Source organism: Maylandia zebra, linkage group LG12 (genome assembly GCF_041146795.1).
Source record: "Maylandia zebra isolate NMK-2024a linkage group LG12, Mzebra_GT3a, whole genome shotgun sequence".
Lineage (NCBI taxonomy): Eukaryota > Metazoa > Chordata > Actinopteri > Cichliformes > Cichlidae > Maylandia > Maylandia zebra.
Window position 1 is genome coordinate 2,347,709 of NC_135178.1, and position 140,996 is coordinate 2,488,704.

The 140,996-nt window shown below is 42.8% G+C and overlaps 5 protein-coding genes across 8 annotated transcripts; 3 read left to right on the forward strand and 2 right to left on the reverse strand.

Moving 5' to 3' along the window:
• The first annotated feature begins 5,184 nt into the window (after nt 1-5,184).
• LOC101468714 (serine/threonine-protein phosphatase 6 catalytic subunit) lies at nt 5,185-29,895 on the forward strand. 2 transcript variants are annotated; one of them, XM_076890553.1, is made up of 7 exons: nt 5,185-5,261; nt 23,421-23,516; nt 23,656-23,721; nt 23,834-23,975; nt 27,128-27,207; nt 28,057-28,266; nt 29,015-29,895. In XM_076890553.1, the coding sequence occupies exons 3-7, from the start codon at nt 23,719-23,721 to the stop codon at nt 29,261-29,263; spliced, it is 684 nt and encodes a 227-aa protein (XP_076746668.1). In that variant the 5' UTR covers nt 5,185-5,261; nt 23,421-23,516; nt 23,656-23,718; the 3' UTR covers nt 29,264-29,895. The 2 variants fall into 2 exon arrangements, with proteins under 2 accessions (XP_076746668.1, XP_004558664.1); XM_004558607.6 differs by lacking the exon at nt 5,185-5,261 and adding an exon at nt 21,026-21,182.
• A 1,257-nt stretch (nt 29,896-31,152) lies between these two features.
• golga1 (golgin A1) lies at nt 31,153-56,451 on the forward strand. 3 transcript variants are annotated; one of them, XM_004558604.4, is made up of 24 exons: nt 31,153-31,379; nt 32,187-32,469; nt 38,186-38,276; nt 44,001-44,075; nt 45,918-46,015; nt 46,089-46,121; nt 48,065-48,193; nt 48,364-48,533; nt 48,689-48,800; nt 48,880-48,963; nt 49,883-50,008; nt 50,189-50,284; nt 50,637-50,732; nt 50,902-50,997; nt 51,198-51,338; nt 51,954-52,028; nt 52,693-52,782; nt 52,883-52,985; nt 53,098-53,258; nt 53,455-53,616; nt 53,732-53,791; nt 55,274-55,498; nt 55,604-55,690; nt 55,955-56,451. In XM_004558604.4, the coding sequence occupies exons 2-24, from the start codon at nt 32,341-32,343 to the stop codon at nt 56,030-56,032; spliced, it is 2,517 nt and encodes an 838-aa protein (XP_004558661.2). In that variant the 5' UTR covers nt 31,153-31,379; nt 32,187-32,340; the 3' UTR covers nt 56,033-56,451. The 3 variants fall into 3 exon arrangements, with proteins under 3 accessions (XP_004558661.2, XP_012776603.2, XP_004558662.2); XM_012921149.4 differs by lacking the exon at nt 48,065-48,193; XM_004558605.3 differs by lacking the exon at nt 44,001-44,075.
• Nucleotides 56,452-60,122: 3,671 nt separating this feature from the next.
• On the forward strand, nt 60,123-62,575 carry rpl35 (ribosomal protein L35). Its single transcript, XM_004558603.3, has 4 exons — nt 60,123-60,260; nt 60,719-60,855; nt 61,690-61,771; nt 62,387-62,575. Exons 1-4 carry the CDS (start codon nt 60,258-60,260, stop codon nt 62,534-62,536), a joined length of 372 nt encoding a protein of 123 aa, XP_004558660.1. The 5' UTR covers nt 60,123-60,257; the 3' UTR covers nt 62,537-62,575.
• Nucleotides 62,576-67,240: 4,665 nt separating this feature from the next.
• LOC101467209 (uncharacterized) lies at nt 67,241-76,402 on the reverse strand. Its single transcript, XM_004558601.4, has 5 exons — nt 76,281-76,402; nt 73,600-73,779; nt 72,360-72,584; nt 70,241-70,382; nt 67,241-69,284 (listed from the first exon to the last, which is right to left on the reverse strand). Exons 2-5 carry the CDS (start codon nt 73,742-73,744, stop codon nt 69,161-69,163), a joined length of 636 nt encoding a protein of 211 aa, XP_004558658.1. The 5' UTR covers nt 73,745-73,779; nt 76,281-76,402; the 3' UTR covers nt 67,241-69,160.
• Nucleotides 76,403-114,061: 37,659 nt separating this feature from the next.
• On the reverse strand, nt 114,062-135,176 carry olfml2a (olfactomedin-like 2A). Its single transcript, XM_004558600.3, has 8 exons — nt 134,890-135,176; nt 126,733-126,996; nt 126,065-126,172; nt 125,743-125,919; nt 123,948-124,185; nt 118,872-119,171; nt 118,482-118,667; nt 114,062-116,417 (listed from the first exon to the last, which is right to left on the reverse strand). Exons 1-8 carry the CDS (start codon nt 134,956-134,958, stop codon nt 115,813-115,815), a joined length of 1,947 nt encoding a protein of 648 aa, XP_004558657.1. The 5' UTR covers nt 134,959-135,176; the 3' UTR covers nt 114,062-115,812.
• Nucleotides 135,177-140,996: the final 5,820 nt, after the last annotated feature.

Genomic DNA, 140,996 nt, shown 5'->3' on the forward strand with positions numbered 1-140,996 from the left:
GCCAACCCATCACAAGGGCTGGCCAGGCTTTCGGAGCCTGGGGGAGGTCCACCCAAATAAAGGGTGGCCAGGCGGCCCGGTGCCGGGTGTTTTTTTTCTTTTATTTTTTCTTATTAACGTGTTGGCTGTCCAGCCCCACGCATGAGGCGATCCGCGGTAGCTCGTTAACGGGGATTTGCAGTGTTGTGGCGTTAACGTCATTTCAGATTAACGCTGACAGTACTAGTGGGACAACAATGAATATGACTGCACATTTACTCCGACAGCATCCTAGTGCAAAGACAAGTGGAAGCAGACAAAAACAACAAGCACGCATGCTACAAACTTTACCCGAGTCATTTAGACAGCCGTTAGCCCATGATTCTCCTTATGGGGACCTGATATGTTTAATATGCTGCTGAGAATATAGCCCAGAAGAAGCGTAGAGTATAGCTTTTATTTTGGAAAGAGCCATTTCTCTGAAATAAACTCTCTTTTCCAAGGATAAGTGATTTCTCCATCAAATAGATTTATTTTTTTATTACTTTGTTGTTTCAGCAACATTAAATTTAAAAACTGTACTTTTGAGTTAAAATATATATTTATAATTTTAATAAATGACAAATTAAAAAGGCATGAACATTTTTTTTGTATCGAAAAATATCGAACCGTGACACCAAAGTATCGAACCGAACCGTGAATTTTGTGTATCGTTGCACCCCTAATATATATATAAATACACACACACACACACACACACACACACACACACGACTGCGCTCTTCTGGACAGAGATCTCCGATGTTATTCCCGGGATCTGCTGGAGCCACTCGCCTAGCTTGGGAGTCACCGCACCTAGTGCTCCAATTACCACGGGGACCACCGTTACCTTCACCCTCCACATCCTCTCGAGCTCTTCTCTGAGCCCTTGGTATTTCTCCAGCTTCTCGTGTTCCTTCTTCCTGATATTGCTGTCATTTGGAACCGCTACATCGATCACTACAGCCGTCTTCTTCTGTTTGTCTACCACCACTATGTCCGGTTGGTTAGCCACCACCATTTTGTCCGTTTGTATCTGGAAGTCCCACAGGATCTTAGCTCGGTCATTCTCCACCACCCTTGGGGGCATCTCCCATTTTGACCTCAGGACTTCCAGGTTATACTCGGCACAGATGTTCCTGTACACTATGCCGGCCACTTGGTTATGGCGTTCCATGTATGCCTTGCCTGCTAGCATCTTGCACCCTGCTGTTATGTGCTGGATTGTCTCTGGGGCATCTTTACACAGCCTGCACCTGGGGTCTTGCCTGGTGTGATAGACCCCAGCCTCTATGGATCTTGTGCTCAGAGCTTGTTCTTGTGCTGCCATGATTAGTGCCTCTGTGCTGTCTTTCAGTCCAGCTTTGTCCAGCCACTGGTAGGATTTCTGGATATCAGCCACCTCCTCTATCTGCCGGTGGTACATACCGTGCAGGGGCCTGTCCTTCCATGATGGTTCCTCGTCTCCCTCCTCTTTCTTGGGTTTCTGCTGCGTGAGGTATTCACTGAGCACTCGGTCAGTTGGGGCCATCTTCCCAATGTATTCTTGGATGTTCGTTGTCTCATCCTGGACTGTGGTGCTGACACTCACCAGTCCCCGGCCCCCTTCCTTCCGCTTAGCGTACAGCCTCACGGTGCTGGACTTGGGGTGAAACCCTCCATGCATGGTAAGGAGCTTTCTTGTCTTGATGTCAGTGGCTTCTATCTCCTCCTTTGGCCAGCCTATTAATCCAGCAGGGTACCTGATCACGGGCAGGGCGTACGTGTTGATGGCCCGGATCTTGTTCTTACCATTCAGCTGACTCCTCAGGACTTGCCTGACCCTCTGCAGGTACTTGGTGGTTGCAGCTTTTCTAGCGGCCTCTTCATGGCACAAGGAAGCACAAGGTCAGAAATATGAAGACCCTTAGCTATAATAGTGGGATGCCTTGCCTTTACAGGCATAGCTGCTCTACTAAGCCTACCTCCCAGCAGTGTTGCCAATTTAGCGACTTTTTTTCTAAAAAGCGACTAGCGACAAATCTGGCGACTTTTTCTGGTATTACTGGAGACTTATTTATGACGACTATTTGACGTGAAAACGCATATCGCTCTTACTCTCAACAAGCAGCGGTGCTGCCTTGGGCACCTCACCCGTGCCAAAGCGCTCACTGGCAGAGGATAGTCCTCCCCCAGCTGCTATCAGGGCAGGAGACGTTCACACCTGTGCGTCCAAACGGCAAATGAATCGCGCATGAGCGAAGCCGCTGCTCCCGCACTGACTGTAACACAGTCAATTCTTCTTTTACTGTTATGCTGTTTTGTGGATCACAAGGTTTAAAACTACTTATAAACACACACTCTCACACACAAAGTAACTCCACCAGAGCGCCAATTTCGGGTCACTCGGATCAAGGAGCAGGGTTGGAATTGTGACATTAAAAAACAGTAATTGCTAAAAGAAATTTAATTTGTAGTTCTAAATAACACAACACTGACTCATACTGAGAGGAGACTGTCAAAGTAAAACAGGAGGTACACAGGGGCCCAGACAGGAGGGGAGGAGAGAACAGGGGAAGAGCACAGACATAACAGACTGGGGGAAACATGAGATAAAACACAAGGAGGAGAAACGAGGCATGGGGACTCACAGATGTGTGGAAACACATGGGGTAAGGTCACGAGGGGAAATCTCATAAACATTACTGAACAACCTATGAATCATAGAATAAATAAAGAACAAAATACGAAAACACAAGATAACTAAGAACGGTGGGTCAAAATGACCCCAGAGATCTGTCTTGGGGCCCCTTCTTTTCATTATCTACCTTCTGCTTGGACACATTTTCCGTAAATACAATATCCTGTTTCAGTGTTATGCCAATGACACCCAGCTTTATCTGTCCACTAAAACTGATTCTGCTCTTCCCCCATCCTCCCTCACCCTCTGCTTAGCCGAACTAAATTCATGGTTCTCTTCTAATTTTCTCAAACTGAATAGTAATAAATCCGAGCTCCTCTTGGTAGGCACTAAATCAACATTATCCAGAACCAACAGTTTCTCTGTTACTATCAATAACTCGCCGGTCTTCGTTTCTTCCTCTGTGAAAAGCTTGGCTGTCATCCTCGACAGTACTCTATCTTTCGATTCACACTTTAATAATGTCACTTGGTCTGCAAATTTTCAATTGTGCAACATTAATCGTCTCCGTCCTTTTCTCACCCCACATGCCACAGCCATTATTGTCCATAGCCTTGTTACTTTCCCGGATTTCACTTCTTACTCAAAAATCGATCCACAAGCTCCAATGCATCCAGAACTCTGCTGCCTGTATCATCACCAGGACCCCTTCTATCCACCACATCACTCCTGTCCTGCAGCAGCTTCATTGGCTTGACAGTCTGCAACTCTCTTTTAAGCTTTTCCTCAATATTTTCTTTGGTCACACTAGACTTAAAGCTCTCTTTCAGCTGTTTCTCCTTATTACTAAGTTCTAGCAGCAAACTCTTGAATCTAAGAATCCATGCAACCATCCTTTTCAGACGATGCCAAGAAGAAAAATAAGTGATGAACTTCATTGCACCATCTTTGTATTCATTTGCATCAACAGCATTAACTAAAGTGGCCATTTTAATCTCTGGATCATTTGAAGAGATCTTTCCAAAATCAAGGTTCACTGGACAATTAATTTCTGGTTCAGCAAGAAACTTTGGCCCTGTTAACCAGGAATCATCCTTCAAAAAGGATTGCACCTTGACTCCCCTAGAAGCCAGATCAGCTGGATTTCATGATGTATTAACATATCTCCACTGAGAAGGTTTGGACACTTTAAGTATCTCGGTCACCCGGTTTGGGACAAATACTTTAAACCTTGAGGTTTCATTTCTAATATACTGCTACATCGAGGTACTATCAGTCCAAAATACTGACTCCTGCAAATGCATTTGCAGCTCTTTTCTCCACATCTTATCCATTCTACTCGCAACCAATGCAGCTGTCAACTCCATGCGAGGAATGGAAGTTTGTTTCAGTGGAGCCACTCTTGCTTTACGCATTATAAACGCACAATGGACTTGATTCTGGGTGCTGGGCAACAACAGGTAAGTGACTGTGCTAGGGCTGTGCGATATTACCAAAATCTCATATCCCGATATAAGAATTCTATCGTCCCGATAACGATATAAATCACAACAATGTAACATTTTCTGTAAATTCTGTGAATCTCGACTTGTGTGAAGTGTTTCCAGCTGTGCGTCATGTAGCTGGAGTCGAGTGTTTTAACCGATGCATGAAACGATACATTTTTAGACATAAGTTGTAACGGCGCCGTTTTCTTTGTGAGTATTTATTACACGGCGTGCTGCGGGGAAAAGCCTGTTCTAATGTTTGAGTCTAAGGTTTATTTATTAGCACCTGGCGGCTCTTTTTTGCTTCTCATCCGTAAATAATCTGCATCTTTCACGTGATTCAGTTTATTTTGAAAAGTCTCAACAGGATCTTGAGCTTTATTGTGAAAGGTTTATGTGGAACATAAACAAGCGGACACGCAATGGTTTTACCGTCATTATTGCTAACCACAACTCATAAAAACAGGCGCTTGTCTGTCCGTAGTGTGGCTATATAAAATATAAGAGAAAGAGAGAACTTTAAGAAATTAATATAGCTGCTACAGTAACCATCAAAACGATGAAAAAATATTGCTGTAAACAGTTTATTTTGCGACACCACGAAACAAACAATAGCGTAAAATGAAACGATAGATGTTTTTATATCGTCATCCGATATATATCGTTATATCGAACAGCCCTAGACTGTGCCATAACCCTCCTCTCTTGCATCTGCGAAGTGATGTAACCGAGCAGAAGCAACATCTCCAAAGTTAGGTTTAAAGCACCGGTTAACCTTAAAATCTGCAAGAAGGCAAAGATCATTCCGCCAAACTGTCCATTCTTTTCCGACAGTAACTGGCAACACATCATCCCAACCTGTTACGTGTCTGCAGGCTGCATGTTTTCTTTCCCTCCCCTTTTGTTTGCCATTCCCTTAGGTCGCAGACTGCAGGCTGATGTCAATCTGTGTGACGTCCAACTAATTAGAGGAGGGAGGCCCTGATTGGACAACCCAGGAGTGAAACCCTTGATAAGGAGACTCACCTGTGGCTGGGCGTGGCTCTCTTCCCTCCTTGAATTGTTTGACACATGTGTGACGGTTTCCTGCTGTCTTTCTTTTGTTTGATGATTGTGGTGGGAGTAAAGTGGACTAGGTAAGTTTGGGGACCCCATACACTTACTCACGTAGAGTCTTTGTGTTAGAAACACTAGGTAAGTAGGTTGGTGCCACCCATGTAATTTTGAGCTTGTTTTAAGTTGAGGTTTAGGGTTTTTCTCTCCTGTTTGTTGCTTTTCTAGGATAATAGCTCAGCTCAGCTAAGTTTTGGTTTTGTCTTTTTGGTGTTTTTTTTTTTTTTTTTTTTGGCACAACCTAACTGTCCCTTTTTCCCCCCACATTTGTTGTTTGAGTCTGGGTTGTTTATTTTGTGAGAGCGCTGCCATTAAACCTTCTTTTCATAACACCTGTACTGAGTTTCCGGAGTTGTTGTGTTATCCCCTCTTGCCCTCGGGGAGACGTAACACAAGTGGGGGCTCGTCCGGGATATTTGGACATTTTAGTGGAGACTGAATGTCAGTTTGTTTTACTTTTAAGTGGGTGAGTGATGGTGGTCACTGTAATTGAGAAAACTCCCTTTAGTAAGTGTGTTTCAGCTGGGTGGCTGTGCTGCCCTTCCATCGAAGCACTTGTTTGTTGTTTTGCTTTATTGTTTTAGTTTGTGTTTGGTGGCTATCCTGGGTGGGGGTACGCTTCAGAGTTTGGTAGGAGACTATCTCTGGTCTGCTGCCTGCTCTCGAGTTCGCGTTTAAAGTTGCCTCGAGCCTGGTACACCACTGAAGACAAGGGTAGGAAAAGTAAGGGTTTTGTTGTTTTTAGTGTTTTAGGCTGGGAGTTGCACATAGAAAATCAGTGGCACCAAACTTGGTAGGAGGTTTGAGACCATTCTTGATTATGGTCTGTAGCTGAGGCAGGTAGGCTGTTTTTAAGTTGGCATTGTGTGTACGCCATGTGTGTGCATATGTCAGTGTTGATGGATGCTAATGAGATCCTTGTGAGGTGAGTGTTTTGTGATGTGACCTTTTAGTGTTGTGGGGAATATGGCTATTTTGTTGGATCACTTGTGAGTGTTGTTGGCCAGGTGATGGCAATAACACTGTGGGGTGCTGAGCCACCCTTGATGTGATCATTGTGTGGCCATAGCTCTCCATTTTGTGGTTGGTCACTAGTACGCTTGATTTACTGAACTTTTTGTATTAAAGTAACTTGTTGTGGTATAGGGCCACTTGTATGTGACTGTTTGTGTGGTGGAGACAACAGATCACTTAGTTGTGATTATTTGTTGCTACTTTTGGTTTTGTGTTGTAGCAGATCAGGTAATCATTTTGGGTTTGACTGTTGTGCTCCTTTGTGTTGGTCACATGTTACTTTTTGTCTGTTCAGTGTGGCAACTTCAAATCCTCATGCCCATCCATGCTTAGAGATGCCAACTATAACGTGAACACTGTGCTTCTGTTAGCTTTAACTTTTATTCCAGGTTTGTGGGTCAAGGAACTGAAGGCTTCAGAGGGGCTTTTAATAAATTTAAGGGTCCTAGAGGAACCCTTTTAAGGGAGGAGGTGTTACGTCCCTCTGCAGCTTCTAATCGTCTCAGTGTTTTCAGCTAGTGCTAATTGGCCACACCTAGTCAGGTGTGGATAGAAGCATACCTGAGGCAAGCTTTCGGGCAGTGCACTAGTCTTTGCCTTGGTGGCACCAGCCATTTTAGCCAACCTGGTTTTCCATTTTAAGATAAAACTTCTTTTCACCCACACGCTGGTATTCGTCTCCTTTGTTATGTTGCGGCTTTTGAGCCGGGTTGTAACACAACCCCAATGATTTCTGCACAGTTTCTGAATGATTAACTTAGCAGACAACACAACAGGTGCCAAAAACCCCAATGGGTCATTGATCGAGCTCACAAGAGACAATATCCCTCTCCTTGAGAGAGGTTTTTTTTTAAGTGTGATCTCAAACTTGAATGTATCTGATTGGATACTCCACTGTACACCTAGTGCTCTCTCTACTGGCAAAACGTCACTATCCAAACCCAAGGCCTTAACGTCCTTGAATTGTTCCTGCTGAGGTATGGCAGCAAGTACTGCTCGTCTGTTTCTAATCAATTTGGTGAGCTTAAAGCCTCCCTTAGCACAAAGAGCAATAAGTTCTTAATGGAGCAACGCTGCCTCCTCTTCAGACCCAATAGAGGTAAGGCAATCATCCACATAAACATTATGTAGAACATTGTTGACAACTTCTAGTCTGAACTGATCTCTGTTATCCTCTGCACATTTCCTCGAGGCACAACTTGTACAACTAGGGGATCAGGTGGCTCCGAACAGGTGTATTTTCGTTCTGTATTCCACCAGATCCTGACTATGATCTCCGACTGGCCACCACAGAAACCTTAACAGATCTGAGTCTTCTCTTTGTACTCTTACCTGATAAAACATGGATTCATTATCTGCCATGAGCACAACAGGCTCTTTACGGAACCTAGGTATGACCCCAACTAGCAAGCTAGTAAGAACTGGGCCTTGCAAAAGCTGTCCATTCAGAGACACTCCCTGCAATGAAGCACCACAATCAAAGACAACTTGCAACTTCTTCTTCTGTGGGTGATGCACCCCATGATGTGGAATGTACCACAACCCTCCATCACAGCGATCCAATTCTTCAGCAGGCACATTCTCTGCATACCCTTTGGAAATATTATCCAAAGGATATGACATGAAATGAACCATAGTTCGCTGTTCGATAGCCTTCCTATTATTTGGCATTTTTACCTGATTGCACCTAAAAGGTAAATCAATGGTATAATGACCATCAACCAACTTAACAGAGTCTACCACTGACTTCATAAACTGCTGATCTTCTCTAGACAAAGCAAACTGCTCATCCTGAATACATTCTGGAAAATCAGCCTTCATTTGACGTTCCCACAGGTCATCCAGTCTTGCCACAGAAGTCCTATTGACACTCTCATCAAAAATGTCAGTCTTACAATCTTCTCTGACAGGACCATTCACCGTCCAACCCAGCATAGTTTTTACTGCATAGGGACCCCCATCCTGACTTCTAACAACATCCCATGGCTCTAAAGCCTTTGGCACATTGGTCCCAATCAACAGCTCTACCCTTGAATTTATCTCCAGTATCTTAATATGGCGCAAATGTGGCCATCTGTCAAGATCTTTCTGTCGGGGAATACTGCATTGATGAACAGGCATGTTTTTCTGTGTAAATAAGTCAGGCAAGTCACAGTAGTGATCCAAATCCAAACCAGTTACTTCCAAATCTGAAACAACGTAACTGACCATTTTCTCCTGACTCATTGTCTGCAACAGAATGCCAGTTTTCCTTCCTGAAAGTTTCAGCCTATTCATGAGCCCTTCAGTACAAAATGAAACTCAACTCCCAGGATCTAGAAAAGCACAGGATATCAGTGACTGATTGCCTTTCTTGGACTTCACTCTAACTGGTATTATGGAGAGAGCACCGTTTTGTTCACTGGCCCCAGTAACACCACTGCTTTGCACAGCACACGAAGGTCCTTCATCTGGTGGTTCTCCCTCTCCTTTAGTTTGCACTGAAACACTTTCCCTCTGCTTGGAGTGGATATGTAAGAGTGTGGGATGTTTCTGATTACAGACTTCACACAAGAGACGTTTCCTGCAGTCCCTGCTTCTGTGCCCAATGCGCAGACAACTAAAACACACACCATTCTCTTTCAAAAAATATAATCTTTCACAGTGTAACTTTCTTTCAAATGAAGGACACAAATCCAACATATGCCCTGCTCCACAAAACAAGCAAACTTTGGTCACAACTGAACCACTCTCTCACCTCAACACTGGCTCAATCTTCCCTTCCACCTTGGCCACCGTAGTAGCAAAATTACTCCTCTTAGCCTTAGGGTAAAACTAAGACTTAACATTCCTCGCCTCTTTTCTGATGGCTGTTGGAGGATCCTGTATGTCTCCAAACAATGGGTCACTTACGATCTTCACTTGCCTTTTGACAAACTCAACAATATCGCTAAAAACCACTTTGTGTTGAAACCTCTCCTGCAGATCGCACACCGCATTCCTTCATTTATCCCTGAGCTTATAAGGCAACTTTTTTATAACTGCTTGCATGTTAGCAGAGACATCCAACTCATGCAAGGACTCAACGTCTCCCATTGCATTACAACATTGCCTTAATAAAAACCCATATTCCTGCAAAGCCTTCACATCATCAGATTTTATAGGTGGCCATTTATTGACCCTTTCAATGTAGGCAGCAGCAATTTTCAACGAATTGCCAAAGTTTTCATGGAGCAAAGATTTAGCTTTAGCATATCCATACTCAGCAGGCATATACTGACAGCTTCTGACCACTTCTCTGGATGGCCTCTGGTGTATTGCTCGAGAAAATCTAAACAATCCTTAGCACTCCAAGCTTGACTCTCTACCATGTGCTCAAAAATTCTCATAAAGGGTTGATATTGCAAAAGATCACCATCAAAGAACTGAATGTCACGCCTTGGTAGCAAAAACAGAGACTGCTGCTCAGCCAATAAAGTTGTAATTTCATTTTGTTTCTTCAAACCAGTAACTAGATGATCATGACCCTCACTACCTTGTGCTGTAGGTGTAAGATGTTTTGATGGTGCCTTCAACTGCGACATTATCTGAGTAGTCGAAACTGCACCTGGAAATACTTGATGTAACTTCGTCTCTGACTGTTCCAACAAAACAACCTTGGGCTGAGAAATATTTTTAACCTGCGCTTGATGATCACTTTCATCAACACCCTGACAGGGTCGCTCTGGTAACACAGGTTTGAATGTCTGAGCATTAGGATTTAAAACACCTAAACTCCCCTGTTCTTGTTCTAAATATGAGTTCATTCCATCGGATTTACTGTTAACAGAACTCGAGACTCGGGACATTTCAGAAGCTTTTAAAACCGAGGTTCTTAACCTGGGTTCGACCGAACCCTAGGGGCCGCCCCATTTGGCCATCACTGGCTGCAGATGATCATGCTACACTGCTTGGCCAATCAGTGCTGTGGGGAATTTAGCGCGCTCAGTAGTCAACATGTGACTGTCATGGTAGTACTTCGTGTGATTTTTTTTCTTTTTTTTTTTTTTTTTTTTTTTTTTGTTAATGTTTTAATCCATACTAACCATGTCGGGCAAAAGAAGAAAGTGGTTGAACAAATATGTACAATATAGATTCACATGTATCACGGAACGTGATGGGAGTGAGCGTTCTATCTGCACGTTTTGCAACGCAAAGTTAGATTAGATTAGATGAAACTTTATTAATCCCTCGGGTGGGTTCCTCCGGGAAATTCAGTTTCCAGTTGCAAAGCACCGTAAGAAGTTGCATGTTACAGATATATTAAGGGGAATGAGAGTAAGGATATAAGCATAAATACACCATATATACACATATATAGATACAGAATATACAATATGGATAAATAGGATTGCTCATTTGAGTGAGTATATTGCACAGTGATTATTGCACAGTCAAATATAAGAAAAAAGACAAAACAAAAAACACAAATATTGCAAATATTGCACAGTGTAGAAAAGCTCCTACAACTCAGTTGTTCCCCCCTCCTTTGTCCTCCTGTTTCTCCTCCCTCTCCCCTCCAGTGAGGAGTTAAACAGTCTGATGGCGTGTGGGACAAAGGAGTTTTTAAGTCTGGTGGTTTTTGACTTTGGGAGAAGCAGCCTGTCGCTGAATAGGGTCCTCTGATTGTTTACGACCGTGTGCAGAGGATGCCTGGCATTGTTCATAATGTCCATCAGTTTCTTTAATGTCCTTTTCTCTGCCACTGTCACCAGAGTGTCCAGCTTCATGCCGACCACAGAGCCCACCTTCATGATTAGTTTCTCCAGTCTGGATGAGTCCCTCTTTGCTGTGCTGCTCCCCCAGCACACCACGCCATAGAAAAGGACTCCTGCGACCACTGACTGGTAAAACATCCTCAGGAGCTTCCTGCAGATGTTGAAAGACCTCAGCCTCCTGAGGAAGTAGTCGGCTTTGGCCTTTTTTATACAGGTGCTGCGTTTTGCATGACCAGTCCAGTTTGTTGTCCACCTACAGCCCGAGGTACTTGTATGTGTTGACCACCTCCTCTCCCTCTATCTGAACTGGCAGTGGACCTGGTCTGGACCTCCTGAAATTGAGAGTTGGAGTAGCCACTGCTTGTCCCACTGTTTACAGTGTGCTCTTCCACCTTCGCCTGTCTGCTCGTCTAAGCTGGCGCCCGAGGAGGTGGATCTTTCGTCTGTACCTGAACAATATCATGATCTGGGAGTGGTTTTCAGTAAACGCTGTGCGCTCTCGCTTCCCCCCCATCGTCCTTATGATTGTGGCATTGAACTGTTACCGGGAGCTCCTTTGCCCACCAGCCGGCTGTATAACCTCTCTGGTCCGGAGAAGGCGGCCATGGAGAGGTATATCATGGAGTCACTGGAGGCGGGCTTGATTCGTCCGTCGTCTTCGCCGTTGGCGGCGGGTTTTTTCTTTGTGGATAAGAAAGATGGATCTCTCCGACCCTGCATTGATTTTCGGGGTCTTAATGACATTACTGTGAAGAACAAATACCCTCTTCCCCTGATCTCTTCTGCTTTTGAACCTTTACAGGACGCGGTCATTTTTACGAAGCTGGACCTTCACAATGCGCACCTCATCTGGTGCGCATGCGCCAGGGAGATGAGTGGAAAACGGCCTTTAACACTCATCGTGGACATTACGAATATCTGGTAATGCCTTTTGGGCTGACGAATGCGCCGGCGGTGTTTCAAGCATTGATTAATGATGTGCTTCGGGACTTTTTGAATCGGTGTGTGTTCGTTTATTTGGATGACATCCTTGTTTTTTCGCGGTCTTTTGAGGACCATGTTCAGCAGGTGCGCAGCGTTTTGCAGCGGCTTCTGGAAAACAAACTTTTTGTGAAAGCGGAGAAGTGTGAGTTTCATGCTCGTTCTGTGTCGTTCCTGGGCTATGTCCTTGCTAAGGGGCAGGTGGGGCCTGATCCTGGTAAAATCAGAGCGATCGCGGATTGGCCGACTCCTTCCTCGCGCAAACACCTGCAGAGGTTTTTGGGGTTTGCTAATTTTTATCGCCGATTTATTAAGAACTTCAGTCAGATCACCCTTCCGCTCACCCGGCTTACATCCCCGGCTCGAGTTTTCAGTTGGTCTCCTGAGGCCGAGCAGGCGTTTGCTCGGTTGAAGGAGTTGTTTTGTTCCGCGCCCATTCTCGCCCACCCAGATGGTGCCAGACAGTTTGTTGTGGAGGTGGATGCTTCTGATGTGGGTGCGGGGGCGGTGTTGTCGCAGTGCTCGCCCGATGATGGCCGTCTCCATCCGTGCGCGGTTTTTTCGCGGCGGTTTTCTCCGGCTGAGCGGAACTATGACGTGGGTAATCGTGAGCTGCTGGCGGTTAAGCTGGCTTTGGAAGAGTGCCGTCACTGGTTGGAGGGGGCGGAACAGCCGTTTGTGGTTTGGACGGACCATAAGAATCTCTCTTACATTCGGAGTGTGAAGCGGCTTAACTCCAGGCAGGCCAGGTGGCAGCCGTTTTTTAGCCGGTTTCATTTTACTATATCGTTTCGCCCGGGTTCTTGCAATGTTAAGCCGGACGCCTTGTCCCGTCAATTTTCCCCCGCGTCTGAGTCTACGGGGGTGGTTCCGATCATCCCCTCATCTTGCGTGGTGGGGGCCGTGACATGGGAGATCGAGAGCCTGGTGCGCCAGGCGCAGCGGCAGGATCCGGACCCGGGTTCGGGCCCGCCGGGTAAACTGTTTGTTCCGGCGGCCATGCGTGCGCGTGTCTTGCACTGGGTGCACGCGTCTCGTTTTGCTTGTCATCCTGGCGTGCGTTGTACGGTTTCCCTGTTACGGTGCTTCTTTTGGTGGCCCGCTTTGGCGAGTGATGCCCGCGAGTATGTGCTGGCCTGTGACACCTGTGCGCGCAATAAGAGCCGTCATCTGGCCCCTCCCGGGCTGCTGCATCCCCTGCCTGTCCCTGGTCGACCTTGGTCGCATATTGCAGTTGACTTTGTTACCGGGTTGCCGCGTTCCGCTGGTCACTCGGTGATCCTCACCATTGTGGACAGGTTCTCCAAGGATCACGTTTTTCGGTTACATGGGATTCCTTTGGACATTGTGTCTGACAGGGGGCCTCAGTTTGTTTCTCGGGTGTGGAAGGCTTTTTGTACTGCGTTGGGGGTGGGGGTGAGCCTTTCCTCGGGCTATCACCCACAGTCTAATGGACAGACTGAAAGGGCCAATCAGCAGCTGGAGTCCGCCTTGCGCTGTGTGGCCTCCTCTGACCCCGCTTCCTGGAGTGGTCATCTTGCTTGGATTGAGTATGCTTATAACTCTCTCACCTCGGCAGCTACTGGTTTTTCTCCGTTTGAGGTCTGTCTGGGATATCAGCCGCCGTTGTTTCCTTCTCAGGAGGCGGAGATTGCGGTTCCGGCCGTGCAGGATCATTTACGTCGCAGTCAGAGGATTTGGCTAAGGCAGCGCTGCTCCGGACTGTGTCTCAGACTCGCCGGGCTGCTGATCGGAGGAGAACGCCTGCGCCTCAATACACCGTGGGCCAACAGGTTTGGCTGTCCTCTGCAAATGTTCCTTTGAAGTGCGTGTCCAGGAAGCGTGCCCCTCGCTTCCTGGGTCCTTTCACCATCCAACGCATCATCAATCCTGTTTCCGTGAGGCTGCAACTACCGGCCTCCATGAGGGTTCATCCTACGTTCCACGTTTCTCAACTACAGCCAGTCTCTCGCAGCCCGCTGTGCCCACCCGTGGAACCTCCTCCGCGTGGCCCGGGTGGTGGACGGCGGTCCTGTCTATTCGGTCCGGCAGCTGCTGGATGTGCGCCGTCGTGGCCGTGGTTTCCAGTTTCTGGTGGACTGGGAGGGGTATGGCCCGGAGGAGCGCTCCTGGGTCTCTAGGACCTTTATTGTGGACCCGGCGCTTATTGTGGATTTTTACAGGAGGCATCCTGACAAGCCTGGAGGACCGCTGGGTTGCGTTCCTTGAGGGGGGGATACTGTTAGGAGGTGGTGGGTAGGTGTATTGTTGTTGTTGTTGTTTGGGTTTTGTTTTCCTTTTCGTTATAGGTAGGCGAGGCGGGGCTTGATGGCATTCCGACACACCTGCGACGCATCGGACGTCATCAGTGAGCGCTTTTAGGGAGCAGAGTCACGGACGTCTGGTGTCGGAGTATTGTCGCTGTCACAAGTGGTAACGAGTTAGCACAGGCTGAATCTGTTGATTCTACGCTGTGGAGCTGTATGTTTTAAGGACCCACATTTTGACTGCTTCTCTTTTGTCTTAGCCTGTTCCATTGCCTGCCTGCCTACCTAGGATTTTGTGTTGGCTATTGTGGATCCGCGACGGAGTGCTACGTTCCATCAGGCTGCGGTCACTGCAGCAGCTGTGGTTTGTGTGTCAAGTAAGCTCTCCAACTCTCTCCGTCCACTTGTGTTTAACGTTCGGCTATCAACGGTACGCCGTAAACTCTGTTTTGTTCCTTGTTGTCAGGTAGCTCCGGTGCGTCACCTGCCTACCTGCATACCTCGGCTCCGTCTGATCTCCTCGGTGTTAATCTTCTGGCACATTTTTATCTATCACTGTATATAGCCCCTTCCCTTGTAAATATTCCCTACTTGTGTATATAAACTTGCATCACAAACTATTTGGTGTCCGTGTGTGTTTCTGCCACGTAATCCATCCGTGTCACTTTACCTAACAGAAATCCACAACCAGTTCCTTGGTCTTTGAAGTGTTGAGTTGCAGGTGGTTTGTGTGACTCCATGTGACAAAGTTCCTCACCAGACTTCTGTACTCCTCTTCCTGGTCATCCCAGATACACCCCATGATGGCCGTGTCATCTGCAAACTTCTGAATGTGGCATAATTCAGAGTTATAGCAGAAGTCAGAGGTGTACAGGGTGAAGAGAAGTGGGGACAGCACAGTTCCCTGTGGTGCTGACCACAGTGTCCGACGTGATGTCCTTCAGCCTGACGTACTGTGGCCTGTCGGTGAGGTAGTCGGAGATCCAAGCGACCAGGCAGGGGTCCACCTGCATCCTGTTTAGTTTCTCCTGAAGCATACAGGGCCGGATGGTATTAAAGGCACTGGAAAAGTCAAGATACAGGATCCTGACCGTGCCTTTTCCCTTGTCCAGGTGTGAGTGGGCTCTATGCAGGAGGTACAGGATGGCATCCTCCACTCCGACATCCGCCTTGTATGCAAACTGTAGTGGGTCCTGGGCATGTTGTACCTGTGGTCGGAGGAGGTTGAGGAAGAGCCGCTCTAGAGTCTTCATAAGATGTGACGTCAGTGCCACCGGTCGGAAGTCATTCAGCTCATTGGGCCGGTTCTTTTTGGGGACCGGGACGATGCAGGATGTCTTCCATAGGGCGGGCACTCTCCCCAGTCGCAGACTGAGGTTGAAGACTCGTTGTAGCGGCTCCCCAAGTTCAGCAGCACATGCCTTTAGCATCCTAGGACACACCTTGTCTGGGCCTGCTGCCTTTCTGGGGCGAAGCTTCCTCAGTTGTCTCCTGACCTGATCCACTATGACACTGGGAGATGATTGGAAGGGGGGGAGAGAGGCTGTCGTGCTGTTTAGAGAGGGGTTGGAGAAGGAGGAGGGGGGGGGGGTGTCATAGTGTCAGGGAGGGGGGGAAGCGAGGGAGGTAGGAGAGTAGGGAGAGGGCTCTGTAGTAAAGGTGGGGGTGAGGGTGGGGGGGTTGTGGGCCGGTCAAACCTGTTGAAGTTGTTGAGTTCGTTTGCCTTCTCCACAGTCCCCCCCACTGTGCTTTTCTCGGTGTTGTGGCCTGTGATGGTTTTCACACCATTCCAGACCTCCCTCATATTGTTCCTCTCCAACTTCTGCTCCACCTTCCTCCTGTAGGTGTCCTTTGCTTCCCTCAGGCAGCGTTTCACCTCCCGCTGTGCTGCTTTCATCTCCTCCTTCACTTTGCTCCTGAAAGCCTTCTTCTTCATGTTGAGGACAGCTTTGACTTCCTGTGTTACCCACGGTTTCTTATTAGGATAACACCGTACTGTCTTAGCAGGGGCGACCGTGTCCACACAAAAGTTGAGGTAGTCCGTCAGACAGTGTGTCGCCCCCTCTGTCCTCACCATGTGGGCTCAGGAGCACATCCCAGTCTGTGGTGTCATAGCAGTCTCTCAGAGCATCCTCCTTTTCTGGGGTCCATCTCCTGATGGAGCGTGTTGTGACCGGCTGCCTTTGGACGAGGGGTGTGTATTGTGGCTGTAGGTAAACCAGGTTGTGGTCTGACTTCCCTAGTGGGGGGAGGGAGGTGGCTCTGGATGCATCTCTCACATTAGCCTACAGTAGGTCAATTGTCCTGTTGCTCCGTGTGGGACAATTCACAAACTGGTGAAAAGCAGCCAGAGTAGAGTCCAGTGTGGCATGATTAAAGTCTCCAGATATAATAATGAAAGCCTCGGGGTTTTGTGTCTGAAGTCTTGCTGTGACTGTGTGTATTTTCTCACAGGCAGCTGTTGCGTCGGCCCTCGGAGGGATGTAAACACACACACAGATCACATGACTAAACTCCTAGGTAGATAATATGGCCGCAAGCTAACAGCTAGCAGCTCCAGGTCCGAACGACATACAGATACTTTAACGGAGACGTGTCCAGGGTTACAATATCTGTTGTTAACGTAGACAATGAGTCCCCCACCTCTGCTTTTTCCGCTGGCCTGCGTGTCCCTATCGGCTCTCATGGATGTGAATCCACATAGGTCTACGTTAGCCTGCGGCGTTAGCTCGGTTAGCCACGTCTCTGTGAAGATAAACAAACTGCACTCACGGTAGAGTCGGTGGTTGTTCAGAGCGCACAGTTCATCAATCTTATTCTGTAACGAGTTCACGTTGCCCATGATCACTGTCGGATTGATGGTTTGAATCACCTCCGGTGATCCGCTTTCCTCGCTCCAGCCTTGCAGCCTCTGTAGCTCCTCTTTAGCTCGACCGGGATATTGTATCTCATGCCGGTCTGTGCCTTTGTGTTAAGTGCCAGCAGCTCCGCTCTTGAGTAGATGAAGGAGCTGGTTCCAGAAGTTTTAAAAAGTGTGTTATCCATAGTATATCTAAGAGGTAGAAAGTAAAGTGACTAAAGGAAGTTAAAAAAAAAAAAAGATTGAAAGACTAGTCTAAAACAGTTGAAAGTTAAGAAACAAGTTTGGTGTTGCAGAGCTACTTGGAAAGGCTGCCGTCACTCCAGCGCCATCTTGCCATAAGTTGAGCAACTCTAGTCTCGCACTGGCAAAACTAAAGGAACACTTCTTGAAGCTGCATGGAGACGGGGGATACAAGAGCACAACACTTGCTGAATTCAAGGTGAAGAGAGACAGATTCGATGAAAGGCCCACTCTGCCTGCTCTTGGATTTGTACCCGTTAACAACCGATCCTCACAGCATCGTACGAAGTTGCTTACCTGAACGCAAAGTAGGGCAAGCCATACACCATTGGTGAAACACTCGTGAAACCAGCTGCGTTAAAGATGGCGAATCTGATACTCGGAACAGCGGCCGAAGGTAAATTATCCCAAATTCCTCTTTCAAATGACACCATCAGCGAAAGAATAGAAGACATGAGTAAAGACATCTTGGCTCAAGTAGTCGCCGATCTGATTTCAAGCCCGGCAAAATTCAGCCTTCAACCTGATGAGAGCACAGACGTTGCTAATCTAAGCCAGCTTGCTGTTTTTGTGCACTATGTGAAAGATGACGTGATAAAAGAAGATTTTATTTTGCAAGCCTCTTACAACAACAACTAAGGCAGCCGATGTGAAGAAGCTTGTGGATGACTTCTTCAGAGACAACAATCTTTCATTGGATATGGTTGCAGTTTGTACAGATGGAGCTCCAGTCATGCTGGGAAGAAACTCTGGTTTTGGTGTGCTAGTAAAAGCCGATGCACCACACATCATTGTGACTCATTGTATTTTGCACAGGCATGCGTTGGCAACAAAAACCTTGCCTCCAAAAATGGCAGAAGTGTTAAAAACTGTGGTGGAATGTGTGAAATAGTGCTCTGAGGCTCCGCATCTTCAGTGAGCTGTGTAAAGAAATGGGCTCTGAATTCGAGGTACTTCTGTACCATTCTAATGTTCTGTGGTTATCCCGGGGACAGGTGCTGAATCGTGTTTTTGCCATGCGTGTGGAATTAGCCCTGTTTTTGCAAGAGCACCAACACTGTCATGCAGATTGCTTCAAAGATCTTGAGTTCATTTTACGGTACATGGCTGATATATTCGCAGCTCTCAATCATCTCAATCAGCAGATGCAGGGTGGTAGAGTCAATGTCATAGAAGCAGAAGAACACCTGAAGGCTTTTCAAAAAAAGCTAGCGTTATGGAAACGACAAACAGAGAACAACTACTTCGCAAACTTCCCCCTTCTGGACAACTGTGTAAGTAAGATCGAAGATGTGTCTGGAATCGGAAATATTTCTGTATCCACATAACTGAAGCAAACAATTGCAACGCACTTAGATGAGCTTGTAAGCAAAGTCTCTCGACAAATATTTTCCTACAAGAGTCATATCCAGCATGGGTGAGACAACTGTTCACGTTTGCTGTTGAAACAGCAGATGTCAATGATGAATACCATGGCAAAATCATTGAAATTCAGCAAAGCTAGGTTCAACAGCAACTCTTCAGAACAACAATGCTCTCAGCGTTTTGGTGTCGACAAATGGACGAGTATCCAGTTATTGCTAAGAAAGCCCTGGATTTTTTTTTTATACCATTTGTTACAACATATCTTTGTGAGCAATCTTTTTCGAGGATGCTGGACATAAAAACGAAGAAAAGGAACAGACTTTGCTGTGAAAATGACATGAGAGTGGCACTTGCCAAGGTGAAGCCATGATAGACATTGCACAGCTGGCCATCTTCATCCGTGGAGAAGAAATATGGGCATTAAATCGATGCACGGGACAACGACAGGAAAAGACATTTCCTATGTCAAAGTGTAATCGACATGAAACTGCCCTGGGACAAACTTGTTGAACTTAAAAAAAAGTGGACTAGCTTAAGGAGAACTGCACCGGTGAGTTAACAGCATATCAAAGCATCATACACCAGGAAACACTGCGTGGTAAAGTCCTAAAAATGGAGCATGTAATGAGCACCGTAACGCAAACTGTAAATTTTATCCGAGCAATTTCAGTCTTTTATGTGGGAAATAGATTCAGCGTTTGCCGACATTCCTTATCATACAGAGGTCCATTGGCTGTGTTGGGGAAAAGTTCTCAATTAACTTTTTGAGCTCAGCAAGGAAACCTGTCAGTTCATGGACATGGCATGTATGATGCGGTGAAGACATTTCAAGTGAAGCTGCTCTTATGGGAGTCACAAATGAACCAGTGCAACTTGCCTCACTTTCCCTTTTGCCAAGTAATGTTGAACCAAGTCAGCGCAACAATTTTCCCAAATGCGCACCTTGCTGGTAAGCTGAGTGCACTGCGCACTGAGTTCGCACGGCGCTTTGGTGACTTTGAAGCGCAAAAAGAGAATTTCGAGCTGCTTCGCAACCCATTTACGGGCGACCGTGGCTCAGGGGGTTGGGAATCGCATCTGTAACCGGAAGGTCGCCGGTTCGATCCCTGGGCTCTCTGTCCTGGTCGTTGTGTCCGTGGGCAAGACACTTTACCCTACTTGCCTACTGGTGATGGCCAGAGGGGCCGATGGCGCGATATGGCAGCCTCGCTTCTGTCAGTCTGCCCCAGGGCAGCTGTGGCTACAACTGTATTTTGCCTCCACCAGTGAATGAATAGTGGTATTGTAAAGCGCTTTGGGTGCCTTGAAAAGCGCTATATAAATCCAGTCCATTATTACAGTTGACATGGAAACTGCACCCGTGCAGATTCAGATGGAGCTGACTGAGCTGCAGTGTAATGGGACACTCAAGGCAAAGTACGACACTGAAGGGCACAGTTTATTCGTTCCATTCCTGAAGTAATGCCCCAGCTCCGTCTACATGCGGCTCAAACCTTGTGTATGTTTGGTAGCACATACCTGTGTGAGAAGCTGTTTTTAGTGTTGAAGATTAACAAAACAGCACACAGGAGTCGTCTGACCGATGAACACCTGCAGTCCATCCTGAGAATCTCTACAACAAAGACCTCACACCAAACTTAAACGAACTTGTTGCCAAAAAAAGATGCCAAGCATCCAGCTCTGACAAAGTGGCATGAGAGCCAAGAAAACTGATTGTTATGATTTGTTGTTGTTGTTGTTGTTGTTGTTGTTGTTGTTTGTTTGTTTGTTTGTTTGTTTGTTTGTTTTTTCACTTTTGCGGAAAAGCAGAAATTTTATTTATATTTCTAGTTTGTTTTTTTGCATCATGTTTATATTTTCAATTTGTATCAGGAGATATTTTTATGAAGAGCAAAATATTTTAAGTTTATTTTATTTTTTATAAACTATCATAATAGCAACAAAATCTCATTGTTTTGATTTGTTGTTATTTTAGCGTTTACTTACACGCACAATTTTCATGTATTTTTTCTGGGGGTTTTGGCAGCATTTTCACATTTCTAACTTGTATAATTTTGACAGGATATATTTTATGGAGAGAAAAATATTTAAAGTTAAAGTTTATTTTTTCTAAGTTTATTTATTCTGGAATAATATTCATGTCCGTTTTTATTCATATTTATATATTTTTTTAAGAAAAACATTGTTTTAGTTTGTTCAGTGAATGTTTATCTTGTTTGGCCAACGACCTAAAGTGTGCCTTGAGTTTTGGCCCCCTGTGCAAATGAGTTTGACACCCCTGGTTTAAAGTAACAGAGCTGCAGTCATATCATATTTCGGTTTGTGACGACTTTGAAATGACGTTAGAGGAAAACACTCCTCCCGAGTGTTGCAGGAAGTGACGTATATAACTGTCTGGGTACAATGGCGCCTCTAGATTTGGATAAATATGCAGAGATTGCAAAGCAGTGTAAATACCTCCCAGAAAACGATCTGAAGGTAAATGTCACTTTCTTGACGTGTTTCTGCTGAATCCGTGTTGTGGGCTGATAATAACGGCGCTCTCACTCCTGCTGTCTGTTGGAATAGCAGAATTAGCTATAGCTAGCTAGTGATGCTAGTCTGTTGATTTCAATCTCTCAGACAGTAAAATAATAATGTATCTTAGCTGTCATGGCACAGTTAAAGTTTAGTAACATCCTCTGAGATGGTATGGGAGCAGGAGCGACAGTGGCCTGAGGGATTGTTATTTTTCTGAAGGTACCACAATGTCAGCAGTGAGCCGATGCTGCTAGCTGTTATCATGTGGGCTGACCGCTGGGTTTTTCTCACCGGTGTAAAGCTGTACTCAGTCTTGGTTGGTTTCAAACGATTTTAAGAGTAGTTGCAGTGACCAAGAGTACCGTTCCTTCCCATCCTTTCAAACTCAGTTACACTCCCCCGTAGTAGCCAGTGACAGTTTCATGGTTGTTGTAGTCATTGTGAAACCGGGAGACTAGTCAAGCTGATCAGCGGTTTGTGAAAGGAAACAATAATTAATGTGCACTCAAAGTTATTGTCAAGATCTGAATTTAAAGGAGACAGTCTTTCAGTTACTGTAAGTGATTGGCTACAAATACGATTTTGGTGACACGTCACCTACGGGCAGAGGAAAAATCGATCCAGCGTAGTGTCACGATACTTTACATGATGATACTTAAAAGGTTACGGGGACACAAATTATAAATATTTTATTAAATACACAATTATACTCTGGCAATACTGTGAACAATACGGCTTATCTCATGTCCCACCAACCGAAGATGTAGCTGCACGATTTGTAATACTGTACAGATTTTGATATATCGTTCACATTTCTTCTGTTTTTTCACAGCCGTACTTTGCAGTAATGTTTTCTTTAAACTCAGATTGGCTGAACTGAAAAACAGGAACAGGTGTCTCTTGTAAATGAGACAACACTGGAAGAATTTAGCTTGACAAGCTACCTTCTAATTTAGAGCAAGCTAAAGGCTCAGTCGTACAAGTACAATCAGAACCCGGATACTTTCTTAATCCTTAAGGAAATTCTTTGGTTAAATTTGCTCCTCTACAGGGAGATTCAGCGAGTACAAGAATGATCTCCTGTGCTGTTTTTTATTTTATTTTATTTTTTAGTCTTTGTAATTTTATTTTAAGTGGTCTTGAGCAATAGTTGTCCAAGCTTTCTGAAGGTCTTTCAGAGTTTGTATTTTGACATTGGTTACTTTTTTTTGAACAAATTACACATTTGATTAGCACGTCTCATTAGATGTAAACATGTAAATGGCAACAACTTTATTTTTCAGTGTGAACAGTTCCCAGCGCGTTGCTACACTTAGTGTTTCACTGTGGATTTTCCATCTATCAGTTATGACTGGCCTGGGTGGCTGTAGGTCAGGTGGTAGGGCAGGTCATCTACTGATCGGAAGGTTGGTGGTTCGATCCCTGGCTGCTCCTAATCTGCAAATATCCTTGGACAAGATATTAACCCCCAGTTTCATCCACCGGCGTATGATCGTGTGTAAATAGTAGCTAGAAAGTGCTTGTGTGAATGTGGCATGTTGTATAGAGCACTTTGAGTCCTCCAGGAGAGAAGAAAAGCACTATAAAAGAATCAGACCATTTACAATTTACCTCCTCAGAGGCCAGATGTCAACATTATTAAAGCAGTGACTGAAACAGTAACAAAAGGCAGCAAATATCCACGGAAGAGCATTAGCACGCGCCAAAAAGCTTGGTGAACTATTCTTGAACACCACTTGGTTAACAGAGCTCAGGCAGAGTGAAAGTAGTTGAACTTCCCAAATCAAATCACTTTTATTGTCACATCACATGTGCAGGCACACTGGCACAGCACATGCGAGTGAAATTCTTGTGTGCGAGCCCCACAAGCAACAGAGATGTGCAAACACAACAACACAAACGAGCAAAATACAAGAATGGCCAACCTGAAACTAATAAATATATGTACAATATATAATAGTGTATGCATTTCTGGATGTGTATACTAAATATTTTCCTACGTGTGTGTGTGTGTGTGTGTGTATACACATTTTTACAAATTAAATAGTTAAAAAAAAAAAAATAAAAAATAATAATTATTATTATTATTATTCGCTTAGGAAATGCTTTAGATTCATACTTCTATTATGAAATTGGTCTTATTTACAAACAGTGAGTGGCTTATGTTTTCTGTCTGTTATGCTGTGATCTGTACAGAGGTTATGTGACTACGTGTGTGATCTTCTGCTGGAGGAGTCCAACGTGCAGCCCGTCTCCACTCCTGTAACAGTGTGTGGGGACATACATGGACAGGTAAAAATGGAGTCTCAAAACACCCTGATCACTGATGTTTCTAAGCAACATGTTTACACTGACTCTTAACATAGTTTTCACCTTTTTTAATGCTGGTCTGGGTTTTAAATAAATACCCGAGTGTCTGTCTGTGTTCTAGTTTTATGATCTTTGTGAACTCTTCCGAACTGGTGGCCAGGTTCCAGACACAAATTACATCTTCATGGTTTGTTTCTTTTATTAAGTTTGGAACACATTTTTAGAAGCAGCTTTCTTAACTGGTTCTGTTTAACAGGTATGTTGGCACAGTGTCTGTAATATACCTCCGTCATCTGTAGGGTGACTTCGTCGACCGAGGGTATTACAGCTTGGAGACGTTCACCTATCTGCTAGTGCTGAAGGCCAAATGGCCTGACCGCATCACTCTTCTACGTGGAAACCATGAGAGCAGGCAGATCACCCAAGTTTACGGCTTTTATGGTGAGTTTTGATTCACAGAGCTGATGAGGAGCAGCCCCTTTTTTTACTTTGGAAAACAACAAATGAAATAATAATAATATAGAACTAACAAATACATTGTGTTGAAATAGGACCAAAAAAATCAAACCAAAAACAAAATATTTTTTAAAGCTGTACTGTGCTGTGTATGACATGCACAGTACTTTTCATTCAGCATTTTTCTCTTTTCCTGATATAATATTTTTGCATATTTGTCACACTAAAGTGTTTAAGATCAAGCTAATGTTTATATTAGACAAAGACAACCCAATTGTTAAACTGGTTTTATTTATTGACAATCCAAACGTACCTGTCCCTGTGTGAAAAAGTCATTGCTCTCTCTTATTATCCACCTTTATGGAAAGGTGAGTACAGTCACACCCAGGCCTGATTCCAGGCTGACATCAGACTGGAAATGGTTACAAAGCAAACTAAGGCAAACCACGAGCACTATTATCCACGAATTGAGAAAACGTCAGTGGTGAACAGTGGCAGGCCTCCCAAAATTACTCCGAGAGCACATCAATGACCAGAAGGTCACAAAAGAACCCACAGCATCATCTACAGAACTGCAGGCCTCACTCGCCTCAGTTTAGCTCAGTGTGCATGATACAACAGTAATAAAATTCTGCAGTGAAAAGAGATTTTGCAGAAATGGCATCCAAGGCACAAACCATTGCTGACCAGAAAGAACACAACAGCTTGTCTCACATTTGCCCTGATCTTGGTGCTTCTCAGGACTTTTGGGGAAAATTCAGTTCAATTTTATTTATGTAGCACATTGAGGCAACCATTGTTGTGATTTGGTGCTGTATAAATACAGTGGCTTTCAAAAGTATTCGGCCCCCTTTAACTTTCCCACATTTTGTCACATTACAGCCACAAACATGAATCAATTTTATTGGAATTCCAGGTGAAAGACCAACACAAAGTGGTGCACACGTGAGAAGTGGAACAAAAATCATACATGATTCCAAACATTTTTTACAAATAAATGACTGCAAAGTGGGGTGTGCATAATTATTCAGCCCCTGAGTCAATACTTTGTAGAACCAGCTTTTGCTGCAGTTCCAGCTGCCAGTCTTTTAGGGTCTGTCTCTACCAGCTTTGCACATCTACAGACTGAAATCTTTGCCCATTCTTCTTTGCAGAACAGCTCCAGCTCAGTCAGATTAGATGGACAGCGTTTGTGAACAGCAGTTTTCAGATCTTGCCACAGATTCTGGATTGGATTTAGATCTGGACTTTGACTGGGCCAGTCTAACACATGGATATGTTTTGTTTTAAACCATCCCATCGTTGCCCTGGCTTTATGTTTAGGGTCGTTGTCCTGCTGGAAGGTGAAGCTCCGCCCCAGTCTCAAGTCTTTCGCAGACTCCAAGAGGTTTTCTTCCAAGCTTGCCCTGTGTTTGGCTCCATCCATCTTCCATCAACTCTGACCAGCTTCCCCGTCCCTGCTGAAGAGAAGCCCCCCCAGAGCATGATGCTGCCACCACCATATCTGACAGTTGGGATGGTGTGTTCAGAGTGATGTGCAGTGTTAGTTTTCCACACAGCGTTTTGCATTTTGGTCTCATCTGACCAGAGCAGCTTCTTCCACATGTTTGCTGTGTCCCCCACATGGCTTGTGGCAAACTGCAAACGGGACTTCTTCTGGTTTTCTGTTAACAATGGCTTTCTTCTTGCCACTCTTCCATAAAGGCCAACTTTGTGCAGTGCACGACTAATAGTTGTCCTATGGACAGATTCCCCACCTGAGCTGTAGACCTCTGCAGCTCGTCCAGAGTCACCATGGGCCTCTTGGCTGCATTTCTGATCAGCGCTCTCCTTGTTCGGCCTGTGAGTTTAGGTGGACGGCCTTGTCTTGGTAGCTTTACAGTTGTGCCATGCTCCTTCCATTTCTGAATGATTGCTTGAACAGTGCTCCGTGGGATGTTCAAGGCTTGGGAAACCTTTTTGTAGCCTAAACCTGCATTAAATGTCTCAATAACTTTATCCCTGACCTGTCTGCTGTGTTCTTTGGGCTTCATGGTGTTGTTGCTCCCAATATTCTCTTAGACAACCTCTGAGGCTGTCACAGAGCAGCTGTATTTGTACTGACATTAGATTACACACAGGTGCTCTCTGTTTAGTCATTAGCACTCATCAGGCAACGTCTATGTGCAACTGACTGCACTCAGACCAAAGGTGGCTGAATAATTATGCACACCCCACTTTGCAGTTATTTATTTGTAACAAATGTTTGGAGTCATGTATGATTTTCGTTCCACTTCTCACGTGTGCACCACCCTGTGTTGGTCTTTCACCTGGAATTCCAATAAGATTGATTCATGTTTGTGGCTGTAATGTGACAAAATGTGGAAAAGTTCAAGGGGGCCCAATACTTTTGCAAGCCACTGTAAAACTGAATTGAAAATGGTCTGTGGACTGACGAGACAAAAGCTGAACTTTCTGGAAGGTTTTCATCTTGTTGTTTAATCTGATGTAAAACTAACAGCATTTTATAAAAGACAACATCACACCAACAGTCCAATGTGGTGGTAGTGGTAGTGTGATGGTCTTGGGCTGCTTTGCTGCTTCAGGGGCCGGACGACTTGCCGTACTTGAATGAACCTTGAATTCTGCTCTTCACCAAAATCTGAAAAACAAACAAACAAAACAAAAACAAGAAAAAAAACCTGAAGGAGAAAGTCTGCTATCACTTCGTGGCCTTAAGCTGTCTCATGGCTCAGAAATAACAAATAAGGTTTTGGAGAGGCTTACTGAGACTTTACTGGAGTCAGACTGAGGTGCTTCTGCGTAACCTTGGGCAGGATGTTCATTATGGCTTGATGAAAAAACAACTATGCAGAGAATGGTGGGCCAGAATTCCCGACTTTAAGGTCTCATTGCTAGTTATATCTCTCTCTGTCTCACACACACACACACACACACACACACACACACACACACACACACACACACACAGCTTTTTCTCTTAATAAATGAAATTGTTATTTAAAAACTCTTTGTCTAATATAAAAACATGTTTAAACAAAACGAAGTAAAAACAGTAGAAAAAGAAGCAGAAGAAGAATGAAATCAACAGATGACTTTGCTTCTGTACCACTCAGCTCTCTTTTTTATTCTTACAGATGAGTGCCAGACCAAGTATGGGAATGCTAATGCCTGGCGTTATTGCACCAAAGTCTTTGACATGTTAACAGTTGCAGCTGTGAGTATTACACTGTTAATGTAATTTGTACTGTTATTACATCTTTCCAGGTACATGACAGCTGCTTATGCTTTCAAAGTGATTGTATGTAGGGAATGACAGCTCTCCAGAAGTGAAGCCAAAAAGTCTGCATCAGCAGCTGTGCACACTAAAATGATGTGCACCAGCAGTTATCACAAGATACCAAAGGGAGAGGTTAGAGGTGCAGACAAGATGCGAAACAAAAAATGAAACCGGGGTGAAAACTGAGAGCACTTGGTCAAAGACAAAGAAGCATGATAGCGTGAGGCCATCTCATCTTTTACAGCATCGACAGGAAGGGAAGGGGCTAACAACCCAACTTTAGAAAAAGATCAAACAGCAAATGTTTGCGAATGTTCTGCTGAGAACGTTTTTCTTAGCCAACAGTGTCACCTTCCTGATGACGTGGTAGTTCATACTTTGCTGTCGTTAACCACCAAGGAGTCTTTTAAACTCTGAAAAGCACCCATCCCTCAGTCACTGTGAGACCTAAGTAACCAGGTTTAGTATTTCACAACTTTTTAAAAAATGTCCTTATCTTTGATGTCTGTGTTAAGTGCAGCCATGCACAGCTCACAGCACTCTGGTCGCTCTCTAAGCACTGGATGGAAGTCGGCCTGTCACACACGGTTGCTCTCTATGTCAGAAATGCAACTCTTCAACTTGAGTGGTTGAAATGTTAAATTCTTGTGTTTGGGTGCCTGCTTGCGCCACATGACGGTGAACACTGGCTCGCACGTTATTCTGTGCTCGTGTAAAGTCTCAGAAGTATGACCCTATAATGCATCTGTGATTCCAAACTGTTCTTCTTGGCTTGTTTTCTTTCAGCTGATGGACGAGCAAATCCTGTGTGTCCATGGAGGCCTCTCTCCAGACATAAAGACCCTGGACCAAATTCGAACCATTGAGCGGAACCAGGAAATCCCTCACAAAGGAGCTTTTTGTGATTTGGTGTGGTCAGACCCTGAAGATGTGGATACCTGGGCCATCAGCCCCAGAGGAGCTGGTTGGCTTTTTGGTGCCAAGGTCACAAATGAGGTTGGTTTGTTATACTTGATTACTTTTGATGATATTGATGTAATAAATGTCCTGCTACATGAAAATGTGTTTTTAGGTGTAAAATGATAGCTGTGAAAATATGCAGTCGATTAATATTGCCACAGCTGGAGTCAGATTCCCATCTGTATGAACTCATTACAATTTTATCCTCTTGCTACATTCAAACTGTAGCAGGCCCCAAGCTACGCGTTACCTATACTCCCTTCCCCTTACAAATGGCAGCGATCAAGCTGATCCACAGCAGTATGGTCAGCTGCTAAACTTTATTCATAATGAGCTGTCACCCTTGGCCTCTTCAAAGCCACGGGACTCTGCTGACACAAACTGTGGCCAGTCTGAGGTTAACTGGGATCCAGACTTGGTGTATTCAGCAGGCCACCGTAGCTGGATGAACATGTACTCCTGTATTTGAAGTACTTGTAAAACTAACAGCGTGCCAGAGACGCGTTAAATTCAACTTTATGTAAATGATGTAGTGAACATGAGGAGAGCGATATCATGTGAACAGCTGAAGTGAAACACTGTTTACCTGTTTGTATAGGTGTAAAAACAGTTTGTGGCAGAGAAGTAGATTTTTCTTATGTTTGGAGAAATTTCCCTTCAAAATCAACTTCTCACTCGAATTAGTTCATGGCAGCAGCACAGGATTACTGCAGCCTTGTTTTGGGATTGTAATCATTTTTTTCCTCCTTTTCTTCTCTCATTTCTTTCTTTAAAAAAACTGCAGTTCGTCCACATCAACAACCTGAAGCTGATCTGCAGGGCTCATCAACTCGTCCATGAGGGCTACAAGTTCATGTTCGATGAGAAGCTGGTAACTGTGTGGTCAGCTCCCAACTACTGCTACCGCTGTGGCAACATAGCCTCCATCATGGTCTTCAAAGACGCTAACACGAGAGAGCCCAAACTGTTCAGAGCAGTGCCCGACTCTGAAAGAGTCATCCCGCCCCGAACAACAACACCTTATTTCCTGTAAGCAGGTCAAAGCTCAAACACAGGCATTTGTGCAGTGCACAGTGCTGACGGGGACAGCTGCATCAGCACTTGAGAGCCCATATACATTTAATACATTTAGAGTATCTACAGTGCATTTTTGGTGCCAACTGTCAATTGCTACTCCCACTCTGTGCATTCAATACCATTATTCTGCAGCTTAAATCAGTACAGCAAAGGAGGCTTGCTGAGCAGTGTCACACTGCTGGTGTGTAACAGAAAAGAAGAAAGTTGGCTAACCCCTGTAAAATATTCATATTTATAAATCAACATACGTTGTCACTGCTAAGCAAACTGTGCGCAGTGTCCTAAAGACTCTTCTATTGTAGCTTCTTATGTAAATACAGCTGCGTGTCAGAGGAGAACGCACTGCACAAACGGAAACGTTGTATCTGTCCAACCAAGTTTCAAAAGAGGTGTCCTCCTCATGTGATATCATAAATGAATAAATATGTAAACCAGAGAGTTGATGTATTAAATAAAATGTATTCTTTCCTATCTTGTTGGAAATATCAGTATTGTTAAATCCATGGTACCCAAACTTTCAACAATCTGCTCTTGTAATTATATTTTTTCTGTGTGTTGCTTTAAATAAAGAAGTCCAAAAAATTCTGATTTCACGTTGCTGCTTGAAAGAAGAGCCAAGAATGACCCCTCGGTTCATCTGTACTCATGAGCTTAACATCTTTGGTATTAGTGCCATTTATGGTATAGCCTGGATATTGTGAAATGCAAGTGTCATTTATTTAAGTAAAAGAAAAACCAAAACTCAGGCACTGTGTTACAATTCATTTTATACTGAGTGCCTGAACACACAGGTGTTGTAAAAGTTACAGCATTTTGAGTTTCATGCTTTTAAATGACACCAACTCCATAAAAAATACACAGAAGACTGTTTTTATGCACATTCATGTCTTACAATTAAACCCAAAAGTTGAGCTGACGGATTTCTTCCTTTAGTAAAGCAGTTTCTTTATCATCTGGAAAAACTGAGACATACTGTTGAAACTGCGCTGTGAGGTTAAACTTCTTTACACAGACAGGAGAGTTTCACAGGTCCGGCACACTTAAGGTAAAGTGGACTGTATGTGGCCCATCATGTTAAATAACTTTGCCTGAGCTTCCAATATATTTAGCTGTATGAAAAGTTGCATTTAAAATCTGCCAGAAATGTTACTTAATTTATGCTTGCTACTTTTATGCAGTGCTAACTAAAGGGCTGCAGCCTTTATATATATATATATATATATATATATATATATATATATATATATATATATATATATATATATATATATATATATATATATATATGTATATATATATATATATATATATGTATATATATATATATATATATATGTATATGTATATATATATATATATATATATATGTATATATGTGTATATATATATATATATATGTATATATGTGTATATATATATATATATATGTATATGTGTATATATATATATATATGTATATATATATGTATATATGTATATATGTATATATATATATATATATGTATATATATATATATATATGTATATATGTATATATATATATATATATATATATATATATATATATATGTATATATATGTGTATATATATATATATATATATATATATATGTATGTATATGTATGTATATGTATGTATATATATGTATATATATGTATATGTATGTATATGTATGTATATGTATGTATATGTATGTATATATATATGTATGTGTGTGTGTATTTTTTTATTGAGCGTCTGTCTCAAAGCCACCGGGAATCCCCCGCTTCTGATTGTGTGTGCTCTTAGTGCCTACAGGGAGCGCTACATTTCCCCACCTCTAACTCCCTCTATCCAATGAGCAGAGGGCTAATCGTGACGTCTTCAGTCATCTGGGTGATTACGTGTAAAGTCTCCTGTATGAGCTGTAGCTCGCTGACTAGCACTGGCTAGCATCCCGTTGGAAACACAAAGTCTATAGGTCATATTACGGACTGCCACGGCTCCAGCTTTGCTTTCAGTGTTTGTAGAGAGCAAAAAGCATTTCACCCTCGAGAACCACACGAAGTGACTTTCAATCGAAGTGAAAATGGTAAGAGGAAGGCGACTTCAGTGTACGGGCAGTGTAACGTCAGCTAGCACCACCGGTGGTGATGTTAACTCTTATTGTTATGGTTAGAAGAGCTAGATGGCTAGCTGTCTGTCAGAATAGACTCTCATGTCGTACTTTGTTTTTCCCCTTAATTAATTCAACCCCAGGTTTGTCTTTGCTGCAGTTTGCGACTAAGCTCGTTCTTTAGCTGTTGGGTTGAGTAGGGTAGGATACTCTGGAGCCAGGCCAGGGGAACTGATTTAGTTAGGAACTGCCCAGAGTCAGGGACAGTTGTTGTGATGAGTAACTGTAAGGTTTTCAGAGCTGCAAGAAAAGCCACATCAATGACAAACGTTCAAAGGGCTGGTGCACTTGCAACAGGAACCACACAGAAACCTGTGGTCTCCTCGGAGTAACCAAAATGATTGGACTACTGTTGGAACCATGCTGGCTTCCCCGTGCCATGTCTGATGGACAAACGGTCTGTTTTACTGCCAGTAAAAGTTTGTCAAATAGCGCTGTTAGTGGGCTGTAGTGTAGCCAAATGAAACCGCCAGGAGATATGCGAGTCCAGCACGTCTACCACATGATGCCAAAAACTGTGGATCTTGTTCTGGACGCATTACAGCAATGTGACAGTTGTCAAGCTTGGGCTTCTGAAGAATGTATAGTCTCCATGTTAAACACACAGATAACACATTACATATCCTTCCCTGTTGTGATTTCCTAACATCTCATACCACAGTCACATGTTGTGCACTAAGCTTCTTCCTGGATATTTAATAACTTTATTTTCTCATTTTGTAGATGTAGCAGTATGGAAGTACTATCAGGAACCTCTTTCAGGTGTTACTGCATAAGGAAGTGGTGCTGTCTGAGGCGACACAGCAGGGAGCCTTAAACTCTGAGCACTGGGTGAAGAAACTGAACTGCACCCAAGAAGAGAAACTGAAAGAAGAATATGTTTGCTAAACTGAAAAAGAAGATTGCAGAGGAGGCCGCCACAGCACCTCGGAGTGGTGTTCGCATACCCCGTACCATCAGCAAGGAATCCATCACCTCAGTGGGAGCAGACTCCGGGGATGACTTTGTAAGTTCTTTAGAATTTTGACAGTTTGGTTACTAACATAGACCAAGTTTATTAATAGAAAAAAGGAGGAGTAGACTTCAGACTTGTCCTTGTTCTTTTTGCTTTAACATGACAGAAAACATTCATCTCTGGGTGGTCACTCAGTAACAGTTTGCAATATGTTTTCCTATATTACTTTAACATGTTCACAGGTCCTTGGAGTGCTGCTTTGCTTATTTTTTAGTTTCATATTGTATTTCACGTATTTATTGTTCCTGTTTTTGCATTCTGCAGTTGTGGATCTACTAGTGGGATTGCGTATGCGTGTAAATTGTCAGTGTCAAAGCTCATATATGAAGGCCTTACTGTGCTTCTCTGGCAGCTCCTGTTGATGCTAAACACTGTGGCCCTGGTAAATTAGTTATCCTCTGGCTGTCAGCAGAGCCATTCCTGGGTAGCAGCCCTTAGTTTTGATGGACATCGATCAATCAATCAATCAGACCTTTATTTGTCACATGCAAGTTGCCCTGCAGTGAAATGGGACATCACATGGGGAGACAGGTCGGGGATTGGTAGTATTACACTACAATGGGAAAGTCCAAGAGTGAAAAATATAGACCTCTACTCATGCTGGGCTCCTGGGAGGACAGCATGAGAACGGAAAACAAAAAAAACTCCTCTGCACAGAAAGCACATAGATGTCCACAGCACAACATTATGGAGCACGTGACAAGCAACTGGATTGGGTAGGGGGTGAGGAGTAAGCAAACACAGCAGCCATCCTGCCCTGCAGCTATTTTTCCAGCGCTGGGCCCAAACCCGCCGTGTGTGTGTGTGTGTGTGTGTGTGTGTGTGTGTGTGTGTGTGTGTGTGTGTGTGTGTGTGTGTGTGTGTGTCCAGAGTTCAGCTGAGACCGTGTCCTTCGCCCTGCCAGGCTAAGTAAACAGTCTTCCAGCATGCCTATAGTAAAGGTGATGGTAGAGTGGAGATTGGCTCTTTTGTACTGATTGTGTGTCTTCATGATCATATTTGAGTCCAGTCTTAAGATCAACACATTTATTGCAATGCTGTGTATATTATGTTATTGTACTTGACTGTTTTCCTTATTTAAGAACAATTTTCCAATTGCTTCCATTATAGTTTGTTAATCAGATCCATCTCAGTGTTAGTAGCTCTAATAAGTAGCTCTCGAGAGAGGAAGCCAGACTCCTGAGGCTCCGTTACAGCTGACTAAATAATTTAGTGAAGTTGCTTAGTCGTGTTACAGCCGGCTGATATGTTACTTTGTGTTTTTGATTTGTAGTATAACAAACATAGTAGCATAGCTGCACACCCTGGCCAGCTTGTCTGCACAACTCTTACTGCTGGCACATGTATTTTTCTGTCATCCAATTTATTTTGTTGGAGCTTTCTTGCAGCTGACGAGCATTTGTCATGTGACCCAGCAGAACATCTTTCCATGATTTAAAACACTGGTTCTCAGATGGCATGCTGAGTCAAGTCCAGCCACCGCCATATTTTATGACAATACATCATTACTACAATCTACAACTACACAAAAGGTAGGATAAACTGTGCTGTCGGGAGTTGGCTAATGCTATCTTGGTGCCACAGGCTAAAGAGGGACTTGGAAACCAATCAGACCTTCTGTTAGAAATCTAGCCTACTTTGAAAGGCACTGGGCCCGACCTATAGACGTCAAGACTCGAGGAGTCTGCGATGGTCTGACCATTGTGGCAAAGTCTATGTTAATAAAACACTGAATTGATGGCAAAACAGTAAAATAAAACTAGAAACACAATAGGGCTGCCACGATTTGTCGACTAGTCACGATTACGTCGACTATCAAAATCGTCGACGACTGATTTAATAGTCGACGCGTCGTTTGAAGCTTTGTAAGATCACAAAAGACGCAGGAATAAGTGGCAGGATTTAAGAGTGTAATAACGGACTGAAACAGAAGATGGCAGCATTGCATGTACAAGGATGTCAGCTACCGTTAAACCCCGAAGAAGAAGAAGAAGCAGCTGTGTCCCAGAATTCATAGCGCGGCCCAGCGCAGTTTCCAACAATGGCAGCAGCTAGTTAGTTTTAATGTTACTCTTATTATTCTTTCTGGGTCACAAAATAAACGTTTAACATATTTTCAGGCGAGAATGTAGCTGTGTAAACCTCAAATATCTGCTCAGTTTATCAGGACACCGCATATTTTCAAAAGCGCTCCGACGTTTTCGGAGACATCTGTTACCCACTAGCTCGTTAGCGAGCCGGGGGCTAGGCTCACTAGAGCCGTGAGAACACCGGACTCCCCGCAAATCGTTTTCAAACCCACCGCCGTCTGTCACTACTCAGGTTAAACATGATATATGAGTCACTTAGATAACTTAAAATGTTATTGTTTGGCTTTTTTTTTTTAGTATTTTATTTGTTCCTGAGTAAAACGGTTTGTCTGAGATTAAAGTTATAGTTTTTACTAGAGATGGACCGATCCGATATTATGTATCGGTATCGGTCCGATACTGACCTAAATTACTGGATCGGATATCGGAGAAAAATAAAAAATGTAATCCGATCCATTAAATATCACGAAAGCACCTCACAAAACTTGCAACACGCCGTAACTCACCTCAGAACATTAGCACGTCTGAGCAGTATGCATCACGTGATAGAGCGGCTATGGCATGCGGGACCTGTTGGTGCTCTGGATAGCATTTGGAGCTTCGCTAGCAACCCGGCATTTCATCTCCGACAAAGTTATCCCCGAGAGAAGTAAAGCAAGTGTGTAAGTCCATCTCTGAATGTTTGTAAAGCATTCCTGCGTTAAGCTTAACAAACGATATATGGAGCGACTGCCTCTTCTTGCTGCTACTTCAATCGTGAAACTGCTTAACGATCAGCTGATCAGCTTTTCTGTCGTGAGTCCGTGTCTCTAGTTTGCTTTTGGCCCACTTTGCGCCAGAAAGAGGAAACCAGCGGCTGAACAACAGAAGCACGTTTAAGCTTGATCAGCTGTTGTTAGAATTTATTTAATATTACTTTCTACTCCAGGATCTTTTTCTACAGCTGACGGCTGGTAACTGTGCAGGGGCGGATCTAGCAAAGTTTAGCCAGGGGGGCCGATAGGGCATTAACAGGGAAAAGGGGGCACAAAGACATACTTTTCTTTCTTATTCTCATTTAAAATGTCAAGCTTTTAATAAATAATTATCTGACACCCAAAGTTTTAATTTGATGCAAAATGAATAGAAGTCCATTACTGTATATAGTAACTATTAAGTCTAAGATACCCTAGTAAGCTATAGTACTTTTTCCTTAGGGAAGGTACCATCTGTGCAGTCTGCAATTTTGTTGAAGAAAGATGTTGAATCTATTTAATATTTCTTGAAAAATAATTGATTTCTGTGCATTTTTTTTCACACTGCATCAAATTAAGGTTGATTACGTCGATTAAGCATCATGAGGTGGAGCGTGAGGGGTGGTTCCCTATTTTTTATTTATTTATTTTTGTTGTTGCTGGGAGTTGGAACCCTATTAGTTAGGTTGCTTAATATTTACGCTAAGTACTCTTTAAAATATCAGAATAGGGAGGATGGTGTAGGTTTAAGTTTATTAGATTGATCAATATTGCTGAACTATGAAATATTTTTTTTGTATACAGGTATAACAGAATAGCTTTAGTGTAGTTGTTGTTTTAAACTTGAGTATGAACTTATACAAAATGCAGCAAGATATTTAAAAAAACAGTTTTGTTGATTAAAAAACACTATATTGGATTCATATCGGTATCGGCAGATATCCAAATTTATGATATCGGTATCGGTATCGGACATAAAAAAGTGGTATCGTGCCATCTCTAGTTTTTACACAGCTGAATAAATGTCAAGCAGACAGCTGATTATCAGAAGTGTGAGATGCTCAGAATTTACTCCAGTGTCCTGTTATATTTTAGATAGCAAGGAGTTTATTAAACTTCACCGAAACAATCTGCAAATTTCATTAAAATTGAATAAACTATCATCTTGTCTTTATTTTTAGTTAGCACAGACCTTAAACACTTAAAGCTGTAAGCTAATGATAGTTATATGAGCAGATGCTGCTGGTGCAATAAGCTGTAGTTTTACGTCTAATGGATGATGATCTGATTAGTCGACTAATCGCAAAAATAATCGGTGACTAGTCGACTATCAAAATGATCGTTTGTGGCAGCCCTAAAACAATAACGGCAACACTCTCCAATAACAGTGTAGATGTCCTGGTACACTGAGATGCTAGAAAGGCTGTCAGTGTTGTCTTTGTTTGAAAATACAGTTACAAGAAGAATTGATGACATGTCAGATAGCATAGAGGCCTTTTCGTGCGGACATGGATGCAGGTGTGCTTTGGTATATTTTGGACAAAATCTCAAATGACTGCATCATCCCTGCAGTAGAGCTCCAGAGGCTTGGAGAGTTTATGTCAGGACACACTCCAGAGCATATGCAGAGCTTTGCAGACCGTCATCTACATGTTGTAGCTGTTAACTGACACCAGCGGGCCGTGTCAAAAATATGTGGACTGTCCTGCACGCTAATCTTGTTTGTTTGTCTTCTTTGTAGTGATGTAAAAACAGAGTATGAAACCATTAAAGTCGTGCCATGCTTCTCAGGGTGTTTGTCACCTTTGGTGCTTTATCCTGTTTCTCTCCCTCATGGTGAGCCCACGTTTCAGCCAGTTAGCATTTGTTCAGTACCTGTTGTAGTCAGATACTACACACAGACTTCCAGTGTGATGGCACCGGCTTTGCTGCTGCTTCAAAGTACATGTCCTCTTCCACTTGCCTGTGGTGTATCATGTAATGTTTCTAGATATAACTACTATGTAGTTATATCTGTTTTAAGCCTCGAGTTTCAAATCCTGCATAGTGCTTACATTCTATTAAGTTAGACAACTGACCATGTTTTAAACTTAATGAAGACTAAGCAGTCCATATCTGTCCCACTGTGAGATTTGTGTTGAAGGTCATGGAAACTCGCTGCTCTTTGTTAAAACTTCTATCAGGATTGTTGGTGTTACTTTTAACTTTGGATACTGATGCTAACAATCTGGTTTGTTCTCGCCTCTATCATTTAAGAAATATTACCAAGTTATGCTTGGCAATATTGGTGTCACACTCTGACCTTGTCATTCATGCTTTTACTTTATTTTGTCCAGATAATTATTAGTTAGCTGTCTCAGCAAAACCTCCTGGGAACCTCTTTTACTGGATGTTCAGAGCGTTACTGTGAGACTTCTGACAAAGTTGTCCAATTCCACTGCTGGTTTACTTATACTGGTTCCCTGTTAACTTTAAGATTCTGGTTTTGACTTCTAGAGCTCTGCATGGACACACCAGTGTGCATAAGAAAACCCTCACATCCATACGTCTCCGGCAGGTCACTGAGGTCATGTGATCAGAACCAGTTGACCGTCCATCACACTAGGCTGGGACCTAAAGGAGACGGAGCTTTTGCAACAGGGTCCAGGCCTCTGCACACTCTCCCTCTGAGCCTGGCATCTGTAGACTCGCTGATCACATTAAAGGAACAGCTAAAACTCATCTTTTTAAACTTGTATTTGTGTAACTTTTTGTTTTTATGTTCTAACATTATTTTGTTGTGAAGCACCTGATGAATGGACCAATGGATTGACCAGTTCCACTTCTATAAACGTCTGTATGTCTGATTTTTTATTTTTATTTTTATTTTTTATTTATTTTCAGGCATCTGATGGCAGCAGCTCCAGGGATGACCTTCCTGCCCAGCTCCTCAGAAGAAATGATCAGATCCGGAGGCTGGAGGCCAAGCTGTCAGGTATGATGTACAACAGTAGTGTAAGCAGCTGAAGTGAAGCAGATTTTAGGAGCAATCTGAGTTCAATTTAAATGCAAGTGCACCCTGTCTTAACTGATAATAATTATAATAATCTGAGAACATCTAAAGGATTTTAGTTTTATCTCACACAAGTTAAAGATGCATATGTTAAATATAGAATTATAATGAGTAGAGGTAATTTGAGGATTAGCTGCATGAGACTGAGGCCTTTCAGCCAGGAGAAACCATGGAAACCAACAAGAAAATCATATATACAAACATGCATTTAGACTTTTTATGGTCTTGGTAATAGAGTGTGAATGCTTCATGTTTATGAGCCCCACAGCACGACTGTTACTGCACAGTGTCAAAGCTGGGCAGCATGAATACTGGAGTTATTGTGAGCGTGTAAAGTATATGGCTAAGGCAAAAGTCTGTGCTTAATCCCATTTCAATCAAATGGCAAACAGGTTTGAGTAGCAGGTGGGCGGGGCTGAAACAGATTTTTCAAAGCTGTTTGGCTCTCAGGGATTACGTGCACATGCATTGACCTTAATATGTGACACATATGACAGAAGATGAGGAAGAGCCTAATAGGCCAGTTTAAAGCAGGGCAGCTGATTTCTCTGCTCTCCATGCTGCAGTGCACAGACTGATGGCCATGAAGTGATTGTGTTAATGTCTCAGTGTGAATATTATTTTTAGTATTTAACTGTGTGTGGCTTGTTTTTCTGTTGTAAATAAATATTGAACTACTTTTTTTTCTGTGAAGGTTCTCAGTCATCCAGGTCATCGTAGTCAAAGGAGCTTGCAAAGAAAAGCGTCTGGACTTCTTTAAGTTGCTTGAAGACGTTTCACCTCTCATCCGAGAAGCTTCTTCAGTTCTAAGGTCAAATGGTGGAGAGTCCCAGATATAAACCTAGTGGGAGTTTCCCCCCACAGAGGGACAAAAGGACCCCCTGATGATCCTCTAATCACATGAGCCAAGGTGGGAAACTGGGCGTGGGTCCCAATCAGCCAGAGTTTCGGGTGTGTTCATTATGAAACCTGGCCCCACCTTATCATGTGATGTCCTGAGGTCAGATGGCCCAGGATGTGAGTGGGCATTAAGGCGTCTGGGAAGGGAACTCAAAACTGGATTATAGATGGCAGAGAGTTGGTGTCGTAAACCCCGCCTCTGTTCAAAGATGGTCGCCCACAGTGGACATAGATGCTTCTTTCACTCCTCTTTCAAACCATCTGTCCTCTCTGTCCAAAATGTGAACATTGGCATCCTCGAACGAGTGACCTTTGACCTTTAGATGCAGATGGACTGCTGAGTCTTGTCCTGTGGAGGTGGCTCTTCTGTGTTGTGCCATGCGCTTGTGAAGTGGCTGTTTGGTCTCTCCAATGTAGAGGTCTGAGCATTCCTCGCTGCACTGTACAGCATACACCACATTGTTAAGTCTGTGTTTTGGAGTTTTGTCTTTCGGGTGAACCAGTTTCTGTCTGAGTGTGTTGCTGGGTCTGAAATGCACCGGGATGTCATGCTTGGAGAAAACTCTCCTGAGTTTTTCTGATACACCGGCTACATAGGGGATGACAATGTTGTTGCGTCTGTCCTTCTTATCCTCCCTCGCTGGTGTCTGGTCTTCTTTTCTGTGCCTCTTTGCTGACTTTAAGAACGCCCATTTAGGATAGCCGCAGGTTTTGAGTGCTTCCTTTACATGTGTGTGTTCCTTCTTTTTCCTTCAGGCTTAGAGGGAACATGTTCTGCCCGGTGGTGTAGGGTCCTGATTACTCCAAGTTTGTGTTCCAAAGGGTGATGGGAGTCAAAGAGGAGGTACTGATCCGTGTGTGTGGGCTTCCGGTAAACTTCGATGTTGAGGTTGCCGTTCTCTTCAATGTGCACAGCACAGTCCAGGAAAGGCAGACAGTTGTCCTTTGTGTCTTCCCTGGTGAACTTGATGTTTTTATCCCCAGCGTTAATGTGCGCAGTGAAGGATTCCACTTCTTGTGTCTTGATTTTGACCCAGATGTCGTCTACATACAGTGGGGCAAAAAAGTATTTAGTCAGCCACCAATTGTGCAAGTTCCCCCACCTAAAATGATGACAGAGGTCAGTAATTTGCACCAGAGGTACACTTCAACTGTGAGAGACAGAATGTGGAAAAAAAAAAATCCATGAATCCACATGGTAGGATTTGTAAAGAATTTATTGGTAAATCAGGGTGGAAAATAAGTATTTGGTCAATAACAAAAATACAACTCAATACTTTGTAACATAACCTTTGTTGGCAATAACAGAGGTCAAACGATTACTATAGGTCTTTACCAGGTTTGCACACACAGTAGCTGGTATTTTGGCCCATTCCTCCATGCAGATCTTCTCGAGAGCAGTGATGTTTTGGGGCTGTCGCCGAGCAACACGGACTTTCAACTCCCGCCACAGATTTTCTATGGGGTTGAGGTCTGGAGACTGGCTAGGCCACTCCAGGACTTTCAAATGCTTCTTACGGAGCCACTCCTTTGTTGCCCGGGCGGTGTGTTTTGGATCATTGTCATGTTGGAAGACCCAGCCTCGTTTCATCTTCAAAGTTCTCACTGATGGAAGGAGGTTTTGGCTCAAAATCTCACGATACATGGCCCCATTCATTCTGTCCTTAACACGGATCAGTCGTCCTGTCCCCTTGGCAGAAAAACAGCCCCATAGCATGATGTTTCCACCCCCATGCTTCACAGTAAGTATGGTGTTCTTGGGATGCAACTCAGTATTCTTCTTCCTCCAAACACGACGAGTTGAGTTTATACCAAAAAGTTCTACTTTGGTTTCATCTGACCACATGACATTCTCCCAATCCTCTGCTGTATCATCCATGTGCTCTCTGGCAAACTTCAGACGGGCCTGGACATGCACTGGCTTCAGCAGCGGAACACGTCTGGCACTGCGGGATTTGATTCCCTGCCGTTGTAGTGTGTTACTGATGGTGACCTTTGTTACTTTGGTCCCAGCTCTCTGCAGGTCATTCACCAGGTCCCCCCGTGTGGTTCTGGGATCTTTGCTCACCGTTCTCATGATCATTTTGACCCCACGGGATGAGATCTTGCGTGGAGCCCCAGATCGAGGGAGATTATCAGTGGTCTTGTATGTCTTCCATTTTCTGATGATTGCTCCCACAGTTGATTTTTTCACACGCTTGCCTATTGTAGATTCACTCTTCCCAGTCTGGTGCAGGTCTACAATACTTTTCCTGGTGTCCTTCGAAAGCTCTTTGGTCTTGGCCATGGCGGAGTTTGGAGTCTGACTGTTTGAGGCTGTGGACAGGTGTCTTTTATACAGATGATGAGTTCAAACAGGTGCCATTCATACAGGTAACGAGTGGGGGACAGAAAAGCTTCTTACAGAAGACGTTACAGGTCTGTGAGAGCCAGAGATTTTCCTTGTTTGAGGTGACCAAATACTTATTTTCCACCCTAATTTACGAATAAATTCTTTACAAATCCTACCATGTGGATTCATGGATTTTTTTTTTCACATTCTGTCTCTCACAGTTGAAGTGTACCTCTGGTGCAAATTACTGACCTCTGTCATCATTTTAGGTGGGGGAACTTGCACAATTGGTGGCTGACTAAATACTTTTTTGCCCCACTGTATCTGTACCAGTGGCTGGGTACTCTTCCTTTGAAAGAGCCAAGAGCCTTCCTTTCCACTTCCTCCATGTAAAGGTTGGCTACAATAGTTGACACGGGGGAGCCCATGGCACAGCCATGTTTTTGTCTGTAGAAGCCTTCGTTGTATTTGAAGTATGTGGTGGTGAGGCAGAGGTCTAACAGTGTGCAGGTCTGATTGGGTGTGAAGTTGGTCCTGTCCTCCAAGGAGCTGTCTTCTTGTAGTCATTTTCTGACAGTCTCCACGGCCTCCGTGGTGGGTATGCAGGTGAAGAGAGAGACTACATCAAAGGACACCATGGTTTCATCTGGATCCAGGGTAAGTTTCTGGACCTTGTCGGTGGAGTTCTTGATGTGGTGTGGGGTGTTCCCCACGAGAGGAGCAAGGATGGTAGCAAGGTGTTTAGCAATGTTATAAGTGGCTGAGTTTATGCTACTGACTATGGGTCTGAGTGGGACAGCTTCCTTGTGGATCTTAGGAAGTCCATAGATGCAGGGTATGGCATCCCCTGGGTAAAGGCGGTGATATGTAAGGCGGTCAATGATTTTGTCCTTTTCAAAGTCTTGAAGGCAAGCTATAACTTTCTTTTTGTAGCTGCTTGTGGGGTTTCGCTTCAAATCTTCGTAGGTATTGTTGTCACTGAGGAGAGTAGTGATCTTTGTGTGGTAATCTGTAGTGTTTAGGACCACGGTGCATCTTCCCTTATCAGCTGGTAAAACAGTGATGTTGTGGTCTTTGCTCAGGGAAGCGACGGCCTTCTTGTATTGTGAGGTTGGACGGAGGGACTTTGGCACTGGAGAGGGTGGCATCATGATTTGCTCTGCTTCTGTGATAATTTATTAATCCGTATGGCGGTTTCTGTGGCTGTGATGAGGTCCACTATGGGCAACTGTTGTGGAGAAATGGCAAAATTGAGTCCTTTGGCTAATACTCTCTTTTCAGGTTCAGTGAGAATCCTGTCTGAAAAGTTCTTTACCCATTTCTCCTGACTGGCATCAGGTGTGTTTTCTTCTCTGAGTTGTGTAGGTTCAGACTGAGGAGTGTGTGTTTTTGAAAGCACGGTGTGGAATTTCCTGCGTTGTCTTTCTTTTCCTTTAGAGTGTTGGGCCCGCTGAGCCTTGTCCACAAACTTGTAAACCTCTTCTAAGATTGGAGAGGGTAGAAGGGTTTCCAGTTCCTGCAGGGTCTGGCTGTTCTTGCTCTGGAGGGCATCTATAGTGAAATGGACCTGTCTTATCCTTTCACTTAGAAGCTGATTTTGTGCTCTGTGTAGAATCAAGTCTGCTCTGTATCCCCTGACAGTGGATCCAAGGCGCAGGCTCTTAGGAACAACTCTGCTTTGTCTGCATCTTAGGTTGAAACGGAGATGGTTCCTATAATCCGCTAGTTTCCTTGATTCCCTTTCATACTCCCGCACCAGTTGAAGGGTGTCCCTCCCAAAATGTACGGCCTTAACGCCCACTCACATCCTGGGCCATCTGACCTCAGGAAATCGCATGATAAGGTGGGGCCAGGTTTCACAATGAGCTCACCTGAAACTCTGGCTGATTGGGACCCACGCCCAGTTTCACACCTTGGCTCATGTGATTAGAGGATCATCAGGGGTCCTTTTGTCCCTCTGTGGGGGGAAACTCCCACTAGGTTTATATCTGAGACTCTCCACCATTTGACCTTAGAACTGAAGAAGCTTCTCGGATGAGAGGTGAAACGTCTTCAAGCAACCTAAAGAAGTCCAGACGCTTTTCTTTGCAAGCTCCTTTGACTACTTCTTTTTTTCTTCTCAGAATAATGGCACATTTTTCCTTTAGTAGCTTTAATGACTTTCAATCCCTAGAAAAAGGTTAAAGGTGGCAGATTCTCACGCAGCCTTTAAACCATTATGGTTTTCTCAGATAAGCAAATCATCAGTATTTTTACCTTCCATTATTTCTCAACCATGTTCTCCCTTTTGTTTTCCCCCACTCCTTCTGTTCACCTTCTCTCCTGCTTCTCTCTTAACTGTCATCTGCCTCTTTCTCCTTGTTTGTGTGTGTATTGTTGGTACCCCACCCCATCACCCTACTTCCCAACACTAGACTACGCTGAGCAGCTGCGAATTATGCAGAAGACCAAGGAGAAGCTTGAAATTGCATTAGAAAGGCATCAGGATTGTACGTACCTCTACTCTCCTCCCAATTAGCTTCCTTTCTGTTTCCTGTCTGTCAGCTGTACTAAACATTACCTGACACATTATCGCTCACAGAGATGGTTCAGGGTTCCAGATGCTAATATCTTCAGAGGGTTGCTGTGGAAGTGCTTTTTCTTTTCTTTTAATCCAAAGTAGGATTGGGCTTTTTTTCAAACCACTGGTATGCAGTGTTCAGAGCACTGATTCCAGAGCCATGCTTTGTCTGTCACTTTGCTCTCAGTTTGTTCGCTTTTGCTAAGTGGTTTCTCAAACCATTCTCATTCTGGTCTATTAAACCTGGTACAGCCACCTATATATTTATATACTCATTTGTTGGGCTGTGTCTCTCACATTGTTTTAAGTTACTGTATTCACTGTGATGAACTAAATATCAAAACCCTACCACAATGCACGGTTTGAACAACAAGACCAACTTGCTTGTGACTCATTAAGTGTAGCAATAGAATTTTTCCACTTTGTTTAGAGAGGAAGATTTGGGAACCTGGTCTGTGTGTAGCTGCTGCGTGTGGCAGATGCTGATGCAAACAAAGTTTTTATACCTGCTGTAATACAAGCAAAGCTAAATATATTGGAGTATGCAAATGTTATATGTTCACACTAAAAGCCTCGAGCATTAAACACACTGGCTGAACCTCCTTTTTTAAGTTTAGTAACAGGTGATTTGCAAAATCTTTAAATGTTAAACTTGACTTTTTGGCCATCTGTTTTAGCAAACTGACTCAGTTAATCTGAAACACTTCAGTTTGTCCCGTCTCTACCTTTGAATACACTCCAACCTCAGCATCTTGGATTGCAGCTGCTGATTTTATTCCTTGTTCTGCTCTGCAGCCTTCATGAGGGTCGTGCAGATTCAGGTAAAGCGACCCTCGTGCTCACAGCAGAGCTCAAGACTAGAACAGAATCCACTGACCCCAGCTGCTATCAAGGGTGGTAGAGTTGGAGAATCCTCTGACATGATATTGAGGACAACCACAACAGCAACATGGCCACCAACCAGTTGGTAGGAAAACACGAGATGCAAAGCAATGGAGCTGGCTTGCAGCAACTAACCATTCAAATTAAAAGCAAAGTGAATGGATAAAATAAAATACATTTAATATATACTACTATAATATTGACTAATTTGCCTAAACGTTAGGTAAACATCTTTTTTGAAAACAAGGATATCTGTCCCTCACAAAAATAATGGACTAGTTCAGGGAGATAAGTGATGTAAACCTTCTGACAGTAGCACCAGGGGTCGTGTGGCAAATGAGGAACTGGTTAGATGAGAGCTTATTGGAACATCCAGTCAACAACATCCTTAATGAGTGAATCTTGGAAGAGTTAAACATTTCATCTTTAGCACTGAAACTATCAGCTATTCTCTCAAAGTTCTCCCTGAAACCTCTCGATTTAAAGCCCCACTGCGGCCTCTCTGCCGTCCCTCCCTGCTTGCTGCATAGTTTTCCTTCATAGTAAGATGGACTTGCTGCTCTAAGATTATTTGTCTTGTGTTGTAGTAATGTGAGTTGAACTCTGCAGTTTCTGGGGGTTCTAAGCTTTTAGTCTAGACGACGTCATTTCTTCAGGGTGGCTTTGTTGTGTTAGGATCTTTACTACCTTTCTGTTTCTTCCACGTGTCGCACGTTGCTCGTCTCTGCCCGTTTTTGCTTCTGGGATGAAAACACTTGTTAAACTGACTCCAACTTTTCACAGCTACTAACGGCGCCGCTCTCTGTGCTGTTTAACATTTCTGTTCTGCTTGGTACATACAAACCTTTCTGTGTCCTGTCTGTCTCTTTCTCCCTCTCTCACTGCTCAGCATCCATAAAGAAACTTCAGGAACAGAATGACTCTCATCAGGTCAGCAGAGCCAAAATGGCAGAGGGGATGGCTTTAGCGCTGGAGAAAAAAGATCAGGTAAAGATGCGTTCTGTCTCACTTATTATAGAGGTCTGATTTGTTCTGAACACTTTCTATCCTCCTCCTGCAGGAGTGGATGGAGAAAATGGCCAATTCAGACAAAGTAAGTTACATTTCTTTTAAAACATGTAGAACAAATATAATTCTTTAATTTGAAGATTGCAAAATCACCCCACAAAAATATAAAAGATGGACGTGGTCTGTAGGTTTAAAGGTTGGACCCAGTGCAGGATTACCTTAGCCTGCATTCTTTCTCGTGGCTTGACGGCGGTAACGTCTTCGCTCTAGTAGAGGGAAAAAGTCCAGTTGTAAAGCTCTATGGCAAACTGGACCTTGGCTTCTTGTCCGTTTGACCTCAGTAAACACTTCTCTGGTGGGTTTATGGGAGCAGTTGTTTCAGGTCAAGAATGATAAAGCCCAGCAGTTTGTTTGGGGGGGAGGAGCTGATATTTCTGTGCTGTTCACTGATTGGAATGAACGTTAAACTGGTCACAAAATAAGAAGAGTGAAAAATACATTACACCAGCAGTTGGGCAAATTATCATTCTTTAACACTCAGTTTCAGTCATTACATTCCTACTAGAATACCATTACTTTGTAATATGCTGAGTTATTGCTAACAATGTGCAGCGTTTGGTGTATATCCCATCACAAAGAAGATAAAGGAGAAATTTTCCTTGTGGGGGGAAAAGAAGCTGCATAGTAATACTAGAGACTCTTACAACTGGTTCTTTCATGGTATTTGTCTTGTGTTTCACTGTGGGGGACGCCGGCTGCGTGACCTCAACAAAATCTCAAATACCGTCATACCGGCTCCTTTACACTTGCTCAGTGACACTCGTGTCAGGAGTGGCCAGAGCAGTGTTATATAATAGTGTCATAGCCTCAGATGTTATTCAAACACCTCTTGGTGACTAGTATACTATTGGGCTAAAGACTCTGCCACTGCTTCTTTGTTCCCAGTATTTCAGTTGTAAATTGGCTCACCAGAGGTAGCAGTGCTGTCCTGTAGCTGATGCTAAGGTGCCACTGGCATTTCTATCAGGAAGAAATACATCTTTAAAAAAAAAGTACAATTACTTTTTACTCCAAGTTAACTGAAAAACACTAATATTCTTCTCAGTGCTTTAACCTGGTGGTTTAACTGTTTGTAACACTCAGCCTAAACGCTAATCATGGCTATAGCTTCTGTGTGCTAGAGCGTGGTCTTACAGGACTCTGTATGAGCATAACGTATTTGAATCATAGGCCATCCCATTTCAGTGCTTCATGGCCGTGATCCCATCATTTCTTCAGGTAGAAGAGAGTAAGGCATTCTACACCTTCCAGGTGTATTCGGCCACTATTACAGCCTGCCATGTTGGTTTTATGTTGCATACCTTGTGTCCAGTCCATGCATTGTAGGTTTACCTGGACAGGACTCGGGGTTTTAGACGAGGACCAGTTACCTGTGTCCTGGACTAAACCACACGAGGCCTGTGTCTAAACATCGTCTTTCCCTTGGATAGCAGGAGCAGCTGCTTTTACTAGCAGGTGTCTGGCAGCCTCATGGTTTCTCTTAAAGGGAGTTTCTGAGAGGTTTCTGCATAACTGTCTTACCCCACACATTTGCTAGGTTTTACCAGTTGGGTGTGTCTACAGCATCTACAGAGCAGGTGAAAGTCCCTCTAATGTTTGAATTACTGCAGCAGGAAATCTGCATTGTGACTTATGATGTAACCAGAAGTCACTCGTAACCCTACACCATATCCTCACATGTAACCTAAGAAATGAAACCACGACTGGATGGCTTGGAAGGTTACTACGCAGTGCAGGCTTCCTGCAGGAGCTTGTTGTGACTCTGTCTGCCAGTTATCGAGGTGGGCCCTGTCCTGACAGGAGTGTAGCCAGCCAGGGGGGGCGGTAGTGTATTGGTATTTGAGCTCTTGGTGAGGCCATCAGTGAACCGGGGTCATATCCATAATCTTAAGATTCTGTACACCTGCATGAATCCAATAAATGGTGCATGAGAGAAACGATATTTACCTCAAAGGTGTGTTTGTTTAGGAGAAGGCTGCCCTGTCAGCTCGGCTAGAGGAGATGATGGAACAAAGCTTAGCACTCTTTCAAAAAAGGGACGACCTGGATGAACTGGAGGGCTTTCAGCAGCAGGAGCTCGCTAAAGTTAAACACATGGTGCGTACATGTGGTGTGCCAGCTTCTTCCTGACATTTTGCGATTAAGGAAAAATGGCAGTCAGTTATGTAGTCGTACACTGATTGTACCTTAGTGCAGGACTGGCGAGTCTGTACATTGGTTTGAAAACACTTTACGATGTGGTATGATGGTTGGATTCTGTTTATCAGTTGCTGAGGAAGGAAGAACTGCTGAGCCAGCAAGAGCGGGAACTTCAGCATAAGGAGGCTGATATTCAGTCGGCAAAGCGAGGGCTGGCCGAGGCTCGGGGGAAGCTCCAGACTCTGGAACGGCAGCACGAGGAGAGCTGCAGACTCAACTCTGAGCTGGAGATAGAGCGGTATGGAAAATGCAACATTCGGTTTTTGTGGAGGGAGTCAGCATTTTCAACATTTAGTTGCTTGTTCTAGAAGTGAGCTTGGATTTGTTGTGGGACTGTGATTTATTTTGTGACATGACGCTGTAATTCAAAGAGCATTTATTGGCTCCATGTAGAGAAGAGCTGCTGCTGCTCAGAGAGGAGGCTGACAAGAAGGTCGGTGAGCTAGAGGGACGATGCCAGGAGCTGCAGTCAGTCATCCAGCAGGTCTCTGAAGACTTCCAGAAGGTCAGCACTGAGCACACTACCACTACCATCCTCTCCAAAACTGCTTATTCACTTGTTGTTGGTTGCCTTTGTTTTTCAGTCACAGAGTATGGTTTCCACGTTGGAGAAGTCCCTCCATGAATTACAGACAGAACATGATGCTCTGAAGCTGCAGCAGCAAAAGGTCAGAACGTGAGGGCAGTAAAGCTGTAACGCCCTGCAGCTAAACATCGACAGTCTGTGTCTAACTGGGCTTAAATAATGTGTTATTATTTTTCGAACCCTCTGCATTTTGGCTCATAGCTCATACTCGTTTTTTACGTCATCATTTTACAGTGGAAAAGCAAAAACAGGACTAGTTTTTATTTGCTAAAAATAATATAAACCTGGACTATCCATCTAAATAAACAGCAGCACAGCTGTTAGTGCGTCACTCCGCCAATCGGACATTTACAGTGAAGAAACCAGAAAAACCTTTTCTTCACTAAGAGTTTCAGCACAGTTTGTCAAAAGGTGCCAACGTCCATCTATGAGAGCGACCGGACTTCTTCAAGTTCCCTGAAGACGTTTCACCGCTCGTCTGAGAAGCTTCTGTAGTATCTATGAGATGCACAGTCTTCTGGTGCGATGAAAGAGTTTCAACCAGTATGTGTGGCATAAAGTAAACGCTCAGCACAACCTAGTAGTGGCAACATGATGCTGCGGGGTTGTGTACATGTGACACAAACTGGGACACCAGTTGGAGCGGAGGGAAACATGGATGCAACAACATCCTGCAGGAAAAGCTCTGCTCAGTGTTTAAGGCAATGACCTGAAGCACAATCAACTGCGTGACTCAGGGAAAATTCTGGAGCGGCTCAGTTGGAGTCCAAGAAGACTTCAGGCTATTCGTTCCTGCAAAAAATGCTTCGACAAACTTTTTTATTTTGAACTAAATTCACAAAACACCCAAAAACCTGTTATTGTTCCACGTTTACGTTGTTGTTGACGTGTAAACAAATTGAATCTTCTTTTATAATGGGTCACATTAGTTTGTTCCACTTGTTTCAGTCTTTTAAACCAAATGTTCTTTACCTGTCGTTGGCTTGTTGCTCCATCATCAGGCGGCTGTGACGGTGGAGGACAAGGAGCGTTTGTTGGTGGAGCTTCAGAAGAAGGTAACATCGTTGGAGAGACGACTGCAGGGGAACCTGAGCCAGGATGAGCACCTACAGGAGCTGCTGCAGGAGGTTAAGAACAAGTCTTGGGTCTACTTTATGACAGTAGCGCATGGCTGGCAGTTGACATGCTCACTGAGGTGTTGTTGTGTTTCATGGGCCCACAGATGTCTTTATAGTCAGGCTTCCTAATGAGAAAAAGAAATTAGAAGCACAAATATAAGTTTATTCATTTTTTTGTTGTCTTTCCAGAAGTCTAGTCTGGAGCAAAGTCTGGACGGGACGAGAGCAGAGCTGCTGGCTGTCCGAACAGACCACGCTGATGCCGTCAGCTCTCTGGAGGCTCAGGTAAAACAGCACATTCATACGCGATGGAGAACATTGTATGGGGCCAAATACACATACCCTGTGTAAATCAATGTAATGTAATAGTCTGATGTAGTCAGCAGTGTGTCACTTTAGAGGGGACATAAGATCGAAGTGGGCCTAACAGTGTAAGCTGTGTTTTTTAAAATGTTCAACTTCTTACTTTAGTTATGAAGTTGTTGTTTTCATTTCTGTTGCTTTCTGTGGCATTTTCCTCTTTTTAAAACAGCTGCATGTTTATTTACTCCTGTTTTCTGGTTTTCATTCCTCGCGTTACTTTGAACAAAAGAAGATATAAAAAAAAACTTAAGCGTTGTGTTTCTTGTGGCCTTAGGTGTCGAGGATGAGTGTCACCATTACTGAGCTGCAGACTCTTCTGCGACACAAAGACGACTCGTCCAGGGCCTACAGAGAGAGGACAGACACACAAGTAAGCGATGAGACAACAAACACCCGGCTCCGAGGAATAATACGTGATAAAAGGATTCTAACCTGAGATTGCAAAGTGAAATCGAAAAGACTTTACATGGTGACATTTGGTATGCTGAAGCCTCGATGAGTATTCATTCATATCATATTGATTGAATTGTGGTTTTCAGATTGCTCAGCTGGAGCAGCAGGTTGTAGAGAGCAGTGAGAGGCTGAGCAGTGCACAGCAGCAGATCGCAGAGAAGCAGCAGAACATGGAGAAACTGGTGAGTGCCATTCCAAGCACAGTTTGAGCCTTTAGAAAGGAGCCTGATATTATTTATTGAAGGCTACAGAGTGCTCTTTCAAAGTCTGATCATGTTTGTGCTCAGTTTTTTGTTTCTTGGAGGGAAAACATGGACTTTCAGCATGATTGCAGTGAAGGTAAAGAGTGCATGTCCAAACATACTTTTGTCCGTGTGCTCAGGAGGGAGAGCGGAGTGCAGAGAAGGCCTTTCTGGACCAGCAGCTGTCTTTGTTAGAGCAGCAGAGTCGGGAGAAGATGAGCCGACTGGAGGACTGTGTCGCCTCTTTACAGAAGGACAAACAGACACTACAGACCCGGCTGGTATGTTTCCTCCTGGCATTTGTTTTTATTCTGTTTGATAAACCAGTGTCTGATCTGTACCTGCAGACCCCAGACTGAACATGATGTTTTTCATATGGAATTTCCAAAAGAGGGATTAATCTGTAATGAGGTTTCCAGCCGGCAGTCCAATAACTGACGACGTGGGATATACTCACTCAGGCGCAGACTTTGGATGGGCGGAGCAACGATAATCATTTGATTTGAGCGTTTAGAATTTATACGTTTTGTCTGGAGGGAATATTTTATTTTATTCTTTGTTTTAGTGTTGCTATAGCTACTTTCTGGATGAATCATTTATTGAGATGAAAGACTTGATTTTGAACTTACTTTTTGACGTTTTTAGAGTGGAGAAAAGAAGCCCGTTTCTCTTTGTTTCCCTTCCCACCATTTTGAAATGCATCGCTGCGTTTGGGCGCACTCTGAGGAGGGTGCAGTTGAAACAGCTGTTTTTCTGTTGACTGCCTCTCTTAGATTCAACCAACATTATTAGCAAACTTATTCATGGGCAAATAAATAAATCACTCTCGTAAAAACGATATATTCGTCCAACCGCCAACCTTAATCAGTGCTTGTTCTGATGTGCACATGTGGCAGGCTGATCTGGACAAGCAGATGAATGAGGTGGACTCTGTTCTGAAGCAGCGGACAGAAGAATTGGAGCAGTGCAGGGTAAGAACCACAACACACTGCTGGGTTGTTTTATTCAAGAATATGAACATGTATTTGATTTAAACAGGGATAATTGGGGTGGTGGGGGAAATGAAAACTACTGGGACAAAGAGAAGCTGAACAACCACAGAAACGGTCCAGTCCAGAAAATGGAGCACAAGAGAAACAATCAGAAAATTCCAACACAGTAAAAAGTTGTTTTACAACAAACAGCTTATTTCTGTTGGTTCGAAACCTCCATATTCTTCATGATGGAGCCGTTCACATTATTTGTCATCTCCGCTGAATAAATGTGAGGGTTTTTTTACCCCTCAGCAGTAAGAGGCCGCCGTGCAGGCTCACAGGCTGCTGGCTGGTTTGGACACCTGAGCCTGTCGATCTACCAAAACTCTGAGCCTAGTCTGAATGTTCATCTGCTCACCCTGTTGCTGTTGTCGCTGTTACTCCGTGTATTACTCACTAATATTACCAGTGTTCACATTCTTCGGCACATTTGCCTCGTTAGTGCGTCTTGAGTCATAAGTTGTAATCATTTGTTTAATGGCGCAGGTTTTTCACTCCGTCAGACGAAAAATACAACTTTAAAGTTTATTTTATTGAATGATTTTTGAAGTGAGCAGAGGTTATTTGTAGCCCACATTTTTGGTCTGTCTGTGTTTCCCAGGTGGAGCTAAACAGCCGACAGACGCTGAGCACAGAAATCGCCAAAGCTCTGGAAGAAACCAGACGACAGAAGGAGGGCCTGCAAACACAGGTCAGTGGATAAACTCAAACACAAACCTCTGCTGAAATAATGTAGTAACTCTGTGTGCACATCACCTCACTGTTTGTGTGCGTGTTGTGCTTGATGTCAGGTTGCAGAGCTGAGTGCGGCTCTACAGAGCTCACAGCAGGAAGTGACCGCTGTCACTGAGAAGCTAGCACTCAGAGAGGAGGACATCAGATCCCTGCAGAACGGTACACGCGTGTGCACTAAAGATCTTTAAAGAGATGGCGCTTAATAAAGAGCTTTAGAACAATAAGAGTTTAAAGCTCTTTATGTCTCCAAAATATTGTGTTTGCGTTGCAGAGGTGCAGGGGCGACAGGCATCCCTGGTGGAGGTGCAGGAGGAGGCTGAGCGGCTGAGAGCCCAGCTGGAGCAGGTGGAGCTGGACAAAGACTCCCAGGTCACCAGCCTGAAGGAGGAGCTGCTCACACAGACTCAGCAGCTGGACAGCTGCCAGGCTCGGGTCAGCACCTGCACACGCTCAGACATCTTTGAACATACTTGTGCTGTATTTTATAATGTGATCGGTGTGCAGGTGACTTCCAGGCATTCACACTCATGAACTATTTTATCTTGATGGGGTTTCTTGTTAAACTGAGACGGACTGAGTACTTTAATCAGACTGAATTAACAGTCCATGCTTGTTGTGAACTGTCTAGATCTCCTACCTGGAAGTGGAGGTGGAAACCCTGACCGAGCAGCTCCACAGTCATAGTGTAGTCTGTGAGGAGGATCAGAACGGCAGCGTGACCGTGGATGACCTGGATCACATCCAGAAAGTCAACAGAGAGCTGGAGCAAGAGCTCAGTGACAAGAACAGGGTCAGAGGCTTTTTGGCAATTCACATTTGGTCCTCTAGCTATGAATGAAAAAAACTACATGCATGAAGGCAGGTAAACTCACCCCACACATAAAACTCTCTGATGATGTTTGCAGACCATAAAGCAGCTGCAGCAGAGACTGGCAGAACTGAAGAGGACTTTGCAGAAAGAACTGGTAAGACAATGAATGTTCAGTGCTGATCTTTCCTATTGTCATAAGATTGCCATTAATGTAAAGTCAGTTGTAGCCATAAAAAGTATGAAATATGTCTGGTGCTGAATGCCCAGAAGACAGTGGAGATTATTGTGGACTTCAGGAAGCACACAGCTCCACTCCCCCCCATCATCCTGACTGACACCCCCATCACCTCTGTGGACTCATTCCGCTTCCTGGGTACCACCATCACCCAGGACCTGAAGTGGGAGCCCACCATCACCTCCGTCATCAAGAAAGCCCAGCAGAGGATGTACTTCCTGAGGCAGCTGAAGAAATTCAACCTGCCAACACGGACGATGATGCAGTTCTACACCGCAATCATCGAGTCCATCCTCACCTCCTCCATCACCGTGTGGTACGCTGGAGCCACTATCAGGGACAAACAGAGACTGCAGCGTGTTGTGCGCTCTGCTGAGAAGGTGATTGGCTGCAGACTCCCATCTCTGCAGGACCTGTACACCTCCAGGACACTGGGGCGTGCAGCCCGGATCTCAGCTGACCCTTCTCACCCTGGACACAGTCTGTTTGACCTGCTCCCCTCAGGCAGGAGGCTCCGGTCCATTCGCACCAGAACCTCTCGCCATAAGAACAGTTTCTTCCCCTCTGCTGTTGGACACATGAACAATAACCGTATGACTGTTCCCACCACTAACACATGACCCTACGCTGTGTTCACTGCATCATTCCATGTTTGGCACTGATCACCACCTGCACTCATGTATATATCATGTATATATCTATCTACTTAGCACTTTTAATTCTTATTCTCATTTTTATTTTCATGTCTATTTAAGCTTAATTTATAACAGTATGTTTGCACTGAAGCACCGCAGCAATTTCCTAATGTTGTAAACCTGCTCAACATTTGGCAATAAAACCCTTTCTGATTCTGATTCTGAAGTGAAGTGTGGCATTAAAGCTTACTGTCCCACAGCAGCAGATCAGAATGAATTATAACATTTTATACATTTTCCAAATCACTGGAGTAAAACACGTACGGTCATGTGGCATTGCTTCATTCAGATAGAGCACACAGGCTGTGCACACAGGTCGTAGCCCAGCAGAGGATCGTGAAACATTCTGTAAACAAACGACGTCCAGATGATTTTTAATACAGAACTCTGAACATAACCTGCTCCAGCCTGTTTTAGGTTTCAGAGTAAAGAATGACTTCTCCAGAGCGCGTTAGCTTCACAGAACAAGTTATTACGGCAAATTAGAAAGGCGTGAACCCTGAAGGTGCTTGGATAAGCCAGAATCCTGTGTCATACAGGCCTCAGGTTCCAAAGAAACACAAACCTGTACTGTTGCTGTAACCTAAAACAATCAAGTTCTTTCTTAATCGTCAGATTTGTTATTGATTGGATTCTGCCTGCTTATCGGGTGTAAATGCAGAATGATTTGATTCTTTGAGTGCTTTTCTCTCTTCGTGCTCTGTAGAAATTAAAACCTGAGTCAGAAGCTGAAGGGAGGGAGAAGCTACCTGAAAGCAGAGCAGAAAAACCGGAGAGGGTTTGTCCTGACCCTGCACCTGCATCCACCCCGAGTCCCCCAACCTCCAACACCACAGTGACCAACACCTCGGACCTCAATGACTCAAGAGAAATTAATTTTGAGTATCTCAAGCACGTCGTCCTCAAGTTCATGTCATCCAGAGAGGCAGAGGTAACGTGTGACTCTGCAAGAGTCTGGTTTGTGTTGACTGCATGTCAGAGCCCAGCTGTGCTCCACACTCAGACTGAAGGTGCGCTGCTTGTTTTGCTCTGACAGGCATACCAGCTGATAAGAGCTGTATCTGTGCTGCTGAACTTCACTCGAGAAGAAGAGGACATGCTGAAGCAAACTCTGGAGTACAAGGTGGGCGGATTCTTTGCAAAAAGACATCTGTACAAATCTCTGTGGGAAAACCTTTCCGGACTCAGTCACTGGACTGAGGGACTGGAGACATGGCAGCTACCTCCATGTCCTCTATACAGTCTGTGGTAGTCACTGTGCTTTGCCTTTATAGAGCAGACCAACCTCCCGACACAGCCAAATGTCATCACGTGTATTATCATGTCTTCACCTTTGCTGCCTTATACTCGGTCTGTGCTAATGATTACTGTCCCGTTTGTGTTGTAGATGTCCTGGTTTGGATCGAAGCCTTCTCCAAAGGGAATCGTCCGCCCTTCTATCTCAGGATCAGCTCATTGGAGCTGATTTTACAGCAGAAAGAGCTGAAGTGATGGAGAGACTGAGAAAAAGACAGAGCACCTCCTTCCTGTCTAGCTCCCATCACTGAGCAGGACTCCAGCCTCCCAGTTTTTCCCTGGCTCTGTGGGAGGTACTGATGTGAGGACAGAGGAGGGGCTGCGCATCATCATTTAGGGACGAAGGCTTACTCATAATCAGTGGTGATTTTTAAAATGACGTTTTTGATTTTTCTTCAATCATATGACACTAATCTGATGGTTTTTTGTCAGCAAAAAGTGAGTTACTATGTGAGACATCACACAGGAGTAACGCTCTGTTGTTTTTGGGGTTAACTTGTTGTTTATCACTTCATTTTAAATCAGAGGGCTTATTTAATGAAAACGGGTCACTTTACTGACCCGTACAGTTGGCTTTAGTATCAATGAGTCTATTTAATGGTATATAAATGGTTCACACTGGTGTCAGAGGACCAGCTGTTCTCACATTGAAGAATGCTGCATTGGAAACTGAAAGTCTTCTGTGGGTCACACAAACCTTTGATTACATCTTTAATCAACACAGTGTCTTTCGCCCCCGAGCAGAGCAAACCTGGGACCAGGTGTTTGGGTTCAATGGATTCATTTTGCTTCTCCTGCTGTTGATCCTCCATTAATAGTTTTTCTTCCATTTCTCTGCCACTGATGAGGTTTTCGGTCAACTGAGTCACCCAGAGACCGAGAGGAATAAAACACAACCAGTTCAAAAATTGGTCAATATAGAAATCTCTCTAATTAATCAATACTTTTATTTTATTTATTTTTAATTTGATTTTAATAATTTGTTGTACATTTTAATGACAAACTTTAAAGGTGAATTAAATGACCTGTGGTCCACCTGCAGTACCTGCTTTGCTGTCTAGGCTGCAACTAACCACACTCTGGGACGCAACAATCAAAGAAATCAAGGCTGTGATTAATGTCCAATATGATCATCATAATCCAACATTTTCCTAATAGATGGCAATGCTGACCTTGCTCCAGCTTCCATGCATGTTGAACTGTAGTTGCTCTCTGTACTGTGGTGGATTAAAGATGTAAGATCACCCGTGTAATACCAATATGTGCCACAGTGTGGTGCAGTCACATTCTGATTCGCAGAGGCAGCCCGGGAAAGAAGACTGATGTGAAAGCTGTTTGATACTCTGAGTCTGATCTCCACGCGCTGTTTTTCTTTTTCTCTCTCCTTTAACACCAGTGTGAAAAATATAGGCTGTATATAAATTCAACTGAAATAATACAACTGTGGTCAAAGTTTTCATACATTCATCGTGTACATGAATGTGAAGTAATTTATGGTTTGTATTTCTTTGAACTAGTTTTTTTCCCAGGGTTGAATCATTGTAAACATTGAAACATCGTACATGTTGACAAGGATACAGTCAGGCTCACGCTCACACACACACACACACACACACACACACACACACTCCCACCCTCCCTCCCTCCCTCTTGGTGATTGTTATTGACTAAAATTGTTAGTTTCTCTCTGTCAGCATAAAGTTTTTGTTTGACAGCACTCACTGCATCATCCATTACTAAGAACAGTGGGAAGTCCAAGGACCTCAGTGAAGGTCGCAGAAGGAGAACTGTGAATTTACACAAGTTGTGAATGTCCATTGGACCCATTCCTAAACAACTACACTTTTCAAGATCATCAGTTCAACTATTGTACATAAGTACAAGTTATTCCAGTGTCTCACCACCTCACCAGTGTCTGGAAGAAGAGTCGAGCTGTCATTCTGAAATGAGACACTGGTTAGGATGTTCAGGAGCAACCCAGAAACCACCAAGGGTCAGGTCTGCTATGAACTGCTAACAGCTGCTACTAACAGCATCCACAATGAAGTGAGTTTTACATCAACATGGACTGAGAGAGTGCTGACCGAGAAACAAGGCCCCGCTCCGAAATAGACGTCTGCAAACTTGACATGAAGCCAACTGCCCTTTGGAGACAATTCAAAATAAAAAATAATACCCAGTTCTTCTTGTTTTTTTTTTAAGTTGTTAAAGACACATACTGTATAACCAGTCCACCTTGGAAAAAGAACGGCTGAAAGAAATCACTGAAGTCCAAAATGCGAGTTTGTAAACTGACCACAGCTGTATATGATAAAAAAGGTGAATGCTCTGTAAATGATGAAGGAAAGGCTCTGCCTTCACCTGCCTTTGCTGATGTAAATCAAAGTACATTCCACTTGGCTGTTTATAAAGAGAAATCTGTACATACTGTATGCATTGAAAACTTTATAAATCAGTGAATGTCAACAGTGATCCGTTTATAATATTTATCGTTATCATAGACCTGAGCCCACACATGTTTCTGCCCCAGCTCGTCACACTGTCCATAACGGTGTCTTGTCCTGAGTGTCAGTCATGTGATTTGAAGTTTTATCTGTTTGTATATAGAGAAAGCAAGAGCACATCTTTGACTGCAGATTTGCCATCATGTTTATTATTACAGGTAGCAGACTGACGTGGTTATGGACACTGCGTCAGCTTTTATACTCTGAGAATCAAAGAAATGACGAATGCACTTTTGAACCTGGTTGATTCTGCTGTGTTAAACACTCAAAGAGCTTTTCTGCCTTTTGTTTTTAATGACTCAGTGATGTTTCTATGACTGTTTTATTCTGTGACTCTGGGAGGCACCACTGGTACAGAGTAGCTCAAAGTCATTCAGAAAGACGTGTTTGTTGTGCGTTGGTCTGGTTATTCACATCGGCTTTTCAACAGCTGTGAATGTCCACTTTATTTAGATCATAAAACACTCTTAATTATGTGTTGCAAACTGTGGCCACCAAGATATCACCCATTGGTTTATTATTATTATTATGAGGCCTCACCATTTTTTTTATAGACACATGAACACTAAACAAGTAAAACGATAATGAAATACAAAAACTTTCCTTACCAAAACTGAAGAAAAAGCTGATCTGTACCAGACCAGATAAAATCCAACAGATAATCCATTAAAATATCTCCAGTTCTGTGATCCTTGTAGTTCAGTTGGTAGAGTGCCACCAGCTACAGTTGTTAGCATGCTGCTAACTGTTATATCTGTATTCCAATAACCAGAAAACGAAAACTATGTGTTATGGGGGTGTTAATCCAAAGGCTTTCCAGTGCTGTAAAACTGGCATTTTAAAATGGGACACTTCATGGTCTGACTTCCTTTTAGCGGCAGCAGAAGTGGACCCTAGAGGAACTGCAGTGATGGTTTGAACTTATAAAGCTTCAGTGTTTTTTCTGCTTGTTTGTTACCCCTTTAAAGAAAATGGAAATTGGAAAAGAAAAATGCAAACCCACACAGATTAGAAGTGTGTGTCCACAATTTATAAACTAAGGTGGATTCACAGTGCCTAGTTTTGGTCATCTAAAATTATTCAGACCCCATTCAGATTGACACCCCCATTGACCCCAATCTTTCTCCCTTTTTTGCCGTATTTTTCAAATAACCTATATTTGACTACAGTGTAATAAAACTGGAAATTCTGTTTTTGGCGTGACACACCACTATTTTAGTGGCCCCCATTTGGCCAGCCTTATGAAAAAGGTCTGGAGGTGCCCCTGATGACCATGCAGGTAATGGTTTTGGAGTTATAACGGGGAAGGCTGATATGTTTTGGTCGATGTGTCAGGGTTTTTTTCCTAGCAGTAAACAAGAAAGATAAACGTAAAGGTAAATTACAGGATCACGTAGTCTAGAGCCGTCTGTGTGAAGTAGTTTGGCTGTTTAGTTGGGTTTGAAAAGCAGCACCTGCCTACATTTGTTTCAAATTCTGCACATTTGGTTAGAAAATCAACGTTACCTGATTTTTCCCCACACTTCTGACACTACTGTGGCAATATAACTCTGATATGCAAAGATTTTGCACACGTCCCATGTCCTGAGATCAGGAAATGACAATAATACAGTTGTACTTTTTTTGTTTAGCGGCTTCATTTGGTCTGTGATTATATCAAAGTTATATAAAAGTGTCTCTTTTCATTTGTTTGTACCCGTTTTTCTTCCGGGGGGTGTTCCACTGGAAGCGATCGTACTGCGTGGGTGGGTGTGTTGTTCAGTCCTCCGCGCCACGGTGGCGCTGTTTGCACGGTGAGAAACTGAAATGACGAAGAAAAAAATCTCCGGAAACTGCTTTTTGTGAGCACGCGGTGCGTCCGGCCTTTCCGACGGAGCAGCGAAAAGGAACATGGTGGGGGACTCTCACTCTTCGACTAACTGCCAATTTTTGGTCTTTAAGAGCCGCAGAAACCCGTCTGTTTCGTGCTATATGCGTTCATAAACTTCTTGGGTACTTGTTAGTGCGTATGTTGACAGGCAGGCTGCTACCAGAATAGAATAAAATGATTTATTACGGAGCGCTCGTACCGACCAGCGCCGCTCAGCTGAGTTGCTAACCTGAAGCTAGTGGAAAAAATAGCGACAAGTATCTACTGCTGCTGGGTAGTTGAACCGAAGCATTTGGTACAAATAACGTGTCCTTGTTAATACTGGTAGCAAGTAGCTTGAATATTTCCCCTAAGTAATGCGAATGTGTAACGTACGGATGATAATGTTAGATAGTGTTGCGTTGTGCGTGTTAGCCGAACCGATGGCGTGTTAATGCCCATGCTCTCCTTACAACGTGTTTGCTTGTTTTCTGTCATTCAGGCCAAAATCAAGGCAAGAGATCTGCGGGGCAAGAAGAAGGAGGAGCTGCTGAAGCAGCTCGACGACCTAAAAAATGAGTTGTCCCAGCTGCGAGTGGCCAAGGTTACTGGTGGAGCTGCTTCCAAACTCTCCAAGATGTGAGTACTGAACATAAATCCTACTGAACCAAACCAACCCAGATGATCCTTAACCGGTCAGATAGATACTTGTAGTCAGGGATGCATGGGATGTCATTCACTTAGCATCTGATAGCACTTGAGTAAATACTTTCCCAACCACAGTTGTAATGAGAAATGTTTAGTTTTGCTGTTGTTTCGCTGGGTTAATCTAGCTAATAGGTTTGGATTCCATGGCTCACTGCTGTCACTTGAAGAAGTACAGAATAAGTATTGACCATAAAGTCAGCAAGTTCAGAGTTGGCACACACTATGAAAGAGTTGTCCTGGGGATACATTTCTTTGCTATAGGTAACCCCATCTAAAGAGAAACTTGCATGTAGTTTAACAGAAGTTTACATGGATGTTGAGTCATTTGAGTAACATGTGACTGCTCAGACTTCTAGCTCTGGCTGATTTGTTGGCCGTGTCCCTTTTAATGTGTTTAGGAAGCAATATTCTATTAAAATGTGTAATTGAAATACCTGAGAGCGAATATGAACAATGACTTAAAAGCTAAGAAGAGCAAATGAAGAAACAATATAACCAAAAATGATTGTTTAAAGACCCACGGATTTGTCTTTAAGTCTTCATTTTTGCCTTAACATTGACTTTGGTCCAGTATTTTAAAAGCGTGTTTGTATATTGATGTGTGGTTCACTCTGTTTTTGTTGCCTGACCTGAAATACATACACAACAAGACATTTGTTAGAATCATTGCAGTGTTTTTAAGTACATTAAAACAGCTAATGTGCTCTTATCTTGGACACTTTCCTAAGTGGTTGCACGGCTGACTTTGCTGTTTATTCTTCACAGCCGTGTTGTTCGCAAGTCCATCGCCAGAGTCCTGACTGTAATCAACCAGACACAGAAGGAGAATCTGAGGAAGTTCTATAAGGTGAGCCCCTCCAGCTGTTCCCATGTTAAAACACACACATCTGCCTGCTTCAAACTCCTTCGGTTCTTGCTGATGCATCGCAGCTGATTACCAAAATTACTTGTGACTGTATTTGATATTAAGAAGTAAGAATTCTAAATAAGGCACGGCTGTGATTAGCCTGCTCTTCGTACCAGTAAGAATTACAGGTTAATTAAATGTTTTTGTTACTTCAATTTGATAAAATAAAGTTTGTTTCCACCAACATCAATTAAATTCATAACAGCCAATCGGTTGTTTGACTAAAACAAGTAATCACTGTTATTAACAACAAGATTACATAAGCACAGGGTATAAAAGCTGTGATGCTTTGACATGAGCCAGAATAACATTTAGAAACTTCTCCTGTGTCACTCTTTGTTCAGTTACATGTTGTAAGGTTTTAGTCAGTGTAATCACAGTGTGATGCTCTGATGCATTAATGCATCCGGATGCAGCCATGCTGAGTTCTTGTGTTTGCAGTGAACCCTCACGCAAAAATTTTGCTCTCTAAAACATGACACATCCGTGCTTGCAGATGGATTTTTATTGTGATTTATGCTTTTTAGCTTGACTGAAACATAACCGTTTTTGCAGGGCAAGAAGTACAAGCCCCTGGATCTGAGACCCAAGAAGACCAGAGCTCTGCGCCGCCGGCTCAACAAGCACGAAGAGAGCCTGCGCACCAAGAAACAGCAGAAGAAAGACCTCCTCTACTCGGTCCGCAAATATGCCGTCAAAGCTTAGAGGCATTTTCTAGTAACAAAATAAAATCTTTGGAACGTACTGTTTGTGTTGTTTCTCCATAAACACTTAAATACATACATGAACCAGACCATGTTTCTATGTCATAGTAACGTTGCTCTTTAGTGTCTCTGTTACAGTCAGAGGGATCGTATTTTGTCTGGAGCCTCTTAAAAAAAATAAAAGTAGGCTCTGCTCCTCATTTGAACACAGTCTCTGCTGTGGAGCTATAATCACTTTTTTCTGATCTATCCTAACTATACAGGATTTCTAAGGACTTGCATCGTGGGCTTGTTTAAATGGGGGAAAAATCTCACTTTTGAACCCAATGGGGTTTTTTTGGGTGGGGGCCTTCAAAAAGGAGATGCCTGAAGTTAATTTCAGCAGCAATTCAAAGGGACATTCTGTGTTTATCAATCTAATGACCTGTGTATAGCCAAAAACACCACTAGAGGGCAGCACAGTCAGGGCAGTAACATCCCAAATACTGAATGACTCGTGCTGTGAATTTGTGAAGTCTATTTCAAAGGCACTGTGGCAACTACGAACAACTTAGTCGTAGCATCTGCTTAATATCAGATCTGTCATGTCTACCAACAGCAGCTCAGTGATGGTGCTGGGTTAACTGGCACAACGCTGGAAGTCTCACTGCAGCCAATAACATGTTTTTCACAACAGGAGCTGGTACACGGTGTTTGGGGACATACATTTATACCATTAGTCAGCAAACAGTGCCTCACGATATATGAACTTAAACTATTTAAAGTTATACAACCATTTAACTTTGTGTTTTTTAGGGCAACATGATGATTTCTGCCACAAACAAACACGCACATTTAAATAGATCTGAAAAGACAATCAATTCATATCAGACTGAAGTGGTTTAGAATTAATACAAAAGGCAAAAATTGATGACATGCAGCTCCCGCACCGCCTGCTTCATGTACTTTGGGTTCTGTCTTCCATGCTGATGCGACTTTACACGTACAGCTTATCTAAACAACTATCTAACCCTTGATGGCAGTGATGTTCCCTGTTGCAAGCAGCCTCTTTCAGGAGGATAACACACCCTGCTGTACTGAAAACATTATTCAGGAAGGGTTTGAGGAACATGAAGACGAGCTCTCCATATTATCTAGATTCCATCGATCTCAGCATCTGTTGGATGTGTTTGATTGACAGATCCAAACTCTATAGAAGCTCTACCTTGTTCACAGGCTCAGTTAAATCTTATGTATATAGAACCAAATCACAGCCACAGTTGCCTCAAGGCGTTTCATACTGTAAAGAGCCTACAATATTAATAATTAGCACCTGTAATAGTACTAATTGGTGCTAATCTCCTGAAGCCAGAGCACCTTCACAGGTCCTGTAAAGTATGCGCTGTATCAGTGCTGGTCTACTGTGTACATCAAGTTAGGAAAATGGTTTTAATGTGTGATGATGGAGTTCTTCCATGAGGACGCCGGGCTTGTCTGTGTGTATTTCTGTGTATGCAGGGGCATTAATCTGAGCTTAGAGAGTCTTAGGAATGTGAGGAATGGTAATCACCTTTACTCTAATTACTTTTCTACCCTCACCATACTGTCAGCTACACTTGAGGTACCTCACAGCACATAACTCGCCCCTGTCCATTGCTGCGGCTCACACCGCCAGTATGATCCCTAACGCTGTCTTCCTCACACTATCTGTTTGTTTGGGCCTGTTTTGCCCGACTGCCTCCTCTCATGGGAGATCTGCTAAGAAGGCAGGCTGCTTCAGAGTCAACAGCTGCAAATGCATCATGGAGAATGGCAGCGGAGTTATAAACCTGAAGGCTATGGAAGATGCAGACGGCTTCCTGGGTCGTTTGAAGCCCGTGGCAGCAGGCAGTGTGGTCCCGGTGGACACAGAGGTCCTCCTGTCCTTCAGCCCCTGCCAGCATTTCTCCCTGCCGGATGACTTCACAGGAAGTGACTGCACCGATGTCGCAGCATGCCTCATTGTCAGGTAGAACAGACGCATTACTCTAACGAGCATGTAGATTTATGTCACACCAACTGTAGAGACTATTCGCCTCAGCACGTCTCTCTCTGTGAATTTGAGCTGTGAACAGTTCCCACCTGACTGTTTTAACCTCTGGTAAACATTTCGATAAACTCCAGTGGTTTCCACCATTGATTAAGGCTTCCTTTGTACTCTGTGTTGGCATCCAATCCCAGGAAATGTTGAACTGTAGACACTTTGTTTCCTTCACCCTGCAGTCATTTTTGAAGGAAACGTCTTGATTTATGTAAAGGAAACACAAACACAAGGCCGTGGCTCACAGCTTATTGAGTTTTCAGAAAACATTAAACGTTAAACATCTTTCTTCCGTAGTTGTAGACCTGCTTTGTGAATGTGAGCATAGGTTTTCTCTGGAGCACTCACGGATGCCTTACACGTCTCGCACGGGATATTTTAACTGTAAGACAGCAAGTTTCCCACATTCTAGTTGTTAATGCACCACTTGACCTTTTCCAACATCAGTATCGATGTCTTTAAAGGAACGCATGCTCAAACAAAATTAGCACTGGCTGACATAAACTGGAAAAAACTGCTGTGAGGTTTCTGTTCTGGATTGCTTTAAAAATTCTCTGCAGGTTTCTCAGGTAATTTTATCCTGATTGTCCTATTTTGTAAACATGTTTGACTCTGTTGTGCTGTGTTGTGTTTTCATCCTTCCAGAGATGGTGACGCATTGAGCTGACTGGTCTAACATCAGGCTTGTCTCGTGTCTTCGTGAATGTGCATGTTCAGCTATAGTAAATGTGTTTTAATAGCTGAAAGAACCTTGAAAAACTCTCCAAACGCTGCTCATCACACTCTCCTGTTCCTCACTGAGGACTGTTGTCGTAGTTCATCTGTTGTAAATGTATGTGTTCTAAATATTGGGGGAGTGTGTCCCCAGCGCTCCCGCCTGAAATCTACACCATGTCGTGACTCAAGAGACTGTGCAGCTGCTGACTGAGATCACAGCGCTGTGTGTGTTCTTGGTGTTTGGGAGTAAAAAAGGCCCGTGGCTGAAGAACCAGCCCAGTTAAAGGAATTTACTGAGAGACGTTATAGTCTTATAGAAGTCATCTCTTTCCTTCAGTCTTACTCGGGGATGAATGTACAATATTGTGCAAAATTCTCAACCCACCCCTCGTTTCTTTATATTTTACCCCCTTTAAACCCACAGCTCTAATGGGATGTGTTTTTCTTGCCATTGAAAATATGCAGTTGTAGACTAATTGTTGCCTCTTTGGGTTTGATGTGTCAGGCGTTCTTTGGTCATTTTCTTTTTTTACTGAATTCACAAAAGTCTCCATCTGATAATTTAAACAACCTGTTTCCTCTAAATCCTCTTAAAGTGATGTTTGGTCATTTGTGATGAAGGTCAGTGGGTTTTTCCCCATAAATGTTGTCAGGTTAGACTTGAAGTCTTTCAGTCGATTGCTGTGAGTGTGTGTGTGTGTGTGTGTGTGTGTGTGTGTGTGTGTGTGTGTGTGTGTGTGTGTGTGTGTGTGTGTCGACACTGTAGCATTATTTCAGTACAGGTAAACTGAAAAGTTGTGAAGTGCAGTAGTTCAAAGTACTAACAATGAGAGGTGAAAGTAGTTCTTTACCTTACTCACTAACATGTGATATGACAAGCAGTTAAAGTTAGTACCTAAAACTGGTCAGATCTTTGCAAACACTAATAAAGAATGAAAGCCACTGTGAAATCTCCATCCATCTTCTTCCTCCTATGCAGAGCAGGGTCGCAGAGAAGCCCAGACCTCCCTCTCCCCACACACCTCCTCCGGCTTGTCGGGGAACACCACGGCGTTCCCGGCCAGTCGAGAAATATCATCTCTGCAGCGCTACCACTACATTGGACACTGATGTGTCACTCCATACACATCAGTTGTCCAACTGAGTGGACATGTAGTAAACTCTTTGAAAAGTACATGTTTAAAAAAATGAAGTTTTAAAATCATAATTCATACACGACACGTTTAAACTCCTCCAACTGAAAAAAAAAACACCAGGAAAGAGGTGTGAGGATGCTTAGAATTTGAAACTGTGATCCTGAAAACATTCACCGCTACAGGGTTTATTTTGTATTTTATTAAATATGCTTTTAAAACAGAGAATTTGAGATTATTTTATCACTAGAAGAAAAGAAGTTTTTCTGCTTTACAAATGTGGCAGTTGGCTCAATCCCTCTGCTGTTCGTCTTCTTCTCCTGTCTCAGCTCACAACAAGCTCCCAATGACAGTCGTGCATTACCACTGTAATCCAAATCAGTCCACGTCTGTCAACCAAGAGCAGAGCCTGAGCAGCAGGGAGCCCCTGCAGATCTGGGTGGAGAGCCTCTGTGCTTGTCCTGTGCCGTGGGAGACCTGGGTGTAGGCACCATCTTCCTCATCATCCTCTCCTTCAGTGCAGCTGCATACTTCCTCCTTGGTAATGGTTTGAGTCCAATAAGTAATCCAAACCTAACAACTTATAAAATGTTGTTCCATTTTATCATCATGTTCACTCCTCAGCAGGAGCATGAAAGTGTTGCTTGGATTCCAAACAACATCATTTAGTGATGATGTTTATTGTAGATCAGATGTCACAAAGTCCACGACTGTTCAAGATGAAAGTGATACAAAGCAAATAGTGAGACTGTATACAAGTAACAGAGTCCAAACATCAGGTCGTGCTCATTTAATTTTCATTTAATGTGCAAAGTTTTGTTTAAAAAAAGTTTATAGTTTCTTCCCATCTTCTGTCGGCGAGAGGGGAACGTAGATGCTCATATAAACAAGTTTCCAGTAATGGCATCAGTTGATGTAGAAGTAATCCCTGTGAGCCCAAAGCTCAGGCTCTCGTCTGCTCTAAATCCTTGTTTCTGCTTGTGTGTCAGTGAGCGTCGCTCCCAGCTGTTCTTCTTCCTGCTGACAGGCTCCTGTGCACTGAGACCCTTTCGCAGCAGCAGTGGTGCCCAGATCTCTCCAGAGCATGTGGTGCATGATCTGCTACCTGTTTGCCGACAGGAGGCCAGCAAGAAGACGCGACACAGATGCGACAGATTGCACGCAGGACGCCGAACACTGCAGCTCGCCTCGGCCTGGCTCTATTCTACAGTGTGCTTAAAGCACAATGAGAAGAATCACACACCTCTTACAGAACAAGTCAGACCCTACAGCTGATTTGTTGAATGCTTAATAAAAGACACTTTAACACTAACAACCAGCAGTGACGATAGCAATAACATACTGTCACCTTAAAAGGAGAACTTTAACTTGAGCCAAGAAGTTTTTCTTTGTACAATTAACAAATCAAAGGAAAAAGAAATGTAACTCCAGCTCATTCATTTTCCACTGCTGCTGGAATAATTAGGACTTTAAACTGAGAATATTCAGTCAATCAAGAGCTTTGATGTGAAAATGCATGTTTGGGTTGCCTTTTTTATTGAGCCACGAGATGGCAGTAATTTACAGGATGGATGCAAACAGTCATGAGAGAAACTTGGCAGACGCTGTTTTAGCTGTAATGAAAGAAAGGACTGACGGTACGTGAGTAATGAATGATCGAACACTGCTCATCCTGCTTGTCCTGACAGAAGGCTGCTGCTTTAGAGAGGAGAGTGACTGAAAAACAGGCTTTTTCATTGTTTTCTGACACATCACTGAGTCCCTATTGACTCTCATGTTAAAAGACTAAAGTACAGCAATAACCTGTAACTTGGCCACTTGGGTTTATAAAGCCTTAAAGTTAGAACAGTGACTACAATAACCACCAGGTGCACCAACAGCAGCAGCTGTAGCTGATAGCGGACTGCCTGTCAGCAGACAACCATGGACTGTGTACTTTGGATCATTTGTTTCCAGAAGGACCGCTGACGCAGAAAAATCACACATAGTTATTATAAATACAAGTAAAACAAATGAGTTATTTGTTTTATATACTAAGAAACAAACGTCTTTAACGAGACAAAATAATACACAAATTCTTCTTTCTATTCATTGATGGCTTCTCAGTTATTACAACACAAAACACATAATCAGGTAAACTGAATAATCATGAATCCTAAATCAGTCCAACATCCGTGTGGATGGAAGAAAAGCTGAATGTGGAGCATAACAAAATAAAATGTACAAAGTCATTGACAAACCTATGTAGCTGTAGTTACAGGTGAACACACCTGAGTAACACGGCCTTCAAACGGACTGTTTGCAGTCTGGAAGTGCTTGATCAGCTGGTCACAGGACTTCAGTGAACTCTGTGGTTTCTATCGCTCTAATAAACTCTTTGGTTGTTTGTTAGCCGTGTCCTGTTCTCTTCATCCTCACGTTTTTCTAGTTTGTCGCTACAGCTGTCATTTGTCCAGGTTTTATTTTGAAACAACACTCCTGCTCCACTAACAGTATATGTTGGCATGTCAGTTGTCCACAGAGATCTCATTAGTTTGACATTTTCTCAGGTGTCCCTGCAGTGCATAAACACCGTCGTCCCTCAGAGGTCACCCAGCTCTCTGAGCAGAGCGTTGATATATATCTGAGGAGAAACTACACCACCTCATTAGGTGTGTTTGTGTGCGCTGGTCATGTGGTGATTCTTTTGGGGTTAAACTGACTCAGAAGGTTGTGATCAGCTGGTGATGTGCTGTGGACTGCTGAGTCCTGGATTAGGCTCGTCTTCACTGGTGTGTGACACGTGTGAGATGGTTAGTTTGACCTCACGTTCTTCACCGCTGGTCTCCTCTGATAAATTCCTGCAAGGAAACACAATGAATATGTCCCAGTTTGAACCAGTATGATAAGTGTGCGTGGTACATAGTGTATAGTATATGTTTTTGTGCGTATGCAGGAGTACCTTAGCTGTTCCTACGAGATGTTTTCGACTATTTTTAAAAGCTAACTAATGTTTTGTTTTCTAGTTTGTCACTGATCTTCACCACATCAGGAATAAAACGTCTCTAGCTAGGATGTAATGGTACAATAATTCCATCGTTCCTTTCAGAAGTTTTTGTTTTTTACTGATGATCCTTTGAGAAATGTAATAAAAACACTCACAGCAGCAGGGGGCAGCATGTTACCAGCGACTGGGTTGAGATATTCTGTCCTCAAGAACAAGAATATAAATAAGAAGAAACTGAAATAAATAAGAAGATGTTCTTAATGGTTAAATTCTGCGTACACCCTCTTGTGATACAGTTACATGTTATATAAGCACAGCTCTGTCGTGGTCCAATATCAGCTCCTATCTCCTGAACACACTGATGGGAATAATATGCAGTCATTCTGCTTACACCCGGCTGTGTGGGATTACTGCTCTTGGCTCTGAGAAACAAGACAATGTTGTACATGCTTGATGAACACCCAGTTCCAGTGAATCCCAGGGTCTCCCCCTGTCACTGCACTGGTATTTTACAGAGTTTCTTTTTATAAAACATCCTGTAACTTTATCCTTTTTCCTTCTTTGTTGCATGGAATAATGCCATGGATATAACAAATCCCATTTAGGCCCAGCGGACATGACTTTCCATGCACTGCAGTTGCTCTAATTGCTTGGGAAAATAGTTTTTGTCTCCCCACCCTCGTGCTGACATCACTTCTGAGACCTGTTTGGGAAAGGAGGGTGAAAACTACAAATGTTTATCCCAAACAAAGCTGAAAGTGATGCAGATTCATCGTTTCCTATGACTTAGAACAGCCTCTGTGCTCATACCTCATCTCCCGTCCGTCTGTGTCCTGCTTCTCATCTTCACACAGTGATGACGGCAGATATAGATGGAGCTCTGAAACCTTTGTGGAAGCAGGATGTGTGTGTCGAGCCGGCCTCTCGCTGTCGCAGGGGGTTCTCGAGGTCTCTGTGCAGAGTATGTGTTTCAAAGAGTTTATCACTCTAAGACACGCAGCTTTGAACTTAGACACATCTACACTGCAGATGTCATTTACCGCTTGATCTGGGTGATAGATTGGGCATGACTACATCTGAACAACTGTGTCTGCTTATCACTAGAGGATATCCAAAAGGCAATTACCCAAACTGCAGCAAAAACATCCATTAATCCAAATACAGCAAAGCCAATAGAAAAATAGAGAAAGAATGCAAAACAGAGACTTTCATGTCAGTTGACAATGAAATGAGATTATTTGCTAAAGTCACCACAAACATCTGTTTCTCTCCAAAGCCAGAAGAAGAATTCATATACGCATGTTGTCTGGATATGATTATAGAGATTTACAGGCAGATGGAAGCTGTTGTGTTTGTGTGCATGTGTGTTGATCAAAAGCTCTTTTAAGTGGTTAGCAGTGTGAAAAAACAGCAGCTTTAGCCATCATTGCTAAACGTACACATGAATACCACCAGATAGTTCTCAATAATAAAGACGATATTGTGTTTGTTTGATCAAATCCCCAAATCACATCTGGTTTATTTTCATCAATCAAACTGTAGAATTTCTCAAAGCTGAACATCAAAGACGTTTCTTAAATACCTATACATGAATCTGAATGACATCTACGTCTTACTTCAAAGAGCATTTACTGGGGTCAGGGTTGAGTTTGCTTAAAAATCATAGTTTTAAAACCATGAGGTTACATTTCAAAGGATTCATTTTGACATTTTCGTTTAAGAACTTTTATAATTGATTGATCCAAATGGTAACATTGTTATGAACAGAGGGACGTTAACTGAAGCCTAAGCCTGTGGGATGGATGAATTTGAAGAGGCTGTGATTCTGTCTTGATTGGTATCAATAAGACAGAATCAGTCTGCTGTTAATGTGGGACTGAATGGGCTCAAGCTGTGAATGAGATGTTTCTAATAATGTTTTTAATGATATGGAAAAAAACTGTAAACATATCTTATTTTTATTTCTGCAAACACAGAACTACTTAAATTCAGTTCAGCATAAGTTGAAACAGAACTTTTTAGCATCAATAGCGAGGCAGTTGATGCAGGACAGCGATCGCCTTCTGACTGTGGTGGTCACTGCACTGAAATACTGAATATGAACACTTGAATGTATCACACATTTTTCCTGGTTGCAATCCTATTTGTACTTTAGTGTGACTGAACTATAGGACTGCGCTTTGTAATATGTCACATGACCAAATGATACAAACTCCCCTAGAACTTAATGGGAATTTAATGTGTTTTGTTTGAAACAACAGTGAAATCATAGAAAGAAGAAATAACTGTAATAAAAGTCATTTTAAATAGTGTGATGTTAAGCTGTGCATGCATGTCTGCATTTAAAAGGAAAGTACACACAAATAAGACTGCAAGTCATTTCAAGCAGTGTGTAACTTCCAAGCAATTCAGTGGAAAAACAACATTTTCCCATCTTTATATTCACTGTGCTTTTAGTGCCAATGACTATGTTGTACATGTGGCTTAACCTTGGCTTTCTCTATTTGGATTATGCATTGTATTGGTTTGCATCACAGATGTTTAATTAGTCAGTTGTCCTTTTGTACTAAAAACATAAGAACTGATTCCACTTTTCATATTAGAAAAATAAATAAACAGCAGCAAATACTGCAGGACATAGGCCCATGTTATCTTATAATGATGGAGCCAAGGCAAAATGAAAGAAATAATAACTTTTCAAAAATATTTATATTCAAACCAAAGTGTAAGTGAGAATAAATAGAGTTGTGTGGAGCATTTTTCATCGTTTTGGCCTGTTAAACAAACATATTTGTGGATCTAGTGTAGAGTAATCACTAGAATTAAACAAATGTAACATGTAATGAAGGCCGTGTGCCTGCTGTGGAGTGAAAACTGAAAACACATTGTGAACGTCATTAGCACTGGACGTGCTTTTGGATCCACTCACCTGTTCTTTCATCGACTGGATCTTTGCTTTGGCCCACAGTGGGAGCTCCACTTTGTGAGGTCGTCTCAGGTCTGCTCCCAGTTTTGGACCTTGATGCTGGTTTTGCTCTGCTTTCCAGCCTCAGCCTGATGCTGCTGAGCAGTTTCTCATCTCCTCCCCCTCTGCTCTGTGGGATCACCCTTCCACTGCTGGGCCTCTGCAGGAGGGGGCAGCAGTACCCCTGCACTGTCACAGAAAATTGGAAAATTAATCTTCATCATATTATATACAATATTTAGCAAAACAAATGGGAATAACTCCATACATCACAAAACAAGACAGGTTTTATTCTCCTGACATTTACACTTGTCTTTTCCTTTGGGTTATGGTTACTTATCAATGTGCCACTGCCAAAGAACCTTTATAGGTATGTTAAGGAAAAGGGAGACCCTGGAGATGGCGGCATCATATTCCACATTGAGATAAATATCTTGTGAGTGCCTTCTTAAGTGGAAGCTCAAACTTTTATAAAGTAAACTAACGTGAAAAGAAAGAAAACTTTACTGTTAATCACAACTGAAGGTGTGCTGTGGTATCAGGCAGCAACAATGTTGCCAGTTCAGTCTTGTAACAGGTGGAACTGTCGTGGATCACATTTGTTCCTTGAAGTCAAATAAAACACTGTGATAAAACATTACAACATGTGACATATGGAAAACCATTTCACAGGAATATTTATCTTTCCACTGGAACTGGTCTGTGAAACACTGACTGCAATCACAGCATGTTGTCAAGACTGGACCAAGGTCCTGCACCATGAGTAAAATAAAATAAAAACAAAAAAACAATATAAATAATTTACAAAGAAAAGGGAATAAAAATAAAAATTGAGTAAAAATATAGTAACTAATATAATATATAAATGATAGTCAATAATAACAAAATAATAGAAGTGAAAGATAAGCACTGCAGAAAACGACACGTTACGTTAAAGCTAGTCTGAAGCTGAACAACCTCATGAAAAGAAGTATGTTTTCAGTTGGGAACTGAAGACTGATAGTGAGGTAGAGGAGCTAATCTGAAGAGGGAGAAGCTTCCAGAGTTTTGGGGCTGTGACTGAGAATGTACAAGCCAAGCAGGAATTTATAATTACTGGAAGGTACTGAGAAATAAAGTTAGCAGCATGGGACGCAGAACTGCTAGATACCAGGGAGTGAGGCCATGTGAGCACTCACAATATTTTAAAACTGATACTACACACCTTGGAGGCCCAAACGCTCAGAGTCTCTGGACGAAAGCCACGTGCCAGTAGACGTCCTCAGTCTTGGTGGAAGGAGGTGGAGTCCTGTACCCGCTTGAAAGGATTTGGACTGAACGTTCCTTCTTTGCTCACTGTGGTCATTCATGCTTTCACCTCTATCACAGTGCTGCTGTCATTCATCTGTCAGCAAACATGCAAAGACAGACAGGACACAGGCAGTGAGCATCAAATGTACTTTCACTAGGTTTGTTTTTGAACGCTATTACACTAAGCACTTTTATGGGCCTTGCAATTCTCATGAAATTAAGGAGTTACATGAAAAAAATACTTCTAAGAATCTGAACTTAGTAGGAGCTGAAACATATGTATATATCTCTATATAATATATAGAGATATATATATAAAAAATCTGCATTCTCAGAGTAAAACCATGGTTTACATGTTACAACATAATGTGTCAACCACATGGCCTGAATATTTCTTACTCTGCATACAGGAAGTCTGTAGGCGGTGCACAGGGCCTGGGACATCTGTACCACATTAATTACATTTTTTTAATTATTCATCTAAAGTCTCAGCGATGCAAAAAGTCATAAATAATAAAAAACCCCATTTTATTTTGGTTTCCTGTGCACGCTAAACAACTCGTTTTTGTGTTTGCTTCTTCATTTGGTGGTGAGTACTAGTATAAAATCGAGACTGCAACATTACTGCTGCATCTGCACATTATTTTCAAATAAACTTAATCTTTTGGTAACAAAGCATTTGTGTAAAATTCCCACAAAACTGTACAAATTTCCAAAATCAGCCAAGATGACATGTTGATATATGAAATTCAACAGTCTGTGAACCAAAATATGAAATGTATTATAACACATGACTGACAACACAACAGCAAATTCAGCAGTTTTTATGCTCACTAAAGGATCTAAATGGAAAATACGAATAGATACTGATTTATTTTCTAATGGCTGATTATCAGTTTAGTTACTCTTATGCTTCTTTTAAAGAATGCAAAGCCTTTTACTCCTTCACTAATTCACAGTGTTGCTTTTTGTCATGATATCCATTTGCTTGCATATGGATATATGCGCCTGGTATGTTTTCTTAGACTGAAGAAAGAATTAAAATTAAAACCTTTAGCTAGCGTGGTAGTTAATCAGAGGTCTGTTCTCCTAGAGTCAACCTACATCCATTCAAACCTCCTGACTGAGAGGAGCGAAAACAAAAATACACTCAGGAGTGTGCATCACCTCAGGGTCAACCCACAACCTCTGGGATAAAAATAATTCTAAACAGGGAGGGCTGGATGGATGTATCTGTCTTTGTTTGGCTGTTTGTTGGATGCCGCCTCCACCACGATGCCGCCCTGGGCAACTGCCCATGTCGCCCGTATCAGAAACAGCTACTGGCTCTGGCCATTGTGGTTCTCTGTGTTATTGCACGGTCTTTACCTTCCAATATAAACCACCTTTAGGCAACAGTTGTGATTTGGCACTGCATAAATCACAATGAATTGAACTGAATTAAACTGAGTCTTTAAATCACATTTGGACTGTTCTTGTAATTTAAAATCCAATGTGCTCTTTAGTTCATTTTGTGCATGTTTGTTTGTTTCAGATCAGCTTGCCACACTTAATGCCTGATGTCAAAGCAATGGACAAGACAAGTGAAAGACCGTGCAGGGATGGTGGAGTGGGTGAAAACAAGCGTTAGGGATGATTTGTGGCAGCAAAAGCAGCAGAAGTGAAAGAAAAAGGAATGAAAGTAAGCTTTACAAGGCTGCAGTGACAGGAGAGAGCTGGAGGCTGCAGATTTAAAGATGTCAAGGTCAAGTTAGAGAGGTAAGGTTGAGATGTTTTGGACATGTGCAGAAGAGGGATGGAGGATAAAGTAGACAATACTCCATATACATGTTGAATATGGAGCAGCTAGGCAGGAGGAAAAGAGGAAGACCTCAGCAAAGGTTCATAAATGAAGGAGGACATTCAGAGAGTTGGTGTGACAGAGGAGGATGCCAGGCTTAGATGGAAGAAGCCGAGACGAAGACATAAACCTTCAGTACTTTCTGTCCTCTTTGTCATGTTGTTCAGTGTGTAACCCTTCTGTTCCTGTATCTAACTCAGTATGGTCCTAAGAGAAATAAAATATTACTAATCACAACCACATGTAACAGTTGGGTGCCCCTCCCTCACCCTAGGTCATGCAGACGGCCTCTTCCTGTTCTCCCTCCCCACTTTTCCCAGGTGCTTGCTAATAGCAGATGATCTCTTTAATAATGTGGGGTCTTTATCTCGCAAAATAAAGAATCTTGAAAAGACTGCTGCTGTGAACTGACACTATCTAGATAACGCTGCGTTTTGTGGCCAGCAGCAGACTGATTAGAGAATAACCATTTGTATAGTATAAGAAGACCTGACAGACGTTTGTTTCTAACCTGGGACAATCCTGGCCAGCTGTTCACGCAGGTTTTACAAGCCTGCTTCAACAGCCTCATGGATTTTAAAATAAAACAGACGGCATGCACCTCTGGAACGGATTTGGCCCTTTGGTTTCAGTCACTTGGACTTGCGGGGTTATCTACAGTGTTTTAACAAGAAGCATGTGTGTGTGGTTAGAGTTACAGTTCATTAGACTGTCTTTCAGCAACTTTCTAACTATGATAAAAGTTCTGCTCTTACCTGCTCTAGTTCAAGTCTTTCAGCACGTCTCCCTGAGGAACCACATAGTGCAGTGTTGAATGAAATCCCATTTTGTAATGTTCCTCTGAGTATGGATCCACACCCAAACGCTGATTTTAGGAGCAGGCGTGTTACTGTAGTCCTACTCCACTGTTGCTAAGGAGCCGAGCGCTGCTCTCTGGGTCTGTTTGTGGTTGGTAGGGGTGCTGGAGAGGTGGGGTGACGTGTTTTTCTTCTGTCATAGTTACAAGCCTTGGTTTGTATGTTACAATGGCATTATAGTCGATATGACTGCTTTCTGGTTACCATGTTGAAGGTCTTAAGCTGAACAATGGGCTGAAAACAGCTGATGGAGTTTATATGATCACGCGCAGCATGTTCATGATTTGACCCTGTGGTGTTTTTCCTCCTTTCCACTGGGTTAATTGGTGGGAACAGTGCTGCTGGAACATTGAGAGGCCTGTTCGTCCTGCGCCAACAGAGCTGTGGCTCAAGCTGTTAAAGCGTGAAAATAAAATCCAAACCAAGTGTTGTAAACTATCCCAAAGTACAAGGGTTTATGGGTAACATAGACATAACAAAAATCTGAAATGATGCTCATTATTATCTGATGTGAACACCTTGAATCAGGACTGTCTGAAATCGCTGCAGGATACCAACATTATTCCACGTTAGAGCTTGTAACGACACATTTACAAATTAAATGAACCTTTTGTGCTTCTCCTTATTTTCTGGAGTAAACTCTTACATACATACTGTTGTGAATATTCATATTGTGGCGTGTTGGGGGAGCAGCTAGCTCTCTCCCATCATGCCTTGGGACACGTGCTGCTGTTTAGATGTTCTTGGTTTATTGTTTATGATTACGTTACTTTTAATTATTTTTAATTATTAACTATTACTGTGCATAATTATTAGGCAACTTAACAAAAAACAAATATATACCCATTTCAATTATTTATTTTTACCAGTGACACCAATATAACATCTCCACATTCACAAATATACATTTCTGACATTCAAAAACAAATCAGCGACCAATATAGCCACCTTTCTTTGCAAGGACACTCAAAAGCCTGCCATCCATGGATTCTGTCAGTGTTTTGATCTGTTCACCATCAACATTGCGTGCAGCAGCAACCACAGCCTCCCAGACACTGTTCAGAGAGGTGTACTGTTTTCCCTCCTTGTAAATCTCACATTTGATGATGGACCACAGGTTCTCAATGGGGTTCAGATCAGGTGAACAAGGAGGCCATGTCATTAGTTTTTCTTCTTTTATACCCTTTCTTGCCAGCCACGCTGTGGAGTACTTGGACGCGTGTGATGGAGCATTGTCCTGCATGGAAATCATGTTTTTCTTGAAGGATGCAGACTTCTTCCTGTACCACTGCTTGAAGAAGGTGTCTTCCAGAAACTGGCAGTAGGACTGGGAGTTGAGCTTGACTCCATCCTCAACCCGAAAAGGCCCCACAAGCTCATCTTTGATGATACCAGCCCAAACCAGTACTCCACCTCCACCTTGCTGGCGTCTGAGTGGGACTGGAGCTCTCTGCCCTTTACCAATCCAGCCACGGGCCCATCCATCTGGCCCATCAAGACTCACTCTCATTTCATCAGTCCATAAAACCTTAGAAAAACCAGTCTTGAGATATTTCTTGGCCCAGTCTTGACGTTTCAGCTTGTGTGTCTTGTTCAGTGGTGGTCGTCTTTCAGCCTTTCTTACCTTGGCCATGTCTCTGAGTATTGCACACCTTGTGCTTTTGGGCACTCCAGTGATGTTGCAGCTCTGAAATATGGCCAAACTGGTGGCAAGTGGCATCTTGGCAGCTGCACGCTTGACTTTTCTCAGTTCATGGGCAGTTATTTTGCGCCTTGGTTTTTCCACACGCTTCTTGCGACCCTGTTGACTATTTTGAATGAAACGCTTGATTGTTCGATGATCACGCTTCAGAAGCTTTGCAATTTTGAGACTGCTGCATCCCTCTGCAAGATATCTCACTATTTTTGACTTTTCTGAGCCTGTCGAGTCCTTCTTTTGACCCATTTTGCCAAAGGAAAGGACGTTGCCTAATAATTATGCACACCTGATATAGGGTGTTGATGTCATTAGACCACACCCCTTCTCATTACAGAGATGCACATCACCTAATATGCTTAATTGGTAGTAGGCTTTCGAGCCTATACAGCTTGGAGTAAGACAACGTGCATGAAGAGGATGATGTGGACAAAATACTCATTTGCCTAATAATTCTGCACTCCCTGTAAAGTAAACGTAGGCAGAGAGACACATATATCCTCCAGTATGTGGTTATGGTTGTTTTGGGAGTGTCTACTTTTCTCTGTAGTTTAGAACTTATATTTTAGTTTTACTTGAAGTATTTTTTTTGTCTGTGAGCTGTTTTTACTGCAGCAAAAAGGTAAAACAGCAGTTGGAGATTAATGGACGACCAAAATTACTGTGATCATGCGAAATAAAGATGAAATCTTATTGCCTTTGGTTGCTGGAAGATGGGGAGAAGACCAGGTGGGCAGCTACTCACAGGCAGGTAACATCTTCAGAGCAACTTTGGTCAATCAAGATGGCAATAAAATGACGGTTGGCTATCACTCATATTAGCATGGGACTGAGCTGACAGTTACAGTAATACAGCAATTAACTTTGATAAACTGGCAAAAACCTCAAATGTGCCACTGTCACATACACAGAAATCCACAGTAACTATTTACATTAAGCATCCAGCAAGAACCTCATAGATTTGAAATTCAGAAATCCTCCACAAATAGTGACGTACTTTCTCTGCAAGATAGTGATTTATGTGCAAAACATCACCAAAATGTGAGCAGCTGCTGAGCATTTGAGCCATTATTTGAGAAATTTTGCTAATCTGTCTGAGAGACTAGCACATGTTTTGCTAGTCACCAAGCGGTTGCTTCCTTTTACTCTAATATGAGTGAAGCACTCAGACACAATATTAAAACCACTGAGAGCGAATGATACAGATCAACTTGTTGAAATGCTCTGCTTGGAAACATTGTTTCCTAGCAATCATGTGGACACATATCACACACCTAGAAAGAACAAACAAACCTTCCTCTATGGAAACAGCACTCCCTGAAATCCCCCCCTGCAGGATAATGCACCACAAAACCTACTCAGAGTTGGCTTGTACAAAAGAGACTATGGCATCCAAATGCATGCAGAGGTCTTGTGTTAATCCTGTAGTGACTCACAGTTCTTTTGATAGCATGAGGTGGACCTACACAAGATTATACCAAAGATTCAGAGACTTTATCTAGAGCACCCTTTTATGTGAGCACTGCAGAGACAAGAGGAAGTGCATGCAAAGATGCCTGGCTGGGTAGTGAGCTGTGTTATGGTAAGGTGGCACATGCTTTAAAATGCCTCATTGACAGGATTTCAAGCAGGATTTCATTTTTATTATTTTATTTTATAATGGTGCAATCAGAGATGTCCTGCAGGCAGCAGCATGAGGCAGTATACCCCTAGCTGTTATCAGCTAAGATAATGATTCAAAAGGTAAGTTACTAAAACTAAAGTCATGCGTAAGAAGTCAGCTCGACATTACTCAGTGGATTTAAGGTGCTTTTATCACCACATCATACTGATTTAACCTGAACAGAGTGCAGGTGGAGAAGGAATTCATAAAGTCTGCACTGCATCTGTCTTCACTTTCACCTTCGCTTGGGACCTGATAGAGCAGAGGAGAGTTTGTGGCCCTCAGGAGCGCATGTTACTTTTCAGAATCAGAGGCGCGAATAGCAGCAGGAAGATTGTTCCAGAGTCTCGAGGCTGCCGGGGCAAAAGCACGGTCACCTCTGGTCTTTACCGGGATCCAGGCTGCACTAACAGTAATTGTCCTGATGATCTTAGGGCTCTCCCAGGGGTATATGGACTAAGGAGTTCAGTGAGGTAGCACGGCGCAGTATTGTTTATGATTTTAAAGGTAAGCAACAAAATTTAAACTCAATTCGGTATTTGACAGGGAGGCAGTGCAGGTCAGCAAGGACTGGGCTGATAGAGGCAAACCTTGTGGTTCCAGTCAGACAGTGTGCCACAGTGTTGTGGACAAGCTGCGATCTATAAGAAGGGCGGAGTGGAGACCAAAGTAAAGGGAATTACAGTAGTCTAATCTAGAGGTCACAAAAACATGGATACGTTTCTCAAGGTCCTTGTGTGGTATGTAGTGCTTGGCCTTGGAGATTTAACGCAGTTGGTAGAAACTAGATTTAACTACAGAGGATACTTGCTTGTCAAACTTAAAGGAGCTGTCAAAGAGAACACCTAAGTGCCAGAAAGAAAGGCGGCAAGGGGTCCAAGAGTGTCAGCAAATTGGCCCCGTGAAGCATGGTTGTCGAACATCACAATTTCTACTCGTTCAATATAAGAGAGTTATCGGAGAGCCAATCTTTGACCTCTCTCAAGCACTCTAATAGACAGTGTAATGACGACGAAATGCCATTAGTCATCCGAAAGTAAATCTGAATATCATCAGCATAAAAGTGATAAGAGATATTACACTTCTCAAAGATAGAGCCTAAGGGCAGCATACACAATGAAAGCAACATAGGGCCCAACACAGATCCCTGGGGGACACCACACCAGAGGGGAGCAACAGAGGAAGAGCAGCCACCGATGGTGACGGGGTAAGACCTATCCAATAGATACGATCTAAACCAGTTAAGGGCACTACCCCTTATGCCTACTGTACGTCCAAGCCTCGATAGGAGGATATTATGGTCCATCATATCAAACGCAGAAGTCAAGTCCAGTAAAACTAAGACTGTAGACCACCCTGAGTCAGCAAATAAGAGAAGGTCATTTAGGACTGTCAGCAGCACAGTTTCAGTGCTATGGCGCGGTTTAAAGCCAGACTGGAATTTGTTGCTGATATTATTTGGATCCAAGTAGGCCTGCATCTGTGAGAGGACTATTTTCTCCAATGCTTTAGACAAGAATGGAAGTTTGGAAATCGGCCTGTAATTTGGAAGGTCGTTATGATCAAGATTACTTTTTTTAGAACAGGCTGTATTACCGCATGTTTAAAGACTGTCGGGACGCAGCCGGAGGACAGTGATAAATTCATTCCTTGACAAAGCGAGATGGGAGGATATCATGGACAGAGTTAGTATTTCTCAGTTGATCGATTATACGCTTAAGTGTGGGAAGTGACACCAGCTCAAACTGATGAAAAGTCGATGGGCATCCTAAGGTAGGGGCAGGGCTCCTCACTAAGGCGTGTAAGGCTTTTAAAGATCAAATTTTATCTGTGAAGTAATTTAAAAATTGTTCACAGAGAACATAAACTTTAAGTTTATGTTTAATAACTGAGGCTAGACCTCCACCTTTACCAGTGGGTCTGGGTGAACTAAAAAAAGACAGTCAGGAGGGAGTAGCTCAGAGAAGGAGAGGGCGCATCCAGGTGTCCGTCAGAAACAATGCGTCCAGCCCAGAGGTGAGGAAAAAATCATTCAGAACAAAAGTCTTATTCACCAGCGACCTCATGTTTAGTTGGCCATCCAGATCAAGGGCGCCGTGTTTTTACTTGGAGCACGGCTCAATCAGCTTAGGTTGCTGCAGTGTACGCCACCCCGAAAAGTCCTTATCCAGGTCCGGATAGGCAGACAGGCCACAGGGAAGGCAGAGTTAACCTGTTGTCCGACGGGGCGGATCCATCGATGGGTGACCAATCTAACAAAGAATCGGCCCCGGGAAGTGGGAGGATGTTGCAGGATTTCCATGGTAGCATGTAGATTAGCCACGGCCCATGCTTTAAGGTAAGCCTTAAAACGTACACGAATACCACTCTGTTTACCCCACTTCCTGAAGCGTTTCTTGGACGGGAAGGGTAGAGGCAAGACGTGTGTGCTGGTGGAAAAATCCATCCGGGGCGAAGTGGCATCTCCTATATTCCAACATGGATCCGGTCCATAGTGGTGAAAAGATCGAAGATTCAAAAGCGTTTGCCGATCGTAGGTAATTAGTACATTGCCACTTGGAGAGCAGATCAGGAGGATAAGGAAAATTAAACAGAGATCAAAAAGGAGGGGTCGAAAGCAGAGTCGAAGACGGCCAGTCATGCACACCGGCGCCATCTTGGTAACTTGTTTACATTATATAAAGCATAAATGAACACAAATCTAATCCAATTGTAAATAGTATCTCTGCCCTGTGAACTCAGATTGTTTCATACATCCTAGATATTTTCTTAAATTAAATAATAAATTAATAAATAAAGCTCACAAGGAAAATCAAAACTGTAAATCAAGAACGAGCCTTAGCTGTGAGAATAACCAGGAAACAAGAACACAACCTCTGACAGCAACAAAGGGACAACATGTTTTTACATGGAAGACTTTTGGGGGTGAAAAACAAGACAGGAGGGAAAACCAGCTATCAGAAAAGATTCATACTAAACATGATACAGAGGCAGTGGGACACAGCTGCTCATAAGATAAGAGATTTTAAGGAGGAAAATACAAATCAATAACACCTTGTGAAGCTAAAATAATGAAATAAAAGCAGGTACAAAACCGAAACGTAACAAGAACTACAAACCCAGTAACATGACACACAGAGCCGTGACTGCAATACGTGTAAGGTCTTTACATTACTGTATAAATACAATATAAAGCACCTTGAGACAACTGTAGTGAGTTGGTGCTACATGAATACAACTGAATTGAAACACACTGTCTGGCTTGGTTTTTGTAAGTTTTCACTTGTCCATACACAGAACTTATTACACAGTATAGTAAACAATGTAATTTCATGGCCTTGAATATGTCATCAGACTTCAAAAAACCGAGTGTGTTGGAATTCAACGAGGATGTTTATGTTTAGCACATTGGAAGATCCGCCTCATCTACAAGATTATATTAGAAAACATGTGAGTGCTTCCCACAGGTCCTGGGGACAGTGTTTCACATGACCTCTCACCACCACAGGAAAAAGGCGCTGCAGTGTTTTTCACCTGCCTTTAGCTATTTAAGGCAGTTGGATGTTGAGCAGCTCTACTGATCTGCGGTAAAGACAGCTCAAGAACACTGAGCAATGAAAGGACATCAATCATCTGCTGCTTTCTGGGACCACAGTTTAATCTGTTGCTGCAAGAGGAAACAAACGATCCCTGTGGGGAAATTGGGTTGCAGCAATAATAAACTGTATGAAATAGTTTTCCTTCTTTCGTCTCCCTCCTTCCAGCTCGCCCCTTCAGTTTCCACAACTCATTAAATGCTTCACATCTTTATCCACTTTATCAGTTTCCCCATTGAAGCAATTAAATTGACCCGTCCTTTGGAAGTCCTGCCTCCTCAAGCTATCGCCTTACTCAAATGTCACCGCTACAACCACAGTGCATTATATTCTTAACTGTGATTTCTTCTTATGCACCCTTTTGGTCACTTGGTCTAACACATGAAGACACATGTTCATTTAAACATCCAACACCAATTTAGAGTCACAAAAGAGCAGTCACACAGAAAGACTAGAATATACTTCATAACTGGAATATCCAATAAAATGAATGCGGGTTTTATCACGGGGTAGTAAACAGTACTCCAAGTCATTTATACAAAATATACAAGGGAAGCTGCCAACACGCCAGCATGTGACAAACTGAGAACATAGACTGTATAAAGGTGTACTAGCACAGCGGTGCTATTACCTGACTGCTGCTAATATTTGGGTACTTTTACATTTGAATACAAAGTACAGCTGGTTGCATTATCAGTAGACATTAGAACAGCAGATATAAAAATGTATCTGTGACCACATTAAATAACTCTAGCCTTGTTTGTATATTTGTATGTATGAATATATGTATATATGTATATATTTTAAATGTGTTAACTGTCTCTTTCCAGCACATTGTAAAGCACCTTGATCTGAATAGTGCTATGCAGATAAATGGGACCTGACATGACATTCATGCATTTAGTTGTAAACCAAAGTTAACCATAGGTTTAGCTCCCAAAGTGTCACGGCTGGGGCAGCAGTCGTGTTGTGGAATGAAAGGAGGACCCAAAATGCAGGCAGCCGACTGATGATATGAGTGAGAGTTTATTTACAGGTGACAGTGGCAGGAACAGACAACGAATCATGAGACATACTAACGGAAACCTAAACTGGGAAAACTAAAGAGCAACTAGAAATCCTCAGGACACGGGGTGAAAGGCAGAGAGACGCATACTGACGGAGGATACCAAAAACGCAGAGATACACAGATGAACACAGACCGACACCCACTAAATATACACACACGAGGTAATCGGGTAATCACACACAGGAGGGAAGAACAGCTGAACCCAATACACATGAGGACCGGAGGAGACAAGCTGAACACAATGACAACAGACACAGACCTTCAGAACAAAACAGGAAATCTAGAACCCGAACCGGACGCAAGGGGGGAGGACACAGAATAACTAGAACAGAGGGACATAATCATAAAACACAAAACGCTGGGCCAACGACCCAGCACCGTGACACAAAGTTACTATGATTCATCCTAAAGGAAGCATGAGCATCCTTCTAATAGTTGCCTACAAATGTTATTAACTTCTTCACATCTACCCGGTTCTGTGGCACTTTGATTTCAAATTGGGTTACAGTTAGGTGCTTTGTATGCCCAAACGCAAACCTAAGAGAAGACCAAATTCTGTTTAATTTATATCAAGTCAATTCACAGCAACAAGGTGCTTGATACTGTGACCTAAAAGTATAACCCAGAGAAAACCCCGACCATCAAACCGTTCTGTGCACACGTTCTTCCCTGTGTGTGGGTTTCCTCTTACAGTCCAACATGCTTGTCAGGTTACTGAATAAATCTAAACTGACTATAGATGTAAGGATGCGGACGTGTGAATGGCTGTCTCCTGCGGTGGGAAAGAAATGGAGGCATCTTGACCACAGTGCTAATACTGTAGGGCTGCTTTGAGCATGTCAGAACTGCAGATAAATCTACAGTAAATGCACTGACACATGATGCTATTGAGATTTAATCCACATGTTAACTCTGGCAACACTCTCTGATGTCCAAAACAATGTGTGTTTACACCCTGGTTGTTAATACCAAAGAAGCACGTCTGTCCACAGCCATCAGGCTTCTACGCTTCCAGTTCTACAGTGGAGTAAAAGTTGGCAGTGAGTACATGTTGCTGTAAGCACACACGGGGTCATATGATCTGTCATTTACGTCAATAAAATCGTCTAAAAGGCGCCAAAACGCACACATGGTTTATGCTGCCCCTGTTTTTGGCACTTAAATGCCGTCACAGACACTGTTTGGTCAATCACACACCCCGAGGGCTCGTCTAGACTTGTCACCAAACACGCACTCCCACAAAAAGTTTTGACACCAAAATTCCAGGTCCGTGATGCAACTCTGGGCCTATGCAGCTGTAATACAGGAGACGTTTCCAGGAACCTTTTCCTCTCAGCTGTTTCAAATATTTAAATTAGACAAATGTTTCTGAAACCATTTTGCTTTTGATTCACTTTGTATGGTCTGTGGTTCCGCAAAACGTCTGCATTTGTTGCATAACTGGAACAGATTAGATCTGGAAAAGCTAAGAGAGTCCACAATTGCTTACTGTTTGATATGGGCCTGTGTGACATTTTCTCCCCCTCTGCCTGAGGAATCCCCCCTCTGAAAGGATTCCAGCGGGAACTGATGAGTGCAAATGTGGAAATATTTCACAACACTGCTGGCCTTGTCTAAAGAATCATTATGCCACTTACTTCTTGTCATAATTCCGGGGTGGGGGATTGGGGGGGTGGGGGTTTCCTGGTCAAAACATGATGTCATTGTGCATTTTCTCAGACTCAGCATATTGATTGCATTGTTCTTCGTGGGTGGGGGGTCAATGAAGCGTCACTGGGTCAAACCTCCCATTCATCTTGGATCCCCACAACACCGAGGAGGTGCTTCACTACACCTCCTGTGAGCTTGTCTTCAGCTGGGAGAAACGCTACATTGTTACATGCTCACAGCTGCTAAAGCAGGTAAGTGTAATGAAGCAAAAGAATCACCATGAAATCTGCTGTTAGCCTGAAGCTGTGATCAAAGTGTTTAAACATGGTACAAACTCAAAGGCATGAAAGGCAGATGAAAGACGCATGATCTGCTGTAGGCATAGAGGCCTTTTCATTTTGGCACACTAGAAAATGTGTTTCAGAAGCAAACACTATGTTTGCCTGCACACTATCTTGTTTTACTTAATAATAATAAAACATCCTCCTGAGCTTTTTCACTATTGATGTGCAACATGAATAAAATCAGTTTTAAAGTGTCGTGGTTTAACTATAGCTGTTGGGCACACTTCAGGGAACATTCACTCCTGGGCCAACTAAGATGTTGGTTTGGACATTAAGGCTTTGTCACAGCAAGCAACCAAACCATGCAGCAACATGTCAATGGCCTTGTGTTCTGAATGGGCTTATCTCATACTATGTGCTGGCTGAAGGTTGGTTCATTTTTGTTATATTATTTCTGCCCTAGAATGATGAGGACTTTTTATTGAACATTTACACCCTCATCTGCCATCTTCTCTGTGCTAATTTTCATAAAAAGATGCAGACTCAGATTAAGCAGACTGAAAACTGACCTTCATTTAGAAGCAGCAAATACGTAAGGCAGATGAAAACAGAGTCAAATAATCCACACTGTTACAAACTAAGCATCAAACAAAACACTGAATAACAGAAATGAAAACCCAAACCACTGGATAAAAACACTGGATCATGACAATATTAACCTAAACAAAGCTCTATAACTACCAACCAGGTTGCAGATCATATGGTAGACTAACTTCACTAACTCTCAAAACATTGCTGTTATTTAGTTTTCCACTTCTGTTTACGTCCAAAGTACAGAGCTGTGCATTTTAGTTTATTAGAAAGACTTTAGGCAGAAACTAGCTAGCTAAAATCCTGCTACTTCTAAAACCATATAAATCCTCTTTTTCATGGATATTGGTTGTTAACATTTATTGGAACACCTGGAAGAGCGTCCATACGGGTTTTTATTGGAACTTCAAGAATCTGGACTGTTTTTTTACTCTCATTGGTGCCTCATTGTTTTATTTTGGGAACCATAGGAGTGTTTGGACACAGAATTGGCCAATAATGTCAAACTTAACAAGTGAAATACTTAGCAATCTAAATGAAAAACAACATAATTCGTATGTCTTTAGGTGTAAAGAAGTACAAGTGCATTCTGAAAAGGTTTACATTCAATGAATCACACATATTCCAAACAAGTGAGCATCCCGGAATGTCTTAAGAAAAAACAAGTACAATTTCAATAATGCATGCATATCTCAGAATTCCACAGTTAGGCACCAAACGTTCATATGTAGTGTCAGGACTGAGTGTGTAGGTGCAAACGTAAGACACCAAGGGTGAAACAAAAGTGAGGATTTAATAACTGAAGAGTCCAAACGTAAGCTTATAGCAATGGCTGGAAGGTTGGTGTTTCAGTCAAATCAGTAACTCAGAGGAAAAAAACGACACTTAAACAATTATTGGAGTCTAAAATTAAAAAAAAAAATCCACAAGGAGCATTGGAGCTCATGAAATAGCCCAAAACAGAATATTCACAAAAAACACTGGAGCTCAGGAAACAGTTTACAAACAGTTCATGGGGCAGGACTGCAAGCTGACGGCACAACAGTCTATAACAGAGTGGCTCAGGGGACCAACCCGGAGGTTGACAGCACAGGAGTCCAGGAAGAAAGAGTTCAGGGGGCCGACTGTATGAAAAGCAGATACCTACCGTGACCAATACAGAGACTAACCAGCTGATCTACACTACAGCAGAAGAAATCAGTTGAAAAGCTACAAGGAGCCAGAAGGAGCAGGAACAACATGGAGAAGAAAACTAGAGGCCAAGATCAAGTTAGCATGGACGGAGGTTAGCCAACTATCGGAGCTGCAGAAAAGTGCAATGAAGGAGGTGCCTAAGGAGTACAGGAAGCTGTCCATACCTGAGGCTTTGGAAACTACCAAGCAGAGTCTCCACAGAACCAGCCAAGGTGTACTCTCAGTGGCAGGGGAACAATATGAGAACAGCACCACCGAGGCTGGAGACTGAGCAATACTGGATGTCTACATCCAAGACATCCAAGATAGACCACAGCGACCTCCCTGAACAGGGTCCAGTAACCATCACAGTGGCAGATATCCATGAAAGGGTCTCCAGTATGAAGAGTTGGACAGTACCAGGGCCCCACGTGGTTCACGCCTACCGGCTGAAGAAGCTGACTGCACTCCATGAGCGTCTGACAGCACAAATGAACCAGCTGCTAATTGACAAGAATGGCTAACCGAAGGGCGGACAGTCCTGATCCAAAGGATCCCCAGAAGAGACCAATCCCATCCAACTACCTGACCAATAACCTGCCTTAGTACCACATGTAAACTCCTGTCAGGCATCATAGCAAATGGATGAATATGAACAGACATATACACCAGCTACTGGTAGACAAACCAGTCGCCTGAGACTGCAAGACTAGGCTGACCAACCTGTGCACTACCTGGATTGATTACAAGACGGCCTATGACTCGATGCCCCTGGATCCTGGAATGCCTAGAACTGTACAAGATCTCCAGGACCCTAAGAGCCTTCATCAGGAACTTAGTTGGGATGTGGCATACAACACTAGAGGCCAACCACAAGCCAATAGCACAAGTCATGGCCAAGGGCGGGATATACCAAGGACATGCTCTTTCCCCACTGCTGTTCTGCATAGGCCTGAATCCACAAGCATCTGGGAATCCCACAGGCAAATGGAAACCACGAAGAGGCTGCGAGGAAAGCTGCAACCACCAACCAACTACAGAGGTACAGTTCTCACCATTCAGCTGAGGTAAGAACAAGAGCTGGGCTATCAACACTTACAGTCTGCCCATGATCAGGTACCCTGCTGGGATAATAAACTGGCCAAAGGAGGAGATGGAAGCCACTGACATCAAGACCAGGAAGCTCCTGACCACTGATGGAGGGTTTCAACCCAAGTCCAGCACCCTGAAGCTGTACGCTAAGTGGAAGGAAGGAGGCCAGGGACTGGTGAGTGTCAGCATCACGGTCCAGACAACGAATATCCACATGACCGTCCGCGTGCTCAGTGAATACCTCAGGCAGCAGAAACCCAAGAAAGAGGAGGAAGAGGAGGAACCATCATGAAAGGACAGGCCCCTGCACGGTATGTACCACCAGCAGATAGAGGAGGTGGCTGATATCCAGAAATCCTACCAGTGGCTGGACAAAGCTGGACTGAAAGACAGCACAGAGGCACTAATCATGGCAGCACAGGAACAAGCTCTGAGCACAAGATCCATAGAGGCTGGGGTCTATCACACCAGGCAAGACCCCAGGTGCAGGCTGTGTAAAGATGCCCCAGAGACAATCCAGCACATAACAGCAGGGTGCAAGATGCTAGCAGGCAAGGCATACATGGAACGCCATAACCAAGTGGCCGGCATAGTGTACAGGAACATCTGTGCCGAGTATAACCTGGAAGTCCCGAGGTCAAAATGGGAGATGCCCCCAAGGGTGGTGGAGCATGACCGCGCTAAGATCCTGTGGGATTTTCGGATACAGACGGACAAAATGGTGGTGGCTAACCAACCGGACATAGTGGTGGCAGACAAGCAGAAGAAGACGGCCGTAGTGATTCTGAATAACAGCAACATCAGCACGAAGAAACATGGGAAGCTGGAGATGTACCAAGGGCTCAGAGAAGAGCTGGAGAAGATGTGGAGGCTGAAGCTAACAGTGGTCCTAGTGGTAATTGGAGCACTCAGTGATGTTCCTCCATTCCACGTGCAGAAGTATTCTTGGGTAAGATATTGAATCTCAGTATCTTACCCAGTCTGAAGTGGATGAAATCAAGTGAATCTGTCCATGAAATTAAAAAAACATAATGCTTAAGGCATAAAATAAAGTGCCCTGTGAATGAATTGAGGCTATGGAAAAAATGCCTTAAGTACTCAGCTAGAAAAGAAAAGCACTATGTAAGTAATAGTCAATTTAATATTCATTAAATATTAATATTGTTTAAGGTCTTTCTTCTGGTGCTTTGTTGTCCAAAGTGTTTCTACTTGTACAACAAGTTCTGAACCAAACTGTAGTGTTAATAATGCTTATTAAAACAGAGAGGTAAGGCAGGAGGCCGCTCAGTCTATAAACATCAGTAAGGTACGTCTTGATGCATGCTAAATCATCCAGGTAAGTAAATCTCCAAAGGTTGATTCTGTTCATCGGGATGCAGCGTTTTCAGTGGGAGAAACGTTTCCTCATTCATTCAAGTGACTTCTTCAGTCTGAGACTGAAGCATTAACGTTATTCATCTTGTTACAGTTCAGTGTTCTCCTGGGAAACCCCAGGTTGTGGTATTTTTAAAGTACTAATTACTGTTTGAGCATGAAGACGTTCACTACATTTTGGTCCAATGCTCAAGTTTAACATGTTCTGTATAAAAGTTCAAATTTTGCCCAGAATGTGCTCATAAAGTCCAACATGTTCAACACAGAGAGATGTATGTATGCGCAGTGATGATCCTGCATACTGGAGGAACATCATGGCTTTTCTCAGATGTAGCCTGAGCCTGTATATTACACATCTTACTAGAATGATGAAAGTGTATGTGTGGGTGTCTGTTCCTTAAAGCCTCCCCGAGATGTTAATCGATCTGGATGAAATTTGCTATATGAACTCCCTGAGGAACCAGGATTACCAATCTTTATACAGTTATTTTATTATTATAACACTTAAATTAAAGATATTATTTATTTTGTGTAGTAGCTGATCTCAAACCAAACAGTAACACTATATCTACGTTTTGTATATGTTGTTGACATTATGTCTCTGTTATATTATGGATATGTTGCTAAACAATTTTTAGTGCAGCAAATCTTGCACTCACCGAGGACAGACTAAAGTTTTCATCTGTAGAGAAAGACATTACTAATGGGTGGAGTGTAGCAGGCAAGGATTTCCACACGTGCTTGCCAGTGTGAACCATATATCATGAGTGTTACAAAATGCCTAAAGTGCTCTGACTGCAGAGATGGATTTAAAAAAAATGCTATCCTTTGTTATGCTTTTAAAAGAAGAAGTAACAAAATAACCCTTCACACGATCCAAAGACAACAATCTTGATTTATTTCCCATTGTGAGGTCAATTCTGCAGGGACAGTCAGATTTATGTTTTCTGATAATAAGCCAAGTGAGCTCTAGCGATGCCACAGCAAAGGAATGTGTGTTTGCATGTCTGAAACTATTCAAGAGTCCAAAGTAAACAGGTAATGTTTATATTATGAAAATGCACATTTACACTATCACATATTTTACATACTATAATCTATATTTTTATATGGATTAAATGAGATAATCAGAAGTTCAGACTTAATGAAAGAAAATGATCATCCAGCTCTAGACAGCATCGTTCAGCTCATTGCTTTGGATTCACAGCCTTCAGCTTTTGGCTCAGTGTGATCACACGCATAAGCCTAGTTTGCAACAGCAGGCAGCTGTTTTTAACCATAAACCATGAATCCACTGTGTGCAACCAACTCAGACACAAAAGGAGTTTTTAGCTGGTAAACTGGAGCAGTAGAAGCTCTTACAAGGCAGATACAAACTACAAGCTAATCTACTAGCCAAACAGCAACATGGCTGAACTTTGGGAGTAAACTACGGTTGACTTAGCAGAGCATTTTGATTAGTAGACTTTAGACTACACAGAAGGCGAACATGAAAAGTGAACCAGAGGGTGGTTCCTGTAGTTGGAGAAAGACGTCTGAAGCAGCTACGTAGAAGTCTGTGGTAAAACATGGCTGTAGCTCAGAGGGTGGATCAGGTCATCTACCAATCAGAAGGTTGGCAGTTTGATCCCTGGCTTCTCCATTCCACTGCCCAAGTGTCCTTGACTAAGATACTGAACCCGCAGTTGTGTTCACTGGAATGTGAACGTGTCTGAATATTAGAACGCACACAGGAAAAATGGTTGTGTGACTGGGTGAATGAGGCATGCTGTAAAAAATGTCACTACCATATGAAAGTGCAGTGCTTCTGGGCTTCATCGTGAGATCCAGTCCATGGTCTGTATGTCTCGCTTCAAACAGCTAAAATGGCCACAACACTAACATCAAACCAAAAATTGGATGAACAAACCACTGAGAGACACTATGGTTACATCTGTTATGTACACTTCGTGATTTGATTCATGAATCTAAACTGGCCCCAGGCTGTCTTCTGTTAACTATTTGAAGCTAACATTTTCTTAGCGAACTGACTAAATCGGCCACTTTCATCTTTAGCTTAATGCCAGATGCATACCCATAGCGGTGGAGTTGAGAACACCACTGCTGTACACTATAACAATGGCTGGAGCTTGTTGAGCTGAGAGGCAGGCAGCTGTTTCTGGTTGTCTCTGGCTGCATTACTGTAGGCCACTGCCTAACTAGCAAGCTGGCCAACCTAACTTGTTTCCTGGCTATAGCATAGAGTTAATATCAACCCCCTTTTTGCTATGTGCAGGAGGTCAGGAGGGCCTATTTGTCTGTTGCAATGTTTTTGAAATGCTTTGTGGCATCTTCAGACGGTAAAGGCATTAAGCAAACATTTCAAAACGGACTCATATTGAATATAACTAATACACCGGTTGCACAAACTCCTAGGGCATGATGACACCAACAGATTGCTGTATTTATTCACAAAGCCTAACCTTAGCTCACTCTGAATGTGAACAACTTTACAGCAGCTGGAAACAGTATTTACAGCCAACATAGTTACAGGACCAGCTAAACATGGATGAATTGGTTACACCTGAAATTGACGTTTTAATGTGTCACATGAGCAGTAACAAGGCCGCGTGGTGACCTCCTGACTTCCATTTAACACATTTGGAAGTCAAATAACTTTGATCAGATTTGAGCTCATTTTTAGTGAAACTGCCTCTTAGCTGTTCCTGTGTTACTGTTATGTTGTGTGCTGGGATATTAACACACTATTCAGGGGCTTTTCACCTTTTCTTATCCAAAATACCAAACACACTATCCTAGCATGTCTTTACTCACTCATTTTCAATCTGAACCAGTCTAAAGATTTCCAGGAAAAAGCATATTGTACAGATGTGTTGTGATTCTTACAGGTAAAACAATCAAACATGGATTTTAACACCACGGGGAAACAAAGATTCCTCAGAACATTATAAAGAAATATGGGCTTAAATGTTACTTCACTGTTTCTACAGAGAGGAACAACCTAAAAGCGCCAGCAGAAAATCCTGCTGCTGTGAGATGTTAGAAATAATTTCCCAGTCATAATTATAACTTGGTGTATACCAATCCACAGAAGAGGAGAGAGGAAATACTGGAGTAACAGTCCACTTAAAAACATCGTAACACGTTCCAAATGTCTATAATGACACCAATGTTTTGTTGTTTTGTGCAAGCTGTTAACTTTAAATTATAGCCTATAGTTATGATTTAAAGTTAGGCAAACTCCATTGGCATTGTGAGTGCATGTAACATTTACAGTGGTACTCTCATCATTTGATCAAGTAAAACTCCAGTTGTGTCTCATATTTTATAGTGTAATTTGGTGTATTTCCCCCTAAGTTATCATCTTTTCCTGTGCCGGAGTTTTGGTGTCTGTTCCCCCCCCCAACAGCAAGTGAAAATGGAGAGAAAGCGTGGGCAAGAACTCATTCAAACTCATCCCCAGCTGACCCACTCACACTGTTTCTGATCCAGGAGACGCTCCCTCTCCCTCTCTGCAGTAGACTCTGGGGCTCAACACTGTTTTTAATTGGATTCATTTCACTTTTATTTATATAGCTCCAATTCCCCATAGCAGTTGCCTTAAGGCACTTTATATTGAAAGATAAAGACCCTACAATATTTAGAGAGAATACACAAACAATAGAAAAATATCCTATGAATAGCAATAGTGTGGAGGGAAAATTCCCTTTTAACAAGAAGAGACCTCCAGGAGAACCATTCCACGACCATGGAAAAAACTCTTTCCTCCCTTGTAATACCTGTAAAACCGTTCTGCTAGACCTCAGTGCAGCGATCAATACAAATAACATTCTCACACATTAATACTGTGAGAAACTTTGGAGTTTTGGAATATCAGCAAAATTAGAAATATCCTGTCTCAGAGTGACGCTGAAAAACTAGTTCATGCATTTATTACTTCCAGGCTGGACGACTGTAATTCATTATTATCAGGAAGTCCTAAAAACTCCCTGAAAAGCCTTCAGCTGATCCAAAATGCTGCAGCAAGAGTCCTGACAGGGACTAGAAAGAGAGAGTTAGGGCTGGATCAGGTGACCCTGAATCCACCCTTAGTCACCATGATGCATTGAGTGTTTCTTCTTCAGTCACCTTTTCACTCATTATGCGTTTACACCTGCCTGCATTTAATTATTAGTTATTATTAACCTCTGGCTCTCTTCAGCAGCATGTCTCTGTCCTGTCTTTATCCGCTCACTCCCAACCAGTCGTTGCAGATGGCCCCGCCCCTCACCGAGCCTGCTTCTGCTGGAGGTTTCTTCCCGTTGAAAGAGCTTTTCCTTCCCACTGGGTTTTCTGTTTCTTTTGTACTATTGTAGGATCTTAAAATATACAATATATGAATAAAACTGAATTTAATGAACTAGGAGCATCATAGTCAGGAGTGGATCTAGAGAAATTCTCCTCGGCTGGCACATTCAAAGCTTCATCTGCAGGTGTGACTTTCACTAATATGTAAACATATATATTTACAAACATAGTTTATACATTTACTATTGCTATTAGCTCATGTAAACATATTAGTTGCAAAAAAATAAAAATATGCATTTTGATTTCATGTACTGTACAACCCAATAAGAGCAAAGTCCAAACACACAACACGAGGCGGCTCGATTAAAAACACCTGCAGTTTATTCAACATCTGTAACAGTTGCTGAAATTTACACAATCATCAACAAAATTATTTTATTTTTTATCAGTTGATGTAAATAATCAAGCACATTACCTTAAATGTAATTACCTTCATTATAGGCCAGAGCTGAAGAATATTCTGTCTGCATTACTGAACGCACACATTTCCATGTTGGGAAGCAAACAGCCTGATAATCTCATCCAAACTCTTTGCATTTCTTTTTAAGACTCACCTAATCACAAGTTTAGGTATTCATTTTATTATATTTATTATATTTATTTATTTATTTAGGCATTTCACCGATCTGCACAATGTCGGTCCACAGCTAATCAAAAAAGGCTTCAGTATGATAATGTAGCATTGTTTCTTGAGTAATTCAACTAGATTGGATTGGACAAGTCAACTAAAGCATTTATAAACATATTAGAGTCATCCAACACTTTTCTGAAAGAGAGCAATTGTTCCCTGATGAGAGATCTTGGAGCACATATTAAAATAACAGACAAACTATTGATGATGTTGCAACGATTATCACCAAGGTGCTGCACTTCTCTTGGGTCCACATGAAACATTTGCTGCTGCCATTTCTAATAGACATGTCTGAATGTGTATAACTATTATAGTAGTTGCTATGGTAAGGATTAAGCACAGGGCACTACAGCAAACACAGAAAGCATTCTTGGACACCTCCTGTATGCTTGCTTATGGCACACCCGAATGTGACCCACTTACAGATGCCCCATCATACCCTTGGCCAACAAGGTCTGTAGTCCACCCCATGTTCCTCTAAACAACCAATAATCTTGCATGTAAACCCAGCAGCATCCAGTCTGTGTGCCTCTTGAAACCCCAGGAAACTCTAATGTGCAGCATCATTAAGTATGAAAGAAGTTTGGTCCAATTTACTGACATCCATGTATAATGACTAAAACTGCACACTCTCTAACAACTTGCTTTATCTCCTCAGCAACCATTTCAGCCAAAGATGATAGAATTTCATTCTGGACTGTTTTGCTGGTGAATACTTTCGGCTATTTGTTGCGATCTCCTTTTAATTTTTTTGTGTTTTATTTATATAATCCTAAAATCCCAATAACAGTCACCTCAAGTTCCCTGTAAAGTAAAAACCGTACAATAATACAGCCACAGGGTGACGGGGTTGCAAACCGTGTTTGACATTTCGAGAAAAATTGCCCTCAGTCTGCTCTGGCTGCCAGCAGAGCCTGCAGGCTTGTCACTGCAGCCCACCGTGGGCTAGAGCAGGATTTTAAACCTGTTATACCTTTGAGATAACAAAGGAAAAAATGTAAGAATAAGCTCTGGTGGAATTGTTCTATGTTTGGATTAAAGGGGTATTAAGACACATTCCTTTAAAGACTGATTCAAAGAAACTCTCCCCAAGGTTTGTTGGCTTGTTTTTGAAAAGATCATTAACTCATGAGCTGTTAAAGAAGTTGCCAATGTCTTTAAAGATTCAACTAAGCTTCCACAAGTCTCCACTGGCCACCTGAATGGTCAGCTTCTGGAAAACACCCCACAGGAAATGACTCACCTGGTTACCAGTTCAGCACTGCAGATCCTGGACAACGACCACTTTCCTTCTTATTCGCTGTTGTTGCTCGTTTTCATTTGCTTTTTAGTTTTGTTTTTGCTCCCTTTCTCTGCTGCGACCGGCTGGGGTGAGACAAGGAAACAAGACAAAAGACATGCTGTGGAAGAGAGCCAAAGATTAATAACAAGTATGATTCGGTGCAGAGAGGTCTATTAACACACAGTGACTGAAGAAGAAACACCCAGTGCATCATGGGAATCCCCGGCAGCCTATTGCAGCATAACTAAGGGAAGATTCAGGGTCACCTGGTCCAGCCCTAACTATATGCTTTAGCAAAAAGGAAAGTTTGAAGCCTGATCTTGAAAGTAGAGATAGAGTCTGTCTCCTGAATCCAAACTGGAAGCTGGTTCCACAGAAGAGGGGCCTGAAAACTGAAGGCTCTGCCTCCCATTCTACTTTTAAATAATCTAGGAACAACAAGTAGGCCTGCAGAGCGAGAGCGAAGTGCTCTAATAGGGTGATATGGTACTACAAGGTCATTAAGATAAGATGGGGCCTGATTATTTAAGACCTTGTATGTGAGGAGCAGGATTTTGAATCCTGGATTTAACAGGAAGCCAAAACAGGAGAAATCTGCTCTCTCTTTCTAGTCCCTGTCAGGACCCTGTCAGTTGTCCTTTTCTTTGCAACTTACTTACCTGTTTGACTGCAGTCAAATATTTTTAAATGCCAATTTGAATTTAATTTGATCTTAAACTCTAACAGAGCCTCTTATCACTGCTCCAGGTAATGACACCAAAGTATCAAACAATGCCTTTGTTCTCCAAGTTCTTGTGCAAAGCCCAGCTCTAGCTGTAGTTATCAGCCTGCTGTCTTTAGACACTCGTGTCAGGAAGCTGACTCAGTCCTCATTTAAGAATCATTGCCACGTTTGTGCCATTTTTAATGAGGAATTGGTGCAACTTGTTAAAGCGTTCCAAAGTGGAGCTGTATGTCTTAACTAATTTTAGGAAGAGATAGCACATCTCGATTCATTTTAAAATCTTTTGACAGTCAGAGTCAATTTTAAAATTCTTGTGTTGCCTTAAAGTTTTGAATTGTAAAGCAGAGCTTTCACTGACCTACTCTAACTGTTCCCTTCAGTCTGCAGAGCACACGCAGGTCTTTGTGCTGTGTAGTAGTGTTTTTTGTGGTGTGTGGCACTTTGTGACCTTGCCTGTTAAAGGTGTGGTATAAAAAAATGTTACTTATTATTAACCGCAGCAGATAGTATAACTATGCAAAAGAAGACAGTGATACAGTCAGCACTCAAGGAATGTTCAATGCAACAAGCTTGTATCTAATGACCGATGCTTCCTCTAAACTGTTTCCGTCTCAAGTGGATCCAGTTTGAGACAAACCATGAGATGGGTACAAGGCTTCAGAGTTGCACCACTGCACTTCAGTTACTTCCAGCATGGTTTTGTGAGAAGGAAAACTTGGTCACACACAGGCAACAGAAACACATCACTTCCTGTGAACTTTCCTTCCTGTTGAGGAAATACCAGACACAGTAAGCTGACTACAGGCTAACGAACTGTGTCCTGTATTATTTATTGTAAATAAAATGGTAAATGGTCTGTATTTGTATAGAGCTTTCCTCGTCCCTATGGACGCCAAAGCACTTTACACTGCATTCAGTCACACACACATTCACACACTGGTGATGGCAGCTACATTGTAGCCACAGCCACCCTGGGGCACACTGACAGAGGCATTTATCAGGTGATATAAAACCATATAAAGTCACAGATTATTTGTTTGATATCTGAACTCCACAAGCAGTATTTTTACGTTTTCAGGAATCCAGCCTTTGCAGTTTCCTTAGCAGACAATTCCTCAGAAAGAATGTCCTGGAATTATTCAACCTTTTGTGCACACCCTGCTTTCCTCACTGTTTTACAAGTGAAATGAAGTGTGCTCTGCCAACATCTGGCAGTAAATCTACTTTCATATTTGACTGTTTATGATTCAGCATGCTGTGATCCACCACATGATTCCTGTATTTGAGAACGGCAGGATGCAGAAACTGGATTCCTCTCACTGATATGCTTGGCAAGGCCACCTTAGTGGGTGAAATCACAGCTACGCCGGAATTCAGGCCGTCTCCGTTCCTGTCCCCTGTCTCCAGAGAAAAAAATTACAGCTCACTTTTATCCATAAAGCTGGGATTTTGCATGTGAGCTGAGGGAGTAAGGCTTAAGGAAGATGACCACGAGCTGCTTTCTTTCGCTCTGTTCTCTTAGATCAGTGCAGGAGAGCACATGTAAAAGGGCAGGGATGACTCACTTTTGTTTTTCCTAGCTCCATCTACATTTGCAGGGTGTCAGTTACATTCCAAATTAACTGGATTCACCACATCTTGAGCACATATGATAATAAATGAAAACAGTACTTTGAATTCTATAGCTGATTCATTCCACCTCATTCATTTCTGCATTTTATGTATATAAGTTTAGATTCGTTATTTATAGTTGGTTTACACAGCTTTGTGTATGTATGTGTAATGTGTATATATAGACACTTGTGTGTGTGTGTGTGTGTGTGTGTGTGTGTGTGTGTGTGTGTGTGTGTGTGTGTGTGTGTGTGTGTGTGTGTGATTTACATTGCTGTGCTTGAGAGCCACCATCTACCGGAACCAAATTCCCTGTATGTGTCTGCACATATACTTGGCCAATAAACACGATTCTGATTCTGATTCTGATTCTGATGGGAGACACATCAGCCGTCATAATCCAGTAAGCAAAGCATGAGTCACCATGAACATCTAACCTATTGCACCTTATGTTTCACAACATGGGCAGCTGCCCGAGTTGTCTTTTGTCACTTCCAGATGGTAATTTGACATCCGTGCTGAATATTTGTCCCTGTGGGTCTGGAGGCATTAAAGATTTTAAAAATGCTAGAGCTCAGAGCAAACCAGTGTGAAACTGATCTGGACCCCTGCACCGGTGTCTCTGTGAACCAACCACAAAGAGGGGATTACACGGGATCTCCTCCCTTTTGACCTGTGGGTGAAATTGATTTAAGCAGCAGTTGGCCTCAATGCATCATCTTTGCTGTCACAAGTGTGTCGTGGTTTGTTTTCAGCACTTTAAAGCTGACCGAGTTTTCAAACATTCTGTGCAGAGGCCACACGAAACAGCACGCTGACATGTCAGCACACTCCTGTATGCACATCTGCACTGAGCAGCCTCTATCTGACCCAACATGTCAGCAGTTGTTCTTTTGCCTCTTCACTACCAAATATCAGCAAACGACACTTTCACACAGTCCAATAAAGGTTCTTGTTTCCTCATTCGAGTCCAACGCTCTTTGGTTTCAAAGTATGCTTTGAGCTCCCTTCATTCCTCTTTTTAGGAGAAATGAGTTTGCACATAAACTCAGGGTGAATTTTACTAATCATGCAGAACTTTTGGTGCAGTTGGTAAAATCCAACAGCACCCATCGACTTGCTTCACAACACGTGTCATTTGGGAACTACTGGACTTGGTGATTTGTGCTAACTGACTGGAAATGTGTCTTTTTCTGTTTTCTACCATTTACGGCTGTTTGCAAGATTCAATTCAATTCAATTTTATTTATATAGCGCCAAATCACAACAAAAGTCGCCTCAAGGCGCTTCATAGATACAGAGAAAAACCCAACAATCATATGACCCGCCATCAGTCATACGAGAAACTTTTTAGGCTTCACCTCTCTATTGATTTAAGAAGAACAAATACTGAATATAGTCCTGGCTCAGAGTATATGAAATAAAGACTGCAGCCTGTTTTGCACAGTTGGTACCAAACACAGCAGAAAGCTCCTGAATGTTAAGAAAACTGAAAGCTTGCTGTAAATGTGCTTCGCTGTTTTTGTTAGCCTGCAAATATAAATCTAACACTTCAGTCTGTCAGTGATGCATTCCACATGTAATTAAAAGCAGAGACTCTTCAGTCCACTGAATTTCTTTGTTTATGCTGATGTGACAGTCTGCCTGCTTGTTCCTTCTCTTTGTTCAGAGTTTTGAGGACTGGTTTTTCCATTTTTTAAATCTACTATATCGCCTTGTTTCTCTGCATTGTATGTGTAAAGCATGTTTAGCTGACATGAAACCCTGAAACAGTCACAATAATAATGCTCCTAAACTAGAAGTGTTGGCAGGTTCCCTCCCATGAAAAATGTAATAAAAGCCCAGTTACATGGTGTGGTCCAAAAGTGGAAGCCCACTAAATCGGCATGGATTAGTCCAGTTAAACTGGGTAACCATCTCTCACACACACACACACACACACACACACACACACACACACACACACACACACACACACACACACACACACACACACACACACACACACCTGTAGCAGCTGAGCAGCCAAGCATGTTTCTCACAGCTGCTGTTGGGAACAACTCGAGGTTTTCTGTCTTTCCTAAACAATCTGGATAATTAAGGAACTTGGGGTTGCCCACCAGTCTGCTTATCTTAATTAAATGTTCAATGGGGTTGAGGTCAGGTGATGAGAAAAGATAACAACACTTCTGTGTTCTTTAATTCAAGCATTTCTTTTAAGCTTTTGGGTGCACTTCAGTTAAACAGATGCAGTACATCACATGACGCCTCTCTCTGCAGATGCAAACCAGGGACAAGCCTGTCTCCTTGTCCTGGTGAGGCAGGAAACAGACCCAAGCATGCAGACTTGGAGCCAAACATGAAGAAGAGAAAATAAACTGAGGTCTTAAACACACACAAGATAATCAGGGAAAGAGACACAGCTAGGGAAAGTAAGGCACAGGTGAACAGAGTGAGTTAACGAGCAAGAAGGAAGCAAAAGAGGTCAGGAGACTATCAAAATAAAACAGAAAACTAACATTGAGACTGAGACACACGAGCTTCACCAACACAAAGATAACCGGCTCTGCTGTCACTGCTTTGAGATCAGTTATGATCTGTGTATTGCATGTGTAGAAGTGCAGTCACTGAAAATGAATAGTTATGGTTCCTAATGAGGTTGTGACGATGAGCCCAAGGGCAATATCACGTCCAGGAAATCTAAGGGTTAACTAGAAAATTAAAGCTATGCAGGTTTAAAAATACAACAAAGGGAGAGCTATGGGTTCATTTATGGAGCTAGTATTAGGAGGCAAACAAGCCCTCTGTAATTTCTCATCTTAACAGACAAGTCATCTCGTACTAAGCACCTTGGGCAACCATGTCGTGGAGAAGAATTGTAGTATCATCCTGTTTGCACATACTTCCTGTCACCCATGCACTGTGAAATCCCCGTGTGTCCTACAGCGTTATGTTCTACATTCTGAAAACGTGAAATCTGAGAGGGTCGATGATCTAAACGTCATTATCAGGAGGTGAACTCATGCACACATCTGTTTTTTAAACTTGAAACTCTTTTGTGAATCTCTGGGGTCATAATGCATACACACTCATGTGCACTTAAAGTAACCATATTAATAAATGAGATTCTCATGCATGTATAGCTTGTTTACCCTGATGAAAGCCTTTTTATCATTCATGACAATTTGGATAGGTTTCAGATCCCCTTGACCCTGATTTGATAAATTAAGAAAATGTAGCTGTTTGAGCCCTTATAATGAAAATATATTCATCTTTACTCGTGTAAAAAGTCTTCAACACAAAAGCAATGAGAACAGCTATCAACTCGTGCAACAGACTCAAACTTCTCAAGGACAAAAGGAAGGAGACTGGTGGGGCTTGAATATAATACAGTGCACTAACAATATTTCCACAGTTCACTTACAGCATCTTTGCTTCCTCTGGGTGAGACACGGACGCCCCATCATGTTGGTTCCTCCCTGATGGCAGACATGATATCAGGCTCCATTTTCTCACCCTACAAATGCTTTCACGCAGAACACTTAAACCTTCCAAGATTTTTCATTATGTCTATTAATAATTCAGAAATGCCCCAGATCCCTTCCAGACGTTCCCTGCACTATTGTCCAGTGAATGAAGCCTGTGTGATTGTGTGCACGCAAGAGAAATATGTGTCATAGCTGTCAGCCTCTAGACAACAGCTGTCTGTGGTGCAAGGAATAGTGGACAGAAACAGCAGAGCTGACCATCACTACAATGGTCTTATTCTTTATTAGCCCAGATTCCAGCTTCTGACACTCTGCCAGAATTCAGCACGGCTGATGAGGGATATGGGGGGAGGCTCGCTCTGTGCTGAGCTGCACGCATGTGTGGGATTGCATGGAACCATCAGAATACACTTTGATCAAAGCCCACCCATAATGTCTCTTTGCAACTGACATTTAGTTACACTTAAGTGGTGCTGAATACTCGGGCCTCATTCGAATTCCTGAAGAAAACCTTGGAGACACCCTAAAATCTTACAACTGGAGAGTAAACAAAGAGCCAAGAGACGTGAATGCTTGAGAATAAAACAAGGCGATGGCATGCACCGAAACCATTACATGAACATTAGCAATACCACTCTTGCACGAGTGCAGATGTACTGAATATCAGCACTGCTGTAGTACAGACCAGACTTCTACTTTTACTTCATTATGATTCTGGGCTTTTGCATCTACATGATCAGGTTTGTTTAGATTAGAGAAAGTTGGGTTTTGTTTTAGCCGCGTACCGCTGATGTCAAAGTCATTATCCGTGTCAGCCCAGCTCTCACCTTATGCCATCAGAATATGAAATTCATGGAGGTTCTTTTTATTGTTCTTCCAAGTCGTAGTAATCAGGACAGAGATCATTCTGACACAATTCAAAAGTTGTTTGCATTTCACTCATAAACACATTCAGCCTGTCTTTCTCCTGCGTTGGTACCTTGTGGTATAGAGACTTTGTTGGGACCTCTAGTTTGAAAACTTGCACTGTCCCTTCTGCACAAGTTGAAAGTCTGCAGATGCCAGAAATGAACATCATTTTTAAACTGATCCAAATCTCAGGTGAAGTACCCATGACTGTAAAGACAGAGCTTTTCAGTGTCAGCATTTGATAAATCAACTGTATACTGGCTTCAGTTAAACATGGGCTTTAAATGATCTGCAAATCATGGTGTTCTGTTTTTACTGGCTCCCTCCACAGTATCACAATATTTTTTGAAATGGGACAACAGGCGTGTATTAGGTGTACCGTGAATAAATCCAACAAATAAATCTTGTATGTGACGAGGCAACAATTTAACACACTGTTAATGTTTGGCTTTAGAGCTGGCATCTGTTGCTGGGTGTGACGGTGGAGCTGCCTGAAGACTGAAGCTGAACTCTTTTGTGGGCTTTCATAAATGCCAGCCAAGAGCAGCTGTTAGGATGTACTTATCACCAGTGTAGTTTGCAGCATTCGCTCTGTTAACTGAAAGTTAAAAACAAAAACTAAACAAATTTATTGCAATCATTACTGTTGGACGTACACAAAATCCAGGTCCCACTGATGGTTGTGGCGTTCCATGTATGCCTTGCCTGCTAGCATCTTGTACCCTGCTGTTATGTGCTGGATTGTCTCTGGGGCATCTTTACACAGCCTGCACCTGGGGTCTTGCCTGGTGTGATAGACCCCAGCCTCTATGGATCTTGTGCTCAGAGCTTGTTCTTGTGCTGCCATGATTAGTGCCTCTGTGCTGTCTTTCAGTCCAGCTTTGTCCAGCCACTGGTAGGATTTCTGGATATCAGCCACCTCCTCTATCTGCCGGTGGTACATACCGTGCAGGGGCCTGTCCTTCCATGATGGTTCCTCGTCTCCCTCCTCTTTCTTGGGTTTCTGCTGCCTGAGGTATTCACTGAGCACTCGGTCAGTTGGGGCCATCTTACTGATGTATTTGTGGATGTTTGTTTTCTCATCCTGGACTGTAGTACTGACACTCACTAGTCCCTGACCTCCTTCCTTCCACTTAGTGTTCAGCCTCAGGGTGAAACCCTCCATGCATGGTCAGGAGCTTCTTTGTCTTGATGTCAGTGGCTTCTATCTCCACCTTTGCCAGCTTATTACCCCAGCAGGGCACCTGATCACGGTGTTGATGGCCCGGATCTTGTTCTTACTGTTCAGCTGACTCTTCGGGACTTGCCTGACCCTCTGCAGGTACTTGGTGGTTGCAGCTTTTCTAGCGTGGTTCCCAGTTGCCGGTGGGATTCCCAGGCACTGTCCTCAATGTCTGGAATGTTGCCTTTTGGTACTGTGATCCCCTGAGTTCGGACAAGCTTCCCTCTCTTCGTTACCATCTGAAGATATATATGTGTGTGCTTCTCAAAAACAAAAGTAAAAAGTGTTTCCAGTATAACTGGTCTGGAAGTAATTTGTCAGCTCTTTTCCAAGGGGCTTTCTCTCTGACAGGCTAGTAAAAGAGTCATCACTGCTGTTCCACTTCTTATGGAAGAATTACATGGCATGTTTTCACTAACGTATATCGATTTATTCACTCAGAGCACAATGTGGGTGGATGTGCATAAGGTCTGTAACTGTAACTGCACAACATTTAGACTTGCAGTGTTTCTGGGGCAGAACAGGGAATGTGTGTGACGAAACTTGAATGCTTGCCCTGGGCAGGATGGGTCATCGCTGGAACAAAAACAAAACAATAATAGAGCAACTGGTGGGGGGTGTTGAGCAGCCTGTGTCCTTGGCTCAACTCTCAGATAACTAAAGTTGTAAAACATGAGAAATTCTTTAAAAGCTTGGGCATCACAGAAAGAGTAGTTCTCATTCATTGTTACAATTTGAAGATGTTGTATCACATTTATCACATTATTAATCAAAAGATGTCTGAGTGGAGCCTGGCTGGGTGTTTTCTCCTCATTCAGGTCGATTAGTGGGCAGACTTGGGTGGAGCTGCTTATACGAGGACTGTGGTTCTCTCCCAGACTGACTCTACCTACAAAGTAACTCGTACAGCACTTCAGGAGCACTTTCTCACCTTATTAAAAGCACTTTAACTAGCACTTGCTTTATCACTGCACTTTAAGCATAGATTGGCACATCAGTAACCATTTGGACACAATAGGTTTAATTATTTATTGAATATTTATTGAGTATTTTATCAATTATCAGGTAGCCTGTTGTTCCAGGTCCTGCTCAGCTGCTCCTCACTGATTGTGGTGGTTGTCTGTGAGGAGGAGAGAATTGCTACTGGGAACAAATAAGGTCTACTGTTAGGGAAAACATGGGCACATGTGTGTGCAAAGTCTAGAGGTCAGAGTGTTGGTGCAGAGAAGCTGCTGTGAGATGTGGTTACTCACCTGTGCTCTCTATGTCCTCTCCAGGGTGTTCGGACAAATGTTTCCTCGGGGGTCCGGACACCATTTAAACTTCCAGGAGGGAAGGGAGTGTGGGCAATCTCTGTAAGTGGGGTTCTGGTGTTTTCATAACAGGCTTAAAGGTTAAAGTATAAAAGATTTAATTATCAGAGAATGATAAAATGTGTGTATATATTCACAGAATGTTGGTGAAAAGTTAGAATTTGGTAAAGTCACCGAGTAAACAATCATTTTGTCCTTAACAGCTCAGAGTATTTAAGGCTGCCATTTGTCATTAGACAAGGGAGTGGATGCTGTTGTTAGAAGACTTGGACTGCCACTGAATGTCACGGCTTTGGATATATGTGGACACCTCTGGCTTCCACCATACTGTGTCTCAGGCGTCGTCCTCACTGTAAATCCAGCCACAAAAGGCTGCCTTGTTACAGTGTGTTAGGAGACTCTATGACTGCGGCCTGGGTACATTTAGTCTCCAACCCCACTGAGCTGGTGTCTTGTTTGTGCTCTGCTGGTGATTTCTGGTCTGAATATAACCAGACTCATAAAGTAAAATAGGCCAGTGGCAGAATTTTCTGGTGAGTACTTGCTATCGATTTTATATGCTTGGAGTGAATAGTTAAAGTTTGAGTTGGCTACGAGACGGGAGTTTGAGAATTTGGAGAAGCTGATGAACTTGACTGTCCAGGTTGATATTTCCTTCTGTGCCAAGTCGTCTCCTTATCAGTGCAGAACTGAAGAAATCTGACAGCTGAAACGTACGGGAGGTCTGACCATGGACTGGGAAAAAAACAGGAATCGTTGCATCACCGGCACTAATCACACTTTATAACACACTTGCATCCATCTCCCTTTGAAGCCTGTCTGATCCAAGCCTGTTGCTCAGATCACTGTGTCATCAGTTTAGGTCCACCAGCACCAGGAGGCCCTACACACGACTGCTGATTGGAACCAATGCGTTAACCAATAGGAGAGCCACAGACTCACGACATCATTCAGGTCAGAAAGTATTTTTATCTTCTAAAGCCATGACCGTAAACTCAAAACCAGATATCTTGGTCCTTTTGTTGTTGGCAACGTGATGAATCCATCTGGCATCTATTTCACCCTGATTTCTACGTCTCCCAGTTCAAACTGGTTCCCTCCAGTCTCTGTGACACCTGCAGCCCGTGCTAACTCTCCCCGTTCCTCTTTATAGACTCTGAGTGCCAGTCGTTTATTGTGAGTCCTTCTTCCAAGTCTCTGTTCACCTTAATGAATGAATGTGTAAATAAACCTTTACTGTGAGGTTCCTTGTGATGGCGTGCTTTCTGGGTGCATTAAATCTGTAGCCATGACAGAAAAGGAATGTATTACACATCACCTGTTACTTAAAAAAATGCACTGCATTACTGTACAACATGGTGCTCTGAGGCACACAGTCATACACAAGATCATTGTTTGAGTGTAGAAATATAAACACAAACCCAACAGCAAGGCTGAAGACGTCACAGTGCCTACAGGGATTCATCTGCTACAAGCCTGCAGCTCATCACTGCGTCTGTTACCTGCTGGACAGCTTCGGCTGTTTGGATCAACATAAATTCAGCTCCAGGCTTTTTTCCTGGTAGCTTTATGCTAGCATGTTGTCTTAACAGGGGATGTATATAAGCAGCAGTAGATGGTTTGTGGTTTGCACTTTAGCTTCATATAAAAGTTATGCACAAGGACTGAAATCACATCAGATAATCGTTGTCCAAACACTGGAAAAAGGGCATTAATTGGTTTGTTTGTACTCTCTATTTGAGAATAATTTTATTGCAACTGAGTAAGATTCATAAGAATGAGTGGGGAGATGTGCAGGAGTAACATGACAAACAACACCACATAGGCTAAGACAACTGGAAGGTGAATGATCAGCTGTCCTGCTAAAATATCGAAACATTTTTACCCCCAGTACTTTGATTGATTTAGATTCTTGGTCAGATTAACATAATCAGGAGTTTTCTGGTGTGGATCTAAAATGTAAATGTCTGCTGCCTTCTTCTAGTCTCAGAAATATCATTTTTAATCTCAGTAACATTTAAGCCAAATAAACATGTGGTTATATAATAGTTATATTACAGGGAATGACAGCAACTCAGCCACAATGTGGTAGGCCACATAAAACCAAAGAGCAGGGTCAGCAGGTGCATAGTGCACAGAGCAACTTTCTGCAGAGTCAGTTGCTGCAGACCTCCGAGCTTCATGTGAGTAGAGAGCTTCATGCAATCGGTTCCCATGGCCGAGCAGCTGCATCCAAGCCGTACATCACCAAGCGTAATGCAAAGTGTCGGATGCAGTGGTGTAAAGCACACTGTCACTGGACTCTGGAGCAGTGGAGACAGGTACTTGTCTGGCTGCACTGTGCCAAGTGTAAGGTTTGATGGATTATGGTTGTTTTTCCAAAGTTGGGCTTGGCTCCTTAGTTCCAGTGCAAGGAATTCTTAATGCTTCAGCATACAAAGACATTTGTCACATTTCAATTTGAGTGAACAGTTTGGGGATGGCTACTTCCTGGTCCAGCATGACTGTGCAACAGTGCACAAAGACATAGTTAAGCAAGTTTGGTGTGGATGAGCTTGACTGCCCTGCACAGAGTCCTGACTTCATTTAGAGAGGAGACTGTGAGCCGGGGCTCCTCATCGAGCAGCAGCGTCTCACGAATACGCTTCTCTAAGGCTGGTCAAAATTTCCCATAAACAGCTGCTGTAGCTGATTAATCCAATAGAGATAAGTACACCCTCTAATTGTATGTTACCACACAATTCATAGCTCAACCATTCTATTTCTACAGTAAATATCTGTACCATTGTATTCCATTAAATCTATCGGCTTATAAGCACACTACAGTAATTCTGTGGTTTCTGTAAACCAGAGTAATTTTAGGGACTTTTGTTCTCCTAAATGAAACATCTACATAATCAACAAACTGAAACAATGTAAAACTAACTGTTTTAAGTAGTGTGGCTGAAATGTTTTGTGTATAAGTGATTGGTTTACTGACTGTTGGTAAATATAAATATAACTCCAGGAGCACAACAATAGTCACTTTCAGATTTCTGCAATGCTGCAAATCTTTGAGGGTTGTTTTTCAAGGCTGGGACAATAATTAACAGAAATGAAGCCGGTTCAGCCTAATTTAAGAACTACGGCAGCTTTTGTTCAACTTGTTTTATGAATAGTTTTTCTGAGCCTCATCTACAAAAGCACATTGTTCATTTTCCTTTTTTATTACCTTGTTCATAGCTGTTTTTCTCATTTCTTCTTATCTTTAGTCAGGTATAAATATTGCTTTGTTTAGAATTGTGCAACATTTGTCTTTGTTATTATTACACAAAGTAGCGTTATTGAAATGTGATGACAGCATCAGTTTCCAACAAGTGGAGCTGGGTGTGAGATTGCTTTGAATCCTTGATGCAATTCTGCACAGTTGATTCCGATGTTTCAGTTTTTCACAAAGCCTGCCATTCATCACTGGCAGGGAGGCTGAGAGACGCTCGGACCAAGTCTGAAGGAAAGACACGAGGGAAGAAAACTAACTGGCAAACAGAGATGGGCAGTAATGCGTTACTTGTAACGCGTTACTGTAATCTGATTACTTTTTTCAAGTAACGAGTAAAGTAAGGGATTACTATTGCAAAATCGGTAATTAGATTACCGTTACTTTCCCGTAGGAACGCTGCGTTACTGCGTTACTAAAACCGTGATTTTTTTTGCGAGAATGTCTCATGACAGTGACGTAAGCGAGTGCGACGTTGGTGACAGCAGCTGTGTGCAGATCAACAATGGATCATATATCGAGTGCAGAGAGAGTATGAGCGTGCAGCGTTTAAAGCGTGGAAGTACTGACCTTACTTTGAGTTTGATTCCATAAAAAGTGACAAAAACATTAGCGTCCGCTGTGCGTGGGAAGAAAACTTCTTTTTACAGCGAAAAAAACCCCTAAACTTCCGAGCAAGCACCGAGTAGCTACGACGTAATGGGAAACTCACAGAGACACTCGCGCGGATTCTTCAACTGACCGCAGCACACCTGCACCAGGGTAACCCTCCGCCTACCCTGCTCCTGCTTTACAGGTGAAAATAGAGCAAAAGGACCGCTGAGTCTTTGACTTTATTTATTTTCTGCTGTGTTTTACTTGCATCTGTTTGAAAGAGTGAGTGAAAACACAAAAAATATTTTATTTTATGTGCTGGAATGTGCAGAAAATAGGTTTAAATGTTAAACTAATTTATTCAACTCAGAGAATGTTGCATATAATTAAATGTTTTGCTTGATGCATAAAGTTAAAAGATTAAAACTGATAAAACAAGTTAAAAAAAGAGACTTTTCCATTTGATTACATTTTGTATGATGGATTATGCAGAAAAAGTAGAATTGGGCTGAAAGATCTATCACTTTATCACCTACTCAGGTTGTAAATCGTGTTTTTAAAAAGTAACTAAGTAACTAAGTAACTAAGTAATTAATTACTTTTGAAAATAAGTAATCAGTAAAGTAACGGGATTACTTTTTGGGGGGAGTAATCAGTAATTAGTTACTGATTACTTTTTTCAAGTAACTTGACCAACACTGCTGGCAAAGGACAACAGAAGTTACAGAACGATAAACAAACAGGGAAATGTGGCTACAAAAGGAAAACAGGGAGAAGCACAGTGAACTAATAAACTCTGATATAAACAGTAAGTGCGACTGACCGTGACGGGCTCAGACTCTGTTACCGTGGGCTCTTTAGTCAGTTTGTTTTAGGAATTGATAAACAAGTGACACTTCATATGAGTTCACAGACGTCTTGTCTCCACCCCGATGAAAAAGGCTGGAAGGTGTCAGGCTGGGTGAGTGGCTGTGTTTTTTCCTTGTTTTCACTCGCAGCCCCGCCTTTGGGCTCTCATCAACACACCTGGTGGGCTCACCTAACAGCAGTCCAGCCATCACCAGCCAGTGTTGAAGGCCAGCAGCTTATCTGCCTTCCAACAGTTTGTCTGCTGACCAGTTAGTACCAGTTAGCTCACTCTGGTTCTTGCATTCTTTGTTTTTTATGTCTCGTCTTGTTTCTGCCTGTGCCTCTAGTGTTGCTACGGAAACATTTCCAGTCTGAACAGTGGTCTCTCTGGATATTTGGATCCTGGACACATGCTCAGCTTCACTCTGCTCACCTGCCTGCCCTCCCGCCTCCCTCGTCTTGGGCTGTTGGACATTCCCAGGTCCATCTCTCAATTCCTGCACAGTCGTCAAGGATGCTCACCCAGCCACCTGCAGCCGTTCCACTCCCGGGACGCTCTCCACCTACTTTTAAAATAAGTCACTTGGTGTTAGGTTATTTAGTTCATCCTCACCCCGGTTTCCCCTTCTCAGCTAATCGTTCTCTCTTTCCATTCCAGAAGCCCTACGCCTGTGTTACATGTTTCCTCCCTCCCGTGAATAGTTTCAGCTCTATAGTTCTGTCCCACACAAACATTTCCCTGTGAGACTTTTTCTAAATAGTTTCTGTGTTTGGCGTGTCAGCCTGTCCGTGTCTCGTTCTGCCTCTTTGGGTCCACGTTCTCGTCATTGGTAAAATCCTACCCTAAGTCTAGGCGGGTATTAAAATGTATCTTGGGTGTTAAGAGATTAAACTCGAGCTTGAGCTCATTGAACAGATACAAAGAAAACAAATTCTAGAAACCAAGAATGTAAATGTACGCAGTCGGACTAGAAAGATCTGGCACACACATGCCCTGATCTCCAAGAGGCTTTGGCAACATGCTGACTGTACAGCTTGCTTTAATGCACAATAATGAATATGAAGCAAGACATTGCTAAATGTTCACTTTATCTTCTTATTTATGTAATATTACTTCAGTGATTTATTAAAGTCCGGATGCTGCACAGCTCTGTTGTTCCTGATTACTGACAGATGCATACTCCCCTCACACAACCAACAGATTGGGCTTCTTTCCTTGCCAGAGACGTTTGATAGATTTGGAAAGGGACTCGACAGCTCCGTTTGTTTCTTTTATTTATCTCTGCGTGTGCCAGACTACCTGTTATCTAGTCATCATCCTCACATGCCAAAATCAGTGGGTGTTTCAGAACATCTTTGTCTGTGTTTCGCCTACAAAATGTTGATGCGAGATCCTGACACAACCTCTCCTCCTCCATAGTTTCCAAAGGCCTTCATTGTGTGTAACACAATGGCCTTCTTTGGTGTGCTTCTCACTGCCTAAACCTCAGGGAAGCCCCCCTTTGCAGAGAACATGGGACATTATTGAGTGTGTGCCAGTTCTCTTAGACGAGCTCAGAGAAGTGCTTCATAATTGGATGGTTACTCAGTATTAAAGAGGATTTCATGAAGCTTGGGGGATAGAAAGAGGACTGATTCATTACACATTTCAGTGCATCTCTAGAAAGGCTGGTGCCACATACTCACTGTCCCCTCTCTGCTCTTACATCCTGTTCCGCTGACCTTTTCTTTCTGCAACAGGAAACAACTCAAAAGGGTTTTAATTGAAGACACATTGCCGTTCTTTACACTTGAGCAGTCGTGAGTCCTATTTCCGTTTACACTTTATTTTGAGCACGAATGTGTTTGCAATATGTTGCATACTTTAACTTTTCTGTCTTCTGCTAATAACTTAAAGCTTAATTTGAAAGATCTGTCACATGGCAGGGATCTACATTTCTTTTTGGAAGAAGACGCAGCCATACTATTGTGTGCAAATCACAAATCCACAGCTCGCCAACCATCCCGTCGTTTATTCTCTCGTCTTCTAATCATCAGCAGAACAAAGCCGGAGTTGGACAGTTTTTATTTCGGTAAAAGCTTTTTGTGTCCCAAACATGAAAATTCAAAAAAATAAAACATGTTTGTTGAATGCACAGGGTGAAGATTCGTCTGCTTGGGTTGGACTACATTATCAAACACATCCCTGCTGCTAAAGCATTTGGACTGATTCAGTCTGTCATCACGAAGAGTTTTGCTTTATACCTTTGAATTTGAGGGGCGTGCTTAGGGTATGGTGTTATTCTAGGACTAAAGATTAACGCCAGAGTTCATATGTTTGTCTTCTACACTCTCGGGCGTGTTCAGCTGAGTTATGCATGGATGTGTATGCCTTTATGTTTACACAGAGGTCCAGATAAATTGTTGCAGGGCTGGGTGTGTATCTTTAAATGTGCTTGAATCACGCAAAGGAAGTTCCTCTTAGTGAAGAAAGGCCGCGGTACAGTGGAGGCCTGTAAGGGGGAGTGCCACCTTAAATGAAATCAATTCCACCCATCCACATTAATGTTATTGCTCAATAGTATAATTTCTGGCTCCACAGTGCAACATAGGAGACCAAAGGTTTTCTAGTAGAGGTACCGTGACGCCACGATGCTACATGATGCTAATAATCGGGAGGCTGACATGAGCAGGAGCAAGTCAAGATTTATCCTGATTTCAAATTGTCAGCATTCATCACTACAGCATGTGTGGACATCATTATTCCATCACAACATGTTCAGATTTGTGACAGAGTTCAGGACTGGACACACTATTAGTGCCGTACTCATCAAAGCTACAGGCTTTTCTTACACCCGTTAATGAACCTCGCTATACGGGCGTAAAAATGAACATCTGAGTTCACCAACAAAATGAGGACCACATGCATGAAAGTACCACACCCATCATTCAGCTCAGTTTATTTCTGTGTCTCCCTCTAGAATTGCATGACGTGGAGCTCGAATCGGAAATGTTTAAATCTGCAGCCAAGATGCAGACAGCAGGCCCTTATTACCATGACCTGGGGCTCCTTATGCTGTATTTTGGGACTTCAGATCAAGTGCAGCATGGTGAACTTTACCCAAGAACTAAACACAGCTCATGAGAGCGATGTTCTCCAGAAATCAGAAGATCTGAGTCACTGGTGGTCATCAGCCTTCAAGAGGAGGTGCAGAGGGAGGGGCGAGTCCTGCCGTGGGGTTTAACTGGTCGCTGTGGAGGGATTTACGAGGTTTACAACAAACGGTTATAATGGAAATTTTATTTCATGGCAAAGACACACACAGCAGGTTGTAAGTGCTATGTTCATGTTGCATAACATATCTGTATAAAGACTTGAACTAATCACTGCAAATGGCATTACGGTTATGACTGAACTTGCAGAGCTCCGAGATGAAGCAAACACGAACACAATCTTCTATAAAGAGTTACCTCATGAGCTTTAAAGCTTATAATCCTCAGTATATGTTGTCAAAACAAACAAAAGACAAAACATTCATGTTTTAATGAAGACGGCACAGCTAATGGTGACTGATCACACTTATTCCTTTCCGCTGTTATAAAAAAATACTCAATAGTGGTCATAGAGTTGTCATTAAAGTGAGTAAAGCTTCATATTTCTTTTATACAGAAATGTAACCAGATCCATGGAAAGAGAAAGCGGTATGCTATTGTCAAACACACTCCTGAAAATATATACAAAAAACTTTGTGTACATTATTTGTTTTATCTTTCATATTTGACACATCCCTCAAAACAACATCAAAGAGACAGGAAGCACCGTGAAGTCGGACCGACAATCAAAGTGGAGTCACGATCAAAGCGCTCGGTCTCGGGATGGATAAGATGGCAAAGTGAAGAGAAAGTATTTCACAAAAGCAGAACTGTAGAGACAGAAATAATCTCATTGGTTGAGTTAAATGCTAAAGGGGGGAGCCTGACAACCCTTTCATACAGGTGGTGGAATCTTGGATAGCAAACACTTGCTGAGATGTTGGTGGCAGAAGCCGATCTTTCATTGTAAAGTTCATCAGCACATCTGTTGTTGGCTAACTGGTGAATTACCATAGATAGCAAGTTAATACCTAACCAGGTTGGACTTGTGGCACCGATGAAGGCCAAACTATTTTATTCTTTATGTTACAAGTGTTACTGGGCCCTCCTCTCTGTGATGTCCCGCCACAGGTTCCTATCCTGCTTCTAAAACATGCCAAAATGATCTCCGGAATAATATCAGGACATTACTTGGAGTTTTCTAAGAGACGCAATGGACTTATGTAACTGAGTATATAACACCATAAATACTACGCCTGCTTTTAAGAGCAAGTTATACTAAGATTTATAAAGAAACATTTATGACTAAAGCTAAGCTAATCTATTATGATCTATCATTCTGAACTGTTGAAAAGCACCGGTTAATAGGTTGGCACTGCCTTACAAAAGTTTAGCCAAAGTTAATATGAGTCATGCAAAACAAGAGGAATGTTCTTCCACCTTTGACAGTGTAATCGAGTTAGGAGTGGAGAATTCGGTCAATAAACTGGAGGAATGACTTGCACAGCACATGCACACTGCTTCAAAATGTACTCATTTTGAGTGTCTGTGTGATGAAGAAACAAACAAAGCTGTCTATTTGAAACTTTCTCTGGAGTAAAGCCTGCCAGCCTGCTGACATTTGATAAGTGAACATCTCTGAGCTTCTTGTCAACTTTAACTGAACTAGTGAGATTATTTCCACTGTTCCCTGTCCTTGCTATTAACATATTGTACAGTCATATCCCAATACATGTTGGAGGCAGATGTGCTTCTTGGTACACTTTGAGGTCTGCTGTTTGAATAGCGTGCATCGTACTGGAAGGCTGGTGTAAGTTCGTCCTTTGTCCCGTTGAGTCCAATATGGCTGCTTCTAGGTTGTCGAATACTAAGAATCTTCTTTCCATTTAGGTGGCACGCAGGTGAGTCTACTGTTAGCAAATCTGTAGCGCAAACTAACTACACTCACTCGTCAACAAAGTTCACCCGATATGTGACCTGGTGGCCATTGTCCCAGGCGTACAAAAGCTTTTCCTTTGGGTTGTAGTCAATCTGGGTGGTGAAGGAGTACTCGTTGGTAAAGGGCAGACGTGGGATGGCTTCAGTGTTGGTGTGGGTGTCATAAGCATAGCTCACTTCACCTTCTTTCTGGTTGTACACATTGACAGCATACAAAACGCCACAGATGATGAAGCAGTTTCCATAAGAGTTCCTCTTGAGGCCCGTTGTGTAGGTGGTCTCCTTTTTTAAGGACAGGTCTCCTGGATCGAGTTTACTGATGACGATCACCTCTTGGTCATTGTAGTCATAGTCAACAGAAGGATAGATTACCCACAGTCCACTTTCATCCACTGCAAAATCAATGTCGGAGTGGCCCCTCCACTTCCAGGGGGTGGTGTCCTCATAGACGACATCGTGCAGCTGTGTCCACGCTGCCACGTAGCGCATCCTCAGGTCGTACTTGATGATGTTCTTGGTGAAGGCCCGGTTATAGTAGAAAGCTCCGTTGTAAACCACGTGACCTGTGCCTATCCAGTTGTAAGGCAGTTTGAACAGGTTGCTCCAGCGCCCTGAGGTAAACGGGAAGATTCAAACATTAGCTTTTGCTTATTTAGCAGGTAACCATAGTCCTAAGTCTCCTTTGCCAATGAGCAGCACTTTTTCCTGCATCGAGTCCAAAAACTCAAGACTGCTGCACTGCATATATATAAAGAACAGATTATGTTTACTTCTAGTCAACCTCCCAAAATCTACTAGATTGCTAGTAACTCACCAGACAGACACAGGGTCTGGATTAAGTTACTGTCCAGCCCTTTTTATACGACTTTTCCACAGAACATCCAAATAGAAAACTTTTTAACCAAAGCTACAATGAAATATTGAAAGTAAGCGACTTCATTGGGTGGGTTTTTTCAACCCTAACCCTCGATGCACTGGTGGTGAGAAGTTGTACTTTTTTTGGCCTTTTTCAGCTTTGATAGACTCAGTGAAGAAAAGACAGGAGAGCAGGGGCAGACATGCAGCAAAGGGCCGGACCCAAACCCGGGCCGGCTGCTCACAGCTACATGGCGTGTAGTCGTCCGCTCAACGCACTGAGCTAAACCGGCGCCTGAGGTTGTACTTAACACTGGAGCTCGGCTGCATTAGCATATGTCATGTCTATATTTAAAGTAACAACGAGTACATCTAATTTCATGATTTTAAGAGTTTTTGTTGCTCAGTATATAAATTCCAAATTCCTTTTTTTACCAATTCAGCTTTGATTCTGTATTTATGAACTTAATAGATACAATAGTATGCTTTATTATCATTTTAATTGTCCAGGACAGGAGATTTTGGAAGACACATTAAATATGTTACAATGTATAGAAAATAGAGATGTAACCGACTGATACATCTTCATGTTGCAATGGAGTGACTAATTAGCTTTCACATCCTCTGCTGTATATATAATTTCCCCAACTGCTATCCTAACCTTTCAACCACATGTCTAATTTTGATAATGATGATAACTGAGGGCCAGTGAAGGACAAAAACAGTGCGTCCCCCACCCCGTTCCCCTTCATACACATGTGCACACACACTAGGCCCATCCCTGAGGCCATACACGTAATCCTCCTCTGCTGTGCCCAGTTCAAAGGAAAGGCCAGAGCACATGTCAAGGAACAGCAGGCATCACCGCCACTCACCAAGATACCTAGTCATCCGCACACAGCTCTGAGCTCACCACGCTGCAGGACGCCTGACATGTAAGTGCGTTTAGAAAGCCCATTGTCCAACCACATCTAGATCAACAAGTCAAATCCTAAAAGGGGAGATCATCTTAACTCTCTTAGAGAGTGTAATCCAATTCCTCTGTTGATTTGGATGTAAAAGGAGTGGATTTTCCCACCCACTGGAGCCATGAAGCAACCAAGCAGCCTACATTCCACAGATCTCATCAATCTCACAGAGCTCATTGGATTATCAGCATGAATCAGTGTCACAAATGTTAGAACAAAAAACAGCTATTAGTTAAAGCAGTTACACAAGTATGTTAATAATGGATTGCATTTATATAGCGCTTTTCGGGGCCCTCAAAGCGCTTTACAACACCACTATTCAGTCACTCTCACATTCATACACTGGTGGAGGCACAGCTGCCCTGGGGCAGACTGACAGAAGTGAGGCTGCCATATCGCGCCATCGGCCCCTCTGGCCATCACCAGTAGGCGGTAGGTGAAGTGTCTCGCCCAAGGACACAATTACCGAGACTGTCCAAGCCGGGGCTCGAACCGGCAACCTTCCGATTACAAGAACACCCAACTCTTGAGCCACGATCACCTGTTGGGATCACATCATTTAAAAGACGCAGTAAAAGTATCTGTTCGTGAACACTGCAGCACAGACTAAGACATGGCTAACTTTACATTTCTAAAGAATTATTTTCACCCTGATTGTAGTGGCTGCTCAAGCTCATTAAGGCATACATAAAGGTGAGAACACGATTAAAGTAATAATTTATTTGTCTGTTTTTTTATCCAGGCTTTGGGTCTCGGATAGGTGCAGGACAATAAATGTTATTAGCTTAGTCATGGGCTGAGGATGCAGAGGCATAATAGAAGTGATGGCGGTGTTGTACAGAGTACTGTCACCTTGTTTGAAGTTGTCCAGGTTCCGGAACTCCACGAGGTTGTTGCCATAGTAATAGTTAGTGACGTAGATCTTGGAATCCTTGGCCAGGGGATCCTTCATCCAGGCACCCTCATTGCGCCCATAACTGTGCTGCTTCTCTGGCAGTTCAATCGATGCTAAAGTCCCCTCACAGTTGAGGATCTTTCCTGAAAGTAACATAAGCAGAACATTCACCGTGTACGCCTGGCAGAGAGTGACTTGCATTACCATGGGCTTAAATCAATTTCACGCACAGACATGTGTTGGCAGAGAGAATGACCCAATTTTCTGCTGCTATAATCGTCTGTGTTACTGGAGTCAAAAGCCTGAAACCCAGAGCATGCTGAGCTCAGTGAGGATTCATGACTCACCTGCTCTGTGGAGACTGGGTCGGCTGTTGTTATTGGAGTTGTCGAGCATTAGCATGATAGTCGGAGCTGGTCTTTCAGATGCTGGTGCACTCTGAGTGGACACGGTAGTGGGTACCGAGGTGGTGGAAGGTGTGCCGCTGGTGGTAGTGGTGGTGGTTGTAGTTGTAGTGGTTGGAGCTGCTGTGGTTTCAGTGGGTTCAGCCACAGTGGACTCGACAGTTTCAAGGACTAGCTCAGCTTCTCTGTCCTCAGACTGGTTTTCTGTGACGTGATGGACTGTGTATGTTTTGGCAGAATGGTCTGAAATGGAGGGCAGAAGCACACGAAGTGACACGATCGAACAGAAACATTCCTTTATAAACTTCTATAGATTAAATACTGAGTAATTTACTTTGTATTAATACAACATTTAAGTAGTTGAAGTTATTGGATTAATTTTATTATTGCATTTAACTCTGAGTGAACGTGGTGTTCCCCTCACGCTGCAACCAGCAGTAGACTGAACATGAATATGAGGCAAAAGTGTCCGGATCTAAATCTGTACACTCCTGTGATCACAGTTGGAACGAGGCTTGTTTCCAGACTTGTTCTGGTTCAAGCCCGATCCACCCTTCAACCCACAGAACCAAAATATTTTGCTGCTAATATCCCAGTGCCAGACACCACAGGAGATTCTCTCCGCATGTCCAAACTGGTCAGGGCTCAGTCTGCTACTGCATTAATTTGTGTCTAAAGAGTAAAATGTTACTGGATAAAAATATGTAGCTGAAAACACAAACATAAATTTAAGAGTGCTAAACCTGCTCTGCAAGCTAGCTGCTGACAAACTGATTTGAAGTCACACAAGTACAACTATAACTAATATAACTAACTTCCAGTTGAATCATTTGTATATTAAAGAAGCAACACTAACACTGTTTGCTCGTCTTTATGTAACTAAATATAGTGACTTCTGTGACGCTGTGAAAAACGTCCAACACTAAAACTCCACAGTTAGCTTTCATTGCAAATAAAGACTCCAGTGAGACTGCAAAACAAGGAAAGGCATCCCTCAGGCTGTGTGGTGACAGGAGACGTTAGCTATTTATAGCTGTAAACAAACAGTTTTTTGGGTTGTTTTGGCGATGGTTACTTTTGGGCTAGGTAGGTATATTGAGTTTTACCAAGAGTTTTTAAACCATGGATCGTGGCACATGCACGTTGATAAAGGGACAAATGTAACAGCCTGCAGTGCTCCAGAAGTTCACATCAAAGGCAAATTCTGTATGAATGATTCTGAATAATGCTGTCTGAGACAGGATATGAAATAAACTGTTTACCTGTTTAACCAAAACTACCCATATCAGTTGTTTCAGTCCTCTTTGTTGGGTACGATGGAGTGTTGTGCCTATTCTGAAGTTCTAGAGTAGAGATCATTAAATGCTGTATGAGCGTTAAAATCCTGATGCTTAACTAAAACAAAAACCAAGCATCAAGCATTAAATAACATATGCTTGACTATACTAGCACACTGTTGTCAGTGTGAAGACAAAGAAAGCCCATACTAAAGTAGATAAGGTGCCAATTAAAGATAACTTCTGGGTTATTATATTATGAAAAATCTTGCAGTTGGCAATGAATGTTTCAAACATCATAGATCCATCGAGGATTATTAAATGTCTTCGTTATTATTATACATTTGACCATAAGGGGGCACCTCAGAGCTTTTAATTACTCCAAAAATCACGGTTTGAAATAAAGTGATTGGTAAAGATCCCTTCAGTTTATGTTATTTCTACCAGAACACCCGGATGAAGCTTTAGAAAGACGGGAAGCCAATAACCATGAAAAATTCTTCTCAATATCCACATTCTCATGGCTAAAGATGAGAACACTGTTCATAAAAGAGAAGTGGAAAAGGAGGGAGAGTTCAGTATTTAAGGTGAGAGCTAGAGAAGAATAGATCAGAATGTCAATTTAATTCAAACTGCAGTAATTCTGTTATAGTTTTTTGTTTGTTTGTTTTTATTCGGATGTTCCCCTGCAAAAACACAGTGACGACATTATGACAGGTGTTTGAAATAATGGCTGGAGTTTGAGAAATGTAGGAAGTAATAAAGTGTGCTCAATAGACCACATGAAATGCCCCCACAACCTGAGGCTTAACTAGGGGATGATTCAGGGTCACCTGATCCAGCCTTACCTGTAATACCACACAGAGTAGATAGCTCGTTAGCCACATGTTTGTGAAAACACCGACGTTTACTTTGAAAGTGTTTCACATTTGCTCTTTGTAACCAGCGCTGTTTCCTGTGCTCATAGTTATAGCATTAACTTATATGGTACATATGGTATTGATACGGTGTGTCTTAGTCTGCCTGCCCATCAATCTGCTTATTGGTTCCACTTGCACTTGTGCTGCAGTCAGGTGATTTTAATTAGGAACAGTGTACAGTGTGGATATGGACATGCTTTTACTTTTATTGCAGAAAAGGATGAGAGCGCAATGGTAAAGTGCAAACTGCATCCATGACAGAAACAACACCATTATGCTGCTAACAGCTTTTACAAGCACCTACACAGACAGCATGCTAACACTAAGCTAGCCAAGAGCTAGCCAAGCTGACCCCAGCCCAGCAGTCGAGCAGCCAAAGACCATGCGTGTGTCCTCATTAGGACAGGGGTTTGTGCTGGATTCTGGGACTGTAGCCTATTAGTCAGTGCGCCCCAGGGTGGCTGTGGCTACAATGTAGCTGCCATCACCTGTGTGTGAATGGGTGGATGACTGGATATGTAAAGTCCTTTGGGGTCCTTAGGGACTCGTAAAGCGCTATATAAATACAGGCCATTTACCATTTTTACCATTTATTAGTTTATATTGTTAAATGGTAATTATGAGAATGACAATGTCTATATTCATGTCATTACATTAAAATGTTCTAAGTAATATGTGTAATGCATAATGCTTTTTTGAATAATGACCCCAACTCCTATAACAACAACAATGGGAAATATCTGTAAAATGCACAAACATTTGACTGCAGTGCATGAAAATTATGTGCAGAAATGTGATGTATTTGATGTGCTGCTTGGTGGTGACTGTCAAAGCAAAGCCAGTGAGAACCCAATCGATGAGAGAATCCATAAGAAATGGAATAAATAATGTGATAAGTGATAAATAAGAATAAAAATAAGTGAGAAATAATGGAATATAAATTGCTGAATTCTTATCAGTTCCCATCCACACTGTATACACACACTCTAGTTCTTCATCAAAAACAACAAATGTTTTGCTTCTTTCCTTATAAATTCAAACTGCTGTTGCCATTAGTAAAATGTACTCAGTCTCCTTCTGGTCCTCACACAGTGACTTTGGTCCTGACAGACAGATGTGGGGAGCAGTGCTACATAAGCAGAGACCTTAACATGCTCTAAGCAGATGGAGCCTATGGGCACCAGTGGCAACAATATTCTGAGAACATTACCAGAATCCTTCAGAAAAAATGAATGCTGGGTAAGTGTTCGAGGACGGGGCCTTCATCTGTGTTTGTAAAGCAGATGGGATACACACTGCACTGCATAAAAAGAGCCTGTAAAGTGCTTTGACATGGTGATGAAGATATGCAAGGCCAAGGCACATGATGCCACGTTCTAAAGAAAAAGCATTGCCATACATCAGTCTCAGTCTGGAACTACTACAAGGTTTCAATGTCCCGGGAGGTCAGCTTCATAGTTAATATGCAAATGAGCACTGATTAATGACCGTGAGTACCATCCACAGAGAGTTGGTGAATGGCTGCAATCAGGGATGTAGACTTCACTGAACACCAGTTCCACTGAGAGGAGAAACCTTCATGCAAACAGCTGCGGTTCTCCTGAAGGTCACGAGACGCTGGTTCCAAAGGCGACTCCGTCTCCACAGACCCCCGTGTTGAAATGGCAAATTTAACAACACTCTGAACGTGTTTACAAAATGGTTTTGACCTTTTTTCGTGACTGGCAGCTTTTGCAATCAGAATTGCGACTCTGAATGCAACGTTGTGCCAAACACAGTTGCTCTTCTGTAAATTCTCTCCGGGCTCGTCTTGTTGGTTTTGACCTTTATGGATAGTTTCCTCCACCATAACAGCTGCAGAGTGGGTGACTCAAGTTATCCACTTGGATAAGAGTGACGTTTAAAGGAAACTGTGATTGACAGGTGTGCTAACACAAACTGTGTGTCACTGTAGCCAAATGTGCCGAGCGCACAAAAAGCATCAAGCTTTCCCGGATGAATAAAGGTCCCTGCATCCGTGCTGCAGATTATGGAAATGTAGCCGAACAGCGATTTGACAAGAGCGGGTGGGCTCTGTCAGATTCTCATACATGGCAGAACACAGAGTGTGACAACCTTATGTGCGTGTGCCCTGTGCAAACGCAGCATACCTATTCACTCAACTAGACTTAAAGAGGATTGGAAGGAGTCAGGAAATGTTTTCTCTGCACTGGTGAGGGTCCCCTCACGTTATTGTGAGAAGTGAAGCAGAGGCATGTCATGGACATGGCAGCATTGCATTGAGACAGCATTCCATCAGCTCCATGTGTTTTGTCATTAATAGGTTTGGATTTCCTGCTGGCTGAATGTGCACCAGCAATCCAATTGGACACTCGCTGGAACAGCTTTGCTTGAAACAACACCGGAATAAATCTTGCATTATGGGGATCACATGTGCCACACAGTGATGGATTCCCAGTTTTATTAACTCAAGTGTAGAGTTTGCAACACAATTACATCCTTATGTCGCACTTATTTAAAGATTCTCAGGAAGGCTTTCTGCTGAAACCAAATGGAGCTCGTACACGCTCTGGTTCCATGACTCTGGCTGCAGGCTGATCCTGATCCAGGAAAGTATCATGTGGGGTCAGATTAGATTGCTGAGGAAACTAATTTGGATCGTTTTCAACACCCACAGTGGATCACACACAGATGATCGCACACACATGGGAGAGCAAACTCAGCTAAAGTGTGAACACGCTGTTTGTTTTAGCTCGTGGAGGGCGGCGTTCTACGAACACACCGCTACACTCTGAGCGTGTACAGAGAACCAAAACCCTCACCTCCTCTGTGCTCGTCCTCGTCAGCTTTGGAGGCCTTGTAGTACGTGATGCCCCTCACCACGCCAGGCTGGTGGCCGACCACCTTGGTTTTGACTGTAGGATCAGGCTTTACCAGTTTCCCGTGTTTAATGACCTCTTTCTTGGGCTTGACAACCTTTTCTTTGGGAGGTTTGGGAGGAGGTTTAACAGCAGGGCTCTTTTTGTTGGGTATTTTTACAGCCTCCTTGGTTTTTGTAGCCTGGAAAGAAATTCACATTATGTCAGGATATTAGTAATAGTGGCCTGTGTGTTTTATACGTGGCTGATTAGTTCACCCTTCAGGTGTAATGATAGTAAACGTAATATAACTGATGACTAATCTTACTGCTCTTCTTTCAGAGGTTTACTACATCCTTCTTTTCCTCCATATTAATGTATCTCTATGTTTGTATCTCTCTCTTTCTCTCGTACAGTCAAACGTTTGGACACCATCTCATTTATTGTTTTTCTCACTGAAGCCATCAACACTATGAAATATGAAAAATGTTTTATATTTAAGATTCTTTAAAATAGCCGCCGTTTGATTCCTGCTTTGCTCACTCTTGGCTCTCTTGATGAGCTTCATGAGGTCGTCACCTGAAATGGTTTAATAACAGTCTTGAAGGAGTTCCCAGAGATACATTGGGTTTAGGTCAGGTGACAGTGGAGGTCAGGCCTCCATCGCTCTCCTTGGTCAAATAGCCCTTACACAGCCTGGTGTGTTTGGGGTCGTTGTCCTGTTGAGAAATAAATGATGGTCCAACTAAAAGAAACCAGAGGACGGCGTGTGGCTGCAGGATGCTGTGGTAGCCATGCTGGTTCAGTGTGCGCTCAATTTGGAATAAATCCCCAACGGTGTCACCAGCAAAGCCCCCCACACCATCACTCCTCCACCTCCATGCTTCACAGTGGGAACCGTGCTTGTAGAGACCATCGTTCAGCTTTTCTGTGCCACAGTAAGACACGGTGGGCGGAACCAAAGAGCTCAAATTTGGACTTATAGGCCAAAGCACAGATGTCCACTGGTCTAATGTCCATTTTTGTGTTTCTTGGTCCAAACAAATCTTCTGCTTGTTGCTTTTCCTTAGTCGTGGTTTCTTAGCAGCTATTTGACCATGAAGGCCTGATTCACACAGGCAAACATGGAAACAAGGCAAAGGATGGCTACTTTGAGGAATCTCAACTATAAGACATTTATAGTTATATATTATCAATTTATTCTTTGCTACATAATTCCACATATCTTGCTTCATATATTTGATATCTTAAGTTTGTATCTACAATGTAGAAAGTAGTAAAATGATGTCCAAACTTTTGACTGGTACTTCCTGATAACAGTGGTTACATTTTGCAACTCTTTTACATGCAGTATTCACACACGTCCTTCAGCTTCTAGTTAAAGTGTTGTTTCAGCAAACGTCCCCTGAGGAGACCCATAAATTCCTTTAAAAATGATGCACAATATTTTCTCAGCAATGTTTTCTTGAACATGGTCACTCAGAAGCAGTAAAAGTACAATAATACAAATGTGACGCAACAAAGATTCCAAACTGTTTGTTTTGTTTGGATTATGACCAATATTGTAGCTAATCCAAGTTTGTAATGCCAGAGAACTCCGAACTGACAAGGACATAACTACGGGCATGTGTTGAGTTTAATTTAATTTAATAGTTTTGTGATTTAACTAATAACACACAGTACTGTTTTTAAAGTCTGTCACATACCCGTCCTGGCAGCAGCACAAAGACACACTGAAAGCTTAGACTGTGTTCCTAACCTGTGCTTTGCTCTCAGCTGAGTCTTTCTGCAGCAGCTGCAGGCTGAGGCTGGAGATCTCCTTCTTGATGCTCATCATAATGTTGGAATAGTTCTCGTATCTCTTAAACTGGTTGGTGAGGCTCAACATGCTGTCCCGGACGAATTCATTCTCACGTGTAAGGTTTGTCTTGATTGTCTACAACACACGATCATTAGTGTCACATTTCTCTGTCCATGAGATTAAAAAAGAAAAAAAAAATCACAAAATCCTCAAAATTCCCAAGCCCGTGCATCCTGACCGAGACTTTGATTATAAATATGTCAGTGTGGGTTTTGCCTACCTCTTCCAGGGTGTTCATCTGAGACACCACCTTATTGATGTAGGAGTGGACTTTTAAAAGATCCATGCTGTAAAGCGTTCCCTCGAGGAGGTCCACCATAGCTTGGAGCTGTTCGTTCATACGATAAAAGGAGAAGAAACGTCATTAATCATCGTCTCCTCGTGACACAGCTGACAGCTTTATGTGCTTCTGTTTGACCACAGTAATCGCTGAAGTGCCCTCCAAAGGCATTTACTATCACTCTGCCTGAGTGCTCTCATCCATCTCAGTGCTTTATGTTTGTGCTCTACTCCTAAGTGCAATCATATTAGGTTAATTCATTCTTCCAAGTGGAGCCGGAGATGTCAGAGTGGCCTTTAGGTTCATGTGGTACAGTGGGCTTCCTCTGCTTGTCCGATTCTGTGCAGAGATGGTTGTTATTGCTTTGCTTTTACATTTTGCGAACTAAACAAACTGAAATAACTGAAATAAATGCTATTTTGTTTTCTGTAAAATGACATTGATTACATTTACTTTCTTCATGACTTCATCAAAACTTAACAGGAATTTCAGTGTCTGAATTTCCTGACTCCTAGTGGGGGAAAAACAGGCTAAAGAAAACTGTGTTTTTGCACAAACACATGCTGTGACTCTAATAATCACGGTGACTGTATGCTGCATGATCTCACCTTTAATAACTCCGGGGCCTGTTTCTTCAGCTTCTCCATCTTCCACTCGTTCTCACAGGGGTTGAGGGAAGATGGCGGGGCTGTGCACGAGCACTTACAGTCTGATCCAGAGCTGACCGTCTCCACTGTGTAGAAGTCCTCCACACGTACACTGCCACTCTTCAAGCGCAGACATGCATCCTTGCTCAGAGGGCGCATGATGCACTTACAGCGGCAGTCTGAACCTTCTGACGTCATGCGAACAGGCTCGGTCTCTCCGAAAATCTGAAAGAAACAATGTGATATATGTCCTTTTCAAAGCCAAAGAAAGAGAGTCATTTTCTGTGGCGTTGTGTCATATATGTCATTAGGTACTTTACATACACGAAGTGGAAAACATCTCTAATCCTGTCTTGAGCGAGCTGCTTCTGCATTACTGACCTGGATGGTACTGTTATCTACTTTGGATTCAGGAGACAGACACTATCTCTACTTTTAAGATTAGGCTTCAAACTTTCCTTTTTGCTAAAGCATATAGTTAGGGCTGGACCAGGTGACCCTGAATCCTCCCTTAGTTATGCTGCAATAGGTGTAGGCTGCTGCATTGAATCATATCTGTTATTAACCTCTGTCTCTCTTCCACAGCATGTCTTTATCCTGTCTTCCTTCTCTCACCCCAACCAATCACAGCAGATGGCCCCGCCCCTCCCTGAGCCTGGTTCTGCTGGAGGTTTCTTCCTGTTAAAAGGGAGTTTTTCCTTCCCACTGTCGCCAAAGTGCTGCTCATAGGGGGTCATATGATGTTGTTGTTACGTTGTTGTTGGGATTTCTCTGTGTGTGTTATTGTAGGGTTTACCTTACAATATAAAGCGTCTTGAGGCGACTGTTGTTGTGATTTAGTGCTGTGTAAATAAAACTGAATTGAATTTTAAATGTTGCGTGTTACTGTTCCTTCCTCTACCAGGGAATCCACAGCTTTTCCAGTCATCCAGTCTAATCCCTGCTGGATTTTAATGAGTAACAAATGGTTTTTTTAATACAGGGAAACAAAAGGAAGGGAAGGAAACTGATCTTGAAAAATAACAGCGTGTTTCCCTTCTCTGGAGTTTTAACGGCTGTGACTCACAGGAAGCCTTCTGAGACAAACACAAATCATTCGGCTTCATCACCAGCTGGCTTGCTGCTGCCAAGCATGATGCCAATGCCTCTGGCAGGCCTTGGCTTACTTAAAAAACAAGAAGCAAAATACGGCAGCCAGAGCAGACATTTTCAACCTGAGGCTGTGCAAGCTGACACGAGGTGAGAAACCTTTCACACTGGAGTTCACCTTCAGATTTACTGGATATTTGATTAAACATTCAGGTGGTGATGGTGACTTGGCAGTCTGAGCTCTCACACTGAAACCTTTACACTCAGTTGTTGCACTAAGAAAGTTCTCCACAGTGTTCAGTAATGCCATTATTGCTGCTTTGTTGTTGTCATTCTGCTTAATGTGCGTTAACACCAGATTGCCTGCAAACACAGAGGGACTGCGAGCTGTCAGATTACATCAGCTAATTCGCTCAGATTTACAGCTTTGTGCTACTGAGTTTAGCTATCGGTAAAACATATAAAAATGACACAAAGTCCAAGACTCCCCACATTTAATTTTAAAGCACATGACAGTAAGCAAAGGCTCATCATTTTACCTTATTTAAGTTAGCTAGGTATGTATGTAGCATTGAGTCCTCTTAACTTCTAATTAATCGATGGCACTGTAGCGATACATGTACAGCACACTGCAAGCTGTTAGCTGATGCATGACAACTGTTACGATCTGCGTCTTTATTACTAGCAGAATGAATGAATTGCAGCATTTTCACGTCTAAATTCGAATAATTGTTTTCTCGCTGTGGTTAAAAAAGTGTTTCTCACTCTGCAGAATTGTTTTTTCAGACCATAATTCAAAGTTATTACTGCTGGGACCATGTGTTGGAGGAGGTCCCGCCTGTCATCCCTCCCTAGAGAGATTTAGGGTCTGCGATAAATCACAGGACAGGTGCACATGTGGGATCACTTTGCTGAGATTCTTCATTAATGAGCTGTGGTTCAGCCCTCACATGACTGAGCTTGGAGGGAGGATTTGATCCTCCGACCTCACGAGCCAACATCTTTGAGTTTAGTGTCTCTTTTCTAAGCTTCGATCTTTGAAAAACACATTCACAGAAAGTCTTTAAAGTGTTCAAAGTGTTGCACCTGCACGCTTGGAAAGTTACTCTCTGACCTGATCAGTTTGTTGTTGTACACGATGCAACATCCAGCAGCTAGCTGTAAGTCAAAGACTTATACTATGATACATTTACTTTGTCTGTAAATGTGACAAAAGCCACCTCATAACTGTTTATATTGTGTAGGCGTAATGCTGATGTTTTATGGACTACTGGAATTGTCACAACACGGCTTATCTCATGCACCGCCGTCCTCAGATAACATTAGCTAAGAGAGCTAAATCAACTCAATGGCAAAACACTAATAACACTAGACACAATTCAACTGGACCCCAGATGTGAGAAGCTTTATTTTGCTAATGTGACATTTTTTCACAAAGTTGGATCCAGGTAAACGTTCAGTCGAATTCAGCAGAATTTGTTGCATTAAGTGTGAGGTGTCACAGGCCGTGGATCCATATGTGACTGTAACAGCTCGTCATCTCACGGACTGCTGCACACTTGTGAGGGTTAGCATCAGTTGGACGCAGTTAAGCTGGACATCTGTGAAAGGTTTGAATGACAGCGCTGTCTAGAGTCTGTCTGCTTCACGGTCCCAGATTAAAATTAGCTGAAAAAACCCCAGATACTGATGAAATTCACCTTTTGCAGTTTAAAAAAGGCGACACAATATATCACAATGTGTTACTGACATACTCGACAGCCTGCTGCCTGTACAATCACTTGTGCGGATGGCTCAATATGATGTTCATGTTGTCTGTGTAGATGTGTCTCTCTCTCTAAAGCTAACATGTTTAATGTGAATACAGACGATTACTGGTTTGGTCAGAGGAAAACAGTTCATGTATTCATTTGTCAGCGTTTCCATTATTTGCATCTGACTGGCTGCAGGTCACTGAGAAAGACTCCTGGTTCTACTTTGATGGACTTTCATGTTCGGACTGCAGGAATCAGCAGGCTGACCACATGAAAATAACCTGCACGTTTCCTCATCTTTACATGCAAATGAGACTGTGAGGTATTAGTAAATATTTAACTTTCTCCACTGATTATTCTGGACCTTGCTACAATATAAAACACAGCAAGTCGACTATTTACATAAAATCTCACGTATTTTTTATGTTTTGGTCGATGGTATATTAATGAATTTGTGACTGTTTGTCCTGGTCAAAGCACAGCTTTTGAAGTCTTTTTGTAGTGCAGCCGCAGGCTTAGTGATGGCAAAGAGGGTTAGTGGTAAAGGTGGTGGTGGGGGGGCTCATTAGAGAAGGAATGCAGGCCGAGTGATGGGAAAGGTGTAGAGGGTGTTTCGTTTTGGGGAGTGGATGATTTCCCCTACTCTACAGTACACATACTGGGAGGGGGTCTTGATATGGGGCAGGACTCCTGTGTGCAGAGCCCAGGTAATCCTGACCCATGTCAAGTGTAAAGGCAGCAGCCTGACAAATCACACACCCACATGAAAATAGAACGGATTAGCAGATTAAACTTCTTTAGCAGGGGCTCTGCCTATGGCCCCGCTGAGCTGCATTGTTCAACCCCAGCTTAACACCAACCGCTGCATAGCAACATCAGCTTTAAGGTGGAGAAATTCCAGCAAGATTGACTTTGGTGCCTGGTTTAAAGTCAAGAAGGACTGAGTCATTATCTTGTGGGCTTTTTTGTGGCACCTATTGTGAACAATCTGAATCCCTCTGCCGGTCAGAGCAGCTGCTTCCTCCATCTGTCAAATCAGATGAGCCTATATGCCTAACTGACCATCCAGCATCCCATGCCAAGCTGACCTATCAGCATGGGAACAGCCAACACAATTAGCAGTGCTAATAATTAAGAGTACAGCGCATTTAACGCATGCTTTGAGCTCTGAGTCTTTGGCCTTGACCTATCAAGTGCAGTCAAGTTTCAGGTCAAAAAGAACACGGCTCAAATGTGAACTCACGTCTGCACGATGGGAGGAAAAGAGCCTGCACACTGCAAGGAGCTCTATTAGATCAACTGCTGCAGCCGTTAACAGCTAACGTGCCCTGACAGTGATGAAGCGAAACCCCAATTGTGCTCAGGATTGTTTAAAACACACAACGTGCTACACAAAAGGCCGCCGCATTCATTAGCCAGTGTTTCGGGAGCACCGGCCTGTTGTATCTGCAGCTGTGCCCGTACAAACAAGGATATCCTCCCCTTTTAGAGATCTGCCAGCTGCTAATCACTGGGACAACTGTGTAGTGAAGAAGGCAGGCATGGCAGGTACAGTATGTTCAGCTGCATCTTTCATCCTCCCGCAAACCCAAACATCAGCACTCTGTCTGTCATTTTCCCACAAATGCCCAGAGAGGGCACCCTGAGTTCTAACCCTTCAAGATTTATAGCAAGAACTACGCCTTTAAAATCCTCATCATCTCCTTTCAAGGGTACTCGAGAGCCAAAGTGTGATCCATGTTCCACTCTGACCTGATTTTTAATCTAATTAGCAGTACTGAAGACACACAGTGCCAATACAAAAATTAACCTGGTATCTTTATTAAAGCCTTCAGTCTGGAGATGAACCTTGAAGTCGCTGGTTCAGACAAAACTACCAGCATTAGCGTGCGGATGTTAATTAGCTCAGCACAAAGTGTATCAAGCACTCGCAGCTTTTAGGGGTACACATCTACATTCCTGCTGGATCCCTACCCCCTAGTTGACCTTGTCCTGATTGTCCTCAGGTTTGTTTACAACCAAAATAAAACGCAGGTGCATATGCCGGTTCCCACGCCACCCTCCGGTGCCCTCACTGCTCTTACTGAAAGCACCAGTCTGACTACAGTAACAAGGAGTCAGCCATGACACTGCTGCTGCACAATGAACGAGGCATGACTTCATACTGATATAGAGCTAAAATAATAAATAAATGGCATCAAATTGTTTGTGTTGATGTCATAAAAATCTTTATCATTTTCTACTTTTGATGTAGAATTGTTGAGCAGTAGGGGACGGGTGTAGCTCAGGTGGTAGAGCAGGTCATGTACTAATCACAGTGTTGCTGGTTCAGTACTTAGCTGCCCAAATGTGCATGCCAAATATCCTTGGGCAAGATACCAAGTTTCTCCCCGATGCATCCATCATAGTGTGAATGTTAGAAAGCACAGAAACAGTGCTTGTATGAATGGATGCATATTGCTATATAAGAATCAGTGCACTTACAATTTAATAACCTTACTTAGAGGATAAATCATAAAAATAAGTGCTACAAAAATCAAGGCGATGCTAAAAAAAATCTGCAATTCCTAAAGTGACCACTTGAGGCAGAGTGCATCCATCCATTCTCTTCCACCTATCAGTTTTTAGGACCGTGCAAACATTGGGTGGACATTCAAGTTTCACACAGAAAGGCACTGGTCAGACCAGCGCAAACTGGGTTTTTTTTTGTTTTTTTTTTTGGGGGGAAGAACAAAAAAAGTTCAGTATTAACAAACAGAGTGCAGTTACAAGAGGAAGAGGAAGAGGTGGGAACTTCTATATATGTGCCTGACCCCCGTTGCATATATATTTCCAGGAGTTCCTTTCTCAAGGGGCAAAATATAGAGAGGGGAATATTTAAATCAAGTATGCAGTCTCATTTATTAACATTTGCATCACAGAATTTACTGCTAATTGCACCATAAAACAGCATGTCTTGCTTGTGCTTGATATTGGAATGAACTGACTGCACCTGTGTTAAGGAAATAGTGCAACGTCTGTAAATCGCCTGTAAAACTAACCCCACCTATTTGGGGGTTGGACTCACACACTATTTTGTGTATTTTAGCACTTATTAGTAGGTATCTGAGCATGTCTGAGGTACTCACACAGTCTATAAATGAATCTTGTTAATTAAGTGGAACAAACTCCCAGAAAGCCTCAGATCAGCTGAAACACTCAGTTTATTTAAATCCAGGTTGAAGACTCACCTGTTCTCAGCTGCATTTGAATAAAGCACCAAATCCACACTTTTAAGCTTAAATTTCAAAACTTACATTTAACTACTGATTTTATCTACTGTTCTGATTTTATCTGTTTTGATTTTATATACTGTTGTTTGTTTGTTTGTTAATTAGTTAGTTAGTTTATTTGCTTGTTTTATTCAATTTTAAATCATGCTTTTTATTTGTTCTTGTTTCTAATGTCTCTGTAAAGCACTTTGAATCACCTTGTTGTTGAATTGTGCTATACAAATAAACTTGCCTTGCCTTGCCTTGCCTAAGTGTTCTAGTGTTAGCTGATAACTTAGTAATCCATTCACATTTCTGGCTACAAAGAGCCACGGCCACAAAAACTCCAGGTTTGGAGGAGGTGAAGAAGGAAGTTCAAAAGCCAGTGTAATGTCACAGCACTACAGCGACCAGTTCCACTGTTACATCCAGTCGATCTTATCATAAATGTTTATCATAAGTGGACAACACATTTTAAAGCCTCAACACCAACATTTTTTAAAATGTTTTCTGAACAAGCCTCGGGACATTTTTTTTCCAAGCCAGAAATTCCAATATTTAGATGCAGGGGACTAATAAAATACCAGAATTTCATTCACTAAACCTGAAGCACAGACTTGTTGGATGGTCAGTTCCATTAAAATGCTCCAAAGCACAAACATACGAGAGAAGACCGGCGGAGTGACTGAAATGATCCAAAGTAAGATTTAGCAGCGTTCACCTACAGATGCCTGTTGACACACCTCTCTATCAAAGTGACAATTTCCCTAACTTTGAGCCTTTGTATTAAAAAAGTGAGAAATGTCCCAGGCGTCAGACGTGTTCATGTGGTCAGTTCTGGTAGTCTATGGGGACTGGCTTACTTTTGGAACTAAACTCAAGTCCATTAGAGGAGCAGCGGGTTTGTGCTCTTCCTTATTGGCTGTTTTTCAGCCCCAGTGATTGCTCATTGGTTACTGACTTTTCACCAAGTACTGTGGGTTGTATCAGCTGTTACCTAATTTATACATTTTGCCACAAGTAAGCAGACACCTGCTTATTCCACCTATATGTACTGTTGAAAGTTCCAAAATGAGTCCGCTGCTTTGGAGTTTCCACTCATCGAGTTGCAGGCATTTCTTCAGCTTTAAGGTCAACATGAAAGATTCAGACGTTATGCTTCAAATGTTAGACGAGTTCTTCGGTCAGCTGGGAAGAAAAACATGTTTATGTTCTGGCTTTGTGTATTGAAATGGTGCAAAGTGACACAAAGTTGAAAGCACTGATGGCAACATTATCACTCCTCTTCACTGGAACTCAGGAAAGTGTTGCCAGTACTGCTACTCCCAGTGTTACACCCTGAACTGCTGCTATGCATGTACCACTTGTACTAATAATGGGTTTTACTCTTCACTGACCTACACTGGTGCTAAAGGGGCCACCCTGATAGAATCAGCAGCAGACGATTGTTGACAGTCTCTCTCACACACACACAGACAATCTAGCCTCTGGTCCACAGGCATATTGAACATATGCTATATCTTCTGGCAGTGTGTGTGTGTGTGTGTGTGTGTGTGTGTGTGTGTGTGTGTGTGTGTGTGTGTGTGTGTGTGTGTGTATAGCTGGATTAAGCTGAGGGAGAGTGAGGGCTTACTGTAGTCCAGCAGCTGTACAAACACGGCAGCCAGATATTACCGTTCCCTCACTGAGTGCCATCTCTCCCACACTCTGCTGCCACAGTCCTGAGCGCACTGGAGGTGTCATTACAGGCACCTATGGTTACTGTTGTCGCACAAAAGCCCTCATTGGGAGGATTACCTCGAGTCACAAACAATGACACAGAACCCGAACCATCTGCAGACCTTAGACAGGAAATTTAAAGCCCCGGCTCGAGGGAGGTGTTCGGAGCCACTTATTTGTCTGTCTGAGAGCCTCCGTGAAATGGATCACAGTCAGAGGTGCGCATGAGCACAGAGTGAGCGCTGTTAGAGTTTGATTTGAAAACGCGCAGAAAAGTCCCACAAAGTAAAGTGGTCTGTTCTTACCTTGCTCTGTGAGGACGCATTTTTACACAGAATCAGCAGACAGGCCAGCAGCTTCGTATAGCTCCACATTTTCTCTCGTGCGTCAGTTTGTGCGCAATAAATTTAGAAATCCAAAGCGGGAGGTGCTGCGGGCATTCCAGAGCGCTGCGCCTATTTCAGCTCCATTTCCACTTTGCACAGAACACGTACAGTATGCGTGAGCCTGTGCGTGTGGATGTATGGATGGCTGGATGTTGGTGCGCACTCTGTGTTCAGCCAGGCGCGTAGTGTGCATCATCCGTCATCCGCTATCTTCCGCGGATGGGAGGGGTTTACACGCTAATACCCATAATGTGTGTGTGTGGTTGTGTGTGTTCACTGTGTAGAGGACGGATTGCTTCGGTTTAAAAATATGTGCTTAAAGAAAAAAAGTAGAAAGATTATTATCCATAGTCACTAAATTAAACTACTTTATAAGTGACTGTGATCTGGATTTGTAGCTTTCCATCCGTGCATTTAACTGTTCTCCGACACTGCGTCGCTCTTTGCAAGTTTAAAGGCGGTGATGAAAGTCGCATAGATTTTCACAAGACTAAGCTCTAGTATACACTTGAATGCCTGTGGCGCCACCGTCTGGACATTGATCCGCCGCATTGTTGAGTACTTCTGTGACTGTCGGGGTGACAGTCCCTACCTACCCGTGGTCTTGTAGCTCACCATCTTCAGAGGATTTTTTGTTAAGCCAATTAAATGAATCGTTCAAGCATACAACACATTTTGTGTGAAAACATATCAGGAAACCTCTGGGATGATTTTGTGCTGCTGACATGAAGCAAAAGACAAAGTTCTCAGACGAGCTTCAGTCTGGACGCTTCTGAGGCTGACGGTAGTTCACCTGCCTGATGCTTCAGCCTCCCGTGGAGGAGCAGTTAGCAGAGACATCTGCAGGACATGAGGGAAACAGCATGTTTAACAATAGCTGTAGATAGAGCCAATGCAGACTACTGATCCTTATTTAGGTTTCCTTTGAAAACAGCAGAAATGTCCCACTCTGTTTGAGGGGCAGGAAAACGAACTGTATGCACGTTTTTGTGTGTCTAACACAATTATTACAGCTTGTATTTTCAAATTACACTCAACAAAAATATAAACGCAACACCTTTGTTACTGCTCCCATTCCCCATGGGATGGACGTAGAGACCTAAAATTCATTCCAGATACACAATATAACCATCCCTCCCAAACAGTGGTCACAAATCAGTCCAAATGTGTGGTAGTGGGCACATCTGCTATATTGAGATAATCCATCCCACCTCACAGGTGTGCCACATCAGGATGCTGATCTGACATCATGAGTAGTGCACAGGTGTACCTCAGACTGCCCACAACAAAAGGCCACCCTGGAATGTGCAGTTTTTTGCACTATTGGGGGTCTGGGGACCCAGAACCGGTCAGTATCTGGTGTGACCACCATTTGCCTCATGCAGTGCAACACATCGTCGCATGGAGTCTATCAGATTGTCAATTGTGGCCTGTGGAATGTTGGTCCACTCCACTTCAATGGCTGTGCGAGGTTGTTGGATATTCGTGGGAACTGGTACACGCTGTCGTATACGCCGGTCAAGCACATCCCGAACATGCTCAATGGGTGACATGTCCGGTGAGTATGCTGGCCATGGAAGAACTGGGACACTCTCAGCTGCCATCTGCCCTGAACAATGTGAACCATGATTCATCCGTGAAGCGCACACCTCTCCAACGTGCCAGACGCCATCGAATGTGAGCATTTGCCCACACAAGTCTGTTACGGCAATGAGCTGGAGTCAGGTCAAGACCCCGATGAGGACGACGGGCATGCAGTTGAGCGTCCCTGAGACGGTTTCTGACAGTTTGTGCAGAAATTGTTTGGTTGTGCAAACCAATTGTTCCAGCAGCTGTCTGGGTGGCTGGTCTCAGACGATCTTGGAGGTGAACCTGCTGGATGTGGAGGTCCTGGGCTGGTGTGGTTACACGAGGTCTGCGGTTGTGAGGCCGGTTGGATGTGCTGCCATATTCTCTGAAACGCCTGTGGAGACGGCTTATGGTTGAGAAATGAACATTCAATGCACGGGCGACAGATCTGGTTGACATTCCTGCTGTCAGCATGCCAATTGCACGCTCCCTCATTGCTTGTGGCATCTGTGGCATTTTGCTGTGAGACAAAACTGCACATTCCAGGGTGGCCTTTTGTTGTGGGCAGTCTGAGGTACACCTGTGCACTACTCATGATGTCAGATCAGCATCCTGATGTGGCACACCTGTGAGGTGGGATGGATTATCTCAATATAGCAGATGTGCCCACTACCACACATTTGGACTGATTTGTGACCACTGTTTGGGAGGGATGGTTATATTGTGTATCTGGAATGAATTTTAGGTCTCTACGTCCATCCCATGGGGAATGGGAGCAGTAACAAAGGTGTTGCGTTTATATTTTTGTTGAGTGTAGTTGTTAGACTTTTTTTTTTCATGTCAGTTTACTTTCTGTTTCCAGAGCAGGTTTGCTGATTTCAGTGTAGTTTTTAAACGTTTCACTGTTAGCTTTAGTCTTTTTAATTATGATTGTATACGTCAGAGGCAAGATTAAGGACATCAGTGCAAGTAATGCAATGAAAATCATCTCTTTCAAAGCCACTGACTCACACACATCTCAATAAACACCTCCATCAAAGCCTAATCACTAACAGATATCATAACCTCCTTTTTCGTTTTTATTTTTTATTTTTGTTGCTTTCCAAGTTCAAAAAAATGTTTGTTTACTTTTTTTTCAAGACTCAAGTTTTTATTTTTATTGCAGTGAAAAAAAGTGTCCTTCACATCTAGCTTTGGTTAACTATGAGAAACTTGGTGTCTACATTTTTCCCGTCTGAGATCAGGTTGAAAAAACCTTAAAGAAAAACAAGTCTGTTCTCTGTTTAAAAGAACCTTTAAAGCCAGGAAGTATCCTGGGTACACAGATGAGTATGAGTACCAGTGCAGAAAAGGAAATGATAAAAGAAGATAAACAGGACCCACAGAATTCCAATATTCACTCGCCACTGGTTTCCTTGAAAACTTGGAAGAGTGTAATCAATCTTTCCCCCCATTTTAATTCAGTTTTAAGTTAATGTAAATTCTTTTGTGGGTTCTAAAATAATGAATTGTTCCAAAAGTGTTTGTTGAAACATTGTAATAAAGTACTACTGAGCACATCTTATTCCACACTATTGTTTCATGCTTGTTTTTGACAAACCTTGATCTGTTACCTGGAGGACTCTGATAGAAATCCTGTTGTGTGTGTGTGTGTGTGTGTGTGTGTGTGTGTGTGTGTGTGTGTGTGTGTGTGTGTGTGTGTCATATAAAACCCCTGATGATCAAAGCGGCTGAAACAATAGGAAACTAACACTGCACGGGGATTATCAAAAACAAGGCACAAAACCTGAATACTACTGTGCATCTAATCACACTCAATTCAGTTCACAACAGACTGTGTGTCAGGTGCAGCAATATTAGAGAGAAAACCCAAAGTGATGCGATCCTGTCTGAGCAGCACTTGATGGCGAGTGGAAGGCAAAGCTTTTTTATAAAAGAACCAAAAGTACAGACCAAAGTTACTGACATGTAGGAGTGGCAGTGGATTTATCACATCTGTTTCTACATCGTGATCTTTTCAATTTAAGGTTAGTGGGACTTATAAAACATTATAAACATTAGAAAACAGGGAGCTGGCACTCAAAAAAAAAAACCCCACATATGAGGAGAATAACTTCCACTGGAAAAAAAAAAGACAACAACAGCTCTGAGAAAGACAACAAACTTTAAGCTGTTTTTAATCCGTTTTGATTGGTGAAATGTGAAAATGCTCTTTATACATTTATACTTTTGTTGTCCCTCTTCCAACTGTTAAGGACACATTTTTTCTTTCAAACTGCAGTGGCTTTGCGCTATTATCACATAAACAGAGACTTTAAATGGTTGGTTGTAATAACATTGTTTTTGAGTCAGGTTAAATACGCCAAGTGACATACGTTTTAACGAGCTGCCAACAAAAACACGTCGGGTAATATTAAATGTTATTAATTAATTATTAAATAAAGCGTAGGTTAATTATTCGCATGAAGAAACGTTTCTCTGGTACGGTGGCTGGGAGCCTTTCAGCTAGCAAACCGCTTTTTCACACACAGAGACTTTGTAGAGAGACCATCAGAGGGCGCTGTAACCCCCAAATTATTCCTCGCCCTACCGTCTCCGCAGGATGGCAGCAGACCTTTAACTGGTGGGCAGGTCACTTTGCTCCTCCAAACAACAAAAGCGCTAGTGTTTAATTACAACAACGCGTAGTACACTCAGAGAAACGTAGCCAAGGTTAGAAAAGTGCAAACATATCTTTCTTAAATTGCAGATGCAAAGCCGGAGACACATTTGGATCAGTGAACTCACCACACACTAGGACAGTTTATTGTGAGCGCACAGTGTCCTCAACACGTTTTGTTTTTCAATTTTCGTGTAGCTAGCTAGCTAGCAGCAGAAGCTGATTAAAGCCCCGTTTTTAGTGTGAAATAGACCCGAGAGTCCCTACCCGAAGTCTGCTCTGCACAGGCCCGTCCACCCAGCCGCCTCCTCGGTCATGCTGGTTGTCACGGTTGCTACAGAAACGCTAAACTACTGTGAACCGATTACATTAAGCTCGCACTGCAGTGACTCGTGGCCACTATGAATGTTGGCGTTTTTAATAATTACCAAGCTGTATGATGCTGCATTAGTGCACCTTACAGCCGAGGGCACAGTGACTTTATTGGGCGAGCCTGGACCTTCGAGGCCCGCCCGAAACCCGACGCTGACTCAGCGAATGTGAAACATCTGTCTCTGGTTACTAACCGAACAGCTGTCCGGTAACTATGATTAGCATTATCATGCTAGTTTTCGTCTTGTCGTGGTAAACGCTGGCCTTCAATTTTACCAGACACCAGAAAAGGGCGGTTACGAAACTTCATGTCCCACAATTCCTTCAGACCAATAAGGCACGCTTGTTACGTAATATCTGTTGTGTGTTTGTGCTGCTTTCGTGTTATGTCGGAAAAACCACAATGCAAAATATTAAATAAACAAATCAGCAACAATGCTGAACAATCTAACGCTGAATAGTAATGAAAATAAAACGATTTATCTGTTTTCAATTAGCCTTAAAATAGATTTAATAATAAAGAGATCTCACCTCATACTGTGCTTTGGTATGTGTGAGAAAACAGTGATGTCTAATGTTTTCATTATGAAATAAACACACATAAGTAATTCATTTTGATTTGTTCAAAGGTCTAACAAAAACTGAGTTTATTTGAATTATTTAATGAGCATAGTGAAGATGATTTATTTCAGTTATTTAATTATTTGCTTAGGAAAGCAACTTTTGGGGCGTATTCTATCAAATCTGTGTCAGGCTTATGTTCTGGATGTTTTTCAAATTAGTAAAATGACCAGGAAGTATCTAAGTAACTTGACAAAAGCTGGTCAAATTCTCTAAGTGCCTGGAAAAGTTGATTTAGTGCTTCCTTTCTTGTGTTATTTTAGCAAGGATACACAGGACAACCCTTTACAAGAGAAGGAGATAATGCACTTGTGGCCTTTTCAGTCATATGTGCTGGGTTTCCTGTCACATAAGAAACAGGATTGTAATCTTGAACAGCCATTTCATTTCACTTTTGTAACTGCTAGCCAATATGTCAGTGTTTTCACAGTTTGAATTTTCATTTTTTTGTAACTCTTTCCAATAAATATTTCTGAAATACTCAGAATGTTTTTGAGACCCTAAATACAAATCGATTACAGAACTGGTTAAAAAAAGATTGAAGAAGCACATAATGTGTTAGTAACTGTGCTTGGGCAACCGGACAGATGGACCTGGAGTAACACATCAATGTTTAAGTTGAGTCAAGCCTAACTACAGACAATCCAGCAACAGTCAGTTATCAATCACTTGGTTTCTCTGAGAATTATACTTCAAGGAGTTTAATCAGACATTCCTCCTCCTATCAGACGCACATTTTGGAAGCTGGTAGGTGAAAAATTCATTTTCTTGTAGTGAAGGTTGTCAGTCATCCAGGTCATCGTAG

Coding starts and splice junctions, on each gene's coding strand:
- rpl35 (XM_004558603.3), top strand. Junction 60,856..61,689: donor GCTTCCAAACTCTCCAAGAT/GTGAGTACTGAA, acceptor TATTCTTCACAG/CCGTGTTGTTCGCAAGTCCA. Junction 61,772..62,386: donor ATCTGAGGAAGTTCTATAAG/GTGAGCCCCTCC, acceptor CCGTTTTTGCAG/GGCAAGAAGTACAAGCCCCT.
- olfml2a (XM_004558600.3), bottom strand. CDS start 134,958: ATGTGGAGCTATACGAAGCTGCTGGCCTGTCTGCTGATTCTGTGTAAA. Junction 126,173..126,732: donor AGGCCCCGGAGTTATTAAAG/GTGAGATCATGC, acceptor ATGAACGAACAG/CTCCAAGCTATGGTGGACCT. Junction 119,172..123,947: donor CGAGGACGAGCACAGAGGAG/GTGAGGGTTTTG, acceptor CCTCCATTTCAG/ACCATTCTGCCAAAACATAC.
- golga1 (XM_004558604.4), top strand. CDS start 32,341: ATGTTTGCTAAACTGAAAAAGAAGATTGCAGAGGAGGCCGCCACAGCA. Junction 50,733..50,901: donor GAGAGAGGACAGACACACAA/GTAAGCGATGAG, acceptor TGTGGTTTTCAG/ATTGCTCAGCTGGAGCAGCA. Junction 55,499..55,603: donor TGTCATCCAGAGAGGCAGAG/GTAACGTGTGAC, acceptor TTGCTCTGACAG/GCATACCAGCTGATAAGAGC.
- LOC101467209 (XM_004558601.4), bottom strand. CDS start 73,744: ATGAATGACCACAGTGAGCAAAGAAGGAACGTTCAGTCCAAATCCTTT. Junction 72,585..73,599: donor TGAGCGTTTGGGCCTCCAAG/GTGTGTAGTATC, acceptor TTTCTGTGACAG/TGCAGGGGTACTGCTGCCCC. Junction 69,285..70,240: donor ACAGACGGACGGGAGATGAG/GTATGAGCACAG, acceptor GTTTCCTTGCAG/GAATTTATCAGAGGAGACCA.
- LOC101468714 (XM_004558607.6), top strand. CDS start 21,108: ATGGCGCCTCTAGATTTGGATAAATATGCAGAGATTGCAAAGCAGTGT. Junction 23,976..27,127: donor CCAAGTTTACGGCTTTTATG/GTGAGTTTTGAT, acceptor TTATTCTTACAG/ATGAGTGCCAGACCAAGTAT. Junction 27,208..28,056: donor ACATGTTAACAGTTGCAGCT/GTGAGTATTACA, acceptor GTTTTCTTTCAG/CTGATGGACGAGCAAATCCT.